Source organism: Hylobates moloch, unplaced genomic scaffold, assembly GCF_009828535.3.
Source record: "Hylobates moloch isolate HMO894 unplaced genomic scaffold, HMol_V3 SCAFFOLD_12, whole genome shotgun sequence".
In the NCBI taxonomy this organism is placed as follows: Eukaryota; Metazoa; Chordata; class Mammalia; order Primates; family Hylobatidae; genus Hylobates; species Hylobates moloch.
This window is the reverse complement of record NW_026652287.1, coordinates 33,579,344-33,717,743: the sequence shown is the minus strand read 5'-3', so window position 1 is coordinate 33,717,743 and position 138,400 is coordinate 33,579,344. Positions and strand designations below refer to the sequence as shown.

Here is a 138,400-nt window from a genome sequence, read left to right as displayed (position 1 = left end):
TTTTTTTTTTTTTTTTGAAGTGGAGACTCACTCTCTCTCCCAGGCTGGGGTGCAGTGGCATAATCTTGGCTCACTGCAATCTCTGCCTCCCAGAAGCAGGCAATTCTCCTGCCTCAGCCTCCCAAGTAGCTGGGAATACAGGCATGTGCCACTACACCTGGCTAATTTCTTTTTTTCTTTTTTTTTTTTTTTTGAGACGGAGTTTTGCTCCTGTTGCCCAGGCTGGAGTGCAATGGTACGATCTTGGCTCACTGCAACCTCCACCTCCCAGGTTTAAGCGATTCTTCTGCCTCAGCCTCCTGAGTAGCTAGGATTACAGGTGCCCACCACCACAGCCAGCTAGTTTTTTGTATTTTTAGTAGAGATGGGGTTTCACTACATTGGCCAGGCTGGTCTCAAACTCCTGACCTCAGACGATCCAACCACCTCAGCCTCCCAAAGTGCTGGAGTTACTTACAGGAGTGAGCCACCACACCCACACCCATATACTTTAAATTATCTTTAGATTACTTATAATATCTAATACAATGTAAATGCTATGTTAACAGTTGTTATACTGTACTGTTTAGGGAATCATGACAATAAAAAAAAGTCTGTATGTGCTCAGTTCAGATGCTTAAAAAATAGATATTTTCAATCCTCAGTTGGTTGAATCCATGGATGTGGAAGCCATGGATATGGAGGGCCAACAATATATCACAAATCCAGGCATCCTATTTTTCTGATGGACTAATTATAAACTGAGGGTTCCTATGACTTTCTCCTTGAGTTTGATAATTTTTCAAGGAGAAGGAGAAAATCAAGTAATGGAGAAACAATATCCAAAGATCTAACACTGAAAATTTTTCAGAACTGATTAAACACTCCAAACTTCAAACTCAAGAAATCCAACAAGTTTTCAAGCAAGAAGTCTACACTTAGACACAACAGATTGAAACTAAATTACATCAGATATAAAGAGGAGACTATAAAAGCATCCAGAGACCAATGAGAGGTTACCTACAAAGGAGACAAAATTTTCTGACAGCTGACTGCTCCACAGAAATCATTATAGCCAACAAATATTGGAACAATAAATGTAAGGTCCTCAGCTCTTGGACAACACAGCCCAACCCTGAAGACCATTTAGGACTGAAAGGCATGGCTGGCAAAGGACCTACAGCCTTGTAATAGTGACAATTAAGAATGCTTATCAATGAATTGTCAATCTCCTGTCTCAGGATGCAGGATGGCTTTAAAGGATACTGCTGGGTGGGAAATTGAGTCATTGAAGACCCAGGGAACAGCAGAAGGTACACTCTATACTCATTTTATTATAGAGGCCAGTGAACACACTTGGTAGATGATACAAGTACTTAATCCTGGTTGGTTTACCCATTCTAAATTATTTATGTGAGATAGCAATCTATTTGGAAAAAAGTAAAGTGAGAGTCTTACCTCAATCCACACTCAAAAATAATTTACTACATGACAGATCTATGGCAGGCAGATTCAATGGCTCAATGAACTCCACCCTCCCAGTGTTCACACCTTTATGTAGTTCCCACTTACAGGGAGCCAAACGTCCGTGGGACGTGACCAACTCAGCATTCCACTGGAGGCTATAAGATCAAACAGCAAACTGTTTATCATGAATGCAGGATGTGAGCAAACTCACCACTGCTCCTGCTGACAGAAGATTTTCTGGAGGCAATCACTCCCTGGCGCTGAGGTTATCTACGCAACATTTAGAGAATGTAGTCTTGCAAGCCTACTCTGGACTGAGCAGCTGACCCCTACTTCCACTGCACCTCCCAACTATCTCTTTTGCCTAATAAATACAGAGGACTGTGTAAAGCTTAGGGCCCTTGTCCACTAAAGGCAAGGTACCCCCGACCCCTTCTTCCAAATATACTCTTTTGTCTCGTCTTTTATTCCTGTGTTCAGTCCCCCTAGGTCTGTGCAGGTTACAAGTGGCGCCCAAACAGGGACAGAATTGGGTGCTCTACACCCTCTCCTTGAGCACGGACTGGCCTAGTGACTTACCTCTATTTAGAAGAATATGGCAAAGGCGTTGGAATCTCACCTCCGTAATTAAGCTATACATGTTAAAAAAAATTATTCAATGAGAATTGTTAAAGCACAGTAAGGAAGACTTTATTCAGGGCCATTATGATAGGTATATAGACAAATGTAATGGGATTTTACAGTGGTAGAGAGTGAATGGACTTAACTCCAAATACAGCATAAGCAAGTGGGAATTTATGGCCAAGGAGCAGAGTGAGGGTCAGTAATACAAAATTACCAAGAGGGTCGGGCACAATGGCTTATGCCTGTAATCCCAGCACTTTGGGAGGCCAAGGCAGGAGGATCGCTTGAGCCCAGGAGTTCAAGAGCAGCCTGGGCAACATGACAAGACCCCATCTCAATTTAAAAAAAAAAAAAAAAAAAAAAAAAAAGAAGAAAGGAAGAAAGAAAAAAAAGCAGAAAAGTAAAAAACAAAAAAACTCATAGTCAACCCACCCCCACCACACACACACACACACACACACACACACACACACACACACACAAAACATGTTTATGATCTTTTATCATTTTTCAAATTAAATACTTGATTCTCTCCTAACCCCCAATGGTGAAAAATGCATTTTTTTCAAATATGGCTATAAACTGATGGAATTTTATATAATTAATGTTCTTCAATCATTTGTAATCATTGGTCTTTGGATGCTCAAAGTGTAGCATCTTAGGCCAATGAAGAGTCCCCTCAAATTGGCTGCTATGTTCTTTGAAATATGATTCTATCATGTAAAATATATATATATGTATATCATAATGGATGTATATGTTTATGTCTACAGATAGATTCATATATACTCATGCTTTTATTAAAACATATATAGACATAGATCCACAAACAGATACAGTGATAGGAAGTAAATATTACCAACCATTTACAGAAGGGGATTAGGAAGAAAATATATGAAAAGAAAACTTTTTCTTTCTTTCTTTTCTTCAATTTTATTAAATATAGACAAGGTCTCACTAGGTTGCCCAGGCTGGTCTGAAACTCCTGGGCTCAAGGAATCCTCCTGCCTAAGCCTCCCAAAGTAGGCATAAGCCACTGCACTCAGCCAGAAACTTTTTTTTTTTTTTTTTGAGATGGAGTCTCGCTCTGTCACCCAGGCTGGAGTGCAGTGGCATGATTTTGGCTCACTGCAAGCTCCACCTCCCGGGTTCACACCACTCTCCTGCCTCTGCGTCCCGAGTAGCTAGGACTACAGGCACCCGCCACCACGCCCGACCAATTTTTTGTATTTTTAGTAGAGATGGGGTTTCACTGTGGTAGCCAGGATGGTCTCGATCTCCAGACCTCGTGATCCACCCGCCTCGGCCTCCCAAAGTGCTGGATTACAGCCATGAGCCACCGCGCCTGGCTGAAACTTATTTTTTGATATGTGTACTTTCTTATTTTACTGGGACACAATCACAGATGACCTATGTGGCTGATCTTAGGTTCACAGCCTCCCAGAAGTCAGGTTTTAACTTTAGCCTCTTGTTCTTCTGGAGGTTTCCGACCTATCATAGATCACAGATCTATCATAGATCATATTTTTAGGCTGTCCAATGGCCAAAGGACCCAAGCAAACAAAGACACTACCATTAGCAAGACATTCCAGAAGCCCAGAGCTCACCCTCCATTAGCTTGAACACAAAGGCCAAAACTCCCTTTGCATAAATTCAATTATTTACTATACAATAAGGACTTGGCATTTTCTACAAGGTGAAAGTCTAAAGGAAATCTGTAAACTCCAATCCAAGTCCTGTCCAGACAATATCACTTTCAACTCCCTGTCTCCAAATCTATATTCAAACACCAGTTCAGCTATCTGTTCATTGAGAACCATTTGAAAGTCATGGAATCCTGCCATATTCCTAGGATATCTAGGTTTTATTCCAAGTCAAATCCAGACTGCCACAAGGCTGAAATTAACTTGTGTTGGTCCCTGTGTTTACTGAGTTTGCTTAGTCATTCCATAGCAGTATAAAGGAATCCTTCAAGAAACAGCCACAGGAAACCTGCATCTGAATTTACGAGAAGGCTGCTATTCTGGACACCATCTGCCACATCAACTCTAGGAAGAACCACTGAAGAAATTTCCTGAGACTAAACTGCCATGAAATAATGGCAACCCCCAGGAAGTAATGTTTTATCTTCAAAAACAGGACATACCATGTAAATTATGATTTTCTTGTGATATTGGCTGTCAGAGATATTAGATGCAAGCTGACAGCTGATATAACCCACAGGATCCTCCAGCCATGCATGGTGTCACAAAATTCATAATTTAGTGTTAATGCTATGAACATTATATTCCTTACCCTACTATTTTGCATGATATTGAGTTTAAAAACTAAGCTTATTTCTCTCCAGATCCTGCTTTTTGAAATTTACACTCTTTATATTAGTGAAATTGATGTTTATAGGCTTCTACAAATCTATTATGGAACAAAAGAAAGAATAAAACAAACCAAAAGTCAGTTACCTGGGCCTGGATCATTTTCTTCTGTTCTTGGAAGACAGCATTCAACTGGGATGGTCTGTCTTTGTATCTTCTGGCCTTCTCTTCAGAAGTCTCAGTCTTCAATCAAGTGTGCCCCTAGAAATGGTGATCCCCAAATCCACTTCCTCCCTCTTCAGGTGATGTTTTTTGCTCCTGAGGAGTCAGAAACTGTGGGTTGAAGAGCAAATTCAATGTAAGTGGTACATTTCTTCTAGGCCCAGATACTGTCACTGCTCCTAGGCACTCATCTTAAAGCAATGCCCCCAGTATAGTTAACTATACCTTTATTTGGAGCCCCTGAGGATTTTATACCTGTGGCCAATAATGTCTAGGATTCTTAATGTGGTGGAGGTATGCCTTTCCTCTGTGACGTTTCCATGGAAGGACTGTGAAGGCCTGTAGGAAATGAGACCCACCACAGCACCATGCCTCAGGAGCCGGTGAACTCTTAGGCAGATTAGTTTTAGAAAAGAGATAGTCAGCAAGGAGAGGACCTGGTCTTTGTTTTCCTTTAAATCATGTATGCTCACACACCTCTTCAAAAGTCTTTGTACATACACCCTGTGAGGACATGTACTTCAGTTTGAAAGCCCATGTACTGGGCAAATCATAAGCATTGTCATAAAAACAGTAGTGACAATATTTTAGGAGGTTTTAAATACATAAAAAGCTAAAATACACAATAATTTACTGGATAAATTAGGTGGTAAATGAAGTTGACATGCTCTAAGGTTTCTGTAAAATGGAAAAGTGCTAATTAGCAGAAGAATATGACAAAGGTTGCACACTACATGTAATCTCTAGTTACAATTAACACTAGTAAGTGCAGGCACAGTGGCTCACGCCTGTAATCCCAGCACTTTGGGATGCCGAGGCGGGCGGATCACCTGACATCAGGAGTTCAAGACTAGCCTGGCCAACATGGTGAAACCCCATCTCTACTAAAAATACAGTTATTCCAGAAGCTGAGGCAAGAGAATCGCTTGAACCCAGGAGACAGAGGTTGCAGTGAGACAAGACCGTGCCATTGCACTCCAGCCTGGGCAAAAAGAGCGAAATTCTGTCTAAAAAAAAAAACAAACAAACCAAAAAAAAACTTAGTAATTGTTTCAAAGTACATAAGTTCCATGCCAACAAAAGGGGGAAATGTAATAATAAGAAATTCATCCAAAAGAAGAGAATCAAAAACAGAGAGCAAAAAGAGCAAATACAATGCATTTAGATAGCTGCTTTAAAATAAAATGTACTAAGAAAATTACATTACATTAAGTGTTTTATGCTAAGTAGAAACAGAGCATGGATTCCAGTTAACTACATTAAATATAAATGCCTCAAAACTGTTAGAATGGATTAAAAATTAAAATGCAATAACATCTGGCATTTATTTTATTTTATTTTTTGAGATGGAGTCTTGCTCTGTCGCCCAGGCTGGAGTGCAATGGTGCGATCTCAGCTCGCTGCGACCTCAGCCTCCCCGGTTCAAGCAATTCTCTGCCTTAGGCTCCCAGGTAGCTGGGATTACAGGCACCCACTGCAAGGAGCCGAAAGCCCGTGGGACATGACCAACTCAGCATTCCACTGGAGGCTATACGATCAAACAGCAAACTGTTTACCATGAATGCAGGCTATACGATCAAACAGCAAACTGTTTACCATGAATGCAGGCTGTACGATCAAACAGCAAACTCATGACTGCTCCGGCTGACAGAAGGTTTGCTGGCGGCAATCACACCGTGGCACCAAGGTTTTCTACTGTGACATCTAGAGAATGCAGTCTTGCAAGACTACTCCGGACTGAGCAGCTGACCCCATCTTCCACCTCCCCCCTTCTCACTGTCTCTTTGGCCTAATAAATATGGAAGGCTGTGTAAAGCTCAGGGCCCTTGTCCACTAGAGGCAAGGTGCCCCCTGACCCCTTCTTCCAAATATGCTCTTTTGTCTCTTGTCTTTATTCCCACGTTCGCCCTCCTTTGTTCAGTCTACCTAGGTCCATGCAGGTTACAAATGGCGACCCAGAACAAGGACTCCAAGGACGCCCAACTAGCCACATCCGAACATGGGACTTCAAGGATGTGAATGAAGAAGGTCTGCTGGAGCAGAGGAACTGAAATTGACAAGGCAAACGGGGACCCGGGGACGAGTCTGCCAGCAGCGGATATAAGGTCAGTGCCCTAAAGAGGTACTGGGAGCACTGCTTTAAAGAAGTACTGGAGGCCAGGCACGGTGGCTCACGCTTGTAATCCCAGCACTTTGGGAGGCCGAGGCGGGCAGATCATGAGGTCAGGAGATCGAGACCACGGTGAAACCCCGTCTCTACTAAAAATACAAAAAAAATTAGCCGGGCATGGTGGCGGGCGCCTGTAGTCCCAGCTACTCGGAGAGGCTGAGGCAGGAGAATGGCGTGAACCCGGGAGGCGGAGCTTGCAGTGAGCCGAGATTGCGCCACTGCACTCCAGCCTGGGCGACAGAGCGAGACTCCGTCTCAAAAAAAAAAAAAGTACTGGGAAGTTTTCTGAATCAGGGTAACAAGGGAAATAATTTGTCTATTGAAGAAAAACATGTGCAGTTGCTTAAAGTTCTGTTGAGACAATCTGGAGCTCAGGTTAATTTGCAGACACTTATTAACCTCCTGCAGAAGCCACAAAAGGTTATTATGCACAACCCATGGTTTCCACAGGCAGGCACTCTTGATGTGGAAATTGGGATACAGCAGAAGGATTAAAACAGGCTCATCAAAAAAGTCTTAAGGTTGATTCTTCTGTTTTCTCCACTTAGAGTTTAGTTAGTACTGTAGTTCTGCAATTATCTCATTATTTTGTAGGACAGCAGGCTGAATCTAAAAATCTGAAAGAATCTGTTGCCCCACCCACAGCTCCAATTAAAAATAAAAAACAGGAGCGGGAGGATAAAAATTGGCCTATACCACCTCCTCCAGTTGCAGAAACATCTGTACCACCTCCTTTGGTGGCAGAAATAGAGACCCCAATACAAAGAATTTTATGCTCTGCTGCCATAGCTGGAGAGCCCTTAGGACACTGCACTTTTCCTATTTCCATAAGGCCTGATCCAAACAATCCACAGCAGGTTATTCATGAACACACTCCACTAGAGTTTAAGTTGTTAAAGGAATTAAAAGAGAGAGTGGTAAATAATGGCGTACAGAGCCCATTCACCTTAGGATTGCTAGAATCTGTGTTTGGTGGTATGCGTCTTTCACCCTTTGACATGAGATACTTGGAGCGAACTTGCTTGTCCGCTAGTGCATATCTGACGTGGAATTTGGCAAGAAATGTGTGCAGACCAGGCTAAACAGAACCGTGCTGCTGGACACGGAGACATTACAGAGGATATGTTGTTAGGTCATGGCCCTTTTTCAGACCTAGAACATCAAATGGCACTTCCAGACGCTGCTTATCAGCAGTGTACACAGGCCGCTAAATGCGCCTGGGCCACAATCCTGAAGAGGGAGTCCCAGTACAATCCTTTTTACATATCATGCAAGGGTCGCAGGAACCCTATGCACAATTTCTTGCAAGATTACAAGAGGCAGTGAAGCGTCAGATTCCTCATACTGTGGCTGCAGAAATGCTAACCTTAACTTTAGCTTTTGAGAATGCAAACGTGGATTGTAAACGTGCAATGGCACCAGTGAGGTGTACAAAAAACTTGGGAAATTTTCTCAGAGCTTGTCAGGATGTAGGAACTGAGCTTCATCGATCTGCAAAGTTAGCATAAGCAATGGCTAATTTAGCAGTTGACAACTCTAAAAGGAGCCAAGGGTCAAACCCTAAAATGGGAAAATGTTATAATTGTGGAAAAACTGGACATTTAAAAAAGGAATGCTGCCAGATCTCAGGACAGAAAAGATATTACAATGCAGTTCACCCCCTAGCAGAAAAAACACCAGGACTCTGTCCTCGCTGTAACAAAGGAAATCACTGGGCTACCCAGTGCTGCTCAAAATTTCATCAGGATGGCACCCCCTGTCGGTAAATGAGACGGGGGCCTGGACCCAGGCCCCTCAAACAATGAGGGCATTCCCAGTGCAGACCACAACCCCACTTCAGGGATGGGTTCCTGGAAGCACAGATTCCCTCAACCCAGGAACACCAGGAAGTGCAGGATTAGATCTACCCACCAGAGAAAGAATCACATTAGTTAGAGGAGACAAACCTATCTAAGGTCCCACTGGTATTTGGGGACCTTTACTGACAGGATACACAGGACTAATTTTTGGCAAAAGCCGCCTTAACTTTCAAGGCATCACTGTAGTCCCAGGAGTGATTGACTGATTATAAAGGAGAAATTCAAGTAGTTTTAATGTCACAAGATCTTTGGGTTTTTGAACTGGGAGATATATTGCTCAATTATTGCTTATTCCCTGTGAATTACACCCTTCCCCATGAAAGGAGAAATGAGGAAATAAAGGGTTTGGGAGCACAACTACATGGGAAATCTATCTTTCCCAACCCATAGCCTCTAATAGACCTACCTGTATAGTACAAATTAAAGGAAAGAAATTTTATGAGCTTATGGATACGCGAGCTGATGTGTCAGTAATATCTATAGGATGGGCACATCAAACATTACAATGCATGTTGAAAAGACAAAAAGGGGGTAAAGGAAGCCAACTACCACCTCAATCAAAACTACATTTAGCCTTATTTCCTTTAAATTTTCTGACTCCTGGTATGGATGGTAAGACTCCAGCAGAAAGACATTGCCAAGTGGTAGAGGAAAAAAGGAAAGTTTATCTGACAGTGTTATGGAAATCCCCAGAAGGAGGACAATGGAAAAGCCCGGTGGATTTACTGACCTGGGGATAAGGGTATGCTTGTGTGTTTACAGGAGATGGACAAGCCATGTGGGTGCCCTCAAGGTGCGTGCGACCATGGAATGGGAGACTGGAGGAACCCAGGGTGGCCAACTATGGGCCCGGTCCCTCTTGTACGAGCTATGAGTCAGCTGAGCCTGAGTGCAAAGATGGAGAGAAGGCCAACCAGAGTCACGATGACATCAACCCCCATAACCTGGGGACAACTCAAGAAAACCACGCAGGAAGCTGAGAAACTACTGGAGTGTCAGGGACAGGCAAAAACCCCTGATTCCATGTTCTTGGCCATGTTAGCCATAATGTCCTGTGCACTATATTTTCCCTGTGCACTATGTTTTCCCTGTGCACAGGCAAAAACATATTGGGCGTATGTTCCCAATCCCCCAGCAGTACGGCCTATACTTTGGAGCTCACTCCTCCTGAGATTTATCATGATCAGGGAGAGTGGGCTCCAGGACCCCTCATTCCCCCTGACATAGAACAGTTAGACTCTCAGAACAATGTCATTAATTATACCACTCCACTGGAAGGATTCCCTTTGTGTATCACCACAAAGACATCGCTCAGCCATAGCTGTCTTACGATTCAAGCTCAAACATGGTTGAGTCACTATGGAAAAATTATGTACTCATTAAGTCTTGGTTCTATTAATGTAACTGGCGTGCTAACCAACCATTCCCAGTCCAATCACCCTAATTGTGCTGATTATACAGAATGGATTCCATTCAATGGTTCCTACCCCACTCCGTGGACCCAGTGTCTTGATCCACTGGCTAGTAAACAATATATGTCAACTGGAGACATTGTGGATTGGGAACCTAAAGGTCAATTAGATGGAAAAGGTGAAAGTCAGAAATCATGGCACAAACTTCACTGGCATTGGTGGCAAGCTTTTAATGCTTCTTCTTTATACAACACCAGGATCCAATCCCAGTCTGCTGCTCAGATTGCTTGGCATGGAGCAGGCTTTAGCCCACCTCTTCCTCAGTGGCATTATCTGGGGAGGAAAGGACCAATTCAAGAAACTATATGGAAGGCAGCTCTCCCATTTATGAATGGCAACATCTGGATTGGAACACTGTCTAATAATAGCAATAGTAAGCAACACAGTCTTAATGTTGTAAAGAATATCACCACTCAATTTACAGTTTGTATTTTTAATCCTTATGCCTTTTTGGCAGCTAAGAAGGACCAGCTTCAGGTAAACAATACCCAATTGACCTGTAAATCTTGCCAGTTATATCACTGCATTAATCATAGCACATTGCAAACACATAATATCTCTACTTTGATAATTTTGGGTTGCATCCTTGGGCTATGGATTCCTGTTAATCTGTCTGAGCCTTGGGCTGCCACACCCGCTTTGCATTTTGTAGAACTTCTAACTCAGCTTACTCACTGTGTCCATAGAGCCTTAGGCATAATTTTTGCTATTGTTTCCTCGGTCAAACTAATAACTTCTGTTGTGATATCTTCTGTAACTCTGCATAATTCTATTTAAACAGCTCAGTAGGTGGAGAACTGGACATGCACAGCTGACCAAGTGAGGCTACTTCAGAATAAAATTAATACTGAGTTACAAACCGAAGTGGCAATGTTGAAATCCACGGTTCTGTGGTTAGGGGAACAAGTACAAAGCTTGCAGTTGCAGCAGCAATTGCATCATCATTTTAATCACACTCATATTTGTGTAACTAACTTAGAATATAACGAAAGTGAGTATCCGTGGGACCTTGTGAAAGCCCATTTGCAGGGAGCTTTCGCATCCAACATCACCTTTGATACTGGTGAATTACAAAACCAAATTCTTGATTTAAATAGGCAAACTCAAGAATTTCAGCCTTCTATAGAAGACTGGACCGAATTCCAGGAAGGCCTGGAGAGCTCAACCCTTGGACCTATCTAAGGCACCACAGTAACATCTTATATGTAGTTCTTGGAATAATGTTGTTTTGTCTCTGTCTTCTGTTTATAGTCTGTAAAATCGGATGGACCGCCAATCGGCGAATGAGAGCTGCCCAGCCTGGCCTTACATTCTTTCAATTAATTCATAAACAGAAAGGGGGATATGCAGGGAGCCGAAGGCCCGTGAGATGTGACCAACTCAGTATTCCATTGGAGGCTATATGATCAAACAGCAAACTGTTTATCATGAATACAGGATGTGGGCAAACTGACAACTGCTCCTGCTGACAGAAGGTTTGCTGGAGGCAATCACTCCCTGGCACCGAGGTTATCTACTTCAACATCTAGAGAATGCAGTCTTGCAAGCCTACTCTGAACTGAGCAGCTGGCCCCTTCTTCCTCCCCCACCCCCACCCTTCTATCTCTTTTGCCTAATAAATACAGAGGGGTGTGAAAAGTTCAGGTCCCTTGTCCACTAGAGGCAAGGTACCCCCTGACCCCTTCTTCCAAATATACTCTTTTGTCTCGTCTTTATTCCCGCATTCGCCCGCATTTGTTCAGTCCCATAGATCCATGTGGGTTACAGCCCACCACCACACCTGGCTAATTTTTGTAATTTTAGTAGAGATGGGATTTCACCATCTTGGTCAGGCTGGCCTTGAACTCCTGACCTCATGATACACCCGCCTCGGTCTCCCCACATGCGGTTATTATAGTTGATATGTCTGAACCAAAATGATATGGGAAGTTTGAGAATAAAAGGTTGGAGACAATATGCCACAGAGAGAGTAACCAAAGATAATCTGTTATATCTCAGACAAAACTGACCAGAAAACCTAAAGAATTATCAGAGAGAAAGAGAAACAATGCTCACTGAAAAGAGGTGCAATCTGGCTCTTCATTCATAGAAATACACCGTATGTATACCCCTAACAACAGTCTTGAAACGTATACAGCAAAAAATAGAACCAAAAACAAGAAACAGAAAATTCAGACTAAAAGAAGACTTTAACAGACCTCTCCTAGTAACTGACAGAATAAACAGACCACCAACAAACAAAATAAAATTTATAAATGAGAAAGAAATGAATCTTTTATCTGAGGAATGTGACTCCCTTTAAATTATCAGGTCTAGAGAGGCATTAAAATGTGACGACAGTCTTTCTGATAGGGGTTCCCCTGGAAAAAAAAAAAGAAAAAATTAAAAACTAAAAAAAAATTTAATGTGACAATAGTCACATCTCATTTCCCCTCAAGCTAAATAATTATCTCTTAAAGCCACTTGCTATGTAGGCCCTAGACTAACTCACACCGAGTAGCCATAAAATGCCATTCACTGGACATCATAACCCATAAAACCCCATAGTTAACAATGTATAGCCAATCACTAATTGATGTTATTTCTGTAAACCAATGATAATTCTTGCCAGACAACTTTACGCCAGCTCACGGTTTGTTCCCTTTTGCCTTTAAAACCTGTTTCTAACAAAATCCTAACAAAGCACTTACCGAGGTAACCTGAAAGTATTTTCCCAGGCAGCTGTCCTCATTTTGGCTTAAGTAAACTCTTTAAAATTGTATTTTGTGCAGTTTCCTCTTTTAGGTTGACATAAACAATATCATTTAGAAGAACTCGAATATACTTTTAAAATTAGAACTACTGAGATAAATTTTAACAGTTTTAAATAAATGCAAAGATGTACTATAAAGATGGTTTGGAAGACAAAGCATTTTAAAAATGTCAAGTCTCCCAAATCTACAGATTCAATGAAATCTGAGTCAAAATCCCAAACTGATAACGAAAAGTTTAAATAGCTATAAACTTTTTTTTAAAGTTTGGAAAAAAAAAGTTAGAAAACTTGCCATATCAGTTATGAGGACTTATAAAGGTACTTTAATTGGGACAGCACAATATTAGTACAATAACAGGCAAATAGGACAAAAGAACAGAATAAAATCCTTATAAGCAGAATTAAGCACATATAGAGACTCAATGACAATGACAGCACTACAGGGAAGTAGATAAAAGCTGTCTTTTCAATAAATGGAACTGAGGGCGCCATGGCTCACACCTGTAATCCTAGCACTTTGGGAGGCTAAGGAAGGTGTGGGGGAAAGAAAGAGAGATCAGACTGTTACTGTGTCTATGTAGAAAGAGGAAGACATAGGAAACTCCATTTTAATCTGTACTAAGAAAAATTCTTCTGCCTTAAGATACTGTTAATCTGTAACCCTAGCTCCAACCCTGTGCTCGCAGAAACATGTGCTGTATTGACTCAAGGTTTAATGGATTTAGGGCTGTGCAGGATGTGCTTTGTTAAAAATGTGTTTGCAGGCAGTATGCTTGGGAAAAGTCATTGCCATTCTCCAGTCTCGAGTACCCAGGGACACAATACACTGCGGAAGGCCGCAGGGACCTCTGCCCTAGAAAGCCTGGGTATCGTCCAAGGTTTCCTCCCACTGAGACAGCCTAAGATACGGTCTCGTGGGAAGGGAAAAACCCGACCATCCTCCAGCCCAACACCCATAAAGGGTCTGTGCTGAGGAGGATTAGTGAAAGAGGAAGGCCTCTTTACAGTTAAAATAAGAGAAAGCCATCTGTCTCCTGCTCCTCCCTGGGAATGGAATATCTCAGTGTAAAACTCAATCGTACATTCTATTTACTAAGACAAGGTGGAGAAAACCACCTTATGACTAAAGCTGAGACATGCTGGCGGCAATACTACTCTTTACTACACTAAGATGTTTGTGTAAAGTCAAACATAAATCTGGTCTACGTACACATCAAGGCACAGCACCTTTCCTTAAACTTATTTATAACACAGAGTCCTTTACTCACATGTTTTCCTACTGACCCTCTCCCCACTATTACCCTATAGTGCTGCCACATCCCCCTCACCAAGGTGGTAAAAATAGTAATCAATAAATACTAACAAAACTCAGAGACCAGTGCCGGTGCGGGTCCTTGGTATACTGAACACTGGTCCCCTGGGCCCGCTTTTCTTCCTCTGTACTTTCTCTCTGTGTCTTGTTTTCTCAGTCTCTCATCTCCATCTTGTGAAAAATACCCACAGGTGTGGAGGGGCAGGCCCCCTTCAGGCAGGTGGACCACTTGAGCCAGAGTTCGAGACCAGCCTGGCCATCATGGTGAAACCCCGTCTCTACTAAAAATACAAAAATTAGCCAGGCAAGCTGGCACCTGCTGGTAATTACAGCTACTTGGGAGGCCGTGGCACAAGAATCACTTGAGCCCAGAAGGCGGAGGTTGCAGTTGAGCCAAGATCACACCACTACACTCCAGCCTGGGCAACAAGAGCAAGACTCTATCTAAAAAAAAAAAAAAAAATCAATAAATGGTACTGGGGATGGGGACAGAAAGTTAAAACCCTCCTCACAGCATACACAAAAACCATTTTAGAATCAACTGTCAGGCCGGGCGCGGTGGCTCACGCTTGTAATCCCAGCACTTTGGGAGGCCGAGGCGGGCGGATCACGAGGTCAGGAGATCGAGACCACAGTGAAACCCCGTCTCTACTAAAAATACAAAAAAAAATTAGCCGGGCGTGGTGGCGGGCGCCTGTAGTCCCAGCTACTCGGAGAGGCTGAGGCAGGAGAATGGCGTGAACCTGGGAGGTGGAGCTTGCAGTGAGCCGAGACTGCGCCACTGCACTCCAGCCTGGGCGACAGAGCAAGACTCCGTCTCAAAAAAAAAAAAAAAAAAAAAAAAAAAGAATCAACTGTCAATTTCAATGGTAGAAACATATCAATAAAGCTTTAAAGAACATTAATATAGAAGACTCTCTCAATGTTATTAGGGTATGGCAGATATTTTAAACAGGCCACATAAAGCACCCTATAAAGCAGACTATATTCTGCTAGGGGAACTGTAAGTGGTACAACCACTTTAGAAAACAGTTTGACATCTATTTAGACTGAGGTTATACACACCCTATGAAGCAGCAATTTTACTCTGAGGTGCAGATCTAGGTATACATCTCTGCCTCCCCCATATGAGAGCACATATGAACCAAAAGACATTTACACAAATTTTCATAGATGCATTATTCTTAATAATACAAGCTTTAGATAATACAAATGTAATTAATAATAGAAAAAACTGCTATATTTTACATAATGGAATGTGATAGAAAACCTATTATACCTTTGGCCCAGCCTGCAAGAATGCTTTTTACATTTTTGAAAGACTGTAAAACAAAAAGCAAATTAACATATGCAAGAGACCATATGTAGCCTGCAAGCCCTAAAATATTTACTGTAAATTTGCCTGATCCTTGTCATTGAGCAAAGAAAATATACTCAGATGCAACAGGAAAGACCCTCACCAATAATGAGCAACAGAAGGCTGACACAAAAAAAGAATGATGTACAATTCCACTGATATACAGAGTTTAAAATAGGCAAAGCTGTATTAACTACAATGATAAATATGATTAATTATATAAAGAAAAGCCTAAAATACTTTTCGGTGTGAGGATGGAAAAAGGCTCACAGAACACCACTGGTGTGCTGACCATATTCTATTTCTTGACCTGGGCAATGACTGCTTATGCATATATTGCCTCCAGGATAATTAAATTGTACATTTAAAATATATAAATCTAGAAAAATTAACAAAGTAAAGGAAGAGATCAACCATACCAAACAGTTTACCTCCAGGAAAGGTGTTAACTCCAGACAACACAACGGGTGAATTTTATAGGTGGGCAACAAAACAAGAACGTTCACTAACATCCTATTTTCCTACTTTGTATTGGAAAGTTGAGCCAATGCATTAAGATAAGAATGAATTATAAGCATTACAAAGTAAGACAGAAAATTAAGGTTATTTTCAGGCGATATCATCACGAACATGGAAAAAGAGATTCAAGAAATTACATATTTAAAAAAGAAAATGCTCCCTCAGAAACTCCCAGGCAGATTTTCGCATACATAGTTGGCTAGAATTGCACCATACGCCTAAGCTCATTTCCATGTCAAACCTATCACTAGCAATGGCAACTGGAACCAGTAAGATTGGCTAAGACCAACCAGGCCTTATTAAGAAACTGGGATTTGGGTCACCTTGCCACAGGGATGAATACTTCACGAAATGGAGATTCTGTTAAGACTTAAGTGTGAATATAAGGCGGGCAAGCAACACTGTCACTATATATTAAGAAGTGAAGGCCGGGCTGTGGCTCCCGCCTGTAATCCCAGCACTTTGGAAGGCCAAGGCGGGCGGATCACCTGAGGTCAGGAGTTCGAGACCAACCTGCCCAACGTGGTAAAACCCTGTGTCTACTAAAAATACAAAAACTAGCCGGGCGTGGTGGCGCGCGCCTGTAATCCCAGCTACTCAGGAGGCTGAGGCAGGAGAATCGCTTGAACCCGGGAAGCGGAGATTGCAGTGAGCCGAGATCGCGCCATTGCACTCCAGCCTGGGAGACAAAATTGAAACTCCGTCTCAAAAAATAAAAAATAAAAGAAGTGAATGCAGAGGTTGGCAACATTTTCGATTTTGCCGGCCTCGAGGTCTCTGTCACAACAACTCAACCGCTGCCTTTGCAGCCATAGATAATATATAATCGGAGGGTATGACTGAACTTGACCCCCCGATCTGTAAATAGCCACCCTAAGGATCAGAAAAGTAGATATATGGTTTCGAACTAATGCTGGGGGCTGTGTCGCCTTTTGCCCCAGTAACCGAGGTTCGAACCTCAACCCAGGACTCAGGGCTCCAAAGTCTCGAAAGCTTCAGCCCTCACAAGCCTTTGTACCACAGACACTGGCCCCATGCCTCTTACTCATCCGAACCACGGACCAGACACTCTCCAGCGATGGACATCCTCCCAGACTCCAACATCACTGAGTCCCAAATTAAATCCTGAACCCAAAGCAGACGCCGCATCGATCCTAATCGCCATCTCCATCCTTTACAAGCAGAGTGATCCACACCTTGACAGTTAGGACACGGTCGTTGATCACTACAGACCCTTAGTCATTGTACTCACACCAAAGGCACGCGGACCACAGACAGGGGGATCACAGACTCCCACCAGGTACCTCCCAAATGCCTACACCCCGGCGCTCCCCAGTCTTCCTGCCAAAAACTACGTGGTCCAGGATACACCACGTCCTCAGATCTCCCAAACCTTCCACTGAGACAAAACCTGAACTGGGACAAAAAACTTTCAGGGACAAAAACCACACACTGACCTCTATTTTCTCCACATCCACAAGGAGGGCCTCAACGTTACACTTCCGTAAACTGCTCCTACTTCTGGAGTCCTCGCACGGGTTTATGGTCCACCTACGGCGGCCGAGGAGAACCAAAATGTTTAAAAGAGCAAGGACAACCGCATTTACGGCATTTCCTCCTCTGTAAAATGGCCGCGCCCATAGCCGTGGCTCCTGACGGCAGCCATGTTTGAAAATCGGACGCACAGAAGGCAGTGGCAGGTTTTTAAGCCAGCGGCCAGAGAAGATGAGAAGTCACTGAAATCGCCTCGTTTCCTGGCACTTAAAGTCTTGCGAAAGGGGGCAGATTTTCAGAGACTCAGGTTTTATCAGGCAAATATGGGACAAGCTAAATTGCCCTTAGCGCTTTGCCATCCACTTTGTTAAATTAAAAAAAAAAAAAAAAAGGTTTTGAAAAAGACAAGTAACAGTGCAGCCAGGTGTAGGTATCCCAGAGAATGAATTGGAAATGGAAAGGTAACAGATCAGGTAGAAAGGGAAAAGGCAACACATCAGGTAGGCAGACACCCACGGGAAAGCGTCTGACAAAAAATAGCTTTCAGGAAGCGGTTTTTAAGAACAGAAAAATAGCAGGTATTCGGGAGGGGGGGCGGTGGTGGTGAAGAAAGAAAAAAATGATAATTTTTTTTTTGAGACGGAGTTTTACTCTGTCACTAGGCTGGACTGCAGTGGCGAGATCTGGGCTCACTGCAACCTCTGCCTCCCCAGTTCAAGCGATTCTCCTGCCTTAGCCTCCCAAGTAGCTGGGACTACAGGCACGCGCCACCACGCCCAGCTAATTTTTGTATTTTTAGTAGAGACTGGGTTTCACCATGTTGGCCAAGATGGTCTCGATCTCCTGACCTCGTGATCTGCCTGTCTCAGCCTCCCAAAGTGCTGGGATTACAGGCTTGAGCCACCACGCCTGGCCTCAAAATAATAATTACTATTTACAAAAAAGAAGAAGGAGGAGGAGGAAGAGAAAAAAGAGGAGAAAAGAAGAGAAAAGAGGAGAGGAGAGGAGAGAAAAGAGATTTCGAGAATGAGTTACGATGTGAGCCTGGCCATGACAGACTAAAGGATCCGGGCCTCCTAGAAAGGCCACTTTTAGTAAAGGTGCCAATGGGAAGAGCAGAACCAGAATTGAGAGTATAAAAACATTGTTAAGAGCTTTTTGACAAAAGTGCCAAGACAATTCAATAAGGATAGTCTTTTCAACAAGCGGCACTGGGATAATTGGATATCCACATGCAGAAAAATGAGTTAAGACCCTCAAACCGTACACAAAAGTTAACTCAAAATAGATCATAGATCTAAGTTTAACAGGTAAAAGTATAAAACTTAGAGAAGAAAAAGGGAGATAATCTTCATGGACGTGAGTTAATTCTGAGAGTAAAGGATGACCCATAAAACGAAATAAAATTAATAAACTGGACTTAATTTTCTTTTTTAAGTTTGTGTTTCTAAACACAACATTTAAGAAAGTGAAGTGGGGCACGGTGGCTCACACCTGTAATCCCAGCACTTTGGGAGGCCGAGGCAGGCAGATCATCTGAGGTCAGGAGTTCCAGACCAGCCTGGCCAACAAGGCGAAACCAGTCTCTACTAAAAATACAAAAATTACCCGGACGCGGTGGCGCGCGCCTGTAATCCCAGCTACTCGGGAGCCTGAGGCAGGAGAATCGCTTGAATCTGGGAGGCAGAGGTTGCAGTAAGCCGACATCGCGCCATTGCACCCCAGCCTAAGCGACAGAGCAAGACTCCTCGGTAAAGACACCACTTCGTCACCCTGAATTACTCTGATTTTTATGGGTACAATGAGAATAGTGGATGTAGGAAGACAAAGTTTTTAAATAGAAACCTTCAGGACAGATTTGGACTCGAAAGACTGACAGGAAGTGTTTCCAGCATCCAGTTAGTCTCAAAGCAACCACTAACCTTCAACTGTACACCTCAAAGCCTCCAGCCTCATTACATTCTCAAACACAGACAAGCCCCTTCTTCCCCTAAATAAAATTGCCTTCAAATTCAATTTAAAACTTACCACAGAGGCACTCCTTTGACACTCCTCCCCCTAGAGCTTTCATTCACGCCACTCCTCTTCCTAGCTCGGGCTTCTCTGTATCTGAGCCTTATATTAAATTGCAAATCTCAGCAAAAAACAGCATTCACTGAGACACACTTTCCATCCAGTTTTCAATTACTGAGACTCATGAAAAGTAAACGTATAGACCTCAAGCTCTGTCCGTGGGACCCTCAGTCATTAAACTCTTAAAACTAAGCCTTAACCTTCGACATCCCAAGGGTCCCTTTCTCACAACCATATTCGTTGGTGACTAAACTGAAATAAAACCCCTGAACACGGACATTCAACATGCATTTCCACTTCATGGTCCGCACAAGCTCCCCATCCGGATTCACATGCAGCATCAGGCTCTCAAGGCTACAGTAGCAGCAGCCAAAGGCTGAACACATATCAGAACCTACTTTCGATTCTGGAATTCTGGTGCTGCAACCCCATCCTTCGCCATCTCTAAGAACACCGAGAGGCTGGGAGGCGGGCTTCTGGAGAGGGATATGGGACATTTCCCAAAGTCCAAGTTCTGGCTTTGAACATTTTATATGAGGTAACATAGCTGTTTTACCTCATAGAGCATATTATGTCATTTCTGATGGGAGTGACCGTAGATTATTAGTGGAGTGATAGACACGCACATCAACAGAATAGAGTCAAGAAATGGACACAAGAACAGGCAACTGATTTTTACAAATGTTCAAAATCAATTTAATGGAAAGAGGACAGTGTTTTCAATACTGTTGAATCAACTGGGCAACCATAGGATGAACTTTAAATTAACCCTTACCCTATATACAAAGTTGAATTTAAATGGATCATATTGCTAAATATTAAAAAGCAAAACTGGCTGGGTGTGGTGGCTCATGCCTGTAATCCCAGCACTTTGGGAGGCTGAGGTGGCCAGATCACGAGGTCAGGAGATCGAGACCATCTTGGCCAACATAGTGAAACCCTGTCTGTACTAAAAATACAAAAATTAGCTGAGCATGGCGGCGCATGCCTGTAATCCTAGCTACTTGGGAGGCTGAGGCAGGAGAACCACCTGAACCCAGGAGACAGAGGTTGCAGTGAGCCGAGATCACGCCATTGAACTCCAGCCTGGGTGAGAGAGCTAGACTCTGTCTCAAAAAAAAAAAAAAAAAAAAGCAAAACTACATTATTTTGTCAAAGGAAGTAGAAAAAGAATTATTAATTACAGTAAGGAAGGAATACTTAGATGTAATGCCAAAACCCCACAATCCATAAAAATAAAAATAAAAAAAGGCTGGGTGCAATGGCTCACACCTGTAATCCCAGCACTTTGGGAGGCCATGGTGGACAGATCACCTGAGGTCAGGAGTTTGAGCCCAGCCTGGCCAACACAGTGAAACCCCAATCTCTACAAAAGTACAAAAATTAGTGGGGCATGATGGCAGGTGCCTGTAATCCCAGCTACTCTGGAGGCTGAGGCAGAAGAATCACTTGAACCTGGGAGGTGGAGGTTGCAGTGAGCTGAGATCATGCCATTGCACTCCAGCCTGGGCAAGACAGCAGGACTCCATCTCAAAAAAAAAAGTTGGACTTCATCATAATTAAAATCTTTTTCTCTGAGAAAAAAAAGAAGGAACCACATCTAGGGAAAAATATTTGCAAGTGATATAAGACCTTTATCCAGCTGGATAAAATCTTTATCCAGCATTAATAAACAACTCTCTAAGCAGTGCACAGTGGCAAATGCCTGCAGTCCCAGCTAATCTGGAGGCTGGGACAGAAAACTTCTCAAGACCAGGAGTTTGAGACTGTAGTGTGCTTGTGAATAGCCACTGCACTCTGGCCTGAGCAACATAGTGAGACCTTGTCTCTTAAAAAAAAAAAAGCCTTTAGGGAAGTGCAAATGGAAGGCCACATACAATTGGTATGTTTGTATTCATACCAATACACATACAATAGAATAGGTAAAATAAAACATTATTTCACGCCTGTAATCCCAGCACTTCAGGAGGCCGAGGCGGGTGGATCACGAGGTCAGGAGTTTGAGACCAGCCTGGCCAAGATGATGAAACCCCATCACTACTAAAAATACAAGAATTAGCCAGGCGCGGTGGCAGGCGCCTGTAATCCCAGCTACTCAGGAGGCCGAAGCAGGAGAATTGCTTGAACCAGGAGGCGGAGGTTGCAGTGAGCCAAGATCATGCCACTGTACTCTAGCCTGGGCGACAGAGCAAGACTCCATCTCAAAAACAAAACAATACAAAACAAAAAAAATACGGACAGCATCAAGCGGAAGCATGCGGAGCAACTGAACCTCTCTATATATTGCTGGTGAGCAATGAACACCACTCTGGTTAGTATCTTACAAAGGTAAACATATACTTACCTTGTGACCCATAAATCATACTCTGCAGTAACTATCCCAGAGAAATAAAAACTTGTGCTCACACAAAGCCTGTGTGTACAAATGTTCATAGGATTTTTATTTGTAACAGTAAGAAAAACTGGGAACAACCCTAATGTCCTTCAGTGGGTGAATAAACAAATAGTGGTATATTCGTATCATAGATTATTAGTCACCAATAAGAATAAAACAATGATACACAGAACAACTTGGATGGATTTCAGGTTAATTTGCTTTAGTTGAAATAGCCAATACCAAAAGGGTACATGCTGTATGATTCCATTTTTATAACATGCTACTAATGACAAAACTAAAGATGAAAAGATTTCTGATTGCCAAGGGTTAGGGTTGAGGAGAGGCTGTGACTATAAAAAAGTAGCATGAGGGAGTTTGCATTGATGCAACATTATGAATCTTGATTGTGGAGGTGGTGACATGAATCAATATATGTGATAAGATTTCTTAAAGCTACATATAAAAACCAAACAAAAATGCATGCATGTTAGAACTGGTGACTTCCAAATAAATTCTGTAGTTAACAGTATTGTAACAATTTCACTTTCCTGTATTTGGTGATGAACTATGCTTATGTAAGGTGTTATCTTTGGAAGAAGCTGCGTTAAGGGCATTCAAGAACTCTGGAATATTTTGGTAAGATTTTGTGAATCTAAACTTATTTCAAAATAAAAACTTACAAAAACATCTTATTTATATTAATTTCATAACACCTGATGTTACTTATAAATTTAAACACATTCAAGTATGGTCAATTACACTTATGAATTGAATATACCATATCCAGTTTCATTCTGAAGTACTTCAGTTATTCTGAAATAACACAAACTTAGAACCAAAGAAATGCAGGAGCTAATCATATAATAATATGAGGCAGGCATAAAATACTCCTGTATTATATGCAATATTAAATTTTGGTTCGTGATTAGAGGAAGTCACAATTTAAAATGTATAAAATTAGTGACAAGGCAACTAGGAATATGGCTCAAGGTATCCTGTTCCCAAATGCACATGAGGCATATTATCTGTTAAGGTTAGAATTGTGACAGAAAGCGCTCATCCATCATTTTGCCAAGGCTTCTTTCCTTCATTAAATTCTCTGATATTTTCCTAAAAGTCTTCTACATTGAATGTTTTCATAAGTTTTTTTCTGCATTATTTCATAGCACATGATGAGGCAAAACATTTTACTGAAAACCCTGCCATATTCACTGCCAGAGGAAAGTATTTCTCCAGTGTGAACTCTCTCATCTATTGAGGTTTTATTTTTGGGCAAAGACTTTCCTATAATTATTACATTTCCACGAATTAGTAGTTTATTCATGATCTATGATCACTTCTGAGGGGGTTTATCTTCCCACCAAAGGCTTTCATAGTCTGCCACATTCATAGGATTTTTCTCAGTATACAATTTTTAGACATAATGTCCTAAAATATTTTCTCAAATGTTTTGTACATGTTTTCTCTGACACAAAACATGAAGTAATTGATCACTAAACAACCATGTAGTCTGCATTCATGAAATTACTCTTCTTTGCAGATATCTTAAGGGCCTACATCTGGCAAAAGGCTTTCCCAAAATGACTACCTGTGAATTCTCTTGTGTTTAACAAGGATAGACAAGTGGGCAAAAGCTTTCCCACAATCACTACATCCATAGGGCCTCTCTCCTGTATGTTTTCTTTGATGAACATTGAGCCCTGATTTTGTAGTGAAGGCTTTCCCACAGTCACTGCATTTGTATGGTTTCTCTCCTGTGTGAATTCTCTGATGTGTAATAAGATCATTTTTGCGCAAAGAGAATTTTCCACATTCAGTACATGCAAAGGAAGTCTTTCCTGTGTGAAATCGCTGATGTTGTATGAGGCATGTCTTCTTCCTGAAGGTTTTATCACATTCATTGCATTTGTATGGCTTCTCTCCAGTATGAGTTTGCTGATGTATACCGAGAGTACTCTTCATGGTGAAGCCCTTTCCACATTCATTGCATATATAAGGTTTCTCCCCAGTATGAGTTCGCTGATGTGCAATGAGCATGCTTTTCCCAGTTAAGCCTTTGCCACATTCACTGCATACATAGGGTTTCTCTCCTGTATGAGTGCGCCGATGTACATTGAGATGACTCTTCTCAGTGAAGCCTTTTCCACACTCATTGCAAATATAAGGTTTCTCTCCTGTATGAGTTCGTTGATGCCCCATTAGCCGGATCTTTGCTGGAAAGCCTTTTCCACACTCACCACATACATAGGGTTTTTCTCCAGTATGAGTTCGCTGATGCACAATAAGGCGGCTCTTCACAGTGAAGCCTTTTCCACAATCATTGCATATATATGGCTTCTCTGCAGTATGAGTTCGCTGATGTACAATGAGGTCACTCTTCATGGTGAAACCTTTTCGACATTCGGTGCACACATAGGGTTTCTCTCCAGTATGTGTTCGCTGATGTCTGATGAGTGGGCTCTTCAAAGCGAAGCCCTTTCCACACTCATTGCATGTATAAGGTTTCTCTCCAGTATGAGTTCGTTGATGTACCATGAGACAGTGCTTCATTGAAAAGCCTTTTCCACATTCACTGCATGTATATAATTTCTCTTCTGTATGAGTTTGCTGATGTGTGATAAGACTGTTCTTCAAGGTGAAGCCTTTCCCACATTTATTGCATATAAAGGGTTTCTCACCAGTATGAGTTCGATGATGTGCAATAAGACGCCTCTTCTCAATGAAGCCTTTTCCACATTCACTACATATATAAGGTTTTTCTCCTGTATGAGTTTTTTGATGTGTAGTGAGACTGAACTTTGTAGAGAAGGCCTTCCCACATACACTGCATCCATGGGGTTTCTCTCCTGTATGAGTTCGTTGATGATAAATGAGCCGACACTTCTTGATGAAGGCTTTCCCACATTCGGTACATGTGTAAGGTTTCTCTTCCATGTGAGTTTTCTGATGTATATTGAGCTGTGATTTCTTGAGGAAGGTTTTGTCACATTCAGTGCATTCATAATGTTTCCGTTCTGTATGAGTTCTCTGATGTCTCTGATGGTCCATTAGCCTGGATTTTCTGGAGAAAGCTTTTTCTCCAGTGTGAACTCTCTGATGATCAATAAACTGAGACAACTTGAGGAAGGCTTTCCCACATTCACTGCATACATGGGCATTCTCTATGTTGTGAGTTCTCTGTTGCTTAATGACCTGGGACTTATTAATAGGTTTTGCAATTGCAGGAAACTTCATTTCAGTATAAAATTGTTTATGGTTAGCATGAAAAAGGGATTTCCCATCTCCATTAGACTCAGCAGAGTTCTTTAGGCCACAGCTCCTTTTCTGGTTTTCAAAACTTAAATTTGATTTTAAAGGTTTTTCATGTAAGTCAAAGGTATCGTGATCTTGCTTCAGCAGGAAATGACCTTTGTTCTGATTAACAATATTTCCAAACATATTCTGTTCATGGCACTGTTTCACACTCTTCTGAATACTTTGATTTTGCAAGTGATGCTGCAGAGGATCATCAATTTTTCTGATTTCTAGGAAAGAAGAGAACAGTCAATCACTCCATCATATTGTTTTGAAATAAACTATTTAAACTATTTTTTAAAACTGCCTTGGTGTGAGGTGACTCTTTAGTGAAAACCCTATTTTATTTTATTTTTTGTGAGCAATAAAGCTTTTTAATCACCTGGGTGCAGGCAGACTGAGTCCGAAAAAGGAGTCAGCAAAGGGTGATAAGGGGAGGGCAGTTTTATAGCATTTGGGTAGGTAGTGAAAAATTACAGCTAAAGGGGGTTGAAAACCCTATTTTAGTATAAAGGAAACTCCATGTATAAATATCCCTCATCTCTTACACATTGGGAGAGGTGTGTAAGATTCCTTTTATCTCTTACACATAAAGGAAATTCCATGTATAAATATCCTTCATTTCTTACAAATAAAACACAATAATATAAACACATCTAAAAGTAAAAGCAACTGTATAAACAAGGCTAGATAATTCACAATGTATATAGATTTGGCTGCTTTCAAATAGGTCTTTATACAAGACACAGATAGTCAAATATAAACAGGTCACTTTTTGCAGGGAACCCCAAAATTTGGCAGGACACCAGACCATAGAAATTAGAGAAATATCAGACCACACAGGTTGATCCCAAATGACAAAGGCTGTATTAATTTATTCTACAAATGTTTGCTGAATGACATCTATGTGTAAGTCACTATGCTCATGTTTGGAATATACAAACACCTTCCTCCTTTTTTTTTTTTTTTTTTTTGAGACAGGGTCTCTGTCACCAAGGCTGGAGTGCAGTGGCATAATTTCAGCTTACTTGCAACTATAACCTCTCCCTCCCAGGCTCAAGTGATCCTCCCACCTCAGCCTCTTGATTAACTGGGACCACAGGCATGTGCCACCACAGCCAGCTAATTTTTTGTATTTTTGGTAGAGATGGGTTTTTGCTGTGTTATCTAGGCTGGTCTTGAACTCACAAGCTCAAGAAGATCCACCTCCCTCGGCCTCCCAAAGTGCTGGGATTACAGACATGAGCCACGGCACCCAGCCAATTTTCACAAAGGTTTAATTTTAGTTAGGAAAAAATGAAATCACAAGGAAGCAAAAAAATAAAGTAATTGCATTTTTGAAATGTGGTTAATGGAACAATGGAGACATAAGAGATGGAGAAAATCAAGATATAGTTAAAGAAATGACAAGGTTCACTAATAGGTTCAATGGGAGGAGTGAAAGAGGGTTAATGGAAGCGAGGACTCAAAGATTATTCCAAAAATTTTATGGTTTCAGGCTGGACACAGTGGCTCACACCTGTAGTCCCAGCACTTTGGGAGGATGAAGCAGGTAGATCACATGAGGCCAGGAGTTCAAGACCAGCCTGGCCAACATAGTGAAACCCTGTTTCTACTAAAAATACAAAAATTAGGCATGGTGGCACATGCCTGTAGTTCCGGCTACTTGGGAGGCTGAGGCACAAGAATCGCTTGAACCCAGGAGGTGGAGGTTGCAGTGAGCTGAAATCACACCACTGCACTCCAGCCTGGGTGACACAGCAAGAATCTGTCTCAAAAAAAAAAAACCACACAAAACTATATGGCTTCAGCCATTGGATAGGAAGAAAAAAACCTCATGATGAAAATAGGAATATTACTATCTGGAATGAAGGGAAAAATTTAGCATGCCTTGTGAAACACATAAAGTTTAAGATGATTACTACATATCCAAGTACAAACATGAAGAAATTGGTTGAATATATAAATCTCGAAAAGGCCTTATCTGGAAATAGCAATGTAGATGACATCCAACATTTACAAATTATTCAAAGAAAGAGTACTGGATGAGACTTTAGTTGGAAACATGTAGAAAAAAAGAATGAAGGCACAGGGCCAGGGATCTTGGCAATCCAACATGTAGAGTTTGGGAATTCGTTAAGTCCACTGAAATGAACCAAATGCTGATGACTATGATTGGGTGCACAAGTGGAGACCCAGGTGTACAAAACAAACAACTAAGACTGGTAAGAATGTAATAGCCTCTTGAAAATTGCTAAAATAGATTCTAACTGTTCTCACAAAAAACGTAAGTATGCGAGGTAGTATATATGTTAATTTGTTCAATTTAGTCATTCTACAATGTACACATATTTCAAAACATGTTTTACATGATAAATATATGTAATTTTTATTTAGGAATTAAAAAGTAATCGTGGCCTGGTGTAGTGGCTCATGTCTGTAATCCCAGCACTTTGGGAGGGTGAGGCAAAGAGGATCACTTGAGCCCAAAAATTTGAGACCAGCCTGGGCAACATAGTGAGACCTTTCTCTATAAAAAATACAGAAATTAGCTGGGTGTGGTGGCATGTAGTCCCAGCTAGGCTAAAGTGGGAGGATCACTTGAGCCCAGGAGATTGAGGCTGCAGTGAGCCATGATTGTGCCACTGTACTCCAGCCTGGGTAACAGAGTAGTAAAATAAAAAAAAAAGAAATCATAAATTTAAAAAACAGAAGAATGTGAGATCCTCAGCATTTGATTTAAAGTGTCACATGCTGAGTGATTATCACATTCCCCAAACTTGCTATTCTTCTTCATTCTATGTACCACCATTAAACTAATTTTCCCAAAGCACAATCTCAAGTTTAGATGAAAGGTTCTATAGTTAAGACTCCAACTAATGACCTAACTGGACCATACTATCCCATGTTGCTACAGAAAGGGGGAACAATTATTTGCAGCAAAGTGTTAACTCAGCAGGCCTGGGCTATTCCATCCCTACACATTCCAAAGAAAGAACTCGTCTTAACTGCCTTCTAAAAGATAACCTCTGAGCCCCTGGAATATTCTGCCTGCTAAGGGTATCTTTTAATGCCTGAGGCCTTGGGTCATATCAGATAGTTTATGCTAGCAATGTGATTTATGGTGGACACCTGGTTTTGCATGTCTCAGATTTTGGGCCACATTTATATTGCTTTGACTCTGGGGGGCTACAGACACTGGGCTTAGATGAGCTTCCCTAGTTGGCAACAACTTCACATGTGTTGTCAAACACTGTTACAGGGAAAAATTCAGCACTTTGTGCAACTCCACTAGAACAGGAGAACTGAAAGCTTGCACCTAGTTTCTCCTGGGTTCTTCTTTCTGTACTTTTTATCTTTGATGATTTTAATTTGTATTATTTCACTGTCACAAACTGTAATCATGAGTGTAGCAGTTCTCTCTCCTCCCCATTAACGTCTACCTTCTACATAGCGGGCAAAGTAATCTATCAAATAAATTAGTTATATCATGTCACTTCTCTACTCAAAACTCCCTACTGTGTTCTCAACTCATTTGGAATAAAATCAAGGTCATGAATGCCCTTGACAGGCAGTATGTGACCTCTGTACCAAAACTTCCAACTATGCCCCCACTGTTCTTATTTCCAGACAGTTTTGCTTTTGCTCACTGTACTCTATCCATTCAAGCTTCCTAGAAGTTCCTCAAACACATTCCATGGTCATTTTTCAACTTCTCATTGTCTCACACCTGGAACACTCTTCATCCAGGGAGCCTACACATGCACATCATCTATCTGCTCAAAGGCACCTTAACAAAGAGCTGTTCCCACCCTACAAGCATAGTGCCAACTCCTAACACTTACTGTTCCACTAGCTGCTTTAACTTTCCTTATAGCAATTTTTACTCCAAGATATGTTATTTATATATCTGCTTATTATGGTTATATGTTTACTTCTAAGAGAACAAAAGCAATGTGAAGAATAAGGACATGGTATGTTTTTTCTTTCTTATTTGTAATGCTGATAGCGTCGGAATATAGTAGGCTATCAAAACACAAGTTTTGGGTGGGTGTGGGGCAGGGGGGGTTGTCACCCAGCCTGGAGTGCAGTGGCATGAACTTGGCTCATTGCAATGTCTGCCTCCAGGGTTCAAGTGATTCTGCCACCTCAGCCTCCTGAGTAGCTGGGATTATAGGCACATACCATCACACCTGGCTAAATTTTGTATTTTTAGTAGAAACGAGGTTTCACCATGTTGGCCAGGCTGGTCTCGAACTCCTGAACTCAAGTGATCCACCTGCCTTGGCCTCCCAAAGTGCTGGGATTACAGGCATGAGCCACTGCACCCAGCCCAAAACACAAGTTTTAAAGGAAGGAATCATATGACAAGAAACATGATTAACTGGGACTAGGTGTCATCAAAATATGATAGAAAAGTAATTAATGTTATTTCTATATTCTAGCAATGAATAATCTGAAAATGTAATCAAGAAAACAATTCCATTAACTGCAGAAACAAAAAGAAAACTATACTTAGGAATATACTTAGCAAGGGAAGTACCAAATTTATATTCTGAAAGCGATAATGCATTGTCAAAAGAAGTCAAAGACCTAACAGGATATAAAAGTGTCCAATGTTCATGGATCAGAATACTTAATATGATGAAAATGGGAATACTCCCCCAAATTGTTACACAGACTCAGTGCAGTACCTACCAAAATCCTACCCACCCTTTTTGTAGAAATTTACAACTGATTCTAAACTTCAAATGGAAATTCAAAGGACTCAGAATAGTCAAAACAATCTTCAAAGCAAAGAACAAAGATGGAGGATTCACACTTCCCAATTTCAAAACTTACTATAAAACCATAATCATCAAGACTATTTGAGAATATACATTTATACATAGTATATGTTCCAAAATTGATTGTGGTATGGTTACACAACTAGATGAATAGATTAAAAACCACTGGCTTGCACACCTTAAAGGGGTGAAATCATGTGATATGTGCATGGTATCTCAATAACAGTTTACAAATATGATGAAAAAAACAAAAGCTATACAGAAATGAATGCAGGCAAAACATCTAACATAAATTAAAGAAAGTTCAGAATTAGCAAAACTATGAAGGAAGTAATTTGCAGCAGATATAAACGTCTGATGGTTTGGGCTAGAAATAATATAGGATATTAAAAGATCTTTTCTAATTAATCAAAACATTATCTTAAAGTAGAGAACTTTAAGAGAGCTCAGCATGTAGAAAACATTTAAGGTAATGCCAGAATTTAAGATGTGCAGTAATGAAGGAGACCTTGAATTTAAATAGGACAGCCTGCCGCACGATTCACAACAGCAAAGACATGGAATCAACCTAGGTGCCCACGAATGGTGAACTGGATAACTGTGGTATATATACACCATAGAATACTACAAAGCCATAAAAAAGAACAAAAGCATGTCATTTGCAGCAACATGGATGCAGCTGGATACCATTACCCTAAGTGAAATAACTCAGAAACACAAAACCAAATACTGTGTATTCTCACTTGCAGGCAAGAGCTAAACACTGGGAACACATGGACATAAAGACAGGAACAATAGACACTGGGGACTCCAAGAGGAAGAAGGGAGGAAGGCAAGGGTTGAAAAACCACCTATTTGGTACTATGTTCACTACTTGGGTGACAGGATTGAGCAAGATGATTCTTGTTCCTCATACACAAAATAGGAAGTTACAGGCTAGTTGTCATGAAGTCAAGTAAAATACATGGAAATAAAGTATACATTAGATAATATTAAAGCAGGAGTTAATTTGGTAGTCTCTTCCAGAGAATGAAGAGTTAACTCATGGGACTGAAAGAAACTTTTAAAAGTTATGAGAGGCCAGGCGCGGTGGCTCACGCCTGTAATCCCAGCACTTTGGAAGGCCGAGGCGGGCGGATCACGAGGTCAGGAGATCGAGACCATCCTGGCTAACACAGTGAAACCCCGTCTCTACTAAAAATACAAAAAATTAGCTGGGCATGGTGGCATGCGTCTGTAGTCCCAGCTACTGGGGAGGCTGAGGCAGGAGAATGGAGTGAACTTGGGAGGCGGAACTTGCAGTGAGCCGAGATTGTGCCACTGCACTCCAGCTTGGGCAACAGAGCGAGACTCCGCCTCAAAAAAAATAAAAAAATAAAAAAAAATAAAAGTCATGAGAACAGTAAAGAAAATGGAAGAAGAATGGGCTGGGCACAGTGGCTCACGCTCTAATCCCAGCACTTTGGGAGGCCAAGGCTAAAAGATCACTTGAGCCAAGGAGTTCAAGATCAGCCTAGGCAACATGACAAAACCCCACCTCTACAAGAAATACAAAAATCAGCTGAGCATGGGGATGTGTGCCTGTAGTTCCAGTCACTTAAGAGGCTGAGGTGGGAGGATCGCTTGAGCCAAGGAGGTTGAGGTTGCAGTGAGCCTGGGTGACAGATGAGACCTTGTTTCCAAAAAACGTATGGAGAAACTCAGTATTCAGTATAGGAGGAATAAGAGAACTTAAGAGCCACATAAATGCCAATTAGAGACCAGGTTATCATGGGCACAGCATCCAGAGTGGAGAAAATGAGGGAAAATAATGATTCCCAGAGTGGGAATAATGAAGGAAAATTATTATTTTCCTACTAGGGCAGGAAGATGCAGTAGTCAGAAAAAAGTAATGAGTTCAAAGGTCTCTCTTTCTGGAGAGGCCTGGAAAGTGGAATTTCATAGCAAGAGAGGTAATACACAAGCAGAGACACCGTGACAGTGGACGAGAAAAGGCAGATTTGAAAATCCTAAGAAGATAATTATGTAGACAAAAACAAGATGTGTATAAAATAAACAAAGATGAAATCTCAAGGAAAAAAAAGTGGGGGCCGGGCGTGGTGGCTCAAGCCTGTAATCTCAGCACTTTGGGAGGCCAAGGTGGGCAGATCACGAGGTCAAGAGATCAAGACCATCCTGGCAAATATGGTGAAACCCTGTTTCTACTAAAAATACAAAAATTAGCTGGGCGTGGTGGTGCACGCCTGTAGTCCCAGCTACTCAGGAGGCTGAAGCAGAAGAATCCTTTGAACCTGGGAGGCAGAAGTTGCAGTGAGCCAAGATTGCGCCACTGCACTCCAGCCTGGTGACAGAGTGAGACTCCATCTCAAAAAAAAAAAAAAAAGAAAGTGGGGCATATTTTCCATACTACAACAAAAAAGAACTCTTCCCTGGCAAGAAGGAGTCATGGAGGGGCTGCTGCTGTGTCTTCAGATGCCCTCACTGCTTTGACGTCTGCTCTGTGTGGGCAGAACATGGTGTCTGTGGCTGTCCACCTGGCTGGTCCTCTCACTCACCAGAACAGATTCGAGTGTAGATTTCATCTTCTGTTGTGCAAGGTTCTTCTCGTTCCAACTTGGAGAGTGCATCTGGTTTCCTGGCTTGATACCCTGTTCATGGGAAATGAGATGATTTAGACAAATCAAACAGGGCTGGCAATATTGAAAAAGGAGAGTGTTACATTTTAAGAACTACACAGGAATCAAATCTATAACAAGAAGGTAGATTATACTGTCTTGTGTGGAGCAAGAGAATGATGTGAGAATCCACCACTTCAGAGTACTTCAGGTAAGCAGCTGAGAAAGGAAGGCCATTGACTGGGCACCATCTGAGTGACACACAGCAGCTGTCCTCACCCACTGCCACCAGGTTGCTATAGTTCTCCAACATCACATCCCGGTACAGGTCCTTCTGAGCAGGGCTCAGGAACTGCCACTCCTCCCAGGTGAAGTCCACAGCCACATCCTCCAGTGTTAGGGATTCCTATAATAACACACTTCTGTTTAATGAAGTGATATTCTTTTGGTGATAGGAAAAGAATGTCAAGGAAGTCATTCTGCTCATTTTCACCATATAGGAAGCTGGTGGGGTTTTTTCTCGGTACATTTTGACAGAATAAGTATCCTAGTAAAATATTCTGTAACTGTGCAGTCGTCCATTCATTCGACAATGTTGAAAAGTCAAAGAAATGTCTGTAATACACAGCTATCCAATCCTCTCGCTAATGAAAGAACATCTATAATATATAGCATCTATTTCCCAATACCAAACTAGTTGTAAGTATATGCCAGTTACAAGTAGATGAATAATACAGATTCTTAAATTCACTATGGGCTTTCAGGCCAATATCAAACTCTGTAATGAAGACATGGCAGATGCTAGTATCACAAGACAATGCATACTAAATAACTATGGTTAATATAGTTAACCATATTATTATTTTATTCTGAATGAAATAAACTGTATAAAACATGTATAAAGCACAAAGATTATTAGATGATTAAGCAAATTTGGTTTTTTGTTTGCTTGTTTTGTTTTTTTTGAGATGGAGTCTCGCTCTGTTGCCCAGGCTGGAGTGCAATGGCACAATCTCGGCTCACTGCAACCTCTGCCTCCCGGGTTCAAGCAATTCTCCTGCCTCAGCCTCCCTAGTAGCTGGGATTACAGGTGCACGCCACCACACCTGGCTAATTTTTGTATTTTTAGTAGAGATGAGGTTTCACCATATTGGCCAGGCTGGTCTCACACTCCTGACCTCAGGTGATCCACCCGCCTTGGCCTTCCAAAGTGCTGGGATTACAGGCGTGAGCCACAGTGCCTGGCTATGATTAAGCAAATTTGGAAAAAAAAAAATCCTTAGAATATATACGCAGACACATGTATGCATACAGACAAATTCATATATATGTGTATGTTATTAGACAGCATTAGTAACATTAAATACAATGAAGAAACAGCTGGCCGGGCGTGGTGGCTCACGCTTGTAATCCCAGCACTTTGGGAGGCCGAGGCAGGTGGATCACGAGGTCAGGAGATCGAGACCACAGTGAAACCCCGTCTCTACTAAAAATACAAAAAAATTAGCCGGGCGTGGTGGCGGGCGCCTGTAGTCCCAGCTACTCGGAGAGGCTGAGGCAGGAGAATGGCGTGAACCCGGGGGGCGGAGCTTGCAGTGAGCCGAGATTGCGCCACTGCACTCCCGCCTGGGCGACAGAGCGAGACTCCGTCTCAAAAAAAAAAAAAAAAAAAAAAGAAACAGCTAAAAGAAATCTACTTTTGCATTTATGAGAAGGCTACAGTTAACACCACCTACCATAACACCTCTGTGAAGAACTATCAAAGATGTATGTGAGCCTCAGAATTATAAGCCATGAAACATTAACATGCCTCAAGAAACTGGTCTGCTTTCTCACAGTTGATGTAACTTATCATGATTCTCTTGTATAGCTTGTCAGAGATACTAGAGGCAAGTTTACAGCAAATGTAACCTATGGGGTCCCACACAGTCACAAATTCCAACATGAATCATGTAGTACAAATCCTATGAATAATATATCCCTGATTCTTCTTTGCCCAGATTTCTCCAGGTCCTGATATTTCCAATTTATACTTTTCTGATTAATTACCCTGATTTTTACAGGACTTTAAAAATACATTAGAGAATAAAGGAAAGAATAAAACAAACCAAAAGTCACCTGGGCCTGCATCATTGTCTCCTAAATTTGGGAAATGACTGCTAACTTGGACGTTCTGTATTTGTCTCTTCTGAATCAGCTCTAAATTTCTGTTCAAAAACTTCAATCTCCAATCAAGGATGTCCCCAGAAATGATGGCACACAAGTCTTGCAAACTCCGCCTCCTTCCTTCACTTGATTTCTCTTGTTCTCAGCACCTGTGGGCTGAAGAGCAAATTACTCTGAGTGGTACATTCTTTTTAAGCTCAGATGTTGTCACTGTTCCTATATGCTCACCTTGAATCAAGGCCCCCAAATATCACTTTTACTTAGTGCTCCAGAAGCTTTTATATCTGGGCTAGTAAAATATAACATTCTGAATATATGGGAGGTACAGAACCCTTCTATATAAAGTTGACATGGTATGACTATTCCTAGTAAGTGAAAGAGAATGTGGGAAAAAGAATCATCACAACATGATGCCCAGCAGCAGGGCAATCTCAGGCAGATCAGTTTTAGGAAAGAGGTCACATAGACAGTTAAGATGCACACATTTTGTCTTTAAAACCATGTGTACCCATCTACCTTTTCAGAGGTCTTTTTACATTCTAGGATACTGTAATCTGAGAACATTGTCCTAGGCAAATAATAAGCACTATCTTATTTAAATTATTCATTACGATCCACATCTTTAACTTTTTTTTTTTTTTTTTGAAACGGAGTCTCACTCACTCTGTTGCCCAGGCTGGAGTGAGTAAGACTCCAACGGCATGATCTCTGTTCACTGCAACCTCCATCTCCCGGGTTCAAGCGATTCTCCTGCTTCAGCCGCCTGAGAAGCTGGGATTACAGGTGCATGCCACCATGCCCAGCTAATTTTTGTACTTTTAGTAGAAATGGGGTTTCACCATGTTGGCCAGGCTGGTCTTGAACTCCTGACCTCAAGTGATCCACCCATCTCAGCCTCCCAAAGTGCTGGGATTACAGGCGTGAGCCACTGTATCTGGCCGCCATCCACATCTTGATACTTGCAAAGTATTCTAAGTATAAATGTATAAAGGATACTCAGCAAAAATATCCTTGAGGTATTACATATTACAGCAAATCCTAATGGATATTCTTCAAGCAAAAGAAAGATGACTCCAGTGTAAGCAGAGGAGCAAGGTCTGAAGAGGAACAAAATCGTAAGTAATAAAGCCTAAATCAGTATTGACTGGAAAAATAATACTGATAATAATATATCAGGAAGTTTTAATATATAGTGTTAAAATATTCCATAAGAACACATAAAGTAGGAGGATAGCAAATGAAAAAGTATTTTAAGATATCTGCATAGCAGAAGAGTATAAAATACTAATTACCATAACATGAACAAATAAATTTATATGTTATTCGTAATCAATAGTGTCAGAAATAAAACTAATTTTAAAAAAATTATTTCCATGTTAAAAGAGAGGTCTATGGTTTCTGTGGCAGCTACTCAATTCTACTGTTGTAGCTCAAAAATGCCCATATACAAAAAAATAGACAAATGATTGTGGCCAGGTCCCAATAAAACTTTATTAACAGAAACTGGCACTGGGAGATTTAGTCCACGGGCTCTAGTTGCCCAACTGTGAATTAGTGCAGAAAAGCCATATGGTCACCTAAATCAACAGTCAGTAATATAGTATCCAGGACCTGGACCACCTGTTTTGTAAATAAAGTCTTGTAGGAACACAGCTACATGCATTCCATGACATCTCGTCTCAGGCTATTATCACATTACAATAGCAGAGTTGAGAATTTGGGTCTAGAATGTCACTCAGTAGAATGCAGTATAAAAAAATCATCAAAGATGACTTTTGAATATAAGGGGCAAATTATCAGTATTTGCCCAATACGTCTGTATTCTTTTAGTCAGGTGGCTGGATACAAAATTTAAATAGAAAAATCCTATATCCTCCTAAAGCATACACAGATCAAGAGTCAGTATTAAGAGCAGAACATTTCTCGGGAATAATTTAACATTCTATTGAAAATTGCCAATAAAGGTATCCCTGGTAACACAAAACCCCATTCCTAAAACTTTCTGAAAAGGTAATATTGGCAAAAGTGTGCTATCTGACAGGTCATTTTTACTTTCTTCACTTGATTTTTCATAAGGAAAACACAGGTTTACATCAGAAAAATATTAGCATTCTACATTTAAAATAAAATTGCTGATGGTAGTTCAGTAATATAAGTTTACGGCTTTAAATGTTTTCATTAATAGAAAAAAGAGAAACCAGGCGGGAGAAAGGGAGAGAAAAAAATGAATATAAATACAAATTTTACAAAAGACAAAACCATAAATAATCCTCAGAGATAATGGTGAGGAAAAGATGTTTAACTCCTCTTTTGGCCAACAAGTAAAGAGACACAAGTTATGCCAATCGCACAATGAGCAAGAAGCAGAATCAGGGCTGCAAATCCAGGTTTGTTTCACTTCAAAATCCACTTTTATTCCACTTTATACCTAACCAAAATTATCTGTAAATCAGATGCCTCCCTATTAAGTAAATAAAAAAAGCAATTAAAAGGCTATTAGTAGAATTCTAGTTAATCATATACAGAATTATTTAGAGGAATGGTACTTATGTCTGTAACTTACTTTGAAATATACCAAAATCGACAACAAATAAGGAATGATTCACAAACAGAGGAATGGATGAATACTTAGAAAACCAGTAGAGCTGATCTAATACAATGTTAATGGTAAAAGCTAGGTGGTAGGCATATTGGTATTAACATTAAACTTCTTTCAATATTTCCATAGGTTCAAAAATTTTCACAAAAAAAAGTTAGAGAGAAAAATATTGTAATACTAAGAATTAAGATAACCAAATATAAAATAAATATTTAAAATTAATTTATCTTTTGTTATAGATTATAAGGGAAGGGGAGTCAGAAAGCAGTACACTGCAGTAAAAGTAATAGTCTAGATTGAAGATTAAAGGCAGGAAAAACAAAATTCATGGATAAATGGATAATCATAAAATGTTCCTAAAAATGATACCTAAACATTTTAAAACATTTCACTTCTATCCAAACGTACGCATAAACTTAATGTGAATGCACTTATAGTACTACCAGCTCAAACAGTAAAAACAACTTGTAAATGTTTATTACATAATATAAAGCGAAAAAGAAAATAGTACCATTTACGTAATTTATCTGAATTATGAATATTAAGCACATAACATACACGTCTAAAATGGAAATATTCTGAAAATTTGACAAAGGTTATCTCTGAGTAACCGAGCTTACCATGGCAGAGATGTTATCTTACTTGTGTCAGAAAGAACCTGAAAAGAAATATCCAAGAGGATACGCTGGAAACTTGCAGGACAAAGGGTAGAAGCCGCATCTTAAATATAAAACATACTACTTTTAGGTATGCTAGATGATTGATCTCGCCAAAAACTTCCATTTCTGAGGATTCAAGACCAAGGGGTGATGGAAGGTGCCAAAGGGGATTTAAAAACCAGTCGTGGAGGAGGGTCTTGGGCAGAAGGGTAATGCTAATGAGCATCAATTCTGTTCCAGCAGCCAGGGCTGGGGCTAATCCACCACCTGCCATGGTTCCCAGGCCTCCAGAGCTGCCGCCCACATCGGAATCTGTGACGCTACCACCACCGCCACCAGGATTAATTCCAAAACCTGGATCAGAAACCTCCGTACCTTAACCCCCAAGACAGTTCTTCAATCATTTAGTCCCAAACAAAACCTGAACCATAAACCGATTCGCTGACAAAACAAACCCTCCAGTTCGCAATCACTGAGCCCCGCCAAAGGACAACAGCAAAGACACCAGAATGTGACTTGGGCACTCAGTAGCTGATCTCTAGAGATCGTTAACCACAGACCACACGAGGACCCTGTGACTGGTCCCAGAGGTACCCCGATCTCACACACACACACACACACACACACACACACACACACACACACACACACACACCCTATCACGGACCCCTTATAGTTCCCCTGCGATACGAATCGGACCCACGCTAAGCTCCTGAAAGAATTCCACTGGCGTCGCCAAACGCTGGCGCCGACAGTTACCAGTCCATCACCACAGTCCACGAACACGCCTAGCTACCGACAGAATTTCCTCCCCCGTCACCACAGCGACCGCCCAGTGACTGAACTTACTTCCCAGTACTTGGTCTGCTCTGGCCTCATCTCTCGGCCTCCTCAGTGCCTTACGACGACTACCCAGGGTCGGAGGCGTTCCCAGCGTTTGCGCAGATGCAAGATGGCCGCGCCCTCGTCCCCGTGGCTACATGGGGGCCGCCATCTTTGAGTATCTGACGTACACAAGGCAAAGGGGTCGTTTTGGCGCTGGTGACCGGGGGTGACCGGGGATGGCCGGGAAGATGAAAGAACACTGAAACTGTCCCATTTCCTGGCACCTTAACCCTTCATAAATATGGGTCCATATACAGAGGCTCCACTTTACACAAAACTGGCGTGGAGGTAAATCCCTTTCAGTAGCTGAATAGAAGGCTAAGATGGCCGCGACGTTTACACTTTGTTCAAAGGTTAGGAAACAGTTCCTTGTGAGGGAAACGGAGAACCGGCCGAGAGGGGACACCTCGGCCAAAGCCAGATTTCTAGCAGAAAGTAGCTTGAAGGGCCTTTTGAACGCAGAAGAGGGCTGTTAGCTACGCTGACGGAACAGGGGTAGCAGTCACAGACTAGGTAATGAAAACGGTTGGGACGTGCCAAAATTATGTTGGGTGAAAGTCATGGGGAAAAGCCAATAAAAGCCAGAAAGTATAGCTCCTAAGGCGGAGGGGAGAGCCTGGGACCCAGGTGGAGCCAAATATGAGGGCTGGACTCAGGAGAAGTGGCCAGAAATTAAGAGAACAGGACCACTTCAGTGAGAAAAAAAGGTTGGGTAAGAGGCCGGGCGCAGTGGCTCACATCTGTAATCCCAGCACTGTGGGAGGCCCAGGTGGGCGGATCACCTTAGGGCGGGAGTTCGAGACCAGCCTTACCAACATGGAGAAACCCTGTCTCTACTAAAAATATAAAATTAGCCAGGCATGGTGGCGCATGCCTGTAATCCCAGCTACTCCAGAGGCTGAGGCAGGAGAATCGCTTGAACCCGGGAGGCGGAGGTTGCTGTGGGCCAAGATGGCGTCATTGCACTCCAGCCTGGGGAACAGCAGCAAAACTCCGTCTCGAAGAAAAAAAGAAAAGAAAGAAAGGTTAAGAAAGAGATCACGTTATATATGTGCCAACTGCTAATAGTATGTGCAAAGTCATGGTAATGCTGAACTGTAAATATAAATCCAACCAAACTTCCTATATTAGAAGAATAAGAGAAAGGAAATGCCTGTGTGAATTTGTGTGTGTGATAAAGATATTAGTATATAAATATACAGAGAAATTGTCAAGCTATTTTTCAGAGTCAAGTTCGTGTTCCATTTCCTATTCTCACCGTCGGTATATGAGATTTTTTCTTTTTTTTTTTTTTGGTCTCTTTTTTGAGGCAAGGTCCACTCTGTTGCCCAGTCTGGAGTGCCTGGGGAGATCACAGCTCACTGTAACTTGGAACTCCTGGGCTCCTGAGTAGCTGGGACTACAGGTGGGCACCACCACACCTGGCTAATTTTTTAATTTTCTGTAGAGACAGGGGTCTCACTATGTTGCCCAGCTGGTCTTGAACTGGCCTCAAGCAGTCCTCCCACTTCATCCTCCAAAAGTGCTGGGATTACAGGTGTGAGCCACTTCACCCTTCACCCGGCCTATAAAGAGATCTGAAAAGAAATAAGGAAAAAGATGGGCACGGTGGCTCTTGCCTGTAATCCTAACACTTTGGGAGGCCAAGGCAGGAGGATTGCCTGAGCTCAGGAGTTTGAGATCAGCCTGGCCAACATGGCGAAACCCCATATCTACTAAAATACAAAAAAAATTAGCTGGGCATGGTGTCTCAGGCCTGTAGTCCCATTTACTCGGAAGGCTGAGGCACGAGAATCGCTTGAACCCAGGAGGCGGAGATTGCAGTGAGCCCAGCCTGAGAGACAGAGCGAGACTCTTGTCTCAAAAAAATAAAAATAAAAATAAGGAAAAGACGATCAACTTAAAAGCTCCCTAAAATTTTCTTTTTTTTTTTTTGAGACGGAGTCTCGCTCTGTCGCCCAGGCTGGAGTGCAGTGGCGCAATCTCGGCTCACTGCAAGCTCCGCCTCCCGGGTTCACGCCATTCTCCTGCCTCAGCCTCTCCGAGTAGCTGGGACTACAGGCGCCCGCCACCACGCCCGGCTAATTTTTTTTTTTTGTATTTTTAGTAGAGACGGGGTTTCACCGTGGTCTCGATCTCCTGACCTCGTGATCTGCCCGCCTCGGCCTCCCAAAGTGCTGGGATTACAAGCGTGAGCCACCGCGCCCGGCCAAAGCTCCCTAAAATTTTCTATAAATAGATGAAGGAAATAAACAGGACACATTTTTTTAATGTAAATGATCCTAAACAATTTTAAAAATACCAGTTTTACTAAGATTCAAACAAATGCAAAGTAAGCGTGAAATATAAATGTTTTAACTCTTATTAAGATTTGTAAAGATTGAATGACAAATCATATTTAGATTATAAGGCCATGGAACAAAGGCATTCTGTTATGCTAAGCCTCTTTAAGTCTTCTTTTTCTGCATGGTAGGTAATAATGTTGTCCATTACATACTGCTTTAAATGAATTGAGATATTATACTTGTCATAATTTGAAGTTCTTAAGCATTACATTATTCCTAGGTATAGGATTGTGTTTCTATATAAATTAGTAAAATGTTTTTGTAGTACAGTCTGTTATTACCCAGTTTAAAGTTTTCCTTCTCTTTGAGCCATGAATTTTAAGGATTCAATAGAACTTTTCTTTGTGAGAACAAATATGTGCAAGGATATTTATGGTATTGATCTGACAATTATAAGGAAACAAATACTTTTGTGGTTATTGCATAAATTTATTCTTGCATCTCTATATTCACATCTTTGGATAGTATTCTCCATAGTGACTGACTAATGTGTCCAATAGGACAGTAGCAAGCGTTAACACAAATGGAGGTGAGAAATAAGCCTGCTCATCAAGGCTTGCTTGTCTCTTAGAGATCTTCCAACACATTGTAATAAAGCCCAGACTAGACTCTTGTTGACTGTGTAAATAAAGGCCTCATCCATACCAGCAGAAGCCCAAATATGTGAAAAAAGCTATTTAGACCATGCAGCCCCAGTCAAAATCCAACCACTAGAGCCTCTGGCCCAGCAGTCCCAATTGTTACTAAACTCTGTGGACAAACATAATGCCATGAGTGGGTGGGGGTCACCTAATCTGTCATCCAACTGCTTATCCCTGCTCCTAGCCAAGCAGGACTTGCCAGCTTGGGTGGTGTCCAAGTAGGGAGGGGCCCTCACTCTTGGATCACCATAAGAGGTGAAAACAGCTGGGTCTGCAGGACATTGGAAAAGTCAGGTGTGCCTTCCTCTGTAGGGCCACCTGGCAAGGATACAACTGTCTGCAAACCATGATCTCTACCTGAGGGTGCCCCATGAGCAGAGGATGCCCAAGGCCTTGGGAACCCACCCCTTTCACTAGATTTAATGACTACCCTGCTGGGTTTTGAACTTGCATGGAGCCTGTAGCCCCTTTCTTGTGGCTTTCTCCCTTTTGGAATGGGAATGTTTACCCAATGTCTATACCCCCACTGTATCTTGGAAGCAAATAACTTTTTATTTTACAGGTTCATAGGTAGAAGAGACTTGCCTTGTCTCAGATAAGACTTTGGACTTTTGAGTCAATGCTGGAATGAGTTAAGACTTTGGGGACTCTTAGGAAGGCATGATGGTATTTTACAATGTGAGGACATGAGATTTGTTGGGGAGGGGGACCAGGGGCTGGATGATATAGTTTGGATATTTATCCCTGCCCAAATCTCATGTTGAAATGTAATCCCCAGTGTCAGCTGGGCGTGGTGGCTCACGCCTGTAATCTCAGCACTTTAGGAGGCCGAGGCAGCTGGATCACAAGGCCAGGAGATCGAGACCATCCTGGCTAACATGGTGAAACCCCATCTCTACTAAAAATACAAAAAAAAAAATTAGCTGGGCATGGTGGCAGGCGCCTGTAGTCCCAGCCAGTCGGGAGGCTGAGGCAGGAGAATGGTGTGAACCCAGGAGGCAGTGCTTGCAGTGAGCCAAGATCGTGCCACTGCACTCCAGCCTGGGCAACAGAGCAAGACTCCATCTCAAAAAAAAAAAGAAATGTAATCCCCAATGTTGAAGGTGGGGCCTGGTGGGAGATGTTTCAGTCATGGGGGCAGATCCCTCATGGCTTGATGCTGCCCTTGCAATAGTGAGTGAGCACTAGCAAGATCTAGCTATTTGAGTGTGCAGCACCTACCCCCTCCACTCTTACTCTTGCTCCCTCTTCACCTTCCACCATGATTGTAAGCTTCCTGAAGCCTCCCCAGGACCAGATGCCAGTGCTATGCTTCCTGTACAGCCTGTAGAATCATAAGCCAATTAAACCTCTTTTCTTATAAATTATCCAGCCTCAAGTATTTATTTATAGCAATGTAAGAATGGCCTAAAATATGCTGTCTCTACAAAAAAAAAAAAAAGCCAGGTATGATGGTGCACACACATAGTCCCACCTACATGGGAGGCTGAGGCAGGAGGAACACTTGAACCCAGGAATTTGAGGCTGCAGTGAGCTATAACTGCACTCCAGCCTAGGCAACAGAGACTCTTTTTGTTTTTGTTTTTATTTGTTTTTCAGACAGAGCCTATTCCGTCACCCAGGCCTGGAATGCAGTGGCAGGATCTCAGCTCACTGCAACCTCTGCCTCCCAGGTTCAAGTGATTCCTGCCTCAGCCTCCCAAGTAATTGGGATTACAGGCGCCAACTGTAGAGCGCCCGATCCTGTCGCTGTTTGGGGCACCACTGCGTAACCCACACAGACCTAGGGGGACTGAAAAAAGTGGGGGAAACGGGAATAAAAGAGACAAAAGAGTATATTTGGAAGAAGGGATCAGGGGACACCTTGCCTCTAGTGGACAAGGGCCCTGAGCTTTACACAGCCCTCCATATTTATTAGGCAAAAGAGATAGTGAGAAGGGGGCGTGGAAGAAGGGGTCAGCTGCTCAGTCCAGAGTAGGGTTTGCAAGATGGCATTCTCTAGATGTCCCAGTAGATAACCTCAAGGAGCTCAGCACTAGGAAGCGATTGCCCTCAGCAAACCTGGCAGCGGAAGCAGTCATGAGTTTGTCCACATCGTGCATTCATGATAAAGTTTGCTGTTTGATCATATAGCCTCCAGTGGAGTGCTGAGTTGGTCACATCCCATGGGCCTTCAGCTCCCAACAGCCCACCACCACGCCCAGCTAATTTTTTGTGTGTATTTTTAGTAGAGACAGGGTTTCACCATGTTGGCCAGGCTGGTCTTGAACTTCTGACGTCAAGTGATCCGCCTGCCTCGGCCTCTCAAGAGACCCTCTTAAAAAAGAAAAAAAAGAGGTTAAGATTGTAAATCCTAAAAAAAAAGCAAAAGCTCTATGTAGATTTCACAGCATCTTTATTTATAGCACTTAAAACCAGGAAAACAGTGCAAATATATCTCATAGGTGAATGGATAAACAAACTAGTACATCAAATATGTATACTACTCTCTAATATGAACAAATTTCATCTGGTTAGATACATGGTGGTAAAAAAATAATAATAAAACGATTCATCAACTCATATAAACCTTAGGAGTAATTTGCTGAGTGGCAAACATGCCAAAAGCTTACATACTCTCTATCAATGAAAATTCATATAACTTATTTATATAAAATTTATAAAAACCATTTACAAAAACAATTTTATTTTTATCACATTCATGAAATTATGAAATTGTACTGATAGGAGAAAAGTGGTTGGCAGAGTTATGTTTGGATGGAGTGTAAGCATAAAAGGTAGCATGAGGGACTTTGTGTTCATTAGTTTTATGTGGTTGCAGTGGTTACACAAATCTATACATGTAATACAACTTCTTAGAGTACAAACTAAAAAAGAAAAAAACATGTAAAAATTAGTCAAATCCCAAATAAGATTAGTTTACTTTATAGTATCCTACCAATGTTGTTTTTCAGTTTTGATAATTATGGTTATGTAGGATATTACATTAATTAATAATGTAACCATTACTAGAAATTGGTTGAAGGACACAAGCAAAGCCTCTAGACTAGTTTTGCAATTTCTTTTGAGTTCAAATTTATTTAAGTTGAAGGTGGTTTTATAAACTGATCATCTCTATAATCTTAGTTAAGCAAGTCCAAATATGTTGTTATGTTAATATATTTAACATATTCAGTTTCTTTTTAAACTACTTAAGTTTGCTTAACGTACAATTAAGCTTAGAGCCAAAGAAAGGAAAAGAGCTAATCATAATATGGGGTGGTTGTTCTGGAGTATTTTCTGACACCAATAAATTCTTTAATTCTCCCACACCAACTGGGTGTTCTACAGTTCAATTCTGACATTAACTTCTCCAAGTTAGTGCAAACTCCACAACTTAAGGGGCTCAGTCCAAGACTTCCCCCACATCAGATGCCACTCACAAGGACAACCTGCAGTTCTGAATGGTGATAAATTCCGGGTTCCCACTACCCCTACTCAGGTTTGATAATTTGCTACAGGGCTCACAAAACTCAAGAAAACAGCGTACTTTGTTTTACTGGTTATAAAGGATACAAATGAACACTTAAATGAAGAGGTACATAGAGTAAAGCCTAAAAAGGGTTCTCCTAATATCAGGAGCCTCCATCCCTATGAAGTTGGGGGTGCACCACCCTCCTGGGCTATTTGGAGTTCCCTTAATCTCATTGTCTAATCTAATTAATCTCCAGTACCCCTCCCCTTCCAGGAGGTGGGAGAAATGGGGCACAAAGTTTCCATCCTCTAGTTACTTGATCTTCCTAGGGAACAGCCCCATTCTGAGGCTGTCTAGGGGACCAACCATAAGTCACCTCAGTAGTATAATCAGGTGTAATTAAAAGGGCAGTGCTATGAATAACAACAGCAAAAACAAAACAAAACAAAACCAAAAAAACCACTCCTATCACTCATGAAATTCTAAGGGTTTTAGGAGCTCTGTGCCAGGAACCAGGAACAAAGACCAAATGTATTTCTTATTATACCACAATTTTACAAAACAGTAAAAATAAACAGTAATGAGACAGTATATTATGGAGTCATTGGCAAGGCAAGTAGAAATGAGGATTAAGGTATCCTGTCTGAAAATGCACACCAGGTGTATTAGCTGATGTTTAAGGTTATACTTATTGAGAAAAAGCACTCAGATATTCATCATTTTCACCACATTTCATGCCTTCATGAGCTCTTGATAGTTTGCTAAAGGTGTCCCACATTTATTTGATAGTATGTTCGGAACAATTTTACTTTCTATGTGATCTCCTGACAAATGATGAAGCAGAGTGCATCACTGAAATCCTGCCATTAATACTGTCACCTTAAAGTTATTCTCCAGTGTAAACTTTGACACTCACTGAGGTCATATTTCTGGGTAAAGACTTTGTCATGGTCATAATGTTCCTATCAACAATAAGCTCACTTACGTTGAAATCTATGAGGAAACCTGATAATAAAGTCTATCTTTCCACAGAAGACTTTCCCTAGTCTTTGTATTCACAGAATTTATCTCTGTATACTTTTCAGACATATGAGCAGAAATTATTGCTCAAAACATCTCCACATTCATATAGTTTATTCAATGTGTTTTCATTGACAGAAAATATGAGGTAAAAGACCACTAAAGGCACTACCTTATTTACTGTATTCATCAAGTTGATCTCTAGGGCAAATTATTTCACCTCCTGAGGACAGACACATATCTGTCAACAGGCAGCACCATGTTTAGGTTCCAGTTGGCTAGAAACACACTGATTAATGAAGTCTGAGTTGCCACAAAAGCCATTTCCATAGTCACTGTACTAGTAGGGTTTTCTTCTGCATGAGTTCACTTATAAGGAAGGAGCTGTGACTCTCCATTACAGGAGTTTTCAACTTGACTGATTCTACCCATTTCTCTTGTGTGCATTTTCTTATGTTTGACAAGGTTTGATAAGTGGGAGAAGGCTTTCTCACAATCACTGCATCCATACGGCCTCTCTCCTGTATGCGTTCTTTGATGTACATTGAGTACTGACTTTGTGGTGAAGGCTTTTCCACATTCATTGCACTCATAAGGTTTCTCTCCTGTGTGAATTCTCTGATGGGTAATGAGGCCATATTTGTGTGAATAGGATTTTCCGCACTCGGTACATACAAAGGGAGTCTTTCCTGTATGACATCTCTCATGTTGTATGAGGCATATTTTCTGGCTGAAGGCTTTACCACATTCATTGCATTCATAGGGTTTTTCTCCTGTATGAGTTCGCTGATGTATAATAAGAGTGCGCTTTGTGGTGAAGCCTTTACCACATTCATTGCATATGTAAGATTTCTCTCCTGTATGAGTTCGCTGATGTATAATGAGAGTGCGTTTGACAGTGAAGCCTTTTCCACATTCACTGCATACGTAAGATTTTTCTCCTGTATGGGAGCGCTGATGTACAATGAGATTGCTCTTCACGGTAAAGCCTTTTCCACATTCACTACACATATAGGGTTTCTCTCCAGTATGAGTTCGCTGATGTACAACAAGATAGCGCTTCATGGTGAAGCCTTTTCCACATTCACTGCATATATAGGGTTTCTCCCCTGTATGAGTTCGCTGATGTACAATGAGATTGCTCTTCACAGTGAAACCTTTTCCACATTCCTGGCACACATAAGGTTTCTCTCCACTATGAGTTCGCTGATGAGCAATTAGATAGCGCTTCATTGTAAAGCCCTTTCCACACTCACTGCACATATAGGATTTCTCTTCTGTATGGGTTTGTTGATGTGTAATGAGCCTACTCTTCACAGTAGAGCCTTTTCTATATTCATTGGGTATACAGATTTTGTCTCTTATATTAGTTTTCAGATGCTTAGTGAACAGGACACTTCTGGATAATTTCTCACATTGACCACTTCCAGGATTCTCTTGTATACAAATGTTCTCATGGTAAATGAGCTGAGACTCCCTAAGGAAGGTTTGCTCACATTCAATGCATGCATGGGGTTTCTCAATTTTCTGAGTCCTCTGATGCTTGAAGACTTGGAATTTAGTATGGATGCATTTTGCATTTTCAGAAAATCTAGTTTTAGTATGCGTACATTCATGCTTACCATGTAGAAGCGTTTTCTCACCTCCAATAAACTCAACAGGGTTATTTATTCCATGTCTTCTCTTCTGGTTGATTAAACTTAAACTTGATTTCAAATTTTTTCTGTACAAGTCAAATGTATCATGATTTTGCACCACAGGAAAATGTGTCTTGCTGAGATGTACAATATTTCTAAGTGTATTCTGTCCATTGCATTGCTGCACACTCTTCAGAAGTCTTTGGTTTGGAGAGTGCTCTTGCAGATGACTGTCAACTTTCCTGACTCCTAAGAAAGAACAGAGTAACAAATTCTTCCATGAGAATTGTATGAGATAAAAATGCTTATGAGGACGGGTGCGGTGGCTCATGCCTGCAATCCCAGCACTTTGGGAGGCTGAGGCGGGCAGATCACGAGGTCAGCAGTTCAAGACCAGCCTGACCAATGTGGTGAAACCCCGTCTCTACTAAAATTACAAAATTAGCCGGGCGTGGTGGCACGTGCCTGTAATCCCAGCTACTCAGGAGGCTGAGGCAGGAGAATCACTTGATCCCAGGAGGACGAGGTTGCAGCGAGCCGAGATTGGGCCATTGCACTCCAGCCTGCGTGATAGAGCGAGATTCAGTCTCAAAAAAAAAAAAGAAAGAAAAAGCTTATGAGATGATTTGCTGGGGGCTGGCTCTTTATTGTCAATTCTATGATCCCAGTATAAAAGGAAATTATAAAGATATAAGCTGAAATAAGTAAGAATCAGATCCAAGAAAAGACAAAAAGTCTTTAAAGCTATAACAACATTAAAAAAGTTATCAGATGGGGAGATGAATATATAGTGGAGCTGCTTAGGTACCTTCAGATACTTCACATCTGTGACACCTTTCCTTAATGACTACAATAAGACTCCTATAGCCACTGTCCTTGCTGGTTCTCACTTACCTGGACAATTTTTATTCTGGATTTTAGCATCTGTTATCCATGGTTCTTGTCCATGGGCCAACTTGGAGAGTACATCTGGTTTGCTAGTTTGATACCCTGTTCATGTGGAAAGACAAACACAAACATACTGAATTGGAGTCCAGTATGTCAAGATGGGAAAATAATACATTCGATGAAGAAAACAATTTCAAAGTAAGCATTCTCTCTTAGAAGAGATTACACCACTTTGGGGTCAGAGAGGGGACTGAAAATGTAACTCTTCCAAACACCACAGTGACTGTAAAGCTTTGATTAGGTGAGTATAGGACGGTGTCTGGGCATTGTAGGCACCTCTAGGTGACACAGGGGAACTATTCTTACCCAGTGATACTAGGTGGTTATAGTTCTCCACCATCACATCCCGGTACAGGTTCTTCTGAGCAGTGTCCAGGAGCTGCCACTCCTCCCAGCTGAATTCCACAGCCACATCCTCCAGGGACAGTGATTCCTGTAATTACAAAGTCCTATTCAATACGATATGAACTCCTATTGTTAATATAGAAGTATAAGATAATTTTTTTTTAATTTTCACAATACAGCCTGCATCTATATTCCTTTCTCAAATATACTTTGGTAGGAGCAAAATCCTCTATCCATACATTTTAGTGCCTATTTCTAAATATTAAACATAGGCAAATGACATCAGGACAAATAAAACATCCCTACATTACCAATGACTTCACAACCAATATAAGGATCTGTCATGAATAGACTTCACATCTTGAATTCATAAAACAGTGCTTTTAAATAAACGTAAGAGAAAAGATGAAACTATATCTGTATAAAGCACAAAAGGCCCCTAAAGTTGATTAGATTTTTATTTATTTTTTTAATTTTTAAAGAGACAGGGTCTTGCTCTGTAGCCCCAAATGGAGTGCAGTGTCACGGTAGTAGCTCAATGCAACCTTGAACTCCTAGGCTCAAGCGACCTTCCCACCTCAGCCTCTCAAGTAACTAGGACTACAGGTGGATGCTACTACCAATTTTTGTAGAGACAGGGTCTTATTATGTTGACCAGGCTGGTCTTGAAGTCCTGGCCTCAAGAGATCCTCCTGCCTCGGCCTTCCAAAGTGCTGGGATTACAGGTGTGTGCCACTGCACCCAGCAAAAAAAAAAAAAAAAAAAAACTTCTAACAGAAAAACATATATACATATGTGTATTAATGGACAGATTAACAGCATATTGGATACACTGAAGATTATTGGTGAATTGGAATATATAACTGTGGAAATCGCAGAAAATGCAGTACAGAGAAAAAAAGATAAATCATAACAAAGCCAAGTTAATAAATATGAAATACAGTGTTGCAAGACCTAGTATATGCCCACTTATGGTTTCTAAAAGGGAAAATGGTGTAATAGAGAAGCAATATCTATTAATAAATATCTAAAACCTAAAATATTTCAGGACTAAATACCTCAAATCTCAAATTCAGAAATCCCAACAAGTTCAGAGCAGGAAGTCACAACTGGTGTGACCCATCAGATTGAAACTACCATAGATCAAATGCAAAGGGAAAACTATAGAATCATCAAGAGAAAAAAGACAGATTACCTACAAAGAAATAACAAAATATACTGATGGCTGACATTTCAATAATATAATCCAGAAACATATGGAATACAATCTTCAAAGTCCTGATTCTTGCAACAAAAAAGGCCAATTTTGGAAGGCCATTTGGGATTAAAACACATGCCTAGCAGATGACTTGCTGTCTTACAACCATGATATCAAGGACCTGTTTGTCAACTAAACTGTCATTCTCCTGCTTCACAATAACTTTTCAGAGAACTGCAGAGTGTGAAGTAGAGGTAACTAAGATCCAAGGAAATACTGATAAGAGAATCTATGCTATATTACTGTGTGGGATGCTGCATAGTCAAGAAAGTAGACTCATGAGAGGGCACAAGTGCTCAAGCCTGGTCAGCTTATCTCATTCCAAAATCTTTATGTGAGATGTCTATCGACTGGGTAAGTTAAAGTTAAATTTCTACCTCACTCCACAGTCCAAAAGAATTTATTACTGGATGGAAATCTTGCAGGCCAACTCTAAGGTGTCCTCTGATAATCTCATTTTCTAGCTGCAGTGACTTCTGACATCAACTACCTGGGTTAGGCCAAACTTCCCAGGTTAAAAGCACAATCCTCCACAAGAAGGCCCTTGCTTCAGACATGAGCTGTAAGCTTAAGGCTACACAGACCACCCTCAACTCCAGCGAGCTGGCTACAAATGTGTGGAGCTACCATGACTCCCTCAGGTTTAAAAACTTGATAGAACAACTCAGAGAACCCAAGAAAGTGCTGTGTTTACAGTTAGCACTTTACTACTGCAAAATGACACAAATCAGAATCAGCTAAAGGAAAATATGCACAGGGTGAGGTCTGGGAAGGTTCCAAACACAAAGCTGCTGACTGCCCTCTCCTCATGGAATCCTGGGTGGCATTACATCTTCCTGACTACATCGTATAACAATATTCAAGAGTACTTGCCAGCCAGCGAGGCGCACCTAAACTTTGATGTCCAGAGATTTTACTGAGACTTCATTATGTAGGCACAGTTTATTGAAGCATTGCCCATGTAGCTGAGTTCAGTCTTCAGTTCCCTCCCCTTCCTGACTGGTATTACATGGCTCAAAGCCACAACTCTCTAATCACTTAGTGCTCTTTTTGGCATGGGCAGCCCCTATCCAGAGTCATGTCATTGCCATAAATTATCTAGGCACCCACTATGAGTCACCACTATACATGTGGATGTAAACTATCAAATATGAGTGGCCTACCATGAATGACAGAGACACTCTTATAACTTGGGTAATTACAAGGGTTTAGAGGTTACCTCCCAGGAATGAAAACAAAGGCTAGCCAAATTCTTTATTACACTCTAGGTGTTCCTGCCCCTTTGCAGTACCGTCCTCCTGAGTATCAAGTGGCCTAAAAGCTTGTTTCCAAAGAAAAGAATACAGCAAAAGTGACAAGATGCCACTTTAAGATTACACTCTATATGACTTCCATCTTGCTAGCAGAATCTGTCATTTTCTAGCTTTGATTAAACAATTTGGCACATAGGGGAGGTGCATGTGACAAAAAACTAAAGGTGGGCTTAGACGAACAGACAGGTAGAAACTGAGGACCTCAACTAAACTGCCTCATTTCTCATTCTGGAAATGAATCCTCCCAATAACCACATAAGTGAGCTTAGAAGCGCATCTTTTCCCATTTCAGCCTTCAGATCAGATTCCAACCCAGCTAACACCTTGACTACCACCCCCATGAGAGACTGTGAATCAAAGCAGCCAGGTAAGCCATGCCCTTATTCCTGAGCCACAGAAAGTGTGAGATTTTTTTTTTTAAGTGTTGTTTCAAGTCACTACATTTTGGAGTAATTTCTTAGGTACTAATAGACAATTAATATAAGATGTAAACTTAAGAAGAACTTATGAGGCCAGGAGTGGGGCACATATCTGTAATTACAGTACTTCCAGAGGATAGTTTGAGCCCAGGAGTTTGAGACCAACCTGAGCAACATAGTGAGACCCTGTCTCTATTCTCTACAAAGAACAAAAAATTAGCTGGGTGTGGCAGTGGATGCCTGTGGTCTCAGCTATTCAGGAGGCTAAGGCAGGCAGATGGTGGTTGAGGCTGCAGTGAGCCATAATTGTGCTACTGCACTCCATCCTGGGGAAGAGAGCGAGTCCCTGTCTCAAATAAAGAAAAAAAAAAGGAATAAATGAAAACATGTTCATGATATAAGTAAAAAGCTTTAAAAAAAATGACTTCTGCATGGGAAAAAATATTTTGAACAAGCTGAAAGAGAAGTAGACTCTAGAAAAATATTTGCAACATATAAAAGAATCAATATCCAGTCAAGATAAACAATTATAAATAAAACCACAAAAAAATTAAATGAGCAAAGACTACAGACACTTTATGACAGAATAAATAATCCAAAGAAACAACAAAGAGATGAGAAGGATCTGAACCTCACTGGTGAATGGGAAAATGCAAAAAAAGGCAAAATAATACTGGATCATCTAGATCATGGAAAATACACAATTTGATAACACAGTTAAGTGCTGGCAAGATTTGCAGCACTGAATGTTCTTTTTGTGCAGTGTTTTCCAACACTAACAACCAATTCTCCAATTATCTAAACATAAACTAGATGTCCAACAATTCAATTCAATTCTGACACTATCTGTGTCAGAATCCACAGATTTAAGGGTTCAATCCCACAAGACTGCCTCCTCTTGAGTTCCTCTGCCCAGCCGCCCCACTGTCTGGGAAGTGAGGAGCGCCTCTGCCCAGTTGCCCACCATCTGGGAAGTGAGGAGCGCCTCTGCCCAGTTGCCCACCATCTGGGAAGTGAGGAGCGCCTCTGCCCAGTTGCCCACCATCTGGGAAGTGAGGAGCGCCTCTGCCTGGCCCCCGCAACGTCTGGGAAGTGAGGAGCACCTTTGCCCGGCTGCTGTGCGACCCTCCAAGTGTGAAGTGACAGCCTTGTGTGTGATCTTTCTGCCCTCCCCAAGTTTGCATTTTTGACATTAAAGTTTATTTTTCAATTAAAATTTTTAAATTGGAGAATATATAATTTAAAAAAAAAAGACGCCTCCTCTTAAGATGCCAGTCACAAGTCCTGGGCTACCAGTATTTCTGACTAACTGGCTGTAAATTAGGGGCTCCCACAAACCCCTCCTCAGGTTTGATAATTTACTAGAACAGTTCATAGAACTCAGGAAACACTTTACCTATGGTACCTAGTTAATAATAAAGGATATAACTCAGGAACCGCCAGACTGAAGAAATGCACAGGGCAAGATATGGAAGAGGGTGTGCCAAGCTTCCATTCCTCTCTGGGTGTGGCATCCTCCCAGCACCCTGGTATGTTCACCAACCTGAAGCTTGTTCAAGAGTACAAAAAATTAGCCGAGCATGGTGGTGGGTGCCTGTAGTCCCAGCTACTCGGGAGGCTGAGGCAGGAGAATGGTGTGAATCCGGAGGCAGAGCTTGCAGTGAGCCAAGATCGCGCCACTGCCCTCCAGCCTGGGCATCAGAGCGAGACGCCATCTCAAAAAAAAAAAGAAAGAAAAAAACTCACAGCCTGGGCGACAGAGCGAGACTCCATCTCAAAATAATAATAATAATAAATAAAACTTTTTTTTTTGAGACAGAGTATCGCTCTGTCACCCAGGCTGGAGTGCAGTGGCGTGATCTCAGCTCACTGCAACCTCCACCTCCCGGGTTCAAGGGATTCTCCTGCCTCAGCCTCCTGAGTAGCTGGGACTATAGGCGCGTGCCACCACGCCCAGCTAATTTTTGTATTTTTAGTAGAGACGGGCTTTCACCATGTAGGGCAGGATGGTCTCTATCTCTTGACCTCATGATCCGCCCGGGATTACAGGCGCGAGCCACCATGCCCGGTCTGTTCAAGAGTTTTTATAGAACTTACTCTCCAGTCCATTCCTCCTTTCAGTTCCAATCCCCTAATTGCTTGGTCTTTCTGGGGACCAGTCTCATCCTGACACTATCTAGAGGTCTCATCATTAGTCACCTCATGAGCAGAAATTCAGGTGTATCACAGGGTTTCCTTATGAATAACAAAAGACACACCTATTCCTCAGGAAGAAATTCCAAGGGTTTTAAGCATGCTGTGCCATGAACTGGGAACAACGACCAAATATACTTCTTATCCATGTCACTTTCTATATACCAGACTGTGAAAAATAAATATACATTTGGTCTCTGCCCTCCAAATCTTTGGAATTGCTGAAGTGTCTTTTACATGCTATTGAGATGACTGGTGCCTGGGGCTCTTCCATGGCCTAAGGAAGGGAGCTGGTTGCCAGGGGAACCAACCTTGTGATAGACAGTTGGAACTTTCAGTCTCACCTCTCCAACCAACCCCTGACCTCTGTGGAAGGGAGAGGTGATGGAAATTGAGCTTACCACCAATAGTTAATGAATAAATTATGCCTATGTAATGAACCCACCAAAACAATAAAAGGATGAGGTTGAGAGCTTCCAGGCTGCTGAACATAAGGTAGTCCTGGAAGGGCAGAATACCCAGAAGGGCATGGAAGCCCTGAGGCCCTTCCCCATTACCTGACCTATGCATCTTTTCCAACTGGCCATTCCTGAGTTGTACCCTTTCATAATAAGCCAGTAATCTAGTAAGTAAACTGTCTTCCTGCATTTTTTGAGCCTTCTAGCAGATGAATAGATCTGAGAAGGGGGTTGTGGGGACATCCAATTGGTAGGCAAGTCCAAAAGAAGTTGTGAGTAACCTGGGGACCCAGTACTTTTCAGGGGGGCAGTCTTGTGGGACTGAGCCCTCAACCTGTGGAGTCTGTCCTAAGTCTAGGCAATTAGTGTCAGAATTGAGTAAATTTTAGAATACCTAATAGGTATGGAGAATTGAATTGATGTGTGGGAAAAACCCCACATATCTGGTGTCAGATGTGGGGAAAAGAGAGATCAGACTGTTACTGTGTCTATGTAGAAGGAAGTAGACATGAGACTCCATTTTGTTCTATACTAAGAGAAATTCTTCTGCCTTGAGATGCTGTTAATCTGTAACCCTAGCCCCAACCCTGTGCTCGCAGAAATATATGCTGTGTTGACTCAACGTTTACTGGATTTAGGGCTATGCAGAATGTGCCTTGTTAAAAAAGCACTTGAAGGCGGTATGCTTGTTAAAAGTCATCACCATTCTCTAATCTCAAGTACCCAGGAACACAATGCACTGCAGAAGGCCACAGGGGCCTCTGCCTAGGAAAGCCAGGTATTGTCCAAGGTTTCTCCCCAAGTGATAGCCTGAGATATGGCCTCGTGGGAAGGGAAAGACCTGATCGTCCCCTAGTCCGACACCAGGGGACACCCGTAAACGGTCTGTGCTGAGAAGGATTAGAAAAAGAGGAAGGCCTCTTTGTAGCTGAGATAAGAGGAAGGCATCTGTCTCCTGCCAACTACTTGGGAGGCTGAGGCAAGAGAATGGCGTGAACCTGGGAGGTGGAGCTTGCAGCGAGCCAAGACCGCGCCACTGCACTCTAGCCTGGGCGACAGAGCAAGACTCTGTCTCAAAATAAATAAATAAATAAATTAGTAATTAAAAAAAAAGTTGGTTGGCAGGCACCAGCATGCAAAGAATGCCAATATTCCAAAAATGGTCTGGAGTATGTACATTAAAATGACAACCATAGTTCCTTCTTGAGTGGTGATTCATGTATCATTGTAATGGTCAAAAGTTGAACTACCAACAAAAAGCATGCATTCTTTCAAATTGAGTCTACTTTTTTTTCCTTCTTTTTGAGACAAGGTCTTACTTTGTTACCCAGGTTGGAGTGCAGTGGTGCAAACACGGCTCACTGTAGCCTCCTCCTCCTGAGCTCTAGCAATTCTCCCACTTTAGCCTCCCGAGTAGCTGGGACTACAGGTGTGCACCACCACACCCAGCTAATTTTTGTATTTTTTGTAGAGACGGGGTTTCACCATGTTGCCCAGGCTGGTCTTGAACTCCTGACCTCAAGCGATCCAGAATCTACTTCTTAAGGCAGAATGAACCCCCACCTCTACTCCCAAAAGCAATCTAAGTTAATTTCTCCCTAGAACACAATTATCCCAGTATATACTTCCTTAAGTTCAACTGACTTTTTCAGGCCACCATAAAGCTATCAAAAAATCAAAGGGAAAATATCACCTGGGTCTTGATCATTTTCTTCTGTGCTCAGAAAATAGTGGATAACATGGACTATATGTCTTTGTCTCTTCTGCATTTGCCATGAAGTTTTTGAAGTTTTCCTAGTCAGAAATATTAGTGTCCACTTAAAGTTGTCCCCAGAAATTACGATATCCAAGGCCAGCAACCTCCTTCTTCTTCCTTCATTGCTTCACTTGAGTTATCTTGCTTCTGGGAGCCAGGAGCTGAGGAATGATAAACAAAATGGCTTTAAGTGTACATTAACTCTGGGTCCAGACATTGTCACTGCTGCTCTGCACTTACCTTAAATAAAAGACCCTAATATTTCTAACAGTTCCTTTATTTGGTGCCTCAGAGGTTTTCATGGTTCTAAATATGTGAAAGCTATGCCCTTCTTTTGTAAAGTAGAAGTGGCTTGACTATTATAGAGAAGGTGGGAAAGCAGAACCGGCACAGCACAATGCCTCAGAGGCAGGTGTCTGGGGAAAAGAAAGAGAGATCAGACTGTTACTGTGTCTATGTAGAAAGAAGTAGACATAAGAGACTCCATTTTGTTCTGTACTAGGAGAAATTCTTCTGCCTTGAGATGCTGTTAATCTGTAACCCTAGCCCAACCCTGTGCTCGCAGAGACATGTGCTGTGTCGACTCAAGGTTTCATGGATTTAGGGCTGTGCAGGATGTGCTTTGTTAAAAAAGTGCTTGAAGGCAGTATGCTTGTTAAAAGTCATCACCATTCTCTAATCTCAAGTACCTAGGGACACAATACACTGCAGAAGGCCTCAGGGACCTCTGCCTCAGAAGGCCAGGTATTGTCCAAGGTTTCTCCCCATGTGATAGCCTGAGATATGGCCTCATGGGAAGGGAAAGACCTGACCATCCCCCACCCTGACACCTGTAAAGGGTCTCTGCTGAGGAGGATTAGTAAAAGAGGAAGGCCTCTTTGCAGTTGAGATAAGAGGAAGGCATCTGTCTCCTCCTCGTCCCTGGGAATGGAATGTCTCGGTGTAAAACCCGATTGTATGTTCTATTTACTGAGATAGGAGAAAACTGCCTTAGGGCTGGAGGTGAGACATGCTGGCGGCAATACTGCTCTTTATTGCACCGTAATGTTTGTGTGCGTGCACATCAAGGCACAGCACCTTTCCTTAAACTTATTTATGACACAGAGACCTTTGTTCACATGTTTTCCTGCTGACCCTCTCCCCACTATTACCCTATTGTCCTGCCACATCCCCCTCTCCGAGATGGTAGAGATAGTGATCAATAAATACTGAGGGAACTCAGAGACCAGTGCCTGCGTGGGTCCTCCGTATGCTGATGAGCGCCGGGTCTCCTGGGCCCACTTTTCTTTCTCTATACTTTGTCTCTGTCTCTTACTTCTTTTCTCAGTCTCTCATCCCACCTGACAAGAAACACCCACAGGTTGTGAAGGGGCTGGCCCCCTTCAAGGTGAATTCTCAGACAGATCAATTTTAGGAAAGAGAACACATGGAAGGCTCCAAGAATGTTTTTAAAAACCATGTGTGCCCATGTACTGGTTCAAAAGTCTCTGTAGGCTCTACGGGTATACATACCTCGTGTCAAGACCAATGTACTAAGCAAATCACAAGAACTGTCTCATTTCACATTATGCGCTAAAGGAGTAACTTTACCCAAGAGAGCTTTGTCCTTTGCCCACAGTTCCTATGAGGCAAACTGTAAACCTTTGGAATACGCTGCTTGACAAAACTGTCTTTGGTTATCAGGGCAATTTAAGCCATGCCAAATTGTCTATCCTAATAATGTGATTTACTGTGGGAGGCCTTGGACCACGTGGTATTAGTTTGATATCTGGAGGAGCTGGAGATTGAAGTCAGCCTCATAGGCAGTCAATTGTGTGTATGTTAACTGATATCCAATAAAACTCTGGACACCAAGGCCTAGGTGAGTGGCAACAATGGTTACAATGGCTGGCAATAATAATATAAGTGTGTATATATAAGGATATGATAATTTAAAAACGTATGAAGCAAAACAGAATGAGAGAGGATTAGACAATTCAACAATAATAATTGAAGACTACATCACCCTACTCGCAATAATAAAGAAAACAAATAGAAACTCAGCAAGGATACCAAAAACTTGAACAACATTATCAACCAACTAGACTTAACTAACATTTAACACTGCACTCAACAGCAGTAAAATAAACATTTTTTTCAAGAGCACATGTTATGTTCTCCAGGAAAGATAATATCCCATGTGATAGCCTGAGATAGGGCCTCGTGGGAAGGGAAAGACCCGACCATTCCCCAGCCCGACATCCGTAAAGGGTCTGTGCTGAGGAGGATTAGTAAAAGAGGAAGGCCTCTTTTACTGGGATATGCTGGGATATAAAACAAGTGTCAATAAATTCTAAATATATTTTCCAACCACAATTTAATTATAAATCAATATCAGAATGAAATTTAGAAAATATCCAAATATTTGGAAATAAAATAGCACAGATCTGAATAACCAAGGTTAAAAAGAAAATCATGAGCCAGGCACGGTGTGGCTCACACCTATAATTTTCCAGCACTTTGGGAGGCTGAGATGGGTGGATCACTTGAGGCCAGAAGTTCCAGACCAGACTGGCCTACATGGTGAAACCCCACGTCTACTAAAAATACAAAAAATTAGCCAGGCACGGTGGCGCGCGCCTGTAATCCCAGTAATCCCAGCTATTCAGGAGGCCAAGATGGAAGAATCACTTCAACCCAGGAGGTGGGAGCAGAGACCGCGCCATCGCACTCCAGCAAGGGCGAGAGCAAGACCCTGTCTCAAAAAAAAAAAAAAAAAAGGAGAGAGGAAAAAGAAAATCACATGGGAAACTGGACAATATTTTGAACTGACTGGAAACAAAAACACAACATAAACATTAATTAGCTGTCCCTAAAGGACTTGTGTTAAAAAAAACTTTAAATCAGAAAAGAAAAAAAAAACCTGTATCAGAAAAGAAAACACCCTTAAATGATTACTCATTGTCCAAACTGAAAAACTATAAAACGAGGAGCAATTAAAACACAAACCAATTTGACTAAAAAAATAAAGAGGAAAGAGGAAAGTGGAAATCGGTGAAAAAAAAAAACAGAAACACATTTTTTTAAAAAAGCGCCCAACGAAGAATACGAAAAGTGACTGAAAAGATCAGTAAAATTGATACCCATTAATTAGAGTGATCAAGGAAAAAAGACACAAGTTACCTTGTGTCTAAAGAATGACATAGCTTTCCCACATTTAGAACCTTATTTTATTGCCCCAGGGTGTAAAAGCCTCCGAGGCATCAAATAAAGGAACTGTTAGAAATATTAGGTCCTTTATTTAAGGAAAGTGCACAGCAGCAGTGACAATCAGGAATGTAAGATGTAACATTATCACTGCTGACTCTACAAAACTTAAACAGCTTATGAAGTGACGTCATGAATTTTACGTCACAGATCTCTGTCTCCCTATGAGAAGAGTGGCGATGTGGAAAGACAAAGTTTTTGGTACGGACCGCGGAGACGGACTTGAACTTGATGGAGGGAAGTGGATTTGAGCAGGGGAAATGCAGCCTTCAAGTCTGTCCCCGCATTCAAGGTTTCAACCAATTATCAAGGGGCTCTGGCCTCCTCACACACTGACAGTCCCTACCAGGCTTCTCCGTGACTCGGCCCTATATTAAATCCCATATGAAACCCCAAACACGTCTAGGAAATTGAGAGGACATCTCCCCAACCCAGACATCTCTAAGGCTGAGCCCCACATTAAATCGAGACCCTGAACGAGGCCCCTGCGTTCACAGGTACAAACTTCTCATTCCAGTTCCCAATCACTGAGCCCCACAAGCCAAGTGACTCACAAGGGCCCCAAACCCAGACAGAGTCGGACTCGTCGCTGATTTCCTCAGACTCTTCATCCCTACAGCCAAAGGCCCCGTCATTAACGCCCCGCTTCCTCAGCGACTGCGTTCAAATACAGCCCCAATCAGGATGCTCCACGCACCATCGGTACACAGACCCACAGGCCGCGAGTCCATGCCCAGAACTCGACTCACCCGAGCCCGAACCTCTCCAGACACCACCGGCAGCGACAAAACGCCGCATCCACGCCGCGCTCCTGCGCGGCCTACGAGAAGTTGAGCGGTGAAGATGAAGTGAGGCAAGGACCACGGAGCCTGCCCGGGATCGCAAGTTCAGACTGCGGGCGCCGCTCTATGAGGTCACAGGGCTGCGCCCATCGCAGCGTTTCTGACAGCAGCGGCCATAATGGCTGTGGGGATCACTCTTAGCCACCTCAGTGCCTTTCTCTCTTCGTTGCAAGGGACACTCAAGAGTCGGGTGCCCAGCCAAGGCCAACACGGCACAGTGGCATTCTATTCAGCCTGCTGTGGGGAAAAAAGATGGCGGCGCCCTTTGTGCCCATTATAGCTGAGAGTGGAGCCTTAGCTGGAGCACCACGGGCACGGCCATCTTAGAGGAAGGCAGCAGCCGTAGGGCAGAGAAGATGCTCATATCCAGGACAATTTGGAAAAATAAACAAGGTTTGAAGAAGCCACGGTGCTGGCCAGGAAGCGGTCACAGAGTTGCCAAAACCAGTGGTCACTGAAAGTGTTAGATTTGGGGATAGGGCGGGTGTTGTAGACTGGGTAAGGCTTTTGTAGGTTAGATTAGACTCTGACTGAATGGACGAAGCCGAGAATAGGAGTGATGCTCCATTAAATGCTAATACCCACATGGGGCTTGCTATTAAACCTACTGCCAGTGGGGAAAGGGATGAGGAGGTGAAGGTGCAACTGTGTTAATATCTACATGTTTCCTTCCAGAAGTAAAGGAAGATGACAGTGGGGCACTTAAGAATATGAAATTATTAGAATGCGATCATCCTACTTTGCAATGGTTCCAGATTTTTTGAAAAGTCACACTTAAAAAATATTAGTTCTATTTTTGCAGATGTTGGCGTTGTAACTGGAGAAGATTTAAGTAAATATTGTATTTTTGGAAGGCAACCTAGAGCCAATTTAATTTTTTCGTTTTCTTTGACACAGCAATTCTAAAAGCTATTTAGTCAAAAGCTGTCTTAATATTAACCACAACTTTTGTAATTTACAAAAAAAAGGGAATTACAATGACAGAGGAATACTTTGGTAAATTATGGAACATCTGCTCAACTGTAAGAGTATATATCAATTTAAAAGAATATACTACAATTGTTTTATAAAAAAGAAAACTATATTTGTCAGAGGACAAAAAAATGATCTGCAGGATAGTATATATTTTATGGTCTTGTTATTGGAAGAAATCATAAACATCTTTTGGAAAATTGTGATTGGTTAAACAAGACATTTAGTTCGAATTAATATTGTTTGTGTTCATAGGTAGAGAATGCCATGTTTTTACTTGAAAAATATTCCCAATTTGCCGGGCGCGGTGGCTCAAGCCTGTAATCCCAGCACTTTGGGAGGCTGAGGCGGGCAGATCACGAGGTCAGGAGATCGAGACCATCCTGGCTAACCCCGTCTCTACTAAAAATACAAAAAAATTAGCCGGGCGTGTTGGCGGGCGCCTGTAGTCCCAGCTACTCGGAGAGGCTGAGGCAGGAGAATGGCGTGAACCCGGGAGGCGGAGCTTGCAGTGAGCCGAGATCGCGCCACTGCACTCTAGCCTGGGGGCCAGAGCAAGACTCCGTCTCAAAAAAAAAAAAAAAAAAGAAAAATATTCCCAATTTATACTTAATTTTACTATCTTTGTATCATAATCATGAATATATTATAAAACATGTTGATCTTAGAAAAAAATTAGGTATGATGATGTACAAGTTCATGGCATGATAAATGCAAAATAGGCTGTTTTCTTTCAGAAAATAAATATACTCATGCCTTTGAAAAATTCTGGAGAATATACTAACAATATTTGACTGTTCTGTACAATTATGGTGACTTAAAATTTCTTCATTTTACTTAAGTTTTGTCATTTCTAGAGAATCAGAATTTCATGTTCGTATAATTTCTTGAGTGTTATAACATATTCCATCCAGGATTAAATTTCAGCCCCGTTCATCTGGAATGTTAATCTCTGGTAGGTAAGTTTAGCACCTGGTCCACAGGACTATGAGCAGCCCATGATGGGACCCTCACTGATCATTTCCAGGAGTGGGCTGATAAAACTTTGCCACGGCAGGCTGTGCTGATTCACGGGACAAGGAAGGTGAGTCAAGGGCCTGGTTGGTGGAGCACTTTTGTCTGATTCATTGCTGGAGACAATCTGCCCTGAATCCATCCTGTTACAGTGCGGGAGTGGTGATGGGAGCACCAATCCACAATTTAGGGCAGAGATGTTCAAATTTAAGAAGGCTCTTTTTATAAATGCAGAATCTGAACCCCATCCCCAGAAATTCTAGCTTGGAAAGTCTGGGGAGTGACTCAAGAATTTGCCTTCTTTTACAAGCTTCTCAGAGAATGCTGAGGCAGGAACCCCAAAGAAAACACTTAGAAAGTTCTATAGTGTTCTGGACTTAAAAATATGATGGCTGTCTCCCCACAGTATATTTAGGCTTTGGTTCAAATTATATCTGCACAGAAAGGCCTTCCTTGAAAACTCTTCCTAAAATAACTCTGGTTACAATCTATGAACTTACTAGGCTTTATATTTCTTCCTAGCACTTATCTGAATTCGATTTTGTATTTATCTTACTCAGTCTCCTTTACCAGACTGTATGTCATATCAAAGCCAGCACTTTGCCTGTTTTGTTCATTGATGTGTCTCCATTGTCTACAACATGCCTGCCATGGTGTAGAAGCTCAAAAAATATTTTCAAAGAAGTAAATTACTCAATATGGAGTCAGGGATTGAATTCTGCCACAATACTGTATGGCAAATGTCTATTACTTTTATAAAGAGAACTTGCCATTTATAAAGTGGATTAATCTCATTAGATCAAGGGAAATAACTCTGGATAGAGAAAACAGGAACCCTGTTTCTAGGGAAACTAATAATTTTTTGCCACCAAGCCTGCTCAAAGAGAAATGATTAAGTAAGTTCACATAAAAAGGAAATAACTAAAGGAAATATAACATCAGGAATGAAGAAAAAGGAACAGAAAGGGTAAATATGTTATAAAATATAATATTCTTTTGAGTTTTAAAAATTGGGTTTGCTGGTTGGAAGCAAAAGTTACCATTTTACTTGATATGGTTCTCAGTGGATGTAGAGATGCTGAATGTCATTTTCTGTTAGGGATGTGTAAGTTGAGGCCATGATCATATACTACCACACACCTAATAGGAAAGCTAAAGCACACTGGCAATTCCAAGAGCTAGAAAGGGCATGGAACAAATGGAATGCTCACACATTGGTGGTGGGAATGTAAACTAGTACAGCCACTCTGGGAAAGAGTTTGGCCGTTTCTTATAAACACATTTACCATATTCACCAGCAGTCATGACCCCAGTGTCTATCCCAAATATATAAAAACTTATGTTCGCACAATATCGGGTACACAAATAGTCACAACATCTTTATTTATAACAGCAAAACACTGGAAACAACCCAAATGTCCATCAACCGTGAATGTATACACAAACCCTGGTGTATCCATTTAAAAGAATACTAACTCAGTAACAAAAATTAAAACTATTTAGACACCCAACAACTTGGATAGATCTTAAGGGTAATTTGCTGAGTGAACAAAGCCCTATCTCAAAGGTTGCGTACCTTACGATTCCATTTTAATAGCATTCTTGAAATGACAAAATTAGAGTGATGGGATCAGTGGCTACCATGGGTCATATTGGGAGGACAGTGTGAGTATAAAGAGGTAGCAAGAGGAAGCTGGGTGTGGTGACTCATGCCTATAATCCCAGCACTTTGGGAGGCTGAGGCGGGTGGACTGCCTGGGGTCAAGAGTTCAAGGCCAGCCTGGCCAGCATAGTGAAACCCTGTCTCTACTAAAAATACAAAAATTAGTCGAGCGTGGTGGTGGGTGCCTGTGATCCCAGCTACTTAGGAGGCTGAGGCAGGAAAATCGCTTGAACCTGGGAGGCAGGGTTGCAGTGAGCCAAGATCATGCTATTGCACTCCAGCCTGGGCAACAAGAGCAGAACTCCGTGGTTTTTATTATTATGGTTATGTAAGATAACATTGATGATGCTAAGCAAAGGATACTCAGGAAACTTTTGTATATTTTGTATTCTCTTCTGTATCTAGAATTATTTCAAAACAAATTTTAGAAAAATAATATTTAAGGCATTTTTGTAAACTACATAATGGTACTTACTAACTTGGATAAACATCCAAATATACTGAATCACATTTATCAGTAAATTGAAAAAATTAATTTGGGGGCTATAATATGTAAGAACTAATAAATAATACCAGGTTGGCACAGAAAACACCTGTGTTATATATAGCACTAAAATTTAATCAGTGATAAGAATAGCCCGCTTTACAATTATGGAATCATTGATAATATGATGCAAGGTATGCTGTCCTAGAATAGATATCAAGTGTATCATGAGTTTAGATTTGTGACAGTCCTCAAATATGTATTTTTTTTTTTTTTTGAGGCGGAGTTTCGCTCTTGTTGCCCAGGCTGGAATGCAATGGCGCAATCTTGGCTCACTGCAACCTCTGCCTCCCAGGTTCAAGAGATTCTCCAGCATAGCCTCCAGAGTAGCTGGGACTACAGGCATGAGCCACCACGCCTGGCTAATTTTGTATTTTTAGTAGAGAGGGGGTTTCACCATGTTGGTCAGGCTGGTCTCGAACTCCCGACCTCAAGTGATCCACCCACCTTGGCCTCCCAAAGTGCTGGGATTACAGGTGCAAGCCACCGTGCCCGGTATTATGTATCATTTTCATGAGACTTTTTTACTTCATGAATTTCCTGATCCTTTTTAAAGTTACTCTTCATATACGTTTTATTTCTGTATGAAGTAATGATGATGAGGCAGCATGTATCACTGAAATCCTACTGTATTCACTGCCATCTGAAACTTTTTCTCCAATATGAAATATATCTGCCAACTGTTAAGGTTTTATTTCTGGGCAAAGGCTTTCCCGTGATAATGCTGCTAGTATGTGTAAGTTCATTGATGATCTATTATGATCACTGAAGAGATAGGGTCTTTCTTCCCATAGAAGGCTTTCCTAGCCTCCCCCTTTGTAAGATTTATTTCAGTAAATACTTTTCAAGACATAGTTACTTAGAAAATTTTCAAGACTTTTCTGCATTAGATATATCAAGTTTATTTCCTACATATTTATTGTGACATACAATATGAGGTAATTAATCACTGAAGGCACTAGTGCATTCTCTGCATTCATTAAAATTCACTCCTGCAAATTGCATTATCTTCCAACGGTGAAAATCTAGCAACAGGCTGCTCTACACTGCCTATATGCATGTATGGTAGGAGCACACTGCTGTTTAATCAGTTCATATTACTAACATGGTTTTCTCTCTGCATGAATTTGTTTGTATGTAATCAGTTCAGATTCTCTGCAAAAGGACTATGTACCTTACACATTTGTCATGTGGACGTTGTCATAGTTTTAATGAAGGTTGACAAATGAAAAGTTACCCCCAGTCCACAGAATCTCTCTCAGATGAGTTATTTTCTATACATTGGTATATCAAAGAATTCAGAACCTGAATTCATATTGAAGCCTTTCTGACATTGATAGCATTCATCCTAGTGAATAACATTGGATTTTGAAATATGATTTTTCATACTCAGTACACATGTAGAAAATCTATACTGTGAAATCTCTGATGTTGTACAAGACAGATTTTCTTCCCAAAGGCATGACCACGTCCAATGCATTGTTAGAGTTTGTTTCCATTATGAGTTCGCTGATGTACAATGAGATTTCTCTTTGAGGAGAAGGCTTTTCTACATTCACTGCATACAAAGGGTTTCTCTCCTGTATGAGTTCGTTGATGAACAATTAGACGACTCTTCATAGTGAAGCCTTTACCACATTCATTGCATCCATAAGGTTTTTCTCCAGTATGAACCTGCTTATGTAAAGCAAGCTCAGTTTCCTTGGCAAAGCCTCTTCCACATTCACTACATATACAAGATTTCTCTTCTGTATGAATTTGCTGATGTACAATGAGATAGCGTTTCATAGTGAAGCCTTTTCCACATTCACTGCACATAAAGGGTTTCTCTCCAGTATGAGTTCGCTGGTGTACAACAAGATTGCTCTTAAAGGCAAAACCTTTTCCACATTCATTGCATATGTACGGTTTCTCTCCAGTATGAGTTCGCTGATGTAACATCAGTCCACTATTCACAATGAAACCTTTCCCACATTCACTGCACCTGTAAGGTTTCTCTCCAGTATGAGTTCGCTGATGTACAATCAGTCGACTCTTCAAGGGGAAGCCTTTCCCACATTCACTGCATATGTAGGGCTTCTCTCCAGTATGAGTTCGCTGATGTATGATGAGCATGCTTTTCACAGTAAAACCTTTTCCACATTCACTACATAGATATGACTTCTCTACTGTATGATTTCTCTGATGTACAATGAGATTACTCTTCCTGGGAAAGCCTTTTCCACATTCGTTGCATACGTAGGGTTTCTCTCCTGTATGAGTTCGTTGATGTTCGATCATACGGCTCTTCATGGTGAAGCCTTTCCCACATTCATTGCATATATATGGTTTCTCTCCTGTATGATTTCGTTGATGTATGATGACATAGTGCTTTGTGGTGAAGCCTTTCCCACATTCACTACAGATATAAGGCTTCTCTCCTGTATGAGTTCGCTGATGTATGATAAGCATGCTCTTCCCAGTGAAGCCTTTTCCACATTCACTACATACATAAGATTTCTCTCCAGTATGATTTCGCTGATGTACAATGAGATTACGCTTGCCTGGGAAGCCTTTTCCACATTCATTGCATATGTAGGGTTTCTCTCCAGTATGAGTTCGCTGATGTTCAATCAGACGGCTCTTCATGGTGAAGACTTTTCCACATTCAGTGCATATAAAAGATTTCTCTCTTTTATGAATTCTTTGATGTTCATTTAGCCTGGACTTTCTGGAGAACACTTTTGCACACAAAGTACATCCATAAGGTTTTTCTCCTGTATGAACTCTCTCATGATCAGTGAGCTGAGACTTCTTGACAAATGCTTTCCCACATTCACTGCATATGTGGTTTTTTTCTATTTCATGAGTTCTCTGATGCTTACTGACTTGGGATTTAGTGCTATTGGATTTTGTACTTACAGAGAATTTAGCTGCAGAATAAAGTTCTTCATAGTTACCATGAAGAAATGATTTCCCATCTCCATTAAATTTAGTAGAGTTCTTAATTTCACAGCTTTTGTTCTGGCTGACTAAACTTAAATTTGATTTCAAAGTTTTTATATATAACTCAAATGTATCATGATTTTCCCTGAAAAGACAAAGGCTTTTGGTTTGAGAGGCAGTATTTCCAAATGCATTATGTTCATGGTATTGTTCCACACTCTTCAGCATCCTTTGATTTTTTAAGTGATCCTGCAGATGATCATCAACTTTGTTGTTTTCTAGGAAAGAAGAGAACAGTGAATCCTTTTATAATCTTGTTGGGGATAAAACTGTTTTCTTAGAAAAAAAAATGCTTGGTGTTTTATTTTGTTTATTATTATTATTTTTTGAGACAGAGTCTCACTCTGTTACCCAGGCTGGAGTGCAGTGGTATGATCTCAGCTCACTGCAACCTCCGCCTCCTGGGTTCAAGCAATTCTCCTGCCTCAGCCTCCCAAGTAGCTGCGATTACAGGCATGTGCCATCATGCCCAGCTAATTTTTGTATTTTTAGTAGAGACAGGGTTTCAATATGTTGGCCAGGCTGGTCTTGAACTCCTGACCTCCGGTGATCCCCCTACCTCGGCCTCTCAAAGTGCTGGGATTACAGGCGTGAGCTACCACACCTGGCCAGGTGTTTTTAAATATAGCTATTTAATGACAATACTACGATAATAGTATAAAAGCAACTTCATGTATACACTTTGGTAAAAACATAATAATATAAACAAACCAAAAAGTAAAAGCAGTCTGTGTGCAAATAAGGTGAGGCAGTTGACAATCTGTATCGATTTGACAGCTTTCTAAATAGGACCTTGCAAAACATGTGGACATAGTAAAATACAAGCAAGTCATTATTACAAGCAAACAACAGGGCTTGGAGGAACACCATTCCACAAAATGTTGGGAGACACCAGACCACAAAGGTGGAAAAGGCAACTGATTCACAATTCTCAGGGTTGTATTTATTCACTCCACTAGTATTTGTTGAATGACTCCTATGGACAAGGCACTCTGCTGGCATTTGGGATATACAAAATATGCCTTCTTTTCACTGATGCTGAATTACAGTTAGGAAAAAACAATAAGAAGGAACAAAAAAAGAAGGGAGTTGGTGATGTTAAGTGTGGTTTGATGGAGCAGTGTAGATGATGAGATTTGAAGGAAAGCAGGATATATTTGTATAAAGAAAAGACAAGGTTAAATGATGAATTCAATGGGAAGAGTGAGGAAAGTGAGGACTCAAAGATTACTAACTATATGGCTTGAGCCACTGGGTAGATGAAGGCATCTGATAATGAGATGGCAAATATTACTGCAGTCCAGAATATGTAAAGTATACTCTGTGAAACATACACTTTGAAATGGTTATCAAATATGTAACACAGACATCAAGAATCTGGTTGGAGGTATAAATGGAGAAGGCAGCATGGAAATAATCAGTACATACATATTATTTGAGAAAAAAGGACTGAATGACTTTTTTTTTTTTTTGAGACAGGGTCTCACTGTCACCTAGGCTGGCATGCAGTGGCACAATCTTGCATCACTGCAACCTCCACCTCCCAGGCTCAAGCAATTCTCCCACCTCAGCCTCCTGAGTAGCCGGGACTACAGGCACATGCAACCACGCCTGATTGATTTTTGTATTGTTTGTAGAGATGGAGTCTTGCTATACTGCCCAAGCTGGTCTTGAACTCTTGGACTCAAGTGATCTGCCCACCTCTGCTTCCCAAAGTGCTGGGACTATAGGTATGAGCCAAGGCACTGAGCCAGGATACCATGTTGAGAAGACATGTAGAATGAAAGATCAAAGTACAGAACCAAGGTTTTAGACATTCCAACATTTCATTTTGGGATTATTTAAGCCCTGTTAGAGGAACCAAACTGTGAATACAAAGATCAGGGAAATATGCTTACTGAGATATATAGAACAAATACATTCACATACGTGTTACCTGGCAAGTAAGAATTGGAAATCTCCATCTGTTGAAATAAACTGAACTGAGATAGACTCTTGTGCTGTCATTGTTACTAAATTTGCCCCTCTTCAATCTGTAGACTACTATCTAACTTTCCAAAAACATCCATCATGTTTAATCAACAACTCCTATAGTCAACGCTCCACCCTTTGGTTTAGCTGTGTTGCGTTATCATATGTTCCATTAATTATGAAACAGTAAAACAATGATAAGGAATTTTGCAACTGGCCAGTGTACCATGTAGTTGCCTTCAGAAGAAAATGTGCTGCTGCATGGGATATGAAAACTGTCACTTTCTTCAATCACATTCTGCTTGCAGTAGAAAAAGGCCAGGCATGGTGGCTCACGCCTATAATCCCAGCACTTTAGGAGATCAAGGTGGGCAGATCACTTGAGCTCTGGAGTTCCAGACCAGCCTGGGCAACATGGTGAAACATCATCTTTACAAAAAAATACAAAAATTAGCCAGGCATGGTGACGTGCACCTGTAGTTCCAGCTACTTGGGATGTTGAGGTGGGAGGACTGCTTGAGCCCAGGAGGTCGAGGCTGCAGTGAGCCAAAATCATGCCACTGCACTCCAGCTTGAGCAACAAAGTGAGACCCTGCCTAAAAAAAAAAAAGTCATATCCAATTTTTCCCATTTCAGTGTCCCTGATACACTGTTTCCTCATCTGCCACCAATAGCATCTACTTCAGTAATGCTACATTTATGTCTCAGTATCAGTTAAGTTGTACTAAAGGATAAACTTCTTCTAGACAAAGGTTGTGGATCTTCACCTTCAGTTTTTCTTAAGATATTTAGCTGTTTCTTATTATTTCTACACTGCTGTCATCCACGTGAAAGGTCAGACTACCAAGATATTTTGTGAAAAGACAAAAATATAAAATTAACCAACCCTCAACCATGCTACCTCAATTACTCATATATACAATCAAAAGTCATCTTGATAAAAAAAAGTTTACATTACCATGAATATTACCATGTTTCTTTTTTTTTTTTTTTTTTTTTTGAGACGGAGTCTCGCTCTGTCGCCCAGGCTGGAGTGCAGTGGCGCAATCTCGGCTCACTGCAAGCTCCGCCTCCCGGGTTCACGCCATTCTCCTGCCTCAGCCTCTCCGAGTAGCTGGGACTACAGGCGCCCGCCACCACGCCCGGCTAATTTTTTTGTATTTTTAGTAGAGACGGGGTTTCACCGTGGTCTCGATCTCCTGACCTCGTGATCCGCCCGCCTCAGCCTCCCAAAGTGCTGGGATTACAAGCGTGAGCCACCGCGCCCGGCTGAATATTACCATGTTTCTGCTCCACAATTTCTCCAACAAGCAGCTTCTATCACTGACCTGTATTTGGCCAACTTGAGGCCAGTCTTTTGATAGTCAGGCCCATGGCCTTGCACAATTTCTATTTCATACCTTCATTCTTTTTTTTGAGATGGAGTTGCACTCTTGTTGCCCAGGCTGGAGTGCAGTGGCACAATCTTGGCTCACCACAACCTCTGCCTCCCGGGTTCAAGTGATTCTCATGCCTCAGCCTTCCTGAGTAGCTGGGATTACAGGCATGTGCCACCATGCCTGGCTAATTTTGTATTTTTAGTACAGACAGGGTTTCTCCATGTTGGTGAGGCTGGTCTCAAGTGCCCAACCTCAGGTGATCCCCCCACCTAGGCCTCCCAAAGTGCTGGGATTACAGGCGTGAGTCACCACACCTGGCCCATGCCTTCATTCTTAATTCATGTCACCATCTTCCTAATTCAAAATCTAGATATGCCTTGTGCACATCATACTCTTGCTGCAATTCTGACTATCCTGCCATATGCTCTATTTTCTCTGTATTCCTTAATTAACCCCTTTATTGTTAATTTTTATGGTAATCTTCTGTGTAGTGAAGATCTAGCTCTAACCTCATCCAAAGAGAGATCTAGCATTTGTTCTTAGCTATTAGGAAATGATCTCTAGACCCCTGGAATGTCCTGGCCCATAGGAGTGTCTTTGTTTGCCTGGTGGCTTTAGCCGCTGGACAGTTTAACAATATGATTCATGATAGGGGCTTTGGCCCATGCCCTATCAGTTCCAGCCTTTGGAAAAACTGGACACTCTAGGTATTAGCCTTACTTCTGGGAGAGGCTGAAGACTAAAAGTCAGCCATGTGGGCTGTATGTGACTGAAACCTAATCAAAACTCTGGCCACCAGAGGCTCAAGTGAACTTCCCTAGTTGTTAATACTCTGTATTGTCACACACTGTGGCTGGGAAGAGATGTAATGTCCACAGTGAGAGGAGGACCGGAAGTACTGTACTTGGACCCCCTCCTGGACTAAAATGACCTGGCAATTCTACTCCTAGGTGAAGGCTCAAGAAAAATGAAAACATATATTCCTGAAAAAGTTGTACATGAACGTTCATAGCAGCATGATTCATAAAAGCCAAAAAGTAGAAACAACCCAAATGTTAATTCAATAGATGAATTGATAAATTGTGTTATATCCATACAATGGAATATTATTCAACAATAAAAAGAAATGAAGCACTGATACATGCTAAAGAATGGAAGAATTTCAAAAACATTATGCTAAATGAAAGAAGCCAGACACAAAAGACCATATATTTCATGATTCTATTTATATAAAATGTCCAGAACAGGCAAATCTATAGAGATAAAAAGTAGAGGCCAGGCACGGTGGCTCACACCTGTAATACCAGCACTTTGGGAGGCCGAGGCAGGTGGATCACGAGGTCAGGAGTACGAGACCAAACTGGCCAACATGGTGAAACCCCATCTCTACAAAAACACAAAAATTAGCTGGGCATGATGGTACGCGCCTGTAATCCCAGCTACTTGGGAGCCTGAGGCAGGAGAATCGCTTGAACCCAGGAGGTGGAGGTTGCAGTGAGCTGAGATCACACCATTGCGCTCCAGCCTGGGTGACAGAGCGAGACTCCATCTCAAAAAAAAAAAAAAAAAAAAAAGAAAAGAAAAGAAAAAGAAAGTAGATTAGTGATTGCCTAGGGCTGGGGGCTTGGAAACAATTTTGTTTTTAAGTGATGCTTTGAAAATCTTCCAAAATTGACTATGGTGATGGTTACATAACTGTTCATACACTACAAGGCACTGAAAAATAAACTTTAAATTGGAAAATTGTATGGTATGTAAATTATCTAAGCTGTTGAAAAAACAAATCTATAATGGGAAAAACACATTAGGGAAATGAATACAATGCTACTATCTAAGATGAACTAAAGGAAAAGCAGAAATCAAATGTACAAAGGAAGTACTCTGAGACAGACATAAGTTATGACCTGGTTTGGACTAGAACTGATGTCGGACGTAAAACAGTCCTTTCTAGGTAAACAGTAAACAAAAATAGTAGAGACTTTTAAGAAGAGAACTCCATAGGTAGAGGACATTCAATACAACACCAGCACAGACAGGACACATGTATGGTACTAAAAGAGAATGCAACCTTAAAATAAGATGGGAAGGGTTTTTTGTGGAGGGAAAATGATTCCCATTCCTAACGTAGGCTCTGCTTCTGTGTCCTCAGACACCCACACAGCCTTGTTTCACTGACTATAATATGACTTGCTGCTTCTCACGTACCTGGACAGATTTGACTGTGCCTTTCATCTTCCACTGTCCATGGTTCTTCTCCTCGTTCTAACTTGGAGAGTGCATCTGGTTTGCTGACTTGATAACCTGTTTATGGGAAATGATAGAAGACAGACACACTGGATTGGGCTGGGGTATGAAATGTGAGAGAATGTTACATTTAAGTAACTAGACAGTTTTCACATCTGAAAGTAGAGGTTTTTCTCTCAGGAAAGGGCACATTACAGTCGGACCTTAATATCTGAAAATTTCACATCCAGGGATCCAACCAACCATGGATTGAAAATATTTTTAGAAAAACAATAAAAAAATACAATTAAAAATACAATAAAAAAATACAAAGTGCAGTGGCTCTTGCCTATAATCCGAGCACTATGGGAGGCTGACATGAAACCAACATTTGAAGCCAGGAGTGGGAGACCAGCCTGGGCAACATAGACTCCATCTCTACAAAAAAAAAAAAAAAAAATTAGCCAAGCATGGTGGTTTGCACCTGTAGGCATAGTTCCTCAGGAGGCTGAGGCAGGAGGAACACTTGAACCCAGTTCAAGGCTGCAGCGAGCCATGAAGGCACCACTACATTCCAGCCTGGGCGAAAGACCAAGACACTGTCTCTAAAGAAAAAAAAAACAATAAAAAACAAATTAAAACATATAGTATAACAACTATGTACATAGCATTTACATTGTATTAAGTATCAGGCATAATTTGGAGATGATTTGAAGTATTCAGGAGGAAATGTGTGTAGGTTATATGCAAATACAATGCCATTTTATATGAGACTTGAGCGTCTGTGGATTTCATATGCATGGAAAGTTGTGAAACCAATCCCTCTTGGACACTGAGGGGTGACTATATCCTTTTATCAGAAGCCAGAGGATGTGCCAAAAATCTATATTCAGAGCACTGCAGTAACTTCCAAGGGTAACCAAATGAGAAAGCAAAGGCCACAGACTGGGCACCCTCCAGGTGACACAGAGCAGCTGTCCTCACCCATTGATACCAGGTTGCTGTAGATCTCCAACATCACATCCCGGTACAAATCCTTCTGAAAAGCGTCCAGGAGCTGCCACTCCTCCCAGGTGAACTCCACAGTAACATCCTCCAGTGTCAGCAACTCCTGTAAGAAAACAGAGCCTTGCTTAATAGGAAGTGTTTCTCTTTTACTGACATGAAAAGAATGTGAAGGGAAGTTGTCCCGCTCACATTAACCATATAGACTGCATCCATCTATAAGTCTATTGTATTTTTTAATATTGCCAGAGAATCCCCAAGTATTCTATAATTGTACAGTGCCCCATTTGCTCAACAAAAATTAAGGTTTTATATCAAATCCTCTCAGTAAAAACAGGTTTTATGTACAAATTTTAATTTTTGTATCTATTGACCAGTCAAGAAAGTATATGCTACTGACATCTAGATATCTGATATAAATTGTTTCATTCACTGTAAGCCTTCCCAGCTAATACTAGCATAAGACATGGAGAGACTTCAGATGCTAGAACCACAGGACACTACATTCATGTTTAATTATTAAATGGATTAAAAAATAGAAATGTAAAGAAAACATGAGAAACTATTAAAGAGTAACCAAATTGAGAAAACTTATTCTTGGAAACATATATTAAATATATATGTATAAACACATACATATATATATATACACATATATATATATATACGTATATGTATATATACGTATACAGTCACAGGTATGTGTGTCTATTAACAGAAAGGTTATATTAAATACACTGAAGAGATAATTAGTGAGTTGGAATTCACAGTAAAAAAAATAACAGGGCCAGGTGTGGTGGCTCACACCTGTAATCCCAGCACTTTCGGAGGCTGAGGCAGGTGGATAGCTTGAGCTCAGGAGTTCAAGACCAGCCTGGGAAACATGGTGAAATCCTATCTCTACCAAAAAGACAAAAATTAGCCAGGTGCGGTGGCACATGCCTGTGATCCCAGCTACTTGGGAGGGTGAGGTGGGAGGATCGCTGGAGCCCAGGGAAGTTGAGGCTGCAGTGAGCTGTGATCATGCCACTGTACTCCAGCCTGGGTGACAGAGTGAGATCCTATCTCAAAAAATTAAAATAACTGAAAAATGAAGCAAAGACACAAAGTGACAGAAAGTATGAAGGAGAGTTTACTAAATATGGAAGACAGAGTGAGGCCTAACATATGCCTATACATAGTTTTTGAAATATTATATTCAAATAAGAGAAGCAATTTCCAAATATCTGAATGAGAAATTTTCAGAACTGATTAAATATCCTATAACTCAAATTTAATAAATCAACAAAGCCAAGCAGAAAATCTGCACCTAGACACATCAGACTGAAATTATTGAACATCAGATGCACATATAACATTATACAAACAACTGTTAATAGAAGGAAAAGATGCATTACCATCAAAAGAAAAATAAAATGTCCTAACAACTGACTTCCACAGAAGCAAAAGAAGAAAAGTGCAGAATAATGTCTTCAGTGTCTTGATTCTGTGGCAATTGGCAAATTGTATGGTATGGCCTAGCCCTGAATGCCACTGGAAAATAAATTGAGACCCTCTTGTCAACTAAACTGCCACTCTCCTGTCTCAACATGACTTATAATCACATGGTAGTAGGATCTTGAGACAGGAAAGAGCTAGGTGCAAATTGATGGGATAATCTATCCCCATATAATCACAGAGATTAATACACAGAGAAAAGAACAGACTTGGTGGAGTCTGCAAATTCTTAATGCTGCTGATCTTATCACATTCGGAATTATTTCACACGAGAAATAAATCTGTTTGAAAACAAAAACTTAGGTTTCTACCTAATTTCATACTCAAAAATAAGTTTTTCCTGTTTAAAGTCCTAACCAGAAAGCAAAAGAACCTGTGGAAGCAGAAGGAAATATGAAATATATTCATGTTCAAAGCCATAAAGGAAAAAAACAGGGACAAATTTTATGAGAAAAAAATTTAATTTCTACATTGAAAAACAGATCATAAAGCTGAAAGAAAAATGACACGCTAAAAAAACTTTGCAATAAACAAACGATCAATATATAGTAGATATAAGCAACTCATTAGCCAGTAAGAAAAAAGTTTTTTTAATGTAAAAATCATAAAGTCAGGCATTTCACAAGAGAAAAAAATCCAGTTGGCCAAGAAATACACAGGAAGGCTTTCAACCTCACCTGTGATGAGGAAAATGCAAAATAAGACAAAAGAATATTGGACCATTGAAAATTGTATAATTTGATAATGTCATATTTTTAAGTATTGGCAAAGATTTAAAGCACAAAGGACTCCATGTATCAGTTTCTATGTGGCAGGCACTCATTTAAATACTTTACATAGTTTAACAATGTTTTCATGTATAACTTTAGACAAATGGAATTTTATACAGTCAATATTCTTCAATTAATTGCAGTGATTATTCCTTTATATTCTAAAACTATACCATCTAAGGCAGGGGTGTCCAATCTTTTGGCTTCCCTGGGCCACACTGGAAGAAGAAATGCATTGGGCCACGCATAAAATACACTAACACTAACGATAGCTGGAAAAAAAATGCAAAAAATTCTCATTATGTTTTAAGAAAATTTACAAATTTGTGTTGGGCCACATTCAAAGCTATCCTGAGCTGCATGCAGCGCACAGGCCACAGGTTGTACAAGCTTGAACTAAGGTGACCAACAGGTGGAATGTGATTTCACTGAAGCAAAAGAAGTCATAATAAATGTGTTTATATATGCAGACACATACATAAAACACATAGATTTATAAATACACATACATACAGAGATGAACACAGTTCAGTGACAGCAAGTACGTGCTAGCAAACATTTGTTGAAGCAGTATAAGAGAATTAGGAAGAAAGTTATGAAGAGGGAATCTACTTTTACTTTTTTTTGAGATGGAGTTTTGCTCTTGTTGCCCAGGTTGGAGTGCAATGGCATGATCTCGGCTCACCACAACCTCCAGCTCCCGGGTTCAAGCAATTCTCCTGTCTCAGTCTCCCGAGTAGCTGGGATTACAGGCATGCACCACCACACCCAGCTAATTTTGTGTTTTTGGTAGAGATAGGTTTTCTCCATGTTGGTCAGGCTGGTCTTGAACTCCTGATCTCAGGTGATCCGCCTGCCTCAGCCTCCCAAAGTGCTGGGATTACAGGCGTGAGCCGCCGCACCTGGCCCGGAAATTTACTTTTTTAACCAGTATGTACTTCATAATCAGAATTTATTTCCCTGTGGGGCCAGGTGCAGTAGCTCACGCCTGTAATCCCAGCACTTTGGGAGACCGAAGCGGGTGGATCACCTGAGGTCAGGAGTTCGAGACCAGACTGGCCAACATGGCAAAACCCCATCTTTACTAAAAATACAAAAACTAGCCAGGCATGCAGGCGCATACCTATAATCCCAGCTACTCGGGAAGCTGAGGCAGGAGAATCCCTTGAACTGGGGATGCGGAGGTTGCAGTGAGCCAAGATCACGCCACTGCACTCCAGCCTGGGCAACAGAGTGAGATTCCATCTCAAAAATCAAAAACCAAAAAAAAAAAAAAAAAAAGAATTTTTTCCCTTTGGAATCCATGGGTAATTTATGTAATTACAAAAAATAAAAGTAATAAAAGTATACAAGAATTCGATGTGAAAATGCAGAAGGATACTGTATATTCTGAGATGAGGTGAAGTTATCAGACATGGCACCCAACAGCTCAAAACCTTATCAGACAACTCCCTAATGCCAAATCTGCAGTTAATGCCAGTTCAGCCACCTGTTGAGGAAAATGGAAGCTATGCACGTCTTCCATTTTCTTAGGTCACTTAGATTTTATTCCTAAATAAGCTCACACAGACATGCAAGACTTGAGTGTGTGGCCTTGCTTTCGTCCCCTGAAAAAATTGTGTTCACTGACTTTGCCTGGTCTATTTCCATAGGAGTCTCTGAGGAACCCTGTAATAAACAGCAGTAAGAAATCTTCTGCCTTTATTAGAAAACTAGTTCAAAACACTGTTCACCATATCACCTCTGGGAAGAATAGCAAATTTTTCTTGAGATCTAAGTGCCATGAAATAATGATCTCCTGAGGAACCTGTCTGCTTTCTCCCCACAGTCACTGTAAAACTTAGCATGACTTTCTTGTACTGGCTGTCAGAGACATCAGATGCAAATTGAGAGCTAATGTAATGGAAAGGATCTTCTAGTCAGGCATTATTTTCCAACATCAGTCATTTTGTAGGAATCACATAAACACTATATGCCTGATTTTACTTTGCCATGATGTTGGAGTTAGATTTAAAGTTTATTTCTCTCTAGATTCTGAAATGATTTCTTACAGGTCTCTACAAATCCACTATGGAATAAAGGAGAGAATAAAATACAGAAAAAGTCACCTGGGCATTGATCATTTTCTTCTGCTGTGGGAAATGGCCAGCACCTGGGATACTCTGTCACTCTGTCTTTGTCTGCTCTGGATCTGCCTTAAATTTCTAGTTAGAAACCCATCACCAGTGAAGGGTGTCCACAGAAATCGTATCTAGGTCCTGGAATCTTCCTCTTTCTTCATTCACTTCTTGTCTCTTCCCAGGGTAGCCAGGACCTGTGGACTGAGGAGCAAAACAACTTTCGGGGGTACATTCACCTTAACGTGTGGCCCTGAATATTTGTCTCTTTATTTGGTTCTCTCAAACCAATGAAACACAAGATCCTCGATGTAGGCCAAATACCTTTCTTCAGTGAAGTGTGGAAGTAACATGAAGATGAAAGGGGAGGTCACAAAGGGGAATCCACACAGCATCATTCCTAAGCAGTAGGTAATTCTCGTATCAGTTTTTTTAAATGAGTCCATATGGATGGTGAGAAACTACATTTTTTCCTTTATACAATGTTACCCTCACACCTCTTTAAAAGTCTTTATACATATTTAAAAGTGTTTATATACAGCCAGGCATGATGGCTCACACCTGTAATCCTAGCACTTTGGGAGGCCGAGGTGGGCGGATCACCTGAGGTCAGGAGTTCGAGACCAGCCTTGTCAACGTGGTGAAACACTGTCTCTACTAAAAATACAAAAACTTAGCCAGGCATGGTGGTGGGCACCTGTAATCCCAGCTACTCGGAGACTGAGGCAGGAGAATGGCTTGAACGCAGGAGGCGAAGGCTGCAGTGAGCCCAGCCATTGCACTCAAGCCTGGGCTACAAGAGCAAGACTCCATCTCAAAAAAAAAAAAAAAAAAAAAAAAAGTTTATATACACACTTCAATATGAAGAACAAGAAACATAGAAAAAAAGAGGGAGACAGAGAAAAGGAATACGAGTTATAAATACAAATTTAGAAAACAATTCAAAAATATAAATACTGGGAAAATAGCCGCCTTTATATACTAACATACAAAACCTGAAACACCCATAAAAATATGCAGTGCATTTGCAAGAGGAAGGATAAAAATAGGCTCTTGTTAATTTGTGCGCAGTAATTAAAAAAAACCATAATCTTAAATAGAAAGCTTATTCCTCTGCCCCCCTTCACCCCCAAAAAACTTTCATTTTCTGCAGGTTCAAGAGCATGGGTTGTTGTGGAAAGCCAGAGGATTAGAAAACTCATCGTGGAGGAGGTACTTGGACCTGAAACTTTTAGGAAATGTTAACGTTCATCAAGTCTGTTCCAGCAGCCAAAGTCTGAGCTCAACACACACACACACACACACACACACACACACACACACACACACACAACCAGCCAGGGCTCCTGTGAAAAGACTTCAGCTTTCGCTTGTCTCTACACAAAAGACTACCACCCCGCCAGATAAAATACGAAAACCTGGAGTAGATACACACGTACACTGGCTTCCCTTAATGATTCATCGATCACTGAGCCTCAGATTAATCCAGAATGTGAAACAGAACTCACATTCGTTGACAAAAGCCACCCCATCGATTCTCAATCACTGAGCCCCACTGGGGAGTGACCCGCGAGCACCACAATCCCTGACCTCAGTACTCTTCGTCGTTGATCTATTCCGGCCTTTAATCACTGACCACCAGAGCCTCCATGAGGGACCCCCAAAGATATCCTATCACAGACACCCACCAGGGACTCCTATCAGCTCCCCTCCAAAAGGAAACACCCGCCCCCGCCTCCCCCAACCGCCGCGCTACCTCCACCATATAGCGCCACCAACAACGCAGACGCTCTCAGAATGCTCCCTCCCGCCACGTTTCCACGCCCTGACCCACACACTGACCTGACTCTCCTTGGAATGGCCGCGACCTCTTAAAAGCTGAACTTACTTCCCTAAACTTCTTCCACTTCTGGGCCCCTCGCCCAACTCCCTCCCCCTCTAAACCTCCAGAGAGGGTCAGCCGCGTTTCCATGGAGAGCGGAATGCGGCCTTCCGGCTTTTCCTCAGGAGGAGACGCGTCCGCGCCGGCGTCACCTCGCCGCTCCGGGGGCGGCCATCTTTGAGTACGTGACTTACAGAAGTCACAGCGGCCGCGAGACGCGGTGGACAGGGGCCTCTTAAACTGTCGGATTTCCAGACACCTCAGCCCTGGCAGAAAATGGAGAGCTTATCAGAGGCTTGAGTTCCCACAGGCAGACACAGCGTGGGGGTAAAGTCCTCTGAACAGACAGGGAACAGAAATAAGTTAGTCTTCTCCTTGCAGGGGATAGTGAACGGCGCAAACTTCTCAAAGGCCAGAACCCATTATTACCACAAAGGCGCGGCATCCCTTCTTAGCGGTCATGATGGCTGTGACGTCTCAGCTCAGTGGAAAATTAAAGTCACCTCTGGGCACCTCAATCACTATTGTAAATGCGAAGCGTTTTAGAAGCCGTATAAAAACTGAAGCAAGCGGGACTAGAACAAAAAATAAGCGAGCGGTGCGTTGCAGGTAACCGAGCCAGAGCCGTTAGGCGAGAGCACCGTGGGGGCGGCCATCTTAGGGGAAGTTCGGTGTCCGTACGGCAGAACATATGCTCTCTGGGAAGCTTGCGGTGGAACTGGCCCATGGAAATGTCTTTAGAAGAGAAAAACCACCTGGCTCTGTTCTTGACTCTGGAAAAGAATCCTTTTCTAGAATTATTTAGGTTGTTGCCAGATGAATTTCCTTCAGAGAGTTTCCTTGCCCCCACGCCTTCCTATCTTTAAAGCCAACAATAGTATGTCAAATCCCTTTCATATTTGAAACCACTGACTATTGCTGCTGCATCTCTCCGGTTTCTCCTATTATTAAGTGCTTGGGCAATCCAGAATAATCTTCCAATGCTAAAGTCAGCTGATTAATAAACTTAATTACAATGCAGAGTCCTTTTTGCCATGTAACATAACCATGGGAATTACTCTGGGGTTGTAGATCTGCCTATGATATGATGACACTAACGAATATTTTGCAACGAAAAAAATACTATTTTAAAAGATATATACGTATATTTTATATATGTATATTTCTACAGAATTATTACCACAAGTTATGCCTTGTGATGGTTTCTTATAAGAAGCAAGGAGGAAAAAGGTCCTTAACATTTTCAATTGTGTTTTTTTAATAATAAAGCATGCATTCTAATTTAGAAAAACCACAATATTTTCATCATGTCAGTCTTGAGGCTGAACGACACTTAACATTCTTTTTCCTTTTACCTGTCTGCCTTCTCCCTTCCCCTACACTCTCTATACCCCACCCTTCAGGCTCTCTGTTCCATCATCTTATGCCTATGGCCCCTTTCCCCTGTGCCCTCTTATTGCTTCCATCTATCACGCAGACACACACTGGCACTCCCCTAAACACTCTAGTGTTAAACAATTGCTGCTGATTGTTTTTGACAAGTGCCCTATGGGTAGGAGTGTTCACATAGATAAAGTGAAGTCAAATAGAGAACTACTATGAGAATAGACCTATTCAGCAGGCTGCAAAACAGGCTTAGTAGTGAAAATTCTTTGGGGATGGAGGCTTTTGGGTGTTTCAGAGCCATTTCTGCCATTTTCAGAGCCATTTCTACCTCCTCAAGTGCAGATATTCTGCTAGGGTGCAGATAGTCACTGTTACTGTTGTTAAAAGGTGGTTATTTTTCTTTTTTTTTTTTTTTGAGACAGAGTCTCGCTCTGTCACCCAGGCTGGAGTGCAGTGGCGCAATCTCGGCTCACTGCAAGCTCCGCCTCCCGGGTTCACGCCATTCTCCTGCCTCAGCCTCCGGAGTAGCTGGGACTACAGGCGCCCGCCACCACGCCCAGCTAATTTCTTTTGCATTTTTAATAGAGACGGGGTTTCACCATGTTAGCCAGGATGGTCTTGATCTCCTGACCTCGTGATCCACCCATCTCGGCCTCCCAAAGTGCTGGGATTACAGGCGTGAGCCACCGCGCCCGGCCTAAAAGGTGGTTACTTTTCAAGGCTACTTTGGAGCTGAGGATATGGGGATAGGATTAGGGCAAGGTAAATACCACAAGCTCACTGTGGCCGGCATTGTAGACTTAATTGGCCATTCTAAAAGAGGAACTAATTGGCTTCTAGCCAGGGCCTAAAAACTAGATCTAGATAGCACAAAAAGATTACATTAAACTTCCTCTAGTGTCCCATCTATCAGATTCCAATCCTGAAGGACCAACTCAATCTCTCTTCTATTTCATCTCCTTTCTCTCATCTTATAAAAGATATTCTTTGGAAAACTGTTTATTTCACATATAATGGAGCTGATATTTGTATGTTTTGTGGAGATGGTGTTTCATCATGTTGCCCAGGCTGGTCTTGAACTTTTGGGCTCAAGCAATCCTCCCACCTCAACCTTCCAAAGTGCCAGGATTACAGGCATAAGCCACCGTGCCTGTCTTAACATTTAATCTTTTCAAATTACTTCACTATGTATTCTTTTTTGTTGTTGTTCTTTTTTTTCTGTTTACTTCACTGTGTATTCTAAGAACAAATAAGAAATTCTTATTTCCTAATTATTGTTTATTTCCATATATATAATATATATTTTTTAATGTTTTTTTTTTTTTTTTAGATTGCATCTCACTCTGTCACCCAGGCTGGTGCACAGTGGTGCAATCTCAGCTCGCTGCAAACTCTTGTCTCCTGGGTTCAAGCAATTCTTCTGCCTCAGCCTCCCAAATAGCTGGGATTACAGGTGTACCACCACACCCAGCTAATTTTTGTATTTTTAGTACAGACATGGTTTCACCATGTTGTTCACGCTGGTCTCAAACTTCTGAACTCAAGTGATCCACCTGCCTTGGCCTCCCAAAGTGCTGGGATTACAGGCATGAGCTCCAAAACCTGGCCTATTTCCTAATATTTGTATATACTTGCTATATTTTTATTTTTACAACACATACAAATCAAGGCAAATGCAAGCCATGGATCTTATACATACAAAGGCATGTAGAAATATAATCATATAGTGAATATTCATGCATACTGAGGCAGGTTTTTAGATGCTCAGAGTCTGAAATTCCACTGCATGGTATTTCCACAAAATGTCCTGGGGCATACTCAGACAGAATAGCTCAAGTGCAAATTATAAGCATATATTCCCCAAATTGTATCCTGTTTGAATTCATCAAAGTTGAAATGAAGGAAAAAATAATAAGGGCAGCTGTGGGGAAAAGAAAGAGAGATCAGACTGTTACTGTGTCTATGTAGAAAGAAGTAGACATAAGAGACTCCATTTTGTTCTGTACTAAGAGAAATTCTTCTGCCTTGAGATGCTGTTAATCTGTAACCCTAGCCCCAACCCTGTGATTGCAGAGACATGTGCTGTGTTGACTCAAGATTTAATGCATTTAGGGCTGTGCAGGATGTGCTTTGTTTAAAAAGTGCTTGAAGGCAGTATGCTTGTTAAAAGTCATCACCATTCTCTAATCTCAAGTACCCAGGGACATAATACACTGCGCAAGGCCACAGGGACCTCTGCCTAGGAAAGCCAGGTATTGTCCCAGGTTTCTCCCCATGTGATAGCCTGAGATATGGCCTCATGGGAAGGGAAAGACCTGACTGTCCCCCAGCCCAACACCCGTAAAGGGTCTGTGCTGAGGAAGATTAGTAAAAGAGGAAGGCCTCTTTGCAGTTGAGATAAGAGGAAGGCATCTGTCTCCTGCTCATCCCTGGGAATAGAATGTCTCGGTGTAAAACCCGATTGTATGTTCTATTTACTGAGATAGGAGAAAACCACCTTAGGGCTGCAGGTGAGACATGCTGGCAGCAATACTTCTCTTTATTGCACCGAAATGTTTCTGTGCGTGCACATCAAGGCACAGCACCTTTCCTTAAACTTATTTATGACACAGAGACCTTTGTTCACGTTTTCCTGCTGACCCTCTCCCCCCATTACCCTATTGTCCTGCCACATCCCTCTCTCTGAGATGGTAGAGATAATGATCAATAAATACTGAGGGAACTCAAAGACCAGGGCCAGCTGCGGGGTCCTCCATATGCAGAACGCCAGTCCCCAGGGCCCACTTTCCTTTCTCTATACTCTGTCTCTGTCTCTTATTTCTTTTCTCGGTCTCTCATCCCACCTGACGAGAAACACCCACAGGCTGTGGAGGGGCTGGCCCCCTTCAGGCAGCCAGAGAGAAAGGTCGGGTTACCCACAAAGGGAAGCCCATGAGACTAACAGCAGATCTCTCAGCAGAAACCCTACAAGCCAGAAGAGAGTGGGGGCCAATATTCAACATTCTTAAAGAGAAGAATTTTCATCCCAGAATTTCATATGCAGCCAAACTAAGCTTCCTAAATGAAGAAGAAATAAAATCCTTTACAGACAAGCAAATGCTGAGAGATTTTGTCACCACCAGGCCTGCCTTACAAGAGCTCTTGAAGGAAGCACTAAACATGGAAAGGAACAACTGGTACCAGCCACCAAAAAAAATGCCAAATTATAAAGATCATAGATGCTAGGAAGAAACTGCATCAACTAATGAGCAAAATAACCAGCTAACATCATAATGACAGGATCAAATTCACATATGACAATATTAACCTTAAATGTAAATGGGCTAAATGCTCCAATTAAAAGACACAGACTGGCCAATTGGATAGAGTCAGGACCCATCAGTGTGCTGTATTCAGGAGACCCATCTCACGTGCAGACACACACATAGTCTCAAAAAAAAAAGGGATGGAGGAAGATCTACCGAGCAAATGGAAAACAATAAAAGCAGGAGTTGCAATCCTAGTCTCTGAGAAAACAGACTTTAAACCAACAAAGATCAAAAGAGACAAAGAAGGCCATTCCATAATGGTTAAGGGATCAATTCAACAAGAAGAGCTAACTATCCTAAATATATATGCACCCAATACAGCAGCACCCAGATTCATAAAGCAAGTCCTTAGAGAACTACAAAGACAGACTCCCACACGATAATAATGGGAGACTTTAACATGCCACTGTAAACATCAGACAGATCAACAAGACAGAAAGATAACAAGGATATCCAGGAATTGAACTCAGCTCTGCACCAGTGGACCTAATAGACATCTACAGAAGTCTCCCCCTCAAATCAACAAAATATACATTCTTCTCAGCACCACATTGCACTTATTCCAAAATTGACCACATAGTTGGAAGTTAAGCACTCCTCAGCAAATGTAAAAGAACAGAACTTATAACAAACTGTCTCTCAGACCACAGTGCAATCAAACTAGAACTTAGGATTAAGAAACTCACTCAAAACCGCTCAACTACATGGAAACTGAACAACCTGCTCCTGAATCACTACTGGGTACATAACGAAATAAAGGCAGAAATAAAGATGTTCTTTGAAACCAATGAGAACAAAGACACAACATACCAGAATCTCTGGGACACATTTAAAGCAGTGTATAGAGGGAAATTTATAGCACTAAATGCCCACAAGAGAAAGCAGAAAAGATCTAAAATTGATACCCTAACATCACAATTAAAAGAACTAGAGAAGCAAGAGCAAACACATTCAAAAGCTAGCAGAAGGCAAGAAGTAACTAAGATCAGAGCAGAACTGAAGGAGATAGAGACATAAAAAACACTTCAAAAAATCAATGCATCCAGGAGCTGGTTTTTTGAAAAGATCAACAAAATTGATAGACTGCTAGCAACACTAATAAAGAAGAAAAGAGAGAAGAATCAAATAGATGCAATAAAAAATGATAAAGTGGATATCACCACCGATCCCACAGAAATACAAACTACCATCAGAGAATACTATAAACACCTCTATGCAAATAAACTAGAAAACCTAGAAGAAATGGATAAATTTCTGGACACATACACCCTCCCAAGACTACACCAGGAAGAAGTTGAATCCCTGAATAGACCAGTAACAGGCTCTGAAATTGAGGCAATAATTAATAGCCTACCAACCAAAATAAGTCCAGGACCAGACAGATTCACAGCTGAATTCTACCAGAGGTACAAAGAGGAGCTGGTACCATTCCTTCTGAAACTATTCCAATCAACAGAAAAAGAGGGAATCCTCCCTAACTCATTTTATGAGGCCAGCATCATCCTGATACCAAAGCCTGGCAGAGATACAACATAAAAAGAGAATTTTAAACCAATATCCCTGATGAACATTGATGCAAAAATCCTCAATAAAATACTGGCAAATCAAATCCAGCAGCACATCAAAAAGCTTATCCACCAAGATCAAGTTGGCATCATCCCTGGGATGCAAGGCTGGTTCAACATACACAAATCAATAAACATAATCCATCACATAAACAGAACCAAAGGCAAAAACCACATGATTATCTCAATAGATGCAGAAAAGGCATCTGACAAAATTCAACAGCACTTCATGCTAAAAACTCTCAATAAACTAGGTATTGATGGGACGTATCTCAAAATAATAAGAGCTACTTATGACAAACCCACAGCCAATATCATACTGAATGGGCAAAAACTGGAAGCATTCCCTTTGAAAACTGGCACAAGACAGGGATGCCCTCTCTCACCACTCCTATTCAACATAGTATTGGAAGTTCTGGCCAGGGCAATCAAGCAGGAGAAAGAAATAAAGGGTATTCAATTAGGAAAAGGGGAAATCAAATTTTCCCTGTTTGCAGATGACAAGATTGTATATTTAGAAAACCCCATCATCTCAGCCCAAAATCTCCTTAAGCTGATAAGCAACTTCAGCAATGTCTCAGGATACAAAATCAATGTGCAAAAATCACAAGCATTCCTATACACCAATAATAGACCAACAGCCAAATCATGAGTGAACTCTCATTCATAATTGTTACAAAGAGAATAAAATACCTAGGATCCAACTTATAAAGGATATGAAGGACCTCTTCAAGGACAACTACAAACCACTGCTCAATGAAATAAAAGAGGATACAAACAAATGGAAGAACATTCCATGCTCATGGATAGGAAGAATCAATATCGTGAAAATGGCCATACTGCCCAAGGTAATTTATAGATTCAATACCATCCCTATCAAGCTACCAATGACTTTCTTCACAGAATTGGAAAAAACTACTTTAAAGTTCATATGGAACCAAAAAAGAGCCCGCATTGCCAAGATGATTCTAAGCCAAAAGAACAAAGCTGGAGGCATCACGCTACCTGACTTCAAACTATACTACAAGGCTACAGTAACCAAAACAGCATGGTACTGGTACCAAAATAGAGATACAGACCAATGGAACAGAACAGAGCACTCAGAAATAGTACCACACATCTACAACCATCTGATATTTGACAAACAGGACAAAAACAAATGGGGAAAGGATTTCCTATTTAATAAATGGTGCTGGGAAAACTGGCTAGCCATATGTAGAAAGCTGAAACTGGATCCCTTCCTTACGTCTTATACAAAAATTAATTCAAGATGGATTAAAGACTTAAACGTTAGACCTAAAACCATAAAAACCCTAGAAGAAAACCTAGGCAATACCATTGAGGCCACAGGCATGCGCATGGACTTCATGACTAAAACACCGAAAGCAATGGCAACAAAAGCCAAAATTGACAAATGGGATGTAATTAAACTAAAGAGCTTCTGCACAGCAAAAGAGACTACCATCAGCGTGAACAGGCAACCTACAGAATGGGAGAAAATTTTTACAATCTACCCATCTGACAAAGGGCTAATATCTAGAATCTACAAAGAACTTAAACAAATTTACAAGAAAAAAATCAAACAACCCTATCAAAAGGTGGGCAAAGGATATGAACAGACCCTTCTCAAAAGAAGACATTTATGCAGCCAACATACACATGAAAAAATGCTCATCATCACTGGCCATCAGAGAAATGCAAATCAAAACCACAATGTGTTACAGGAAGTCAGAGACCCCAAACAGAGGGACTGGATGGAGCCACAGCAGAGGAACACAAATTGTGAAGATTTCACTTTAATATAGACATTTATCAGTTCTTAAACAATACTTTTATAATTTCTTATGCCTGTCTTTAATCTCTTAATCCTGTTATCTTCATAAGCTGAGGATGTACATAACCTCAGGACCACTGTGATAATTGTGTTAACAGTGGTTCTGCTTTTGCCCTTTGCCCTGTGATCTTTGTTGGACCCTTATCAGTGGTTCTGCCTTTGCCCTTTGCCCTCAGAAGGATGTGATCTTTGTTAGACCCTTATCAGTGGTTCTGCTTTTTGCTCTTTGAAGCATGTGATCTTTGTACCTACTCTCTGTTCTTACACCACTTCCCCTTTTGAAACCCTTAAAAAAAAAACTTACTGGTCTGAGACTCAGGTGGGCATCATGGTCCTACCAATATGTGATGTCACCCCTGGAGGCCCAGCTGTAAAATTCCTCTCTTTGTACTGTCTCTCTCTATTTCTCAGCCAGCTGACCCTTATGGAAAATAGAAATAACCTACATTGAAATATTGGGGGCAGGTTCCCCCAATAACAATGAGATACCATCTCACACCAGTTAAAATGGCGATCATTAAAAAGTCAGGAAACAGCCAGGCGTGGTGGCTCACGCCTGTAATCCCAGCACTTTGGGAGGCTGAGGCAGGTGGATCACAAGGTCAGGAGATCGAGTCCATCCTAGCTAACATGGTGGAACCCCGTCTCTACTAAAAAATACAAAAAAATTAGCCAGGCGTCATGGCAGGTGCCTATAGTCCCAGCTACTCGGGAGGCTGAGGCAGGAGAATGGCATGAGCCCAGGAGGCGGAGCTTGCAGTGAGCCGAGATCGTGCCACTGCACTCCAGCCTGGGCGACAGAGCGAGACTGTCTCAAAAAAAAAAAAAAAAAAGAAAACAAAGTCAGGAAACAACAGGTGCTGGAGAGGATGTGAAGAAATAGGAACACTTTTACACTGTTGGTAGGACTGTAAACTAGTTCACCCATTGTGAAAGACAGTGTGGTGATTCCTCAAGGATCTAGAACTAGAAATACCATTTGACCCAGCCATCCCATTACTGGGTATATACCCAAAGGATTATAAATCATGCTGCTATAAAGACACATGCACACATATGTTTATCATGGCACTATTCACAATAGTAAAGACTTGGAACCAACCCGAATGTCCATCAATGATAGACTGGATTAAGAAAATGTGGCATATATACACCATGGAATACTATGCAGCCATAAAAAAGGATGAGTTCATATCCTTTGTAGGGACATGGATGAAGCTGGAAACCATCATTCTGAACAAACTATCACAAGGACATAAAACCAAACACTGCATGTTCTCACTCATAAGTGGGAATTGAACAATCAGAACACTTGGACACAGGGTGGAGAACATCACATACCAGGGCCTGTCGTGGGGTGAGAGGAGGGGGGAGGGATAGCATTAGGAGAGATACCTAATGTAAATGACAAGTTAATGGGTGCAGCACACCAAAATGGCAAATGTATACATAATGTAACAAACCTGTACATTGTGCATGTGTACCGTAGAACTTAAAGTATAATCAAAAAATAAAAAAATAAAAGATTAATGGGCCGGGGTTGTGGCTCATGTCTGTAATCCCAGCACTTTGGGAGGCTGAGGCAGGTGGATCACCTGGGGTCAGTAGTTCAAGACCATCATGGCCAACATGGCAAAATGCGGTCTCTACTAAAAATACAAAATTTAGCCAGGTGTGCTGGTGCACACCTGTACACACTTGTAATCTCAACTACTCAGGAGGCTGAGGCATAAGAATCGCTTGAACCCGGTATGCAGAGGTTACAGTGAACCAAGATCATGCCACTGTACTCCAGCCCTGGGCCACGGAGCAAGACTTCATCTCAAAAAAAAAAAAAAAAAAAAAAGATTAATGTTCCCTCTGAAGAATAAACATACGTAGTGGGATATTCTGCAGGGTAGGTAAAGTAGAAACTTTATATATTCAACCCAAAGCATATTTTGTTAATTAGCACTGTGGCCACTCCACTAGAACAGAATGGAACCCCACCCACACTTTGATTTGTATGCTAGGACTGACGATGTCACATAGTGAAGTATCATGAGAATATTTGTTACATAATGAGACTCTGGAAAGAGCAGGAAAAGACTTCCCAAACTGGTTCAAAAGTGGCTTGTGAGAACAGCAAAATGTGTTGTGACTATAGTTAAGGAGTAGGGTAAGGGTAAAGGTACCCAGGCATGTCTTGAACTTCCAGCATATACCAAAGGGAGCACTCAAGCTTTATTATCAACTTGCCCAAATAGTGTGGCTTAAAAGATGTCAGTAATCAATCAAAAATTAGATTCAGATTCTTTAATTCAACACTGAATGTTTACTCTTGAAACTCCTGACTTCTAGGTTGAGACTCAATTTCCTCATGCTAAAAACCTTATACATGTCCTTTCTTCAAGCATAAATAGGACCCTTTACATAATTGTTGAAAGTGCCTCCGAAGGGCCGGGCACGGTGGCTCACGCTTGTAATCCCAGCACTTTGGGAGGCCCAGGCGGGCGGATCACGAGGTCAGGAGATCGAGACCACGGTGAAACCCCGTCTCTACTAAAAATACAAAAAATTAGCCGGGCGTGGTGGCGGGCGCCTGTAGTCCCAGCTACTCGGAGAGGCTGAGGCAGGAGAATGGCGTGAACCCGGGAGGCGGAGCTTGCAGTGAGCCGAGATTGCGCCACTGCACTCCAGCCTGGGCGACAGAGCGAGACTCCGTCTCAAAAAAAAAAAAAAAGAAAGTGCCTCCGAAATACTGCTTAGACAAATTGTCTACAGTATTTTTACACTTGTATCGTGAAAATTAATGTTTATAAGACTATAAAAATTGAATAACAAGCCATTTTTCCAAAAGCCGCAAAAATTTCTATATGAGGTTATCATAATAAGCATGGTATTCTGTAATTTCTCAACTATAGCAAAACTTCATTTTTATTATTTATTTATTTTGAGACACAGTTTCGCTCCAGCCTGGGTGATAGAACGAGACTCTGTCTCAAAAAAAAAAAATAATAATTGTACACGTTCCTAGAAATCATTTAACCCAATTTATAGATTTACATTTCTTCCCTTGTACTTCAGTGAAAAACTTCGAGGATCCATAAATCAAGGTGGTATTTTCAGATTTGTGTGGCAAAAAATATGCACAGAGAGGCTGGGAGCGGTGGCTCACGCCTGTAATCCCAGCACTTTGGGAGGCGGAGGTGGGCAGAGCATGAGGTCAGGAGATCGAGACCATCCTAACTAACATGGTGAAAACCTGTCTCTACTAAAAATACAAAAAAATTAGCCAGGCGTGGTGGCAGGCGCCTATAGTCCCAGCTACTTGGGAGGCTGAGGCAGGAGAATGGCAAGAACCCGAGAGGCGGAGCTTGCAGTGAGCTGAGATCGCGCCACTGCACTCCAGCCTGGGCGACAGAGGGAGACTCTGTCTAAAAAAAAAAAAAATATATATATATATATATATATACACACACACACACAGACACATACACATACATACATATATCTACATATATGTGTATATGTATGTATATATGTACAGAGAAATGACAGATGCAAAGGATGTGTTCTACCAATATGTAGAGGGTCCCTTACATTTTAAGTTCAGTGAAATAATTAGAAAGATACAAGATAATGAACTGAAATTGTATAATGTGGAAGCAAAAGCTCTGTTACTAATGTGCAAGTATATCAACAGGATTTTTAAAACAAAACATGCTAATTATACCTTAAAATATATTTCTCCCAGTCTGGGCAACATGACGAAACCTCATCTCTACAAAAAATACAAAAATTAGCCAGGCATGGTGGCGCGGGCCTGTGGTCCTGAGGCAGGAGAACAGGGTCTGGAGGCAGGAAACCTAAGGCTGTTTCATGCTAACTTCCTTGAGCTAAATTGATGGGAAAATCCTAACTTTCCACACCTAAGTAACAGAAGGACCAGAGACTACTCCCTTTGCAAACCTCTACCTTTTCTGCCTGGCAGGTGGGAAATTAAAATTACCTCTGATTGGTTGCTTTTTGCAACCAATCAGATATTTGCATAGGAGTGTGACCTTTGTAACTTTACTTCAACCTCTGATTGGTTGACTGATTGCAGGCCACCATTTTATTTACATGAGGTCAGCACCAAGCGGCCAATGGGAGACCTCTAGTAGTCATTTGGACCCAAGAAGATTCTGTATCTGGGCCACTGCTTGGGCCTGTTCCCACACTGTGGAGTGTACTTTCATTTTCAATAAATTCCTGTTTTCATTCTTTTGATGCTGCATTCTTTCCTTGCTTTGCTGGGTGTTTTTTCCAATTCTTTGTTCAAAATGCCAAGAACCTGAACAACTTGCAGTCAGGATCCTCTACCGGTAACATATTTTGGTGAGCTAGCCAGGAGAGAAGGTAGGCCCAAAGTTTGGGATTTCTTTTTCTCCTTTCCCCTTTTATGTACAGGGAAATCTTCCTCTCTCCATCTTTTCCTTTCCAACTCAGGACCCTCGGTGGACAGCACCTAAGCACGAAGACAATTGCAAGTTTCTGGCCACGGCCAGTCTCTGGTGAAACTGAAAGGTTTCCGTGTGGAAATGCCTAACTGCCACCGCTTGGTTAAGGTGAGGAACCTGAGTCCTTTTCCTCGTTTTTGTTTTTCTGAGTCCTATTCCTTTTTTTCTTTTTCTGAGTTATTTTCCTTTTCTCTTTTTTCAGTCTTTCAGCAGCCGTTTCCTAGTAGATCGTTGGTAATTGAGGGAAACTGACTGGGGCCACTCTCTGGTATTCTCTGAAGGCCAAGGAGTGAACAGGGATGGCTGCCCTGCCCAGAAGGGGAAAAGACTCATTTCTGTCCTTTTCAGTTATAATCCCTGATCCCTAAGTGTGATGCAGTTAGCAGCAGCAGCTCGTGCAGGGTGAACTCACAGGTTTCAGGTGACTTATGCTTCTTTTACTTATGCTAAATTCTTCCCTTCTCCTACTCAACTGGTAAAAGACAGAAAACCCACCTAGCTATGCACAAAAGGTTACACAAGTCAGAGGGTCCGGGCATGTGGTCTGTGTGGTGCATGGTGGTGGAGGGAATTCATGAAAGGGAATTTATTATTGCCTAAGTTGACAGCGTTAAAGGGTTGCTTTAAGTGAAATAGAAAAACTTTAAGTCAGGTCCTCAGTGGTGGAGGGAACCATTCCAAAGTGGTGCCAGCACCCATCTAAGGTCAGAGATGTCTGACAGACTAAGTTGGGGCCCTAAAGGGGGGACGCCCCCAGGGACCCCAGTCTGGGCCCAGAATTTTTCCAGGGGGATGCCCCAGGTAAAATTTGGATCACCTAATGAGCCCTCCACTTTTCAAAGTCCTCTTCTCTTTTCCAAACCACTATGGGCAACTCTCCACCTATTCCACCTGATTCCATGCTTGGCTACATCCTCAACCACTGAAATCAGTTGACCCTGACACTCAGGCTTTTATGACCCTATACCAAAACTTAACAATCTGTCAAACTCCCAGAACCCACCCCCGCCACCAAAGGAAAGTTCTAAGGTAGAATTAGATATTGTAGATGATCCCCCCACCCTTTTTTTTTTCTTTTTTCAGACGGAGTTTTGCTCTTGTCGCCCAGGCTGGAGTGCAATGGCTTGATCTCGGCTCACCGCAACCTCCACCTCCCAGGTTCAAGCAATTCTCCTGCCTCAGCCTCCCAAGTGGCTGGGATTACAGGCACACACCACCACGCCCGTCTAATTTTTTATTTTTAGTAGAGACGGGGTTTCTCCACGTTGGTCAGGCTGGTCTCGAACTCCCGACCTCAGATAATCCGCCCACCTCAGCCTCCCAAAGTGTTGGGATTACAGGCGTGAGCCACTGCACCAAACCAGATGACCCCCTTTTACAAGAGCCACTTGTCTCTAAGGGTGAACAGCAACCATCCCTAAAGCCCCCTTACCAAGTGCTCCTAAGGCTAAAACCAGGAGCAAACACTGGGGACCCTATTAAGTCCCCCTAACACTCAGTGGGGAACACCATATTCTACTCTCCCTCCAGCCTTGCTACCCCGTAGGGAAGTAGCAGGAGCCGAATGGCCAGTCCTATTGCAGGTCCCCTTCTCTATAACTGATACACAGCAATGTAAGGAAAAGCTAGGAAGCTACTCTAAAAATCCTAGGAAATTTGCAGATGAGTTCTAAAAGTTGACCTTATTACTACTGCACTCCAGCCTGGGCAACAGGGTGGTTACAGGATAATAATGTCAATTTACAAAGATGATTTGAGAATCTTGTCTGTATGCACTTAAAACCAGCTGCAAAACATGTGAAGCAACAAGTGACAGAAATAAAAAGAATGTACAAATTTAGGTGGAGCACAGATTTTTAGGTTAGTGAAAGTACTCCGTATGTTTCCCATATCCCAAAGCAACACTCTGTCAAAGGACACCCTGAACACAAGCTCAGTGACTTACACTGTAAATTCACGTCATTCTCCACATATTCCATGCTGCTTAACTCACACAGTACAGTGACCTTAATCTTCCAGAAAACATGGATATGAAGGAACCACACCTAATGAAGTAGGCCCTCTCATCTTACTGATTTATTCCCAGAGACCACAATGAAAGATGTGTAGGAAAGGCAAGACTTCATACTTTAGGATGAAGGTCACAAATAGTCAACTAGCCTTTTTAAGAAATGTCAAAGTGAATACAACTATTTTATATACTGAGTTGGCCATTTCCACACATGCTCTTGATCCTTTGATGTACATATTACCTGGGGTTTTAATAAATTTTGTCTTGTGGTTACTTTACAGTATGTACCATTCCAGGTCAATCCTGGATGGAGAATCAGACTTAGTTATTCATAGTATGATTTACCTAACATGGAATCTGTTAAGAATTTTTTTTTTTTTTGAGACGGAGTCTCGCTCTGTCACCCAGGCTGGAGTGCAGTGGTGCAGTCTCGGCTCACTGCAAGCTCAGCCTCCCAGGTTCAAACAATTCTCATGCCTCAGCCTCCTGAGTAGCTGGGACTACAGGCACGTGCCACCACGGCCGGCTAATTATTTGTATTTTTAGTAGAGATGGAGTTTCACCGTGTTAGCCAGAATGGTCTCGATCTCCTGACCTTGTAATCCGCCTGCCTCAGCCTCCCAAAGTGCTGGGATTACAGGCGTGAGCCACCGCGCCTGGCCGAGAAGTGGTTTAAAATTTTACCACGTTAATTACATTTGCAAGGTTTCTATCCAGTATGAATAATTTGGTAAAGCCTGAAGACACACTGCTGATTAAAGGTCCTTCCATGTTAAGCACACTGGTATGACTTTTCTCTTTTATAAATTCTCTCAAACTCCAAAAACATGAACATTTGATTTTTTTATTTTTTGAGAGAGTCTCACTCTTGTCACACAGGCTGGAGTACAATGGCACAATCTCAGCTTACAGCAACCTCCACCTCCCAGATTCATGTGATTCCTCTGCCTCAGCCTCCCAAGTAGCAGGATTACAGGTGCCCACCACTACGCCCAGCTAATTTTTGTATTTTTTAGTAGAGATGGGGTTTCCCCATGCTGGCCAGGCTGGTCTCGAGCTCTTGACATCAGGTGATCCACCTACCTCGGCCTCCCAAAGTGCTGAGATTACAGGTGTGAGCCACCACACCCGGCCCATTTGATTTTTAAAAAGGCTTACCACATTCGTTACATTTGTAAGGCTGTTCTCCAGTATGAATACTCTGATGTTTCCATTTTGATGTTTGGGTAAAAAGTCTTAGCACACACATTACATTTGTCAAAGATGTATATTCTGATGTCTAGTGAGTTCAGATACCTTGGGGAAGGAAGCCTTTAGCACATACATTTATATGATTTCTTTCCAATATAAACTCTCAAGTCAAGTAGTGACTGAACTCTGGTAAAGCTTTTGCCACACTCATTTCATTTGTAAAGCATATCTGCACTTTGAGTTATAGATCCACAAGTTTTGACCTTTAAGTAGCATTCTTGCCACATATACTACACTTCTGTGATTTCTCTCCAGGATGTATACTCTTATGCCTAATGAACACTTGCTTAAAACTTAGCTGTATTCACTTCATGTGTAAATATATTAGGCCATAATTGCATTGCTAGAAATAAACACCTGAGGCTAGGTAATGTATAAAGAGGTTTAATTGACTCACAATTTTGTAGGCTTTATAGGAAATGGCGCTGGCATCTGTTCACCCTCTCGAGAAACCTCAGGAAGGTTAAAATGATGGTGGGAGGTGAAGGAGGAGTGGGCATGTCACATGGCCAGAAGGAGAACAAACAAGAGGGAGGTGCCATTCACTTTCGTGCGTGCATGTGTGTGTGTGACGGAGTCTCACTCTGTCACCCAGGCTAGAGTGCAGTGGCACAATCTCGGCTCACTGCAACCTCCGCCTCCAGGGTTCAAGCAATTCTCCTGACTCAGCCTCTCGAGTAGCTGGTACTACCAGTACCCCCCACGAAGCCCAGCTAATTTTTTGTATTTTTGGCAGAAACAGGGTTTCACTATGTTGGCCAGGCTGCTCTTGAACTCCTGACCTCAAGTGATCCGCCCACCTCAGCCTCCCAAAGTGCTGAGATTACAGGCATGAGCCAGACCTCATGAGAACTATCACAAGGACAGCAACAAGGGGATGATACTAAACCTTTCTTGAGAAATCCACCCCCATCATCCAATCACCTCCCACTAGGCCCCAACCTCCAATACTGGAGATTACAATTCCACATGAGACTTCAAAGGGAAAGGACAAATATACAAGCCATATCAGTAAGTATAAATTATTTGGGGATCCCAGAAGTTAGGACAACGTCTAACGGCCTTTCCACATTGAGTTTAGTTGTAAGGTTCTCTCCAGTATGTTTTATCTGATGTTTGGTGAGGCCTGAGCGACTAATGTAAGATTTGCCACACTCATTACATTTATAAGGTTTTTCACTAGAATGAATTCGTTGGTGTTTAGTGAGGCAAGACCGCCGCCCAAACGCCTTGCCACATTCCATACATTTGTATGGCTTCTCTCCAGTATGGTTTCTCTGATGGTAAACCAAGTTTGACCTTTCGATAAAAGCTTTACCACATTCATTACATTTATAAGGTTTCTCTCCAGTATGCATCATCTGATGATTAAGCAGAATTGAACGTACTCTAAAGGCTTTGCCACACTCATTACACTTGTAAGGTTTCTCTCCAGTATGAATACTCCAATGACGTGCGAGGCCTGAGCGATAACGGAAGACCTTGCCACATTCATTACATTTGTAAGGTTTCTCTCCAGTATGAATTCTCCGATGCCTTGCAAGGGTTGTAGTGGAGTTAAAGACTTTCCCACATTCAATACATTTGTATGGCATCTCTCCGGTATGCCTTCTCTGATGGTACACCAGACTTGTTTTATGACTAAAAGTTCTACCACATTCACTACATTTGTGTGGTTTCTCCCCAGTAGGATTTCTGTGATATCTTGCAAGTTTTGAACTTTGGATAAAAGCCTCACCAAACTCATTACAGTGGTAAGGGTTCTCTCCAGTATGAATTACCAGATGTTTAGTGAGGCTTGAACGCTGAGTATAGGCTTTGCCACAATCATTACATTTGTAAGGTTTCTCTCCGGTATGAATTTTCCGATGACGTGCTAGGCATGAGTAGTAACTGAAGACCTTGCCACATTCGTTACACTGGAAAGGTTTCTCTCCAGTATGACTTCGCCTATGAATTGAAAGGTTTCCACTGTCAATGAAGACCTTGCCACACACATTACATTTGTAAGGTTTCTCTCCAGTATGCATTCTTTGATGACGTGCTAGGCATGAATAGTAAGTGAAGACCATGCCACATTTATTACAATGGAGAGGTTTCTCTCCAGTATGACATCTCATATGAACTGAAAGATATCCACCATAATTAAAGACCTTGCCACACACATTACATTTGTAAGGTTTCTCTCCGGTATGAATTCTCTGATGTACAGTTAGTAATGAGCCCCAATTAAAGGCTTTGCCACATTCATTACATTTGTAAGGTTTCTCTCCAGTATGAACTCTCTGATGCACTGCAAGATGTGAATGTTGACTGAAGACCTTGCCACATTCATTACATTTGTAGGGTTTCTCTCCAGTATGAATTCTCAGATGCCCTGCAAGACGTGAACGTTGAAAGAAGACCTTGCCACATTCATTACACTTGTAAGGTGTCTCTCCAGTATGAATTATCTGGTGCCTTACAAGTTGTGAATTTTGATAAAAGACCTTGCCACATACATCACATGTATATGGTTTCTTTCCTGCATGGATTATATGATGTGCAGTGAGGCTTGAGTTCCGTTTAAAGGTTTTGCCACATTCATTACATTTGTAGGGTTTGTCTCCAGTATGAACTGTCTGATGAGTTGCAAGAGAGGAACTTTGACTAAAGCACTTCCCACATCGATTACATTTGTAAGGTTTCTCTCCAGTATGAATTCTCTGATGAACTGCAAGGTGGGAAGTTTTACTAAAGGACTTGCCACATTCATTACATATGTAGGGTTTGTCTCCAGTGTGACTTCTCCGGTGATTTACAAGATCTGAATTTTGTCTGAAGATCTTGCCACATACATCACATTGATACGGTTTCCCTCTTGTATGGACTATCTGATGTACTGTTAGTAGTGAGCCCCGATGAAAGGCTTTGCCAGACTCATTGCATCTGTAAGGTTTCTCTGTAGTATGTATCATCTGATGATTAAGAAGACTTGAAGACACTCTAAAGGCTTTGCCACACTCATTACCTGTGTAAGGTTTTTCCCTAATGTGTATTTTCTCGTCTTGTGTAGGTAATGAAAGTTGCAAAAAATCATTCCCATATTTCCTAGAAATGTTGGTTTGGATACCAGGAAAAATTCTTTGAAGTGGTGAAGCTAAAAAACCATTATTAACTGTCTTCTTGATTTGATTACATCCATAAATTTTCTCTGCAGTTTGAAATTTCTGCAATTCGCCCAGACCAGACTGAAAGCTTAATATAAGCTGATTTTCCATATGCTTGTTTTCTACGTCCCCTTGACTATGTCGAACTCTTTTACCAGTAAGATTGTTTTTATGGGTCATCGGCCCTTCTTTATAATTTATTTCACCATCTTTCCATTGAAAGTTAAGCTCCTGTAGATTTTTCCGGATTTCCCTGAAGTAAAAATTTTCAGTGTCATAGCTTTCATGTCCTTCCAACATCACTGTTTGGAATTTTTCTCCTGTGTTACTGTTCTGTATTGGTGGTAATTCTTTGATCACACATTTAGGAGAGATACCTGCAAAATATAATGAACATGGGGTTTTAAAATAACTATTATTGGTAAATATTATTTTATGCTGAAAACACACTACACTAAACATAATGTTTATACTAGCAAGTTGTGAAACTTTTCTACCATGATCTTCTATTTGTAGAAATGCAAAATGAATAGAATTCTATAGTAAAGAAAGAGTGATTACATGTAATTCAAATCAATTTTAGGAAAGCCTAGTTTCAAACATCCTTCGACCAAAAGACTCATGTTATGCAAACATATGTGAGCACCAAAACAAGTATTTTGCAACCGCTGACCCCAAATGACACACCAATTGGCAGTAAACATATGGCTCCCTCATAATAGGAGAGAAAAATAGTTATATATATATATTTCATACAAATGAATGGCAAGCAACAGCAAGATATACTGTAATGGTAAATATTAACTAATAAATAATCATAATATAAATTAATAAATAAAACATTCTAATAGCCTGTGATAAAACCAGCAGGTAAATAATGAACAACCACAAAATACAAATCTATAGTATGAAATTCTAAATAATTCTCCATCAATAATAAGCAAGAACTTATATTCTAGAGGCAGTATATGATAACTAGAAAATATGTTGAGATCACTGGCTTTTAAAGATAAAGGTAAATATGTCTATGGCCATACCACCGTGAATGCATCTGATCTTGTCTGATCTCAGAAACTAAGCAGTGTCAGAACTGGTTAGTACTTGGATGAGAGAAAGGTAAATATATAACATAATAAAGAATAAAAATTGGGGACAGGTCAGCCAGGTGCGGTGGCTCAAGCCTGTAATCCCAGCACTTTGGGAGGCCGAGGTGGGTGGATCACGAGGTCAGGAGTTCGAGACTAGCTTGGCCAACATGGTGAAATCCCGTCTGTACTAAAAGTAAAAAAAAAAAAAAACCAGCCAGTGTGGTGGCACATGCCTGCAATCCCAGCTACACTGGAACCCAGGAGGCGGAGGTTACAGTGAGCCAAGATTTCGCCACTGCACTCCAGCCTGGGCGACAGAGCAAGACCCCGTCTCAAAAAAAAAAAAAAAAGGGGACAGGTATGGTGGCTCAGACCTATAATCCCAGTATTTTGAGAGGCCAGGGTGGGCAGATCACTTGAGGCCAAGAGTTTGAGACTAGCCAGGCCAACATGGTGGAACCTCATCTCTACTAAAAATATAAAAAATTAGCCAAGCATGATGGTGCATGCCTGTAATCCCAACTACTCAGGAGGCTGAAGCACGAGAATCACATAAACCTGTGAGGGGGAGGCTGCAGTCAGCCAAGATCACGACACTGCACTTCAGCCTGGGCGACAGAGAGAGACTGCCTCAAAAAAAGAATAAAACTTGGGAAAGGAAATCAGAAATCCCAGTTATGATTTCATGCCTACAACTATGTAGCAAACAATAGAGCAAGTCCCTATGTATTCATTGTCTTTTTTTGCTTTTGGTTGAGATGGAGTCTCACTCTGTCACCCAGGCTGGAGTGCAGTGGCATGATCCCACCTCACTGCAACTTCCAACTCACAGGCTCAAGCGATCCTCCCACCTCAGCCTCCTGAGAGCTGGGACCACAGATGTGTGCCATCATGCCCGGTTAATTTTTTTGTAGTTTTGGTAGAGATAAGGTTTTGCCATGTTGCCCAGGCTGGTCTGGAACTCCTAAGCTCAAACAATCTGCCCACCTCTGCCTCCCAAAGTGCTGGGATTACAGGCGTGAGCCACCATGCCCAGTCCTATTCACTGTCTTTATTATCCAGTTCATTGGCTACAAAATATATATGATACAGAGATTGTACTTGGAAAATGTACGAACTGAGATAAAAGACAACACCATTTGGAACAAACTGCAAAATGAAAACTTACAGATACAATGTAGATTGTTCTGATATAAAGACTTATGTCTGCCAAAATTCCTATGTTAAGGCCCCATCCTCAATGTGATAGTATTTGGAAGAGTGGTCTTTGGGAGGCAATTAGGTCAGGATGGTGCATAGAACTTCAGGAATGCAATTAGCAGAAACATGAAAAAGCTTCTGCTTTTTGCATGGCAATCTCTCTGCCACATGAGAACACAGAAAGAGTCAGCCATGGCACACCAGAAAAAAGTCCACACCAAGAACCAAAGTGGCTGGCTAGAACATGTTGAACTTCGTACCACCCAGATCTGTGAAAAGTCAATTTCTGCTGTTTAAACCACCTATCTATGGTATCTGATATAGCTAGTCATGCTGACTAAGGTAAAGCCAATATACTATCTCATTATAAACATGAAACAATGTTGATACAGGTCATTAAGCAAATTTGTGATTCTGTACTATAAAACACGCAATATTCTAAGCTAGCTAACAGCACTAACTTGTTTAAAAAGTCTTTAGGTAAATTATCACTATTTAACAAACAAGCACACTAAATATGCCCACAGGATTTATGTATCTATACCCAATATACAAAGAAAGTAAGATACAAGAACCTGGGTTTGCAAGATCAAACATGTTTTTAAAAACATCTTCCCAAACAAGCAGTGCAGGTAACAGGTCAACCCAGATGTCAAGAGTGTAGAAATACTTCAAGAGCCATTTTGTGTAGAGCACTGATTCTGTCGCTGTTCAGGGTGCCACTATGTAACCCACATGGACCTAGGAGGACTGAACAAAGGGGGCGAATGCGGGAATAAAAGACAAGGGTATATTTGGAAGAAGGGGTCAGGGGCACCTTGCCTCTAGTGGACAAGGGCCCTGAGCTTTACACAGCCCTCCGTATTTACTAGGCAAGAGAGACAGAAGGAGGGTGGAAGAAGGGGTCAGCTGTGCAGTCCAGAGTAGGCTTGCAAGACTGCATTCCTCAAACAACAGGCTCTAGATATGGCAGTAGATAACCCTGGCACCAGGAAGTGATTGCCTCCAGCAAACCTTCTATTAGCAGGAGCAGTCATGAGTTTGCCCACATCCTGCATTCATGATAAACAGTTTGCTGTTTGATCATACAGCCTCCAGTGGAATGCTGAGTTGGTCACGTCCCACTGGCCTTGGCTCCCTGCAATGCTGTACTGCCAAAAGCATTATTCAGCCATCCGTCATGAATAATGAACGGTATCTGAGTCATCATCCCCTGCACATATTGATTTAGGCAGTGTTATCAGACAGTGGTCAAGTGAATGAGTAGGGGTCACCCCTTACACAGTGAGAGTAGCATGGGAGGTGAGGGAGTTCTGCAATAATGGGAGTATAAAATTAATACGCTAGTCAGTAACTGGGTAGTCCATCTGGACCAAAGTAATATGTTAGGAAAGGCCCAGGAAGACAAAGGGCAAGAGGGGAGAGCAAGGAGTAATGAGCATGGGGCAGCAGGGTTTGTGCTTGCAGAGCTGTGGGAATATAATTGCACAAGAAACAGCTAAAATCCTGGCTTTGGAAGAAAAGAGAAACTAATGTAGAGGTAGCATTGTACTGACTAATACTTAAACATGAGAATTATACTATGGGTGCAGGACAACAAGGGAAGAGAATTAAAAAGGAGGTGGTGTGACAATATGGGAAGAAAAAAGATTAATGTCTATAATATTTGCTATGAAATTTATCATACTGAATGTCCCATGAGTTCTATTTCCAGGTATATGCTCAACAACCGTACACATCAAGAGAAATGTGAAAGACTGTTCTTACAATTCAGTCCTTAAGAAAAAACCTGAAAATGACCATGAAGAGGAGATGGATGAATTCATTTTGTACACACACATAAAGACACCATAAAATTTTATTGATAGTACAAGAATGTTAAGGAGACATGGGGTGCAGAATGAGGACCCCTAGCACAACAGGTGAAGATTTGAGAAAACAAAGAAAGCAGGAGACTCTTGTCAAGGTTTAAATATATGTTAATGGAGACACAGTATATATGATGAAAGTATTCTGGGATATCGAAAACACGACATGGAAGCAGATCTGTAAAAAAGTCATTTTTGTATGTAATTGAAGTTAAGCTGTTATTAGTTTAAAATAGGATGTTATAAATCTAAAGTGTTTTCTGTAATTGCAACGGTAACCACAAAGAATGTATAGAAGACACACACAACGGAAATAAAACTATTTCAGGAAAAAAAAATCAACTATATAAAAACGAAGGCAGTAAGAGAAACAGAACAAAAAAATCTAAAAGAGATATAGAAAACACTTAACAAAATGGCAATATAAGTCCTTTTCTATCAGTAATTACATTAAATGTAAGTGTTTATACTCCACAGTCAAAAGACAGAGACTGGCTGAATAAATTTTTAAAACTGGCTTCAGCTACACACTATCCAGAAAATATTCATTTTAATTCAAAGGACACACATAGGCTGAACTGAAGGGATGAAAAAAGATATCCCCTATAAATGTTAACCGAAAGACATCAGAGGTGGCTAAACTGATGTCAGCCAAAATAGACTTTATGTCAAAACTGGTACAAGAGACAAAGAAGGGCATTATATAATGATTAAAAGGTTAATTCACTAGGAGGATATAACGATAGGTGCCTATATAGAGATCCTCAATATGTGAAGCAAAATTAACATAACTAAAGGGAGTAGTTCCACAGTAATAATAAGAGACTTCAATGGCCTATTTTTTTTTTTTTTTTTTTTTGAGACGGAGTCTCGCTCTGTCGCCCAGGCTGGAGTGCAGTGGCGCAATCTCGGCTCACTGCAAGCTCCGCCTCCCGGGTTCACGCCACTCTCCTGCCTCAGCCTCTCTGAGTAGCTGGGACTACAGGCGCCCGCCACCACGCCCGGCTATTTTTTGTATTTTTAGTAGAGACGGGGTTTCACTGTGGTCTCGATCTCCTGACCTCGTGATCCGCCCGCCTCGGCCTCCCAAAGTGCTGGGATTACAAGCCTGAGCCACCGCGCCTGGCCTACAAATGGCCTATTTTTACTTATAAATAGGACAATCAGACAGAAGAAAAACAAGGAACTAGAGAACCTAAACTATATATCATATTGAACCTAACCTACACATGCATAACACATCACCCAAAAACAGTGCAATACAAATTTTTCAGAACTGCACATGAAACATTTTTCAAAAGAAATATTGGAAAAGAAAAAAATTTTTAAACTTTTTAAAGACTAAAATTGTAAAGCATAACTTATCCCATCGTAATAAAATAAAACTAGAGATCAACAGCAGAAGAAAATTAGATTATCAACAAATATGTGGAAACAACATACTCTTAGGCCGGTGTGGTGGCTCACGCCTGTAATCCCAGCAATTTGGGTGGCTGAGGCAGGTGGATCACCTGAGGTCAGGAGTTCGAGACCAGCCTGGCCAACACAGTGAAACCCTCAGCCAGGCGTGGTGGCAGATGCCTGTAATCCCAGCTACTCGGGAGGCTGAGGCAGGAGAATCACTTGAACCCAGGAAGTGGAGGTTGCAGTGAGCTGAGATTGCACCACTGCACTCCAGCCTGGACGACAAGAGCGTAACTCCGCCTCAAAAAACAAAAACAAACAAACAAAACCATACTCTTAAACAGCCAATATGTCAAATTAGAAATCACAAGGGAAATTTTAAAACTCTCAAAACAAAGGAAAATGAAAACAGAACATACCAAAACTTGTGAATGCAGAAAAAACAGTGCTAAGATAAAAAATCTGCAGATATAAATGCTAACATTAAAATAGAAGATATCCAATGGAACAGAATAGGAAACCCAGAAATACAGCCACACACCTACAACCAACTGATCCTTGATAGTCAACAAAAACAACTGGGAAAAGACATTCTATTCAATAAAGGGTGCTAGAAAAACTGGCTAACCGTATATAGAAGACTGAAACTGGACTCCTATCTCTCATCATATACAAAAATTAATTCAAGATGAATAAAGACTTACATTAAGACTTCAAGCTACAAAAATTCTAGAAGAAAATCTAGGAAAAACTTTTCTGGACAAAATACAGGTTTCTTTTTTCTTTTCTTTTTTTTTTTTTTAGAGACAGGGTCTTGCTCTGTCGCCCAGGCTGAAGTACAGCAGTGCGATCTCAGCTCAATGCAACCTCTGCCTACTGGGTTCAAGCAATTCTCTTGTCTCAGCCTCCCAAGTAGCTGAGATTACATGCATACACCACCACACCCGGCTAATTTTTTTGTATTTTTAGTAGAAACAGGGATTCACCATGTCGGTCAGGCTGGTCTCGAACTCCTAACCTCAGACCTCAAAATGATCCGCCTGCCTCGGCCTCCCAAAGTGCTGGGATTACAGGCATGAGCCATTGCTCCTGGCCCAATACAAGTTTTTTAAGAGAATTTATTCTTCATTGCTTGATGATCATGAAAAAAATATAGGTTTTATAAATAGTAGAGAAGTCCCTGAAGTGTAAGAAATGGTCTAAGTGTAAAATAAAGTTAGATTTTTAAATAATGATTCAGTATAACATGATGGACATGAATGTAGATATGAGAATAGTTATTATAATATAGCATTTGTTCCAAGAAAGAAAAAAACAGTGCAATTTGAACAAAACCCAGCAAGCCATATTTAGGAAACTGAAACTTACTACAGAAAAGCAATGTATGTTATATAACAAAGAATGATCAATCTATTAAATGGTATTTTCACAATTAAGATAGTAATTTAAAAAATTATGTTCAAGATATTAAAATTTTCCAGCTTAAAAACTGTAATCAATTTAACTGACAAATATATACTTTCATAGTAGGAATTCAGTCAGGTGAAACAGAAGTAAAAGGAATAACTGAAACCATCAATACAACACTATGGAGTTTGTGTAAGTTTTAGGGAAACTGCTGCTGAGCTATACCATCTGTACTAAAGAAGGAAATCTTGTAAAACACATAAAACAATATGCATTCCCCAACACAACACTACCACACATAGAAACATAAAACAAAGAAAACTAAGTATCCTCAAAAATATGGAACTGATTAAATAAATAAAAACAAAGTTCATTTATAATACATGAAAATGCATCAGATGAAAGCAACAGTTGCTTAAAACGAATTTTGTGGACTTAAAAAAGATAAGCCTCATTCCACTTCATTAGCTTCCTCAAGATCAAAGTTGTACTCACTGTAAACAAAAATACTGGGGAAGAAAAGTGTGGCACGAGCAGTGGTTCAGGCAACAGCCCTGCAGAGATGAAGCTGTGGGCCTGGACAATGTTCTTCCTGGGAGAAATTCTTTTTTTTTTTTTTTTGAGACAAAGTCTCGCTCTTGTCTGCCAGCCTAGAGTGCGATGGCGCAATCTCCGCTCACTACAACCTCCGCCTCCCGGGTTTGAGGGAGTCTCCTGCCTCGGCCCCCCAAGTAGCTGGGATTACAGGCGCCTGCCACCACGCCCGGCTAATTTTTGTATTTTTAGTGGAGATGGGGTTTCACCAAGTTGGCCAGGCTGGTCTAGAACTCCTAACCTCATGTGATCCACCCGCCTCAGCCTCCCAAAGTGCTGGGATTACAGGAGTGAGCCACCGTGCCCAGCATGGGAGAAATTCCTACACCACTCACCGCTAGCTCAAAAAAGAGGACCATTAGTATATGAGATCAACATTGCCACAGTACCCTTGAGAGATACGTTTGTGACATTTCTCAGAAACCAGGCTCTTGTGATGCTCTCTATCTGAATATCATGATAAATGCTGATCATTCTACTCTAGCTTTAATAGTTGCATCTGTATGTAGCAGGATGATGTTAAAACTCCTTACTCAAAGTGCTCTCCTTCAAAAATTTTCTCTTACCCAGTAAACTCACTCCATAAGATAGTCCACAAGATATTCATAACCCCAGGAAAAAAGCATAAAATGTCAAACACTAGAAATGTTTTTATCCAAAGCAAGTCTCAGAGGCAAAAAATCACACAAACATAAAAGAGAATGCAAGATCAGAAAGAGCCACGGCATAAACAAGACAGAGAAAAACACAGGAGTTGGATTGTGAGGGATCTTGAAATGAGACAGTGCTCTGTCCACAGATCCCAAACTAAGAGTGTGAAGACAGAGATACGCTCCCTGTGTAGGACTAAGAATAAAGAGAGGACTTTTGTGTCAACTGTCTTTACAATTCTTCTATATAACAATCTCAGGAGACCCAACTCATTCCCCTGTCACAAACCTAAGAGTGTCCAAAGAAGAACTAAGAAAGTGGCTGAGGGACCTGAACAGGCAGAGAGGGCTGAAGATAGTCCAGTTCTAGGATCCCAGCTTCAAAGGAAGGGCAACCAATGTTTCCCCATCTCCTGACCAGCACTTTCAAGTATAGGAAATGGGGTGGAACCAGAAAAGCTCCAGGCATCAGGACTATGGAGCCCTCAGCTCCAATCTATATGGATCAGAGAACTGAGGATCAGATGGAATCAAGAACAGGAGGAGAGACCACATGGGAAAGAGACTTCTTTGAAAAGGCCCTTCCCATGCCACAGAGTCAAAGCATCAGAATTCACAGAATACAGATGACACTGTGGTCAATCACAACAGTCTTGTCCTTTGCTCTGTTTGAGCTGCAGCAACCCCTGGAGAGTGAAAGGGTAAACTTATACGTATCTGGAGAGCAAAGTGGTAAGCAGGAAAGAGGAAAACTTTCGGAGCTCAAAGAAAATCAAATTTGTTTCCCCACAGAACTCTCCCACTTGCAGAGTTTTACACAATTTCATGGTACCGCTTCCATTGTGCCCATCTGAGCTCTTACCTGTGATCATGCCTTTCATGCATTCCCCACAGTTTGGGTTCTTTGCTATTTTCACTTGGCTCACCACAGTCCAGGGCTCTTTCCCTTGCTCCAACATGGAGATAATATTCAGGTCAGGAAGACAGAGTCCTGCTTATAAAAAAAGAAAGAAGATGTCCCATGGTTTTTCCAGAACCCAGCCTAATGTCTAGGTAGAAGAGAAAACACTGCAGTTGAATCTACAAAACATTTCACAAACTCATCCATTGATTGCCTCCTTCTGAATGCTTAGTCAACACTATAAGATGAAGATATCTAGCTCTCTCCCAAGAAATACTGAATCAAAAACACAGGGACAGGCCAAGCGTACTGGCTCAAGCCTGTAATCTCAGCACTTTGGGAGGCCAAGACGGGAAGATGGCTTGAGCACAGGAGTTCAAGATCAGCCTGGGCAACAGAGTGAAACCCTGTCTCTACCTGGGCATGGTGTTGCACACCCATAGTCCCAGCTACTTGGAAGGCTAAGGTCATGAGATCATACCACTGCACTCCAGCCTGGGTGACAGACTGAGACTGTGTCCAAAAAAAAAAAAAAAGCACAAGGATAGAAAACAGGAACAGTGAAATGGATATATTAACTCCGCCATAAGGTTTTATATGTACCTCAGCTCTGGAACCACCACTAATGTACAAAGAAGGAAACAGAATATCCATAGAAACAGGACAGTTAAAGGCCAGATGCAGCATTATGAAGCTTTTTATTTGTGAATCAACAAGGCTTCAGTCTCTGTCAAATAATGTAGGGCCTCACAAGAAACACAGTAAGGAAAGTACAAAAATGCACAAGGGAAGATCCCAACTTCTGGAGGAAAATTATCCTCACCCAGGAAGCCGAGGTTCCTGTAGTTCTCCAACATCACGTCCCTGTACAAAGCTTTCTGAACAGGGTCCAGGCATTTCCACTCCTCCTGAGAGAATTCTACGGCCACATCCCTGAATGTCAAAGATCCCTGAAATGAAAAACACATTTCAATATGAGCAATGGGTGAGCTCTTATCTTTACATAAAATGAGGAGAGAACTGTCACATCAATTTGATTGAAGTGTGTGTTTTGACATATCCATTAAAAGCATCTGTGAGATAATTATGTGTCCCTAATTTTGGGTTTTATAAAATTCAATAGGAGATTAGGATTTTATCTAAATCGGTGTACATTTCTCACTTCTGTGGACAAAATAAGAAGTAAACACATGGTTATCCCTATGAAAGTTTTAGATATTATATTTGTTACACCAAGTGAGGTGTCCAGATGAGCTAGAATACAAGTGGTGTCTTCAGAGATGACAATGTTCTTAGTGGCTTTAAAGAAAGGTCAGAAACTAAAAACTGTGATGACAAAAGCAACAGCAAGGACTAAAGTTTTGGAACACTCCCCATATACTGGGCATTACTCCAAAGGCTTTACATGTTCTAACTCAAATGATGACATAATAACCTATGACAGAAATATTTCTTCCCATCTTACTAAAAGACAACTGTGTCACAGACAGGCTAAGAAACTCGCCTAGGTCAACAACCTGCAAACAGCAGAGCAAGCACCTGAACCCAGATGTCTAAAAATTAGAGTTGAATCAACAGAATCCAACAGTTATATAACAGAGTATGTCCTAGTCTTTCTGTGTGGCTATAACAAAATAAGAGAGACTAATTTATGAACAATAGAAATGTATTTCTCATGATTCTGCTGGCTGGGAAATCCAAGATCAAGGTGTCAGCAGGACTGATGTCTGCTGAGGGCTCATCCCTGCTTCGAAGATGATGTCTTGTTGCTGCATCCTCTGGAGGTGAGGAACACTGTGTCCCCACATGGCAGAAGGGACAGAGGGGCAAAAAGCAGTGAACTCCCTAGAATAAGCCTGTTGACATCTCATTGAAAAGAACACCATAACCCTCCCTCCCTCCCTCCCTTCTTTCTTTCCTTCCTTCCTTCCTCCCTCTCTCCCTTCCTTCCTCTTTCTCCTTTTCTCTTTCTTTCTAAGAAAAAAAAGAAAACAAAACAAAACAAAGAAAAGAACACCATATCCCATTAATAAAGGCAGACCCCTCATGATCCAATCTCCTCCTAAAGGCCACACCTCATAATTCTTGGAGATTGGGCATTAGGGATTAAGTGAACATAAACTGTGGAGGAGAGAAAAACACTCAGACCATAGCATTCTATTCCTGCCCCTCGAAATTCATGTACTTCTCACATACAAAATACATTCTATCCCAATGTCTCCCAAAGCCTTAACTTTTTCTAGTACCAATTCAAAAGTCTATAGCCGAGAGCTGCATCTAACTATAATCTATATCAGATATGGGTGAGACTCAAAGGTGTGTTTCATCTGGAGGCAAACTCCTCTCCAGCTGTGAACCTGTGAAATCAAATGAGTTATGTGCTTCCAAAATATAATGGTGGGGCAGACACAGGTTAGATATTTCAGTTCCAAAAGGGAGAAACAGGAAAGAAGAGGTAGCTGTTCCCATGTAAGTCTGAAACTCAACAGGGCACACACATTAAATACTAAGGCTTGACAATAATCTTCTTTGACTCCATGTCCCACCTTCTAGACATTCTAGAGAAGATGTGGGGTCCCCAATAGTTTTGTTGGGATCACCCCACATGGAAGTTCTTACACATGGTGGTCGAGTGCCTGTAGCTCTCCAGAGCTACATACTGGTGACTCTACAGTCCTGGGGTCTCAGGGGTGACCCTGCTCCCAGGGCTCTACTTGACCTTATCCTAATAGGGACTCTGAGTTGGCTCTTCCTCCACGGCTTTGCTTCACATGGCTCTGATGGGGACCCTCTGAGGTGGTGTCAATTCCATGGCTCGACTGAGCATGGCCCTAGTGGGGACTTTCTGTGGCAGCCTCACACCTACGGTATTTCTATGCCTGGGCTCCAGGGATCTCTGAGGCATTCCTTGAAATCTAGGTGGACACTGCCATGGGTCCACAACTCATGCCCTCTGCACACTTGCAGTTAGCACTGTGTGGATGCCGCCAACATTTACAATTTGTGTGTGTCCTCCGTGGTGGTGGCTGGAGTGGCACTTGAGACTACCTGAACCACAGCTGGGGTAGCCAAGGAGCACTGCTCTGAAATACAGAGATCACAGACCTGAGGTATCAGGGTTCCAAGGTCCAAAGGGGACCCTAGGTCCCTCACTTGAAACTACTCTGCTCTCAAGCACCTGGCACTCTGGACCTATAATGGGCATAGCAGTCTCAAAGATCTTTAAAGTGCCTTTGGGGTCATTCTCCCATTGTCTTGATAATCAGGACCTGGCTTACTTTGATCCATACTAATCCTATGACAGATTGCTTGGCTACACCTCCCTTGGTTTTCTCTCCTAAACGCTTTTAATTCTGTATATGACCAGGTTGAGAATTTTCCAAATCTTTACATTGGGCTTCTCCTTTGATTAGTAATTACATCTTTAACTCATGTGTCTCTTCTTGCATTTTACTATAAACAGTTCAGAGAAGCCATGCCACAACTTGAACAATTTGCTTTGAGATTTTTTTCTGCCAAACATCTTAGTTCATCACTCTTAAATTCTGCTTTCCACAAAGTACAAGGATATGGACATAATCCAGCCAAATTCCTTGCTGCTACTTTGTTACAAAGATGGCCTTTGCTCCAGTTTCCAGTAAATATTCCTCATTTCCATGACACCTCATAAGAATTGCCTTTACTGTCCATATTCCTACCAACATTCTGATCACGACCACTCAGATCATCTCTAAGACTGAGGATTTCTCTACACTGCTCCTCTTTTGAGCCCTCACCAGAATTGCCTTTAATTTGCTGCTCATGGCAAAACAGGCTTTTTTTTTCAGAATTCAATTCATAAGTGTGCCAGTATCTATGGATTACTCATTTCCAAAGCTGCTTCTACATTTTTAGTTATTTATTATAGCAACACCCTACTTCTGGTACTAATTTCTATCTTAGTTTGTGCTGCTATAACAAAATGCTTTAGATGCTAACGTATAAACAACAAATTTATCTCTCATAGTTGTCAAACAAGGATGACCAAGATGAAGTTGCCAGTAAGTTGGTTGTCTGGTGAGGGCCTCATTCCTTGTAGGAGGGTCTCATTCCTTGTTGCTAAGTCCTCTGGGGGCAGAAATGAATACTGTGTCCTCACGTTATGGAAGGCAGAAAACTACGGGAGCACTCCCTTCAACATGGAGGTCTCTTATAATTAGAAACAGTCCTAATTCCATTCATAAGTGCAGAGCCCTAGACACTTAATCACTGCCCAAAGAACAACTTTTATTGTTTTTTTTTTTTTTTTTTTTTGCCAGGTGCCCGCCACCCCGGGTAATTTTTTTGTTTTATAGTAGTGGGTAGTGATCTCGACCTCCTGGTCTCCTCATACAAGCGTGAGCCACCGTGCCCGGCCTAAGAACAACTTTTAATCCTACTGCAACAGGGATTTTCTACATGAATATTGGAGAGAATACCATCATTCAAACCACAGCACAAAAAGTACACTGCATAGCACAAAAAGTACACTGACAGAGGGTTGCCTGAGAAAACTTGAAGCAAGTTCAAGATTAACTTGGAACCACATAAAAGATCATTATATAGGCTGGGCACGGTGGCTCACACCTGTATCTTAGCACCTTGGGAGGCTAAGGTGGGTGGATCATGAGGTCAAGAGATCAGGACCATCCTGGCCAATATGGTGAAACCCCATCTCTACTAAAAATACAAAAATTAGCTGGGCGTGGTGGTGTGCACCTGTAGTCCCAGCTACTGGGGAGGCTGACGCAGAACTGCTTGAACCTGGGAGGTGGAGGTTGCAGTAGGCTGAGATCGTGCCACTGCACTCCAGCCTGGCGACAGAGTAAGAACCCATCTCAAAAAAAAAAAAAAGATCATCATATAAGCACACACATGCACGCACGTAATACATTACTATTCATACAACTAATCCATTCACATGATAATATAGAAAAAATTTTAAAAATTAAGCAAATCACTGAGAAGAAGAAATATGTAAAAAAGTTTTTATAATCCCAGCACTTTGGGAGGCCAAGGTGGGCAGATCACAAGGTCAGGAGATCAAGACCATCCTGGCTAACACGGTGAAACCCCATCTCTACTAAAAATACAAAAAATTAGCCGGGCATGGTGGCGGGCACCTGCAGTCCCAGCTACTTGGGAGGCTGAGGCAGGAGAATGGCATGAACCTGGGGGGGAGGAGCTTGCAGTGAGCCGAGATTGCACCACTGCACTCCAGCCTGTGCAACAGAGCGAGACTCTGTCTCAAACAAACAAACAAAAAAAAGTTTTTAAAGAAAAAACATTTTAAGGCCATAGAAACATTTAAGATATAATTTTCAATGATGTTCCCAAGCCTGTATCTTATGTAGAGAAAAGAAAAAAATTAAAATAAAACCAAGTAAATAATTTCAATTGTGAAAAGATAATAGGCTGACTTATGAAACGATGATGTTGTAAATAAAAACCAATCCAAACAAACATTTAAATTAACTGAAATAAGAAGCTATCTCTCAATGACATATTTTTTGGATGACTTTTTAAATCATTATTCTTAGGCATGTATGTTTTAGTATGCTTGGGACAATGAAAATGTATAAATTGTATTTTATTTACTTTGTACTTAGTACTTCATTTACTTATTTATTTTGTACTAATTCAATACTAGGCTGGAGAAAATGGTACAAAATTTTAAAAGTATATAAACTTTTATTACAATTACTATTAAATGCCTATATTTAAATATCTAAGTGCAATTTTATCCAATTAAATTTAGCTACTTATGCATTAACAAAAGCCAAATGGAGTTTATTAGTTTATTCCACCAATAAATAAAACAGTGATTCAGGATTAGGTGGTTTATTAGTGTAATACATTAAAATTTAACAGATTAAGATAGAAACAATATGTATTGCAGCAGTATATGCTTGCATAAATTATTAGAAAATTTAAAAATCATGTCAAAAAGGAAATCTGTAAAAAAAAAAAACAAAAACAAAAACCACAAACTGTTATTAAGGAAAAATATTTCACCCAACAAGTGAAACATTGGATTCATTTGGAAAAATATTTCACCAAACAAGTGAAACATTCAATTCATTTCCTCTAAATTAAGTAAGAGAAAAGGGGGTTGGCCAGGCCTCCTGTTATTCACCACTGCACTGGATGTCTGAGTAGCAGCAAAGAGAAAAGGTGGGAGGGAAAAAGGCAAGGAGGAGGTAGAGCCAAAGAGTTAGATCTACTAAAATTAAGAGATAACATGATTGTGGCCGGGCACAGTGGCTCATGCCTGTAATTCCAGCACTTTGGGAGGCCGAGGCGGGAGGATCACCTGAGGTCGGGAGTTCAAGACCAGCCTGACCAACATGGAGAAACCCCGTCTCTACTAAAAATACAAAATTAGCCAAGTGTGGTGGCACATGCCTGTAATCCCAGCTACTAGGGAGGCTGAGGCAGGAGAATCGCTTGAACCTGGGAGGCGGAGGTTGTGGTGAGCCAAGATCACACCATTGCACTCCAGCCTGAGCAACAAGAGCAAAACTCCATCTCAGGAAAAAAAAAAAAAAAAGAGATAACATGATTGCAACCCAGAAAAAGAATGTTTAAGTATACAAGCTAATAATACACTGAAATAATCTTCCTACTTTAGTAACACTAATTTAAAAACAACACACACACACAGAGCTAAATTTTCATTAGCATATATACCATGGCACTTAAGTACAAAACATTTTCAGAATTATGTAAACAAATTATAAAACTATACTGAGTGATGTCAGCAAGATAAAGGAACAAGAATCCCCAAACTCTCCAGTCACCACAGTGAAATGATTTTAACAACAATTCATGGACTAATTGCCTCGGGGATAAATCCAGAAAACAGTTCCGAGGTTTCTACACCTCAGGCTGACATAAAGCAAACAGTATAGAAGCTCTGAAGGAAAATCTGAAGCATCCACTTGACAGAGACCCAGCCCCTGCCATGCATTGGGTAACAGAAAAGAAACCCACAACTCCCAAGATCATCTAGGGGATGGAAAGGAGCAGAATATCTGTCCAACATCCTGACTTTTCAGATGACCAACTGATGGGCTGGTTTCTCTCTTCCTGAATATAAGCACTGACAAGAACAAGGTGAAAGGTTAGGGGCCACTGAGAAAAAGGATGATTTACATAAACCAGTGTGTGCAGTAACACAGACAGACGCTAAGTGAATATCTAGTACTACGGCTTACTGTAGCACCAAAGTCTGCAATATCAAAGAGAGACAACAGGCGAGCTTCTGGGTAGAAACTAGCAAACATTTTCAATGAAGAGATGACAAGCAAAGGCCCAGAGAGGACAAAATCCCCAGCCAGAAAAGGAGTGGAAGATCTCCAGAAACTAGTTGAGTTGACTGCAGAGTGTCCTCCCTGAACAAAGCAACCACCGAGAACTGGGGAGGTAGATGATTTTTCAAATAGGGAAGTGCCAAAAGAAGATAATAACACTTACAAAGAAATAGGAAAATATGGTCCATAAAAAGAAACCAAAGAAACCAATTAAGTCTCTACAAACCTACACTAAAGAAATGGTGATTTACATCTTGGTTTTGAAGAACTAAAAAGAAATGGGGATCACCCTCAGTATATGCAGGGGATTGGTTCCAAGATTCCCTAAGGAGACCAAAATCTATGGATACTGAAGTCCCTTATATAAAAAGGCATAGTATTTGCATATAACCTACCTATATCTTCCCACATGATTTAAATCATCTATACATTACTTATAATAGCTGATATAATGTAAATGTTACGTAAGTAGTTGTTATACTGCATTGTTTAGGAAATAATGACAAGAAAAAAAGGACTGTACATGTTCAACACAGATGAAACCATCCATTTTTTTCTGGCTGTTTGTAATTCATAGTTGGCTCCATCTGTGGCTGCACGAGCCATGAATACAGAGGGCTGACTATATGTGAATTACCAAATAATCTGAAATAGCAGCCACAAGAATGCTCAACGAGTTAAAAGAGAGCACACACAGACAATTTCACGAAATCAGGAAAACTGTATGAACTATGCATGCAAAGAAGAATATCAACAGAAATAGAAGCTATAAAGAAGAATCAAAAAGAAATTCTGAGGCTGGGCACCGTGGCTCATGCCTGTAATTCCAACACTCTGGGAGGCCAAGATGGGAGAATTGCTTAAGCCCAGCAGTTCCGAGACCAGCCAGGGCAACATGGCAAAATTCCATCTCTACAAACAGTACAAAAATTAGGCAGGTGTGATGGTGCACGCCTGTAGTCCCAGCTACTCAGGAGGCTGAAGTGGGAGGTTCATTTGAACCCGAGAGGCAGATGATACAGTGATCCAAGATCGTGCCACTGCACTCCAGCCTGGGAAAGAGTGAAACCCTGCCTGAAAACAAAAGAAAGAAAAAAAGTCGAGCTAAAAATACAATAACTGAGTTGAAAAATTTGCTAGATGAGTTCAACAGCTAACTTAATCAGGCAGAAGAAGGAATCGGTGAACTCAAAGGGGATTTTGACAGGGAGGAAAACAAAAACTACAAAAAATTAAGAAAAATAAAGAGAGCCTAAAGGGCTCATGGGGAAACCATCAAGCACCAAGAACATATGTATTTTGAAAGCCCAATAAATAATGTGAATATACCTAACATTACTGAACTGTAAGCAAACAAACAAGCTTTACTGAAAGACATAATAAATATATGATCACTGAATGACAAACTCAATTCTTACGGGAAGATGTGATGGTGACAAGACCTGCAACTGTAAAAATTCACGGCCATTCAAACACAAACAAAATATGTGGGAATTTAATAAAATGTGACTGTTGTATAAAAAAAGAACCGACAAAATTTTGGAAAGAAAATGGAGGGATTTGCCAATCTTCATATGAACCTATTATGACATTTATAATACAAAACTTTAAAAGCAATCAAATATAATCTACAAAAAGATATACACAAAAATTCAAATTAAAGATTCAATCAAAAAAATTCATGCAAAGAAAATGTAAGCAAGAAACATGAGATTTTAAAGAAACTTCATAATCACACCATGAGCCAGGCATTCCAAAAGATAAAACAAACATTTACTTATTTTTGCTTTTGTGGTATACCAGCCTAAAAGAAGCAATCATTCTTTGAACTGCCAGTGAAGTAACCCTCAGACACTTGTGGTGAAGATAGCATGCACAGAGGCAGCCACAGTGACATTCTTTGCAAAAGCGAAAAATTGTAAAAGATTCATATGTCTTCATTTAGAAATTCCTCCAAAGAGGGTGCAAAATAAGCTATTAGTGTTTATTAACATAAAAACATGTACATTTCAAAAACTTGCAAAATACAGCAGAACATTCACTGAAGAATTGTTTTCTAAAATCTCATAATGACTTGTAAATGCATCTTGACACCTCTCACTGACTGTTGCCACAGAACTCAAAATAGTAGCTACTCAATGAAACATGAGGCATGGTGGAGGATGTGACAGAGAAAAGGAACCTGGGTTCCTCTGGGTGGGTAATTGAAAGAGTGATTGCCTCTTCTAGGATGGTGCATTTCCTATTTTGCTGAATCTGGCAAGATTTCCCACTACCCCAAGTTCAAGGGTGCCCCCTTCCACCAACAACACATGATATTTCCCACTCTTTAAAAAAAAAACTACTACTATGTTCTTTTTTCTCTTTGAGGATCTAGAAAAGATAAAAATTCTTAGTATTTCCATTTTCCAATTCGTTGGACTGTGAGGACATTTCATTATTTTGTGGAAATCAAAATAAAATAATTTTCATTTATGCTCAATTTTCTTTTACCGCATTCTAGGAGCTATTTCATGTTCTGTAGTTAAAAGTTTTTAAATATATATGCCTTGATGTCCTTTTTTTAGGTTATAAGTTGTTTTTACTATAAAACTGAAGTGTGTTCTTGATGCCCTGTTTTTCACTTGTTTGCTTACAAATTTTATTGTATATATTTAAGGTACACAATATAGCAAGGTATAGATAGTAAAAAACTCACAACAGTTTAACAAATTAACATATCCATATCTCACAGTTACCTTTTTTTTTTTGCTTTTGTGGCAAGAACAGCTAAAATCTCATTTAGCACAAATTTCATATATAATAAAATGTTATTCCCTATCATCCTTATGTTGTACCACCTTCTTAATGTCTAAATTCCATCTCTGTTTGGACTTTTACCACAAAACAAATATATATATCATGTGATGTTTAAAATAAAAGTAATGTAATATTTAATAATAATTGGTGGAATGACAGAATTTGGCTCCATCTTCTCTGACATCAAAAAAGTTTGGCTCTTACATCTGAGCAAAATTATAACCGTTTTACAAAAAACAACTGCTGATAAGAGTCCCAGCAGGAACACCGCATTCTCTGTAGGATGGACATGCTAAGAATGGCTAAATTAATCTGACATTCAGGTTGATTTCATATTTTAAAATCAATGATGGAATAAAACAACCTCTATCACTGATGTCTGTACCTAGTTTTCCATTCCATTCCCAGTCATTAAGATTGCGGAGTTAGAAAGAGTGACTCATTCATTATAGCTTCAAATGTGATATAAAATCAGGCAGAAAAGATCTCCCTTTAAAGGCATCTTTTCAAGAATTTATGAGGTATTTGTGCATATTAACATGTGATTTCCACATACAGCTTCTCTACTCCTGGTCTACTGAGAGCTGACAGTGCATTCAGATGTTGCCCCTAAACAATCTCTGCTGCCCAAAAGCTGACACCACAGGACCCACACCCCGTCTCCAACAGTGTCTGGGTGTGAGCCCTTCCCAGGACCATGCCCAGTGGAGCCTCTTCCCAAGCTCGTGTCACTGCGTCACCGTGAGATCTGGAATCTAAGTGCAGAAGTGAGGGACTGAAGGAAGGCATGGGTGAGTGCGAGCAAATGTGTCAGGCAGGATACTTCAGACTCAGAGATTTGCAACTCCAATGCCCTGCATTTCAAAAAGGAAGGAGTCAGAACAATCCACCAAGATTATCACTTTACCTGAGGAAGAGCCATCCCTGGCTCCTTTTCTTTCTTCTTCCTCTCCTGGGCTTCTCTCTCAGTCAGTATAATTAATTCTTTAAAAGTCAAATCTGAAAGTCGAAAATATGTTGTTTAATCCTTGGAAACAACACATCCCTTTCTGCACCACAACCATGCCCACAGGGAAGGCCTCAGCATGTGGAGAGACAGCCCAGTGCACCCGGGTGATGCAAGGATAATAAATTCCTACACAAAGACCAAGTAAGTTTCTCACCCTTTTCTTCAGAACTTGTTCCGCTCCCGGAGAAGCCCCCACACACCCTGCAGCAGTGGGGAGCTGGGCTGGACTATGCTTCCCTTCAGGACACAGACCCATCCCTGATCAAAGCCCATACAGAGCACAGCCCCCTCACCTCCCTGTGGATCACAGGCTGAGCTCAGCTCTCAGAAACAGAAGACACAGAGGCTGGATGCTCAATGCTGGATACAAATTAGAATCAACTTGGGTACCTTAAACAATATGGAGGTTGAGTCCATCCTACCTATTGGAAGTGGAATCTGTGGTAAAAGGGCATAAAATGTGTATTTAAAAACTGCCTTAGCACGCTAATGTGAAGCCAGGGTTGAGTACATCTTAAAGGGGACAAGACTAGAACAGCCCCATCCTCCCAGCTCTGCTCTTCCCTTGGGGCCTCATTGTTACCAGTTTGTAGACAGTAGAAGACAATGGACCAGAAAGAAACACAGAGACACATAATATGCACCAGGGGTAGGGGTGAGGGTGTGGCTGGAGTGTTAAATGGTGAGAGGAGGGTGAGTTGCAGAAGTCCCAATGGAGAAGGTGATATCGGAACAAAGACCTCAAGAAGGAAGGATGTTTGCACTTGCAGCTGAGGGGCCAGACAGCCCAGGTAGAGGCCCCGAGGCAAGAGTAACCTCAGCCCAAGGAACAGGAAAGAGGCCTGTGTGGCTGGAGCAGAGGGAGCAGGGAGGACACAGGCAGGAGATGAGGTCAGAGAGGTTCTGGGCAGCAGATTAGGTAGAGATGAGGTATTCAAACATTTTTCTCCCACAGCTCACAGTAATTTAAGAAACTATGTATTTCCTCACCCGTTTTAAGTAAACATAACTTTTCTTTATCACATGAATTAAAGCACTTCTTTTTAATGTCATGTTTTCTCTATTTCAAATACATGCTGACATGTAAAGCTAAGGCCAGGATGTACAGGGTCGCCATCATCTGAGATGTGCAGGAACGCAGGGGAATGTACTTGGTGAGTTCAGGCAATCACTTTTGGTGGAGATACCTGTTAGATGGCTGAGCAGAGAGAGGAGAGGACAAAGGGACACGGAATTCTAGAGTTCAGGGGACAGGTCTGCAGGGGACATGGAGACGTGTAGGTGGGTAGGTGGGTGATATGGATCGGCTCTGTGTCCCTGGCCCAAATCTCACATTGAATTGTAATCCCCAGTGTTACTGGTGGGGTCTGGTGGGAGGTGGTTGGATTATGGGGGTGGATTTGTGTTGAATGGTTTTGCACCACCCCTTGGTGCTGTTCTTATCATAGTGAGTTCTCACGAGATCTGGTTGTTTAAAAGTGTGTAGCGCCTCCCCCCTCACTCTCTCTTACTCCTGCTCCCGCCATGTGAGACGCCTGTTTCTCCTTCACCTGCCATGACTGGAATCTTCTTGCAGCCTCCCCAGAAGCAGATGCTGCTATGCTTCCTGTGCAGCCTGCAGAACTGTGAGCTAATTAAACCTATTTTCTTTATAAATTACCCAGTCTCCAGTATTTCATTATAGCAATTCAAGAATGGACTAATACAATGGTGTTTAAATTCATAAGATGAGGTGATGAGGAAAGACAGTGGGTGTGGACAGAAACAAGAAGAGGTTCAAGGACTAAGCCATGAGTCATTCCCACATTGGGAAACATTCAGTCAGGATACAGCAGCAGAGGAAAGTGTGAAATGGTCAGGGAGATGGCAAGAAAATCAAATAGCTCCTGACAGGAAAAGAAAGAGTAAAGCAGGAAATGAAATACATTGGATTTAGAAATGGGGAGGTCACTGGTGACTCTGAAAAATAAAGTTATCAGTGGAATGGTGGATACGAAAGTTTCATCCAATGCATTCAAGACACAGTTGGAGGCAAGAAGTGAAGACAGAGACTCTGAACAAGATTGTAGTGTATTATGCTCTTAAATGAAGCACAGAAGAGGGGTACTCACTACAGGCAGAAACACAGTTAATGGTATGTTTTGTTTTAATTAGGGTACAGTGGAAGGAAACTAGAGGCTTTAGGGTCTGTGTGTGTGCATGCATTTAATGGGCAATACACCACCATCAGTAAACACTGTTTAAAGTAATTCTGTAGAAGTAAAAATGAATGACAGTTAAACAAACTTTATGGAAGCCCAAAGTATTTTTGTTGTTTTCTTTTTAACTTATATTTTAAGTTCAGGGGTACATGTGCAGGATGTGCAGGCTGGTTACATAGGTAAACGAGTCATGGGGGTTTGTTGTACACATTATTTCATCATCCAGGCATTAAGCCTAGTATCCATAAGTTATTTTTCCTGATCATCTCCCTCCTCCCACCCTCCACTCTCAGGTAGATCCCACTGTGTGTTGTTTCCCTCTATGTGTCCATGTATTCTCATCATTTACCTCCCACTTGTAAATGAGAACATGCAGTATTTGGTTTTCTGTTCCTGTGTTAGTTTGCTAAAGATAATGGCCTCCAGCTCCATCCATGTCCTGGGAAAGGACATGATCTCGTTGTTTTTTATGGGAAGGCTGTTGTTTCGGACTAGCCTCCCGAACTACCAGACCAAGCTGGAATGAAGTCTCTTGTGCTAAGTGCCACATTATCAAACTGAACCTTGAAATGGGCCACGTCTAGTGGAAAAAAAAACTCCAAAAAATAAACAGGGGAGGCTAGGCGCGGTGGCTCACACCTGTAATCCCAGCACTTTGGGAGGTCGAGGTGGGCGGATCACCTGAAGTCAGGAGATTGAGACCAGCCTGGCCACCGTGGTGAAACCCCGTCTCTACTAAAAATACAAAAATTAGCCGGGCATAGTGGTCCATGCCTGTAATGACCCCACCACCGAATACTGGCACCACCATCTACTAAAACAGATGTCTTCAATGATGCACACATGCCCCAATGAGACCCCAACATCTTCCAAGGAAACTCTCCATATTGACATTTAGATATTCCAAAATGCATCTGTAACCATCTTAACGTGCAGCCCAAAATACTTCAAAAAAAAAAAAAAAAGCCAAACGTAGCCCCCCTAAATGATCTCTATGATTTTCCAGATAATACTTTGGTGAGTTGCAAGATTCTTGCACTCCCAAAAGACCCCACAGAAGTCACCACGAAAAGTGCTTATGGCAGTACAGCTCTGGGTTCCACGCTCTCAGGACCAATGAACCAACTCTCCAGCTGCCCACCCTCCCTGTGAACTCAACTTAGGCCTTGCTTCTCACTTCAGTTGACGATAGAACAATATGAGTTTGGCCGGGCGCGGTGGCTCACGCCTGTAATCCCAGCACTTTGGGAGGCCGAGGCGGACAGATCACGAGGTCAGGAGATCGAGACCATCCTGGCTAACACAGTGAAACCCCATCTCTACTAAAAATACAAAAAATTAGCCGGGCGAGGTGGCGCCTGTAGTCCCAGCTACTCGGGAGGCTGAGGCAGGAGAATGGCGTGAACCCTGGGGGGCGGAGCCCGCAGTGAGCCCAGATCGCGCTACTGCACTCCAGCCTGGGCAACAGCGAGACTCTGTCTCAAAAAAAAAAAAAAAAAAAAAAAAGAACAATATGAGTTTGGATTGTATGGGTCCATTTATAAAAGAATTTTCTTCAGTAAACATCTGAAAAATATTTCGAAGACTTGCAACAATTTGAAAAAACTCGCAGATGAACCATGTACCCTAATTAAGAAAAGGGTATGCCAGAAATGCATAAAATATATGTAGATATTAGTCTATTTTATCATTTAGTACCATAAAACATACACAAATCTATTCTAAGTTAAAATTTGCCAAACTTACATAAACACCTCTAGACTGTGTATGGTTCCATCTGCAGTCAAAATAAATGTAAAAAAATGTAAAGATGCAGTATTCAATTGTAACTGCATTAATGAACTGTAGTACATACTGAACTTCTACAATAATTTCACAGGCACCTCCCATTGCTATTGTGGTGAGCTCAAGTATCTGTTTAATGTGCCCTGTGATGTTAATCATCTCCATGTGAACTGTTAATCTCTCTAGTAAATTGCAGACCACAGTAAAAACTGATCTTTGTGGTTCCGGCACATTTTTCATTGTTTGGTGCAATACGATAAACTCTGAATAACAACATGGGACCCATCTGAAGTGCCACTAGTGATGCTGGAAGTGCTCCCAAGAAGTAGAGAAAAGTCATGACATTACAAGAACATGAATTGCTTGATACGTACCATAGATTGAGGTGTGCAATTCAGTTGCCCTCCATTTCAGGATAAATTAATCTGGTGTAAGGACCACTGTTGAAAGAGAAAATTCATGAAGCCGTCACTGCAGCTACACCAGTAGGCACAAAAACAGTGTACTTTTTGCTAAATACCTTTTTTATCTCATATTGAAAATGCAGCTTTTAAACAGGTGCAAAATCACTATAATGAAGGCATACCTGTAGACTCTAATATGATTTGAGAAAAAGGGAAGTTATTTTATGACAACTTAAAGCAAAAGGAAGGTAAAGGATCTAAAGCTGGAGAATTTGATGCCAGCAAAATATGGACTGATAATTTAAGAAGTTTGGCTTAAAAAAATGTCAAGATAACAGAAGCAGCCACTCCAACCAAGAGGCAGTAGATGGGGTCCCAAATGCCATGAAGAAAATTATTAACGAGCCAGGCATGATTGCTCACCCCTGTAATCCCACCACTGTGGAAGGCCAAGGTGGGCAGGTCACTGGAGCCCAGGAGTTCCAGACCAGACTGGGCAACACGGCAAAACCCCGACTCTACTAAAAACAGAAAAAAATTAGCCAGGCATGGTGGCACATGCCTGTAGTTTCAGCTACTCGGGAGGCTGAGGTGAGAGGATGCCTTCAGCCCAGGAGGCAGACATCACAGTGAGCCGAGGTCACGCCACTGCACTCCACCCTGAGCAACCGAGCAAATAATAAGGAAACTGTGGCATTCCAAAATGATCCATGCACCCTCACAACCACCCATAATCCCACTTCCAAGTGCTTCTGCCAGACCTAAGAAATTCCTTTCCAAGAGTTCCACACACCCCTTGCTCTTATAACCACACTTGGGACAGGTGCACACACCATACTGTGGCTCATCTGAAGGCCCACCCTTGCTTTCCGGAGCCTTCTATGGACTCCCCTCCATTTTTCCCCATTTTTCTACCTCTCCTCCACGCATGCATGAACAAACTAGGCTAAAAGGTACAGGATCTCTGGGCACATGCAACACAGCAGGAATGTACACAAACTGCAAACTAAAGGACCCTGGGCCTTCAGTATGAAGACCACAAAGTTGGGCCTGCTGAGAAAACTTGCCAGCAAGTGGTGACAATATTAAGTCTAGTTTAAAGGCAGCTGGGCATTGGCTAGATTAAGTTCGGTGAGGATGTCTCAGAAGAGGGGCCCTAAATATTTCTATACACTAAAGACAAAATATCTGAAAAAAGAAATAAAGAAAACAGTCCCATTTGTAATAGCATCAAAAGGAATAAAATACTTAGGAATAGATTTAACCAGTGAAGTAAAAGATCTGTACACTACAAGCTCTTCAGACACTGATAAAAGATATTGAAGAGGCCAGGAAAGTGGCTCATGCCTGTAATTCCTGTGCTTTGGGAGGCTGAGGTGGGAGGATTGCTTGAGGTCAGGTTTGAGACCAGCCTGGGCAACATAGTGAGACTCTTTCTCTACAAAGAAAAGAAATTAGCCAGGTATGGTGGTGCATACCTGTAGTCTTAGCTACCTGGGAGCCTGAGGCAGGAGGGTTGCCTGAGCCCAGGAGTTCAAACCTGCAGTGAGGTATGATCGCCCCACTGCATGCTGGCACTGCAGCCTGAGTAACAGTGTGAGGCTGGTCTCTTAACAAAAAGGGAAAGGGAAAGGGAAAGGAAGACTGTAGACAGCCGAAAGCCAGAGGGTCATGACCAACTCAGCATTCCACTGAAGGCTATATGATTAAACAGCAAACTGTTTATCATGAATGCAGGATGTGGGCAAACTCACATCTGCCCTGCCACCAGAAGGTATGCTGAGTACAATCACTCCCTGGCGCCATGCTCCTTAAGGTTATCTACTGGAACATCTGGAGGCTACTGTTCAGAGAATGCAGTCGTGCAAGCCTGCACCGAGTCAAGCAGCTGACAGACAACCACCCACTTCTCCCTATCTCCTTTACATCTCCTTTACTCAATAAATACGAAAGGCTCTAAAAGCTCAGGAAGCTCAGGACTCTTGTTCACTAGAAGCAAGGAGCCCGACCCCTTCTTCCAAATATACTCTTTTGTCTTTGTCTTTATTCCTGTGTTCGATCCCCTTTGTTCAGTCCAACGGGGATTGGGGCTGCAAAAAAGAAAAAAAAAAAAAAAAAAAAAAAAAAATTGAAGAACACAAAAAGAAATGGAAAGCTATCCCATGTTCATGGATTGTAAGAATACTTTTAAATTATTAAAATGTCCATACTATCAAAAGTGATCTGCAAATTCAGCACAGTCCCTATCAAAACTCCAATGCATTTTTCACAGAGAAAAAGAAAAAAAACCCTAAACTGTTATACAACCACAAAAAACTCTGAAGAGCCAAAGTACTGTTGAAAAAGAACACGCTAGAGACGTCATACTTTCTGATTTCAAACTATATTATAAAGGTACAGCAATCCTAACAGTATAATACTGGCATAAAAACACATTGAGACTAATCAAACACAAGAGAGCCCAGAAATAAACATGCACATATACAACTGGCCTTTGACAAGGGTACCAAGAATATACAATGAGGAAAGGACAGTCTCATCAATAAATCCTGTCAGGAAAACTGCATATTCACATTCAAAGGAATATGAAACTGGACCCTTATCTCACACTATATGCAAAGATAAACTCAAAATGGATTAAAGATTTCAATATATGATCTAAAACTGTAAAACCCCAGAAAATAGAAAAAAAGCTCCTTGACATTGATCTTGGCAATGATTTTTTTGGATATGACACCAAAAGCCCAAGCAACAAATGGTGGGACTACATCAAACTAAAAAGTGGGACTATGTCCAACTAAAAAGTTTGGCCAGGTGCAGTGGCTCATGCCTGTAATCCCAGCACTTTGGGAGGCCAAGACAGGCAGAGCTCTTGAGGTCAGGAGGTTGAGACCAGCCTGGCCAACATGGTGAACCCTGTCTCTACTAAAAAATTAGCTGGGAGTGGTGGTGCAACCTGTAATACCAGCTACTAGGGGGGCTGAGGCAGGAGAATCACTTGAACTCAGAAGGCACACGTTGCAGTGAGCTGAGATTGCACCACTGCACTCTAGCCTGGGCAACAGAGTGAGACACCATTTGGGGGGTGGGGTGGAGGAGGGGCAAAGCTCCTGCACACCAAAGGAAACAATGAACTAAATGAAAAAGCAATTCATAAGATGGAAATATGTATCTGCAAACCATATATTTAATAAGTGGTCAACATCCAAAATATATAAAAACTCCTACAATTCTACAGCAAAATACCCCAAATAATCTCAATAAAAATGGGCAAAGGACCTGAACATTTTCCAAATAAGACATACAAATGACCAACAGGTATATAATAAGGTGCTCAAGATCACTAATCATCAGAGGAATGCTAATCAAAACCACCATAAGCTATCACCTCATACCTCTTACGAAGGCTATTATTAAATAGGCAAGAGATAACAGGTGTTAGCAATGATATGGAGAAAAATGAACCCTTGTACACTATTGCTGGGAGTGTACATCAGTACAGCCATTATGAAAAACACTATGAACATTTTTCCAAATATTAAAAATAGAACAAAATGCAATCCAACAATCCCATTTCTGGGTATATATCCAAAGGAAATAAATGAAACCAGTATCTTGAAGAGACATCTAGGCCAGGCATAGTAGTTCATGGCTGTAATCCCAGCACTCTGAGAAGCTGAGGCGACAAGATCACTTAAGACCAGTAGTTAGAGACCATGCTGGACAACATAGCAGAGACCATGTATCTGCTGAAAAAACAGAGACAAAAAAAACGGCCGGGTGTGGCGGCTCACGCCTGTAATCCTAGCACTTTGGGAGGCCAAAGCAGGCAGATCACAAGGTCAGGAGTTAGAGACCAGCCTGGCCAACATGGGGAAACCCCGTCTCTACTAAAAATACAAAAAGCTGGGCGTGGTGGCAGGTGCCTGTAATCCCAGCTACTCGGGAGGCTGAGGCAGGAGAATCATTTGAACCTAGGAAGTGGAGGTTGTAGTGAGCTGAGATTGCACCATTGCACTCCAGCCTGGGCAACAGGGCAAGGCTCTGTCTCAAAAAGAAAAAACCTTACAAAATATCTGTCCCCCATGATCACTACAGTATTATTCATAACAGCCAAGATATGGAAACAACCCAAGTGCCCATCCATGAATAAATAAATATGTGTGTATATAGACATAGATATACAGTGTTTGTGTGTACATATATATAATGGAATATTATTCAACCACAAAGAGAAGAAAATCCTGCTATTTACAACAACATGGATGAACCTGGAAGACATTATGCTAGGTGAAATAAGACAGAAACTAAAAGACAATTACTGTATGACCTCACAAGCAGAATCTAAAAAAGTCCAATTCATAGTAACAGGGTAGAACAGTTGTTGCCACGGGCTGCTGGGGGGTGAAAATGGAGAAATGTTGGTTAAAGGGTACAAATTTTCTGTTATAAAATGAAGAAGTTCTGAGGAATCTAACATACACCATGGTGACTATACTATATTGGACACTTTAACAGTTTGGAAAGTTTTTGAAAAATCTAAGAAATTATGGGGTAAAAGTTTAAAAAATGATGGCACTTAATATTCAGAAATGAATGAGATCAGCTGATTATAGGATGCCACCAATTCTTATTTCTGGAGTTAGCAACTACAGAAAAGAAGCAATTGAATAAAATTTATCTCAAGCTTCCAAAATAACAATGAATTAACTGTAAAGCAACTACAAAGAAAAAAGTAAATTCATCACAGAAAAAACAAGACTTTCAATGCTCCTGCGAAGACATACCTTGTAGGCCTAGTGTGATGGCTCACATCTGTAATTCCAGTAGGTTGAGAGGCTGAGGTGGAAAGACTGCTTGAGGCCAGGAAGTAGAAGCTGCAATGAACCGGTATCAAGCCACTGCTCTCCAGCCTATGCGGCAGAGAGAGACCATGTCCCCCCCCCAAAAAAAAACAAAACAGAGCAAAGCCAGAAAAAACACCAAAGACATATCTTGTAGTGACAGTCAATCATTTCTTGCCCCATTTCTCCCCTCCTTTATCCTCTACTCCATCACTGGGAAGAAGAGAGTTACTACAAATAACTGGATCAAGTCAATGCCCTGTGGCATAAAATAACTGGATCATAAATACAAAATGCACAAGGCTTACAGAAAAAACTTTGGTGATTTTCATCCTCATGAGTACAACTTAAACATATTTTAAATCAGAGTATAAAGCCACAAATCAATATATTACAACCACCATCCATATCCAATCAACTGTCACACATCTGGATGGGGTCCTCTCCCACTTTCTTCACTGCTATGTGTTTCCCTCTCTCATTCTGCGAGTCTTTTTCTTCTCCTTTTCTGTTTTTCACCCCTTTCTTTATTCCCTCTTTTCTGTCTGTTCTGCCCAATGCTTCACAAACTTCACCTCTTGTAGCTCTTTCTCCCCAATCTTTCCAAATTGTCCCCAATCTCCACGTATTTCTGCCTCTTTCCCCCCATCTAAGCTCCCTCTCTCCTCTCCTTGTTAAATTCCCTCTTCCCTGTTACATCTCCTTTGTTCCCACTCTCTAATACCCCCAATTTCCTAGGCTTCCTCCCTGCTGTGGTTCTCCCTCTACTCTGCTTGTCATCCACTGCCCTCTCTCTCTTTCAGTCCCAGCACCACGAAGCTCTTGTCAGCCGCGGCTCCAACTCTTTTACCTTCTCCCCACTGTCTGTCTGCAGTGCCTCCTCCTTTGCCGCCCCACTCTATTTTGCTGCCCTTCATCTCTCCGAAGGTCCCTCTTTTTTTCTAAAATTCTCTATGTGCTTTTCTCCCCCTGCTACTTTCTCCATCCGTTGTCTTTCACTCTTGCTCTCTTTGCAAGTCCCTAAATTATCATCCATTTTGCCGTGTATTTATGGGTCTCCCTCATTCTTTTCTCCTCAGTTTTTCCTTTTGCTCCGTCGTTCTCCGTCTTTTCCTCTCCTGATCCCTCTCACCCACACATTCGGGAGGAAAGGGGAGGAATAGGATGCCCACCTCCCGGAAGAGCACATTTTCCAGTGCAGTAAAATTTGGGAAGGAAGAACACTGGGTATCACAAGACAGACTCAGGTCACCTGCCCCAACGGGGAGTCAAGAAAAGCAGTGGCTGTGAAGGGGAAGCCTGGGGAGCGGAAGGACCCGGCGTGAGGACGACACAAGGTGACGTGGGGAACGATGTCTCACAGGACAGGTCTGCAGAATCCCAGGACCTGGGAGGAGAAGCGGCTCCTTCAGGAGCAGGACGGTGGGCGCTCCCCTCCAGGGGCAGACGAGGGAGGAGCTCGGGGATCGCGAAGGGCGCTAATCCACCTCCCGAATGAGGACTCGACTTGGCGCGGGGCCCAAGCAGCAGTAACACGACCTGAATGGGGTTGTCTACATGGTCCTAAGGAAGAAAGGCAGAGAGCAAGGAACAGCCTCAGAGAGATTTTAAACCGAAAGGGAAGCGATTCTCCTACTTACTTGGGACTAAGAGGCTGTTGTGGGTATTTTAAGGTCCGTAGCGATCCCCAGGTTACGGGTATGGAGAACCGAGGACTGCGAAGTGCACGTTTAATCAAGGTAGACGAAGCGAAGCAAACGTTTAATCCAGGTAGACCGAAACACACGCATAGCGACGTGGCCTTTCCCCAGCGCGATCTACTTCCGGGTGTGCAGGAAACTGCGCGGAAAGAAAAACTGGGCGACCTGGGGGCGGGGCCTAGGCGGGGCGTCACTGGGAAAGGGCTGGGCTGAAAGACGGGCCTGACTTGGAGAGTGGCCCGAAAGGGTGGTGGGAGGCCCGGGGCGGTAGGGGGCGTGACTAGGTAGGGCTTGGCTGGACCGAAAACTGGGATGAAGCGGGGCCTCCAGGGGTGGGCGGGGCCGAGGGGGGGCCTGTTCTCCACTCCGCCTCTCACCCAGCAGGACTTTGTTTTCCAGATTTGGGAGTATTTCTGACTATTTCTTGTCCTGTGAAGCAGCGTTGCTTCTTGCCTATTTTAAATTAATGTTTCAGAATTTAAGGTTGAATCTTAAAGTTGTGGTCCACTTACACTGGAAACTAAGATGATTTATTCTTAACAAGTTGAACTGATTTAAGTCAAAACCGATTTTTCCGAGCCTGGTGGACTCCATCCAGTCTTACCAGAGAAGCTGAAGCTACACAGTAGTCAGGGAACTAGGATCTCGGTGGGGATTGGATGTGGAGTGGTGACTGGATCCAGGAAACGAGAAGACATTATGCCAAGCGAAATGTGCTAGACACAGTGTAGAAAATGAAATAAGTAGAGGTTCCTCTTCAAAGGGACTTTCCTCCCAGTCTAATTGAGAATAGATAGTAACCTCTCTTAGAAGCAAAATTTTCTCAAAGACCTGTGCTAATATTCTTAAATATTTGGTAGCCATAATAGGTAAATCAATATACTCTGTGTTCTTAGCTCCCACATTTTAGCCTAGATATTTGCCCTGGCATGCCTGAACTGTTCCAAGCAAGCATTAGGTCATAGCCTATTCCTCTTCCTTATTTGGAAGTGTTTTTGCCTCTCTCAGCCTTCCACAAGTTACTTCCTCTCTTCCTTTGTTCTCCTCTGCCTTTGCCTCTTTTGGGAAGTTCTAAAGTGCTAGCCAATCGGGTCAAGCACAGAATTGGGTCCGATTCCAGCCAATGGAAACCAGACACAGCAGTAGGATGGACACGTCAGTTTTTTTGTTTTTGTTTTTGTTTTTTTTTTTGAGACGGAGTCTCGCTCTTTCGCCCAGGCCAGGGTGCAGTGGCGCTATCTCGGATCACTGCAAGCCCTGCCTCCTGGGTTCACGCCATTCTCCTGCCTCAGCCTCTGGAGTAGCTGGGACTAAAGGCACCCACCACTGCACCCAGCTAATTTTTTGTATTTTTAGTAGAGACGGGGTTTCACCGCCTTAGCCAGGAATGTCTCGATCTCCTGACCTCGTGATCCGCCTGCCTCAGCCTTCCAAAGTGCTGGGATTAAAGGCGTGAGCCATTGCACCCGGCCATACACATCAGGTTATAAATGACCCTATCTCCTTTGTTCGTGTGTACTCTCGTGGCAAGACTGCTAATGAGCGGCACCCTTTCTGCAGAAAGTAAACTAGCCTTGCTGAGAGATCCTTTGTCTCAGTGTTGATTTTTGCGACACTGAGCACCTGTTCCCAACACACACAAAGAAACATACTTCATGCACTTACTTACATGTGCTAAGTACAAACATCAAATTCAGAGTAACAAAGTAGAAGGGTGGTTTCCAGGGCTGAGGGTCTTTCCTATGCCTGTCCCACCATTATATTTTGGAAGCAGATAACTTCTCTGGCTTCACAGATTCACAGCTGGGCAGAAATTTTGCCTCAGGATGAACCACATCTTGTGGCTCACCCATATGTGATTCAGATAATATTTAGGTGATATTTGGGCCTTAGAGTTGATACTGCAATGGATTAAGACTTTTCAGATGGGCCAGGCAAGGTACCTTAGGCCTGTAACCCCAACAATTCAGGAGGCCAAGTCTGGCAGATTACTTGAGCTCAGGAGTTCAAGACCAGCCTGGGCACAGAGCAAGAACCCTGTCTCTACAGAAGATATAAAAATTAGCCATGCTTAGTGGCACACTCCTGTAGTCCCAGCTACTTGGGCGGCTGAAGTGGCAGGATCACTTAAGGCCAAGGGTTTGAGACCAGCCTGGGCAACATAGCCAGACCCCATCTCTACAAAAAATTAAATTAGCCAGGCATGGTGGCCTGCATGTGTGGTCCCAGCTATTGGGAGGCTGAGGCAGGAGGATCACCTGAGCCCAGGAGGTCGAGACTGTGATAAGTCATGATTACACCACTGCACTCCAGCCTGGGTGACAGAGAGAGACCCTGTCTCAAAGAAATAAATAAAAGATTTTTGTTCTGATGGGAGTGAAGGGATCTTGCATGTAAGAAGGACATAAAGTTTAGGAGTCCAGAACACAGTGTGTTATGAGCAGAATAATTTCCACGAAAAAAAAACAACCCTATCTTGAAGTCCTAATACCCAGTACCTCAGAATATAACTGTATTTGCATATATGGCATCTACAGAAGTGATTAAGTTAAAATAAGCTTGTTAAAGTGGGCTCTGATCCAATCTGGCTGATTTCTTTATAAGAAGAGGAGATTCAGCTGGGCAAAGTGGCTTGCCCCTGTAATCTCCACACTTTAGGAGGCCAAGGTGGGCAGTTCCAGCCCAGCCTGGGCAACATGGTGAGACCCTGTCTCTACTAAAAATACAAAAATTATCTGGCAATGGTGACCCACACCTGTACTCCCAGCTACTGAGGAGGCTGAGGTGGGAGATTTGCTTGAGCCTGGGAGGCAGAGCTTGCAGTGAACCAAGATGACACCACTGCACTCAGCCTGGAAGCCAGAGTGAGACTCTTGTCTCAATAAATAAACAAATAAATAAATAAAAGATAACGCCAAGGTAGCAGGGAGCTAACTTGCCTTCTTCTGTTATGTGCTTGATGAAAAATTGAAGCAGAAAGTTTATGAGCTATGTATGTTATCTGTGCAGAAAAGCTATATGTCCTAAGCCATAAAGAAAAACAGATCTACAGCTTATCTGCTTCCTGTATTTTGTTTATATGTCCTGGACCACGAAGAAAGGAAGTTTTTTAAAATTTTTTGTTTTGTTTTTTTGAGACAGAGTCTCCCTCTGTCACCTAGGCTGGAGTGCAGTGGCATGATCTCAGCTCACTGCAACCTTCGCCTCCTGGGTTCAAGCAATTCTCGAGCCTCAGGCTCCAGAGTAGCTGGGGCTACAAGCACCCACAACCACACCCAACTAATTTTTTTTTTTTTTTTGTATTTTCATAGAGACAGGGTTTCACCATGTTGCCCAGGGTGGTCTGGAGCTCCTGAGCTCAGGCAATTCGACCACCTTGGCCTTCCAGAGTGCTAGGATTACAGGCGTGAGCTACCGCACCTGGCCTAGAAAGGCAGATTTATAGCTTATTTGCTTTATCTCTTTGCTTTCCCCCGGTCCTGCCAGGCTGACTCCTTTTCCCTAATTAGGTCTCCACAGACTCTACCATAAAAGTGCATTTTTCTCACCCTCCTATAAAATCCCTGGGCTCCTGGTTTTACTACAAATAAACCAGGTTTCTATTTCCTAGCATGAAAAGTTTGTCAGAAAAAAACAGAGGTAGCATGGGATGTTCTTTCTTTTCTTCAAAACTAATTCATTTCCTCTTCTTCTCTTTCCTGTCTCTCTCTTCCTAGACTGGCCTGCGCAGTTCTGGATCCCCAGTGAATCCTTGGGTTGACGTACAAGGGATGAAGAACCTATAGGAAAGGGAAATCTCTAGCTCTAAGAGGTGGCTTTTTGGATGTCTGGATGCACTCATAACCATCCTCATGTTGCCAGAAAGAGGTCCTGATCCAGAACCTGAAACCGCCATTGCAAATTATAACTGAGAATGATTACAGTGAAAGGGATCTGATCTAACCAACTCCATCTTGCTTTTAACCTCCAAGCTGCCTTTGTTCACTCCTGGGTGTAGGCCAAACTAGCTTTGGGAGGAACTTAGTTTATCTTTTGAAACAAAGACATTAATAGCCCTTTCCCAAAACAAATCCCCTTTCTGCTTGGGACTAGACTGCCTTTGTAGGACTAACAAGTTAGTCACAAGATTAGAAACTATAGTTTAGGAGTCATGCCGCTAGAGGCTACAAGATTGTCACCTTTCCCAAATTGTTCCTGGGAATAACATCAGTATTTTAAAACCTAAGATCAGTGTTTGAGATATTTTGCAGACCCTGCACTTGATGGATCACCTGACACCCAGATCAATAAACTGACTCATCTGGTCATGTGACACCACCCAGGAACTGACTCAGTGCAAAAGGACAGTGTCAACTCTCTATGATTTCATCTCTGACCAACCAGTCATCACTCTGGACTCACTGGCCCCTACCCATCAAATTATCCTTAAAAACCCTGATCCCCAAGATTTCAGGGAGACTCATTTGAGTAATAATAAAACTTCAGTCTCCTGTACAGCCAGCTCCACGTGAATTAAACTCTTTCTCTATTACAGTTCCCCTATCTTGAGGAATTGGCTCTGTCTAGGCAGCAGGCAAGGAGAACCTATTAGGCAGTTAAACCCAAAAGAAGGGGTTCTTGGATCTTGTGCAAGAAAGAATTAGGGGTGAGTCCAGAGAGTAAAGTGACTGCAAGTTTTTTAAGAAAGTAAAGGAATAAGGCAGGGTGCAGTGGCTCACACCTGTAATCCCAGAACTTTGGGAGGGTGAGGTGTGAAAATTGCTTGAGCCCAGGAGTTCAAGACAAGCCTGGGCAACATGGCAAAACCCCATCTCTACAAAAAAAAAAAAAAATTAGCCAAGGGTGGTGGCATGCACCTGTAGTCCCTGCTACTCGGGAGGCTGAGGTGAGAAGATTGCTTGAGCCTGGGAGGTGGAGGTTGCAGTGACCTGAGATCACACCACTGCACTATTGCTTGGGCAACACAACCACTCTCTCTCAAAAGAGAAAAACATATATAGATAGATAGATAGATTCGGACAGTTTTTATTTCTTTTTTTTTTTTTTTTTTTGAGACAGAGTCTCGCTCTGTCACCCAGGCTGGAGTGCAGTGGCGCAGTCTCGGCTCACTGCAAGCTCCGCCTCCCAGGTTCACGCCATTCTCCTGCCTCAGCCTCTCCCGGTAGCTGGGACTACAGGCGCCCGGCCACCACGCCCGGCTAATTTTTTTTTTTTGTATTTTTAGTAGAGACGGGGTTTCACCGTGGTCTCGATCTCCTGACCTCATGATCCGCCGCTTCGGCCTCCCAAAGTGCTGGGATTACAAGCGTGAGCCACCGCACCTGGCCGACAGTTTTTATTTCAACACTGAATGTTTACTCTTGAAACTCCTGATGTTTACGTTGATAAAAACTCAGTTTTCCCCATGCTAAAAACTTTATACATGTCCTTTCTTCATGCATACATAGAACCCCTCACACAATATAATTGTTGGAAGTGTTTCTGAAATACTGTTTAGACAAATTGTCTATATTTTTACACCTGTACTATAAAAATTAATATCTAACAGACAATAAATATTAAATTATTTAATAAAAGAATCATTTTTCAAAGGCTAAAACAATTTCTATTTGAGATTATCATAATAAGCATTGTATTCTATGATTTCACAACTGTAGCAAAACTTTTTTTATTTTTGAGATGAGGTCTCTGTTGCCTGGGCTGCAGTGCAGTGATGCAATCACACCCCACAGCAGCCTCCACCTCCCCAGGCTCAGGTGATCCCCCAACCTCAGTTTTTGTATTTTTAGTAGAGACAGAGTTTCACCATGTTGCCCAAACTAGTCTAAAACTCCTAAGTTCAAGTGATCTGCCCACCCCCACATTCTAAAGTGCTGGCATTACAAGCATGAACCACTGTGCCTGGCCAAAATGTAATTTTAAAAATAATTTTAAAAATCATTATACAATTTCCTAGAAACGATTTAACCTAATTTAAAGATTTACATTTCTTTCCTTGTACTTCAGTGAAAAACTTATAGGATTCATAAATCAAGGTGGTATTTTCAGATTCGTGTGGCAAAAAAATATACAGAGAACTGACAGATGTAAAGGATGTATTCTATCAATATGTGGAGGGTCCCTTACATTTTAAGTTCAGTGAAAGAACTGGAATGATACAAGATAATGAACTAAAATTGTATAATGTAAAAGCAAGAGCTCTGTTGCTAACGTGCAACTATATCATTGGGATTTTTAAAAACCCAACATACTAATTTGGCAGGGTGCAGTGGCTCATGCCTGTAATCCCAACACTTTGTGAGGCCAAAGTGGATGGATCACTTGAAGTCAGGAGTTCGAGACCAGCCTGGTCAACATGGTGAAACCCCATCTCTACTAAAAATACAAAAATTAGCCAGGCATGGTGGCAGGCGCCTGTAATCCCAGCTGCTTGGGAGAATTGCTTGAACCTGAGAGGCAGGGGTTGTAGTGAGTCAAGATCACACCACTGCACCACAGCCTGGGCAACAGAGTGAGACCCGGTCTCAAAAAAAGAAAACAAAAAACCACAACATGCTAATTATACCTTAAAATATATTACTCTTAGGCTGGGCAACACAGTGAAACCCCATCTCTACAAAAAAATACAAAAATTAGCTGGATTTGGTGGCATGCACCTGTAGTCCCAGCTACTTGGGAAGCTGAGGTAGGAGAATTACCTGAGCCCAGGAGGTGGAGGTTGCAGTGTGCAGAGACTGTGCCACTGCACTCCAGCCTGGGTGACAAAGCAAGACCCTGTCTCAAAATATTATGTGACAGTGCAGCTTCCATCAGAAATAATCTGTTTCTCTTTTGCTCACACCAAATATTCACCTCTACTTCTAAAAAATATAAAAGAATAAGCCAAAATGTAACTTCAAGTCACAAGCAAGGATCTCATGACAGTCTCATGAGATTTCTTTTCATTGAGAGCCCAATAGAGTCCTCCTCACTCACAACACTTCATTGTGGAACAGCAAAATGAAAGCTGAATAAACCCTCCCATCCAGAAAAGGAAAACAAAGAAGGTACCCCATAGTTTCTGTTTCACAGCAAATGTGTAATGTTGCTGAGAAGATGAATCAGGGACTGATTCCACAAGGTCAAGAATGAACAACAGTCCTTTTCATGGCTACAGTTCTCTTGAGAATGTTTCCAGTCCATTGTGATTTGTTGTTCTTGACTTCACCTGATGACATCCCTAATACAGTATCAGAAAATATGCCTTCCTTGTGCAGTAAGCACCTTTCTCCAGCTACTTCCATTTATTTATTTATTTATTTATTTATTTATTTATTTATTTATTTATTTATTTATTTAT

At 41.6% G+C, this 138,400-nt stretch overlaps 6 protein-coding genes across 33 annotated transcripts in view; 1 reads left to right on the top strand and 5 right to left on the bottom strand.

Moving 5' to 3' along the window:
• The window catches only part of LOC116478081 (uncharacterized), a 31,280-nt gene extending 19,428 nt beyond the window's left edge, over positions 1 to 11,852 (top strand). For 4 of the 13 annotated variants that reach the window (XR_004250716.2, XR_009208917.1, XR_009208915.1 and 1 more), the window contains 2 exons: positions 6,526 to 6,709; positions 11,357 to 11,817. Coding sequence is in view for 1 of the 13 variants with exons in the window: in XM_032168970.3 (XP_032024861.1) it covers positions 9,713 to 10,478; positions 11,357 to 11,511 (921 nt within the window). In the remaining 12 variants the exon portion in view is untranslated. The other 9 variants (XR_009208916.1, XR_009208914.1, XR_009208923.1 and 6 more) reach the window with 7 other exon arrangements.
• The window catches only part of ZNF350 (zinc finger protein 350), a 26,137-nt gene extending 6,040 nt beyond the window's left edge, over positions 1 to 20,097 (bottom strand). Inside the window, exons 1-4 of one of the 5 annotated variants that reach the window (XM_058425025.1) lie at positions 17,503 to 17,551; positions 4,830 to 4,943; positions 4,530 to 4,715; positions 2,026 to 2,078 (exon numbers count right to left, since the gene is read on the bottom strand). Coding sequence is in view for 4 of the 5 variants with exons in the window: in XM_058425022.1 (XP_058281005.1) it covers positions 1,531 to 1,632 (102 nt within the window). In the remaining variant the exon portion in view is untranslated. Of the gene's footprint in view, positions 1 to 1,530; positions 1,926 to 2,025; positions 2,079 to 4,529; positions 4,716 to 4,829; positions 4,944 to 17,502; positions 17,585 to 20,010 lie in introns of those variants that run through there. The other 4 variants (XM_058425023.1, XM_058425024.1, XM_032168956.2 and 1 more) reach the window with 4 other exon arrangements.
• Positions 20,098 to 20,322: 225 nt separating this feature from the next.
• On the bottom strand, positions 20,323 to 39,036 carry ZNF615 (zinc finger protein 615). Of its 4 annotated transcripts, none has more exons than XM_058425005.1 (7): positions 38,959 to 39,036; positions 38,071 to 38,108; positions 35,515 to 35,948; positions 34,804 to 35,007; positions 32,965 to 33,091; positions 32,626 to 32,718; positions 20,323 to 25,513 (listed from the first exon to the last, which is right to left on the bottom strand). In XM_058425005.1, the coding sequence occupies exons 4-7, from the start codon at positions 34,816 to 34,818 to the stop codon at positions 23,574 to 23,576; spliced, it is 2,175 nt and encodes a 724-aa protein (XP_058280988.1). In that variant the 5' UTR covers positions 34,819 to 35,007; positions 35,515 to 35,948; positions 38,071 to 38,108; positions 38,959 to 39,036; the 3' UTR covers positions 20,323 to 23,573. The 4 variants fall into 4 exon arrangements, with proteins under 4 accessions (XP_058280988.1, XP_058280989.1, XP_032024811.1 ...); XM_058425006.1 differs by having other exon boundaries at positions 35,515 to 35,822; XM_032168920.2 differs by lacking the exon at positions 35,515 to 35,948.
• Positions 39,037 to 44,178: 5,142 nt separating this feature from the next.
• Positions 44,179 to 61,164, bottom strand: ZNF614 (zinc finger protein 614). Of its 4 annotated transcripts, XR_009208912.1 has the most exons (6): positions 60,777 to 61,164; positions 56,719 to 56,942; positions 49,346 to 49,472; positions 48,986 to 49,081; positions 46,627 to 48,340; positions 44,179 to 44,296 (listed from the first exon to the last, which is right to left on the bottom strand). XR_009208912.1 is itself a non-coding variant. In XM_032168948.2 (5 exons), exons 2-5 carry the CDS (start codon positions 56,731 to 56,733, stop codon positions 46,821 to 46,823), a joined length of 1,758 nt encoding a protein of 585 aa, XP_032024839.1. In that variant the 5' UTR covers positions 56,734 to 56,942; positions 60,777 to 61,164; the 3' UTR covers positions 44,359 to 46,820. The 4 variants fall into 4 exon arrangements, 3 of the variants coding, with proteins under 3 accessions (XP_032024839.1, XP_058281003.1, XP_058281004.1); XM_032168948.2 differs by lacking the exon at positions 44,179 to 44,296 and having other exon boundaries at positions 44,359 to 48,340; XM_058425020.1 differs by lacking the exons at positions 44,179 to 44,296; positions 60,777 to 61,164 and adding an exon at positions 60,582 to 60,631 and having other exon boundaries at positions 44,359 to 48,340.
• A 2,966-nt stretch (positions 61,165 to 64,130) lies between these two features.
• Positions 64,131 to 81,273, bottom strand: ZNF432 (zinc finger protein 432). 2 transcript variants are annotated; one of them, XM_058425007.1, is made up of 5 exons: positions 81,086 to 81,273; positions 79,001 to 79,213; positions 74,605 to 74,731; positions 73,603 to 73,698; positions 64,131 to 68,265 (listed from the first exon to the last, which is right to left on the bottom strand). In XM_058425007.1, the coding sequence occupies exons 2-5, from the start codon at positions 79,013 to 79,015 to the stop codon at positions 66,545 to 66,547; spliced, it is 1,959 nt and encodes a 652-aa protein (XP_058280990.1). In that variant the 5' UTR covers positions 79,016 to 79,213; positions 81,086 to 81,273; the 3' UTR covers positions 64,131 to 66,544. The 2 variants fall into 2 exon arrangements, with proteins under 2 accessions (XP_058280990.1, XP_032024815.1); XM_032168924.2 differs by lacking the exon at positions 81,086 to 81,273 and adding an exon at positions 80,852 to 81,069.
• Positions 81,274 to 96,857: 15,584 nt separating this feature from the next.
• Positions 96,858 to 131,175, bottom strand: ZNF841 (zinc finger protein 841). Of its 5 annotated transcripts, none has more exons than XM_032168913.2 (7): positions 130,614 to 131,175; positions 129,305 to 129,394; positions 124,488 to 124,553; positions 120,026 to 120,117; positions 109,812 to 109,938; positions 108,950 to 109,081; positions 96,858 to 100,253 (listed from the first exon to the last, which is right to left on the bottom strand). In XM_032168913.2, exons 4-7 carry the CDS (start codon positions 120,038 to 120,040, stop codon positions 97,750 to 97,752), a joined length of 2,778 nt encoding a protein of 925 aa, XP_032024804.1. In that variant the 5' UTR covers positions 120,041 to 120,117; positions 124,488 to 124,553; positions 129,305 to 129,394; positions 130,614 to 131,175; the 3' UTR covers positions 96,858 to 97,749. The 5 variants fall into 5 exon arrangements, with proteins under 5 accessions (XP_032024804.1, XP_058280985.1, XP_058280983.1 ...); XM_058425002.1 differs by having other exon boundaries at positions 130,723 to 131,175; XM_058425000.1 differs by having other exon boundaries at positions 129,305 to 130,924; positions 131,002 to 131,175.
• Positions 131,176 to 138,400: the final 7,225 nt, after the last annotated feature.

Excerpts from the sequence above, each read along its gene's own strand:
- ZNF615 (XM_058425005.1), bottom strand. Across the intron at positions 32,719-32,964 it reads TAGCAACCTGGTGGCAGTGG|GGTATCAAGCCAGGAAACCA; the intron begins GTGAGGACAGCT and ends TCCCATGAACAG. Across the intron at positions 25,514-32,625 it reads CTACACTCGAATCTGTTCTG|AAATCAGAAAAATTGATGAT; the intron begins GTGAGTGAGAGG and ends CTTCTTTCCTAG.
- ZNF614 (XM_032168948.2), bottom strand. Across the intron at positions 49,082-49,345 it reads TAACCACCTAGTATCACTGG|GGTATCAAACTAGCAAACCA; the intron begins GTAAGAATAGTT and ends CCACATGAACAG. Across the intron at positions 48,341-48,985 it reads CCAGAATAAAAATTGTCCAG|GAGTCAGGAAAGTTGACAGT; the intron begins GTAAGTGAGAAC and ends GTTCTTTCTTAG.
- ZNF432 (XM_058425007.1), bottom strand. Across the intron at positions 73,699-74,604 it reads CAGCAACCTGGTATCAATGG|GTTATCAAGTCAGCAAACCA; the intron begins GTGAGGACAGCT and ends TCCCATAAACAG. Across the intron at positions 68,266-73,602 it reads GCACAGTCAAATCTGTCCAG|AAAACAACAAAGTTGATGAT; the intron begins GTACGTGAGAAG and ends CTTCTTTCCTAG.
- ZNF841 (XM_032168913.2), bottom strand. Across the intron at positions 109,082-109,811 it reads CAGGAACCTCGGCTTCCTGG|CAGGACTCTGTCTTCCTGAC; the intron begins GTGAGGATAATT and ends TTTTTTTATAAG. Across the intron at positions 100,254-108,949 it reads CATGAAAGGCATGATCACAG|GTATCTCTCCTAAATGTGTG; the intron begins GTAAGAGCTCAG and ends TATATTTTGCAG.